The 121896-nt window shown below is 34.1% G+C and overlaps 8 protein-coding genes across 15 annotated transcripts; 5 read left to right on the top strand and 3 right to left on the bottom strand.

Moving 5' to 3' along the window:
* The first annotated feature begins 457 nt into the window (after positions 1-457).
* LOC128996243 (facilitated trehalose transporter Tret1-like) lies at positions 458-69748 on the top strand. Of its 5 annotated transcripts, XM_054421413.1 has the most exons (4): positions 458-778; positions 23799-23942; positions 61971-62054; positions 68304-69748. In XM_054421413.1, exons 3-4 carry the CDS (start codon positions 61991-61993, stop codon positions 69653-69655), a joined length of 1416 nt encoding a protein of 471 aa, XP_054277388.1. In that variant the 5' UTR covers positions 458-778; positions 23799-23942; positions 61971-61990; the 3' UTR covers positions 69656-69748. The 5 variants fall into 5 exon arrangements, with proteins under 5 accessions (XP_054277388.1, XP_054277389.1, XP_054277390.1 ...); XM_054421414.1 differs by lacking the exons at positions 458-778; positions 23799-23942 and adding an exon at positions 27741-27865; XM_054421415.1 differs by lacking the exons at positions 458-778; positions 23799-23942 and adding an exon at positions 59721-59785.
* Positions 9130-23915, bottom strand: LOC128996244 (peptidoglycan-recognition protein 1-like). Its single transcript, XM_054421417.1, has 5 exons — positions 23811-23915; positions 22934-23224; positions 16720-16954; positions 13335-13462; positions 9130-9437 (listed from the first exon to the last, which is right to left on the bottom strand). Exons 1-5 carry the CDS (start codon positions 23881-23883, stop codon positions 9253-9255), a joined length of 912 nt encoding a protein of 303 aa, XP_054277392.1. The 5' UTR covers positions 23884-23915; the 3' UTR covers positions 9130-9252.
* LOC128997554 (facilitated trehalose transporter Tret1-like) lies at positions 26316-39580 on the bottom strand. Its single transcript, XM_054423194.1, has 3 exons — positions 39565-39580; positions 31578-32674; positions 26316-26381 (listed from the first exon to the last, which is right to left on the bottom strand). The coding sequence occupies exons 1-3, from the start codon at positions 39578-39580 to the stop codon at positions 26316-26318; spliced, it is 1179 nt and encodes a 392-aa protein (XP_054279169.1).
* LOC128997553 (trichohyalin-like) lies at positions 46637-48096 on the top strand. Its single transcript, XM_054423193.1, has 2 exons — positions 46637-47857; positions 48037-48096. The coding sequence occupies exons 1-2, from the start codon at positions 46637-46639 to the stop codon at positions 48094-48096; spliced, it is 1281 nt and encodes a 426-aa protein (XP_054279168.1).
* On the top strand, positions 48215-52371 carry LOC128996242 (uncharacterized). The gene has a single exon (XM_054421411.1). The coding sequence runs from the start codon at positions 48215-48217 to the stop codon at positions 52088-52090; it is 3876 nt and encodes a 1291-aa protein (XP_054277386.1). The 3' UTR covers positions 52091-52371.
* Positions 53881-55659, bottom strand: LOC128997552 (facilitated trehalose transporter Tret1-like). Its single transcript, XM_054423192.1, has 3 exons — positions 55598-55659; positions 54510-55250; positions 53881-54029 (listed from the first exon to the last, which is right to left on the bottom strand). The coding sequence occupies exons 2-3, from the start codon at positions 55186-55188 to the stop codon at positions 53881-53883; spliced, it is 828 nt and encodes a 275-aa protein (XP_054279167.1). The 5' UTR covers positions 55189-55250; positions 55598-55659.
* Positions 69749-74552: 4804 nt separating the features above from the next.
* LOC128997551 (facilitated trehalose transporter Tret1-2 homolog) lies at positions 74553-84237 on the top strand. Its single transcript, XM_054423191.1, has 4 exons — positions 74553-74569; positions 75348-75423; positions 79966-80964; positions 84068-84237. Exons 2-4 carry the CDS (start codon positions 75357-75359, stop codon positions 84235-84237), a joined length of 1236 nt encoding a protein of 411 aa, XP_054279166.1. The 5' UTR covers positions 74553-74569; positions 75348-75356.
* Positions 84238-84816: 579 nt separating this feature from the next.
* On the top strand, positions 84817-103015 carry LOC128996460 (tRNA wybutosine-synthesizing protein 5-like). 4 transcript variants are annotated; one of them, XM_054421805.1, is made up of 4 exons: positions 84817-85004; positions 86816-87670; positions 90091-90247; positions 102263-103015. In XM_054421805.1, exons 2-3 carry the CDS (start codon positions 86831-86833, stop codon positions 90223-90225), a joined length of 975 nt encoding a protein of 324 aa, XP_054277780.1. In that variant the 5' UTR covers positions 84817-85004; positions 86816-86830; the 3' UTR covers positions 90226-90247; positions 102263-103015. The 4 variants fall into 4 exon arrangements, with proteins under 4 accessions (XP_054277780.1, XP_054277779.1, XP_054277781.1 ...); XM_054421804.1 differs by having other exon boundaries at positions 86812-87670; XM_054421806.1 differs by having other exon boundaries at positions 84817-85108.
* The last annotated feature ends 18881 nt before the right edge of the window (positions 103016-121896 follow it).

The following is a 121896-nucleotide window of genomic DNA, read 5'->3' as shown; positions in this document are numbered from 1 at the left end:
TTAGGTCTTACCATTCCAACGACGGTAATAGCATAGATAAAACATACTCCTCGTTCTATCTTTGGTAATAGCATAGATAAAATAGTAATAGCTACTTCCCTATAGAGAATTTCGGGGACAGCTCACTTAGTCTATACGAGCTTTGTAAATAATATTTAAGGTTCACTTGCACTACAGGCTCGTATACTATACGAGCCTATCGAAAATATAAAGAAATTCGCTAAAAACAAACCTAAGGACCAAATTTTGGTTCGTTATCTTAAGAGATTTAATTAAATTTGAAACCCAAAACCATATTCAATCCTAAAAATATATCTTATTCTTCACTATCACGTACTGTAGCTACTGTATTTCTATTTCACTCAACTGGTCTTTCCAACCAACAATGCTCAGAAAAAAATAAAATTGTTCCCTAATGGTATCGTCTCCCGTCTCCGTCTGGTTCTTCTTGAAAGACGAATACTAACAGTTACTTTGACAATTTTCTTAAAATCTAATTATTTTGTAGAAAAGACAATTAATTACAAAGTCTGACCCGCGATAAACTACCTTGTAATTTCACTACAATAAGTTATGGCGATCATGGTAGCTTTTATTTTGGGATTCCTAGGTTGTTGTCAAATTGTTAAGTTTGTTGACAATTATATTCTAGGCTTTAGTGACACCTGTCAAGAGTTCGCTTCTTTCACTAAGGAAGAACCTAGGCCTACCAATAATGGTTCAAGAAGCTGAAGGAAGATCTAGTTCCATAACCAAGGCATTAGATAAGATAAAACAAGTGAGTAAACCACTTAAGTTAGATTAGGCCTATACTTGGGAACATGGAATCTGATTGTTAAATGACCTAAGTTAGGCACAACAGATGTGTGAATAAAAAATTTATAAAGTAAAGTTTTAAAAACTTATTTAAAAAGTTTTTGGGCTTTTACCGCTACCTAGTCCTATATTACCAAGGCTAAAAGTTACGGGTACAGTTTCTTAACTGGGCTATGCTAATATCGATTGAAACTGTCTGGTTACCGGACGCGTATCCTCTGCGTAAAATGTTTTTTCATTGTGCCTTTGGTAGGTGTACTAAGCTAAGGGTTCTGGGGAGTGGAAATTCGTTGTGCTTTTATGTTTCCAAGTTGGTTTTGTGTTTCTTAACTGTGTTCCTTGTTAAATTAACCTTTTAACACGTTGATTGCTAATCATTATGAGTATATTACAGTAGGTAGGCCTACGATCGAAGAAATTACTGGGTACAATGCTATTACTTCCCAAAAATGCTGTCAGGGCGACTTAAGTTATCCAAATAGAAGAATCTAGATGTCTCAGTGTCGATTTTGGTTGATATTGGTGACGTCACTCCCGGGGTGTGAATTCCCGTCCTTAGGTACCGTAGCCTACCGGTACTGATACCGGTCCTTGTCAAACCCCTAACTTTTTTTCACAACTTTTTATAATAAGTTTTTTATACCAATTCAATAAGTTAACTTAACTCAGGTAGTTCTTATCAAATCAATATTTGTAGGCTAGGCCTATATAAAATAGGTACGGTATATTTAAACCCCCCCCCCCCCCCCTCCGCCATTAGGATATTATTTCCTAATGTCTATTAAGTTTAGTGTTCAGAAATTTCAATCACAAAATGTTTTAAAAGATTTTTTTTATAATGTGCTTAAGAAATATATTTTGTAGCCTATGGGTGGAAATAATAAAAACTATAACTAAGTTTAGCACCTAAAACATTAATATTAAACGAAAGAGTACTAAGTTAAACACTCCGCGCAATATAGTTGACACAAACACAAAGCACCGAAAAAGATCAGAATAGTCGATACAGAAACGAAGCTTGTCAAAAGTTGAAGCAAGACTTTAACAAAACGCTGCAATCGATCACAACGTTCTCTGTGCGAGGCTTAAGCAAGGTTGATGTTTTGGAAGGAGGACGTCATTTCCTGCCCTGTGCCTGTGGTGCCGCCATCAACATATAAAACTAACTGGGTTGCGCGCAGGCCGTAAGGCTCGTGTAGAGCTTTCCGAGCCAATACAGGTGTGTATCGGGGTTGCCGCATGGGCAAATTGAAGGCAGCATGTGGGATATAGCGCGCGAAACCATGTTGTCTACACCTGACCTTGGGCGCATGTGCGTGTTACAATAAACCTCCCTCAGTCTACATCTACAAAAATTTCTACTTCTTTGGTAAAATTTGAATACTGTAACGGCTATGAATATCAATATTTAACCGTAAATTCGTATTTATAATAGCTGTTTTCATTGCATTATATTTTTCAGAAATAGGAAAATGAATGTCAAACTTGCTGCACAGACTTTAAGTTCAAGCGTTACCGACGCGCTAGAATTTTTACTAAGGAATGACCATCCTGATTTCATAGGTTGTGAGGCAACAATTGAGTTTTTGAGGATTATTGATCAATTGTTTGATTTTATGAACAGCAGGGATCCATTTGGGAAAAATGTCAAAGCAACGATACGGAAGGACAATTTAGAGTATATAAATGGTATGCTACAGAAATCTTTGAACTATTTTACCTGTTTGAAAATTGAAAAAGTTCCTATTCTCAATCATGCCAGGAAACCGTTTGCTCTCGGCTTCATCACCAACATCCACACGATAAATATTTTGATAAAAAGTTTATTAGAGGAGCATGAATTTAAGTACATATTAATGTACAAGTTTTCTCAAGACCACCTGGAATTGTTATTTTCCTGTATAAGATCTCGAGGAGGAAATAACAATAATCCAAATGTGAAACAGTTCCAGTGGGCTTTGAGAAAACTTATGTTTCGCAATAGTGTCCAGCCATTTGATAAAGGCAATTGCTTATCATTTGACTTCAATAAAAAAAGTTCTGTAATGAGCTTCAAGGAATTATAACAAGTAGTTGGACATAGTGATGAAGCCGATGATGCTGATGATATAGAATGTATGTCATACATTTAGAAGGCATAGAAAAGTTGTCTTACTATAAAGATAATGTATACTATATTATATTTGTGGTTATGTTATTCGAAAGTTGGATCCTAAACTGAAATGTGAAGAATGTAGTAATCTTTTAGTAACTGGCGATTCAAATCCAAGCCCTTGCACTAATTTTACTGATTTTCTATCAAAAGGAAAATTAATCAGGGCTTGCCCAGATGTACTAAAAATTGTTAAGTTCATGTACAATCAAATTGTTGCATATTCCAAGGATTGGCAAAAATTTGATGCCTCAAAAACTATTTCATTAGCATGTAGAACCTTTGCTGGTAACGTTTTTCTTAATCATAAAGGTAATAATGAATTTGGCGAGGAAAGCTATGACATGAAATTAATCAAATTAATTGGTATTATGTTTAACAAAATTATATGCCACAGCATTTCTAAGCGTAAAACAGCAGAAGCTTCTCTGTCAAAGCTTGGTATGCGGCAGAAGTTAAATAAGCTTATTCTTTTTAGCAATGTTTAGGCTAAATATGTTTCTTTGTTTTACAAAGTTTCCTAAATAAAATGTTTCTTATAGAATCTATCCTTGTTCTTACTAATACCTTACCCCCGAATATTTTGTATTTTACGAGAAACTGATAAACCCCATTTTAACATAAACTATTTTGTATTGTAACATTGAAACATAATTGGTTTCGTTAGTAAGTGAAGAAAGAACCAAGTCATAAAGGTTTCTTAATTGTACTATTTTATTACTTTTATTCCATCATCAAAAAAATTGAAATCGGAATTTAAATTATATTTGATCAGAAACCTCAGTGTGAAATATCCGCCGTCAGTTAATATTTATTAATTGTGGTACCCAAACTCGGTTACTCACAGCGTTATTTTTACACTTTTATTACTTGTAAAAAGTTCATGAAAATTGATTATTAAAATGCCTTACAACGTTTTAGTTGAGAGTAAAGGGCTGGATAAAGTGCATCGTCCTGGCCGCGACAATGCTAAGATGGGGCGCAGCGAGACGCTTAATCCCACATGACGCCTGCAAAATCTAAAACGCAACCCCGGTCGTTGGCTCGGGTCGCGGAGCCTAGCAGCCGATCCAGTTAGTTTTATACATCGATGGGTGCCGCTACCCCACAGAGCGGGAATTCCCGTCCCGTACACTCGTTACTTACCATTTCTTTCTGGATTAACTGTTTCAATATCGAGTCATTGCCTATAGACACACAGCAACTTAGGCCTAACTTTATTATAGTTTGTTTTGGTTTGGATGATTTTCTGATTGAATAGGATTTATAACTTAACTGTCAAAGACACGACAGTTGTAACAAACATTCCTGAATCCTACCCACAATCTGCCAGATGCTTCTTTTGGATAAGGGAGAATGTGATAACTGTAAGTTAAGTGTTGTTGTAGGCCTATAGGCTAACTAATAAAAAAGTAAAATAGGAATTAACAAAATGAATAATGAGAACTAAAAAATCAGAAAGGAGCCAAGAATCGTCTTAAATAGGTACGGTAAGAATGAAAATATCGCTTTGTAAAAACCATTGTATTGATTCCCACATTTGCTTATTCTTACATTTCCAAAACAGTTTAGACGCAAGTCATGATCGATACAATTTCAAACACAAGAAGCTTCCTTAATTCAAGATTTAAAACATTCCAAACAAAAAAGTCATATGATTTTATTAAATCACTATTAGGGTACGTACTCCCTACACGTAATACTCCAGCCTAGCAAACGTAAGTAACAAGAGGGATGGCCAAATTGTCATGACCTCGTAATACAGAAGTTACCTCCGGTATTAATTTTATAATGGATATTAACATAAAGTATTACAACAGTGTATCAAAACCTCTTTCAGGATTTTAAAGAAATTTTGGAAAATAAACATCGTAAAAAAACCTTATTTAGGCTACTCTATTTGTCCTCTCTTCCTGTTTTCAAACCTTTTTATTCAGCCTTTTTGTAGTATTCATAGGTTCTATCTATCATATCTTGTCGATCAAGTATTTCAATTTTATCACATTTCAAGTATTTTTTGGTGTAGTGACCATACAATATTAAATCACAAACTTTATCATACATTTCTCTTGGTAGTTCTGAAAAAAGATTAAAATAAATAGTTTTTAGGAAGTAACTTAAATGCGCCTGTTCAATTTGTGTTATGGTTGAAGAGAACTTGAAATGAATTTTGTGAAATGATTAGTTTTTAGTTGAATACAAAGCTGCAAACCCGAACTCAAACAGACAACCGAGTCAAAAATATTAGCCGTAAAAGATTTCTTTAAATCTGTGAATGGCTTCCATTTTTGACTCAGTTCACCGAAACTTGGATTTGTATGACTGTTTTCGGCTAATAAAGACATTCAATTTGACATGCATATCAAGCTATGCATACATTTGATTTTCTTCTGACTTCTATTTGGCTTCTTGCTTTGCAAATAAATTCGCAAAATATTGACACAGCTTCTATTTTTGACTTAGTTGTCTGTTTGAGCTAGGATTTGCGGCATTGCATTTTGCTAAAAAAGAACAAATATCAACCAATGCTCAACTTAAAGATTTTCTTCTAACCTAGCCTCCATGACCATATCAAAATTATTTTTATGTCCCAGTAACTTTGTTCCAAGTTTTGTAGCTCTATCTTTATTATATTTTTAAATATTTAGCTGTCCTGGGTCTTTAAAAGCGTTAAAAATGTCAATTCTTTTACCTTTTGTAACTCTGTAACCATTCATTTATGATTCATTCACAATAATTATGAAGAGAATCATTATCTTTTGCAATATATTATAGTTTTTTTTAATGGCGTATTTTGTGCCAAACCGCATAGATTTTGGGACATTTCATAAAAACCAAAACAAATACCAAATTTTCAACCCCCTTCTCCCAAACCCGATGATGTTCAAAATGGAGTAACTTATTAGAATGAAATAAACACACTATATAGAAAAGTTTAAAGTCAAAATTTAGCTTTCACTTTGGATGTTGAGGTTTAGGTATAATTACACTATACTATGCGGGGACATGGCTAGGCCTACCTATATGGGATACTAGCAAACCCGTTGTGGCTTTGCTTGCAAAAATTTAAATTAAAAAAGTAAAATGTTCAACCTGAGTAGAGCTTACACTTCTTGATTTTTTTATTTATTAATTAACTATTTAAAATATGTTATGCAGTGAAACACTTTTTTAAGCCACAAAAATAATGTTATATTTTAATTTTATGCTATAAAATATAACCAGCTGTTCCCTTGCAGATTCAAAAGTATTCATGTGTTCATATGTAAACAAATCTTTTCTCCGTAAGGACAACATGGGAACTTTAAAAGCCACTGGGCAGAGCCCTGATATGGAATTTCTTGAAAACACTTCTTATTGAATTAGTTTTTGAGATATAGTGATCAGCGAGTGAGTGGTATTTGTCCTTTATAAGTATAGATTTTATGGAGTAACAAATTTGGGTTTCCCATTTTTACCCTAAAGAAAAGTTTTAATTATAACGTTTGTACGGTAACTACGTTGTAGCGTTAAAGAAAATAATATTAAGTACCTATTTTATATGAAGCTTTGTTGTGTGCTTAGTTACGGAGAAAATATTCAAAAAAACTGTTGATTTAAAACTCTTATGTTATGCTTATGGGGAATAAGTAAATTGTAGTTTGCTTGTGTTAATATATTTTGAACATACTTGGTAATAATGATTTTATACCTACTTATAGTACTTTATAAAAAATCACACTTGGCTTCCTTTACTAGTCCTTTCCTTTACTGTTGAAACAAACCCAAGTACCGTACTCATTAACTCCTTGTTTTTTAAACATTGTACAATCTCAGACCCAGCATACAATGGAGATTTTTCATATAGAGTAAAACGGTGTCTGGGGGATCTAAATATATTTTTGTTTTGGGTTTCATACCTGTGGTTAAAATAAATTGTTTCTGGTAGCCAATTTTTAATTGAATTTTAACTGAATTTTTAACTGAACTAATTATATAATTCTAGATTGGGACAACCCTGTTAATGTCTGAATTTTTAAATTTTGAAAATACAAGAACTGCGTGGGTGAAAGTTGGTGATTATAAAAAGTTGGTGATCTTAAAAAAAGAAGAATGACACTTAAATACACCTATTAAATTTGGCTTGTGCCATACTCTGTCCACCTAGCTTTTATAAAATGTTAAGAATATTAACTTAAGTTTAAATCAACAGCTTGTTTCTATAAGTACATTCTCATTTAACCATTTGAACTCCAATGATTATTCAGTAGTTTATTTATATCTACTTTTACTATGGTTTTTCTAAATCTCATGAACACTAAAATCAAAACTGGAGTTGAAAGCAGGTTTTGGTAGGCCTATACACAATAAGGATGAGTGAAAAGTAGCAAAATGCTTGTTTTGGGGGTACAACTTGCTCACTCTGTCAACTTCCACCGGGGTCGTCCACGCATTATATCATGGGGGTTCTTTCACCAAGCTCTGCCGGCTGCAGATAAGTGAACGTCTCAGGAGGTGAATACTAGACCTGACAGAGGCAATCCACTAAACACTGTTTAATATACACTGTACTGTTTCCTAGCCTGAGAGATTGATACTTCACAGTCAACCACACTAACAGCACTAATTAGCCAAAAGACGAAGTAATAGTTATAAATTGGCCCCCAGGTTGCAGCACATGTCAGGAAGGTAGTTTCAGCTGTTTTTGTTGAGTTTAAGGAAGTTCTGTTAGTCTTGAGTGGTATATCAGTCGTTGGGGTTCGAAAGGTGAACAAAGGTACGTGTCATATGTGCCAAAATTTTGCGACACAAACTCGATAGGCCTAACTAACTAACCTAACAGACTTTAATCAAGTAATAGTGGTTATATAATTAGGTAGAAGTAGTTTGTAGGAAAGCATTTATACCATTCATTAACCACAATATTTCATTCCTCATATTAAACGACTCATCAAGTTCTGTTAGGTGTTGTAGTAGTATTATTTCATTGAGCTTTAATAAATTATTTTTTTATTAGTCTGTTTCTAAGCCATAGGAATGTTAGAAGGTTTTTGCAAGGGAATGGTCCAAACCCTGAACCTTCTTACTACTATTGTCGACCTGTTGTTAGATATTATCACTAATTGATAACTCAATGGCCAAAAACCTGGCATCTAAGTCCAGAAACGCTTGGAATCAAATCAGCAACCCTCGTAATTAAAGGCAAACTGTATAACAATGGGGCTTCTCAGACCATTTACTTTATGCCCATTGTTAGCTGTTGTTATATATTTTTCCCCAATGGTATTGTCAAAAAAATCCATAACCGTAAAGGCTAAAACATGTTTTTTGACGGATCCATACAATGTAAATACTAGGGAATGACTGATGCCATTTTCAACTTCAAAGAATTTGTGTAATGTATTTCAAGCCACCCAATGTTCATTTTTGGGGGTTCTTCCTAACAAGTTCTACCGTGAACTATAGTTTCATGACTCCTTCAATCTACTTTGTATCTTGGCCGCCTTAGACTGCTTAGCTATTGATGAGACCTAATGGCTTACCATCATACTCTAGCATACTATAGGTATATAAACTCTTACACCACCACATAAAACCTTTCAATACTTATTACACAGTATTAATAAGCCATACTTTCACTGAGCAGCAAAAGAGGTTCAAAGAAAACAAACCTTGCCCTGGGGATAATCCACTGGAGAGTCAAAGTTTTTGTGATCCCAAAACCCAAATAATATAAAGCCCCCTATACACGGGCGAGCATGTTGGCAAGCCTGTTGGCGGACACGCCTCGCGAACAGACAGTCGAGCATGCTCGCAAACTTGCTTGCCGCCACCACACAGTACTCACTTCTCTCGTGCTGTGACAGTCCTATAAGCCGAGCGCCGAGCCCAACATGCTCGCCGGTACGAAGGCTCACAGACCCCACACACGGGCGAGCATGTTCGCCGCCAACACCGTCACAAACATGCTCGCGAACATGTTTGCCCGTGTATGGGGGGCTTAAGATTTAAGATTGCACTGTATTCATTTTTTATAGTTCAGCATTAAGTAAGTCACTTAAACTAATCAAACAAAAGAATGCCTTATGTTGTGAACATAAATCCCAATTCAATTAAAAACCACTCATAAACGTAAATCTAAAAACATTGGGGAAACAACAACAAAATTTTGTTTTAATTAAACCCTTTAATTACACACTTTGACCCTCCTCTTCTTCTCTTTGATACCTTGTTCAAGCTCGTAGCTCAACGACTATTTTATTTGTACAAAAGACACTTTTCAATTAATAACCTATTTTCTGTGTTTAACTAAACGATTTTACTTTGTCGTCTACATCATTTGACTTTTCCTTGTCGACTTTTCCTTCTTCCTTTAATGCTTTCAAGTCAAACTTGTCTAACGTATCAAAATAGCCCACTTTTAATTCCCTTTTTTCAGCGCCATATAATAGAAAATCACAAAGCCTTCCGTACATCTGAAGGTCGTGAACTGAAACACATACGCAATTTGATCAGAAATCTTGCAATTTTGTGGAAAATATATTTGAGATTAATGGAATATAATTTGAAAAAGATAGTTTTAATCGTTACAGATTCCAGTCTAACCACGGCTTTTGAGTGATTTTCATTTATATAGGGTAAGCTATTCAGTTTAACTACAAAAACATCTATTTTACGTTTAATGGAGTTTGCCATTTGTAGTGTCAAAATATTTTCCCACTATAAATCCAAGGGATATTTTTTGAAATTATAAACACTGTATTGCTAATTATTAGAGAAGAGGGTGTTAAAAATAACATATGAGGAAATGACTTGGATCTAGTTTAATTGGGTACTCTAAGTCCATTTAACATCTTTAAAAGAGAGCAATTTCATTCGTTCACCTTCCTGAACTAACCGAATTACAGTCCCGTACATCTTAAGTGGATACATGCTTTCTGAAACACGTAAAAACGTATAAATGCGCTAAATTACATGAGTAAAATACATAACCATTAAAAAAAAACCCCTGCGCTTCTAACAAATTTAGTTTAGGAACACTGAAACTTTTGAAAGGGAAATAAGTGACAATATTTCATAGAGGTATTTAATTTTCAATGGCTAGACTATTGTATGGTAAAGTGTTTTTCGTTAAATATTAAATAGTTCATTCTTTCCCCGTCTCTCATTAGAGCATACACAACATCAGCTAACTCCCACACTGGCAAGTGTTCCTCATCCTCTGAAACATTAAAAAACATTACGGCGGTTTCAGAAGCAAAAACTAAACTGTCACCTGGGCAGGGGTCTCCAAGCCTAACTGTAAATATATTATTTGTTTCCTATTTTATAGTGTACACCAATGATAGTCTCCTTACGATTGTGGTAACACCCATCTCATCCGGTCTGAGCAATACTGTGATAGTGCGCGCGATCGCGGAAACCTCCCTGAGCATCTCTTGCGTTCATGGCCATACTCTGGTCGGCTCTGATCTCAATTTCCTCACAACATAAAAAGAGAATGAATGGAACGGCATCAACAAATGGAGGTTCGATTATTGGTTATTGGCTATTCTCTCAGAATTTCCAGTCAATAACGAAATTGAGCCAATTTACCAACTTTTTACACTCATAAAAGTTGTCTTGCGATTTCTGGATTCCAGGCTGGCTGGACATTCTGTTTAAATATGAGTAGCCTATCGTACTTATCTCTTACTTGCCACTGTTTTTTCTCAATAAGTGTAAATTAGTTGTTAACATGCATTAAACGAGTTATCTAAACATAGAGCTTTGTAATTAGTCAACTGCTTCCAAACCTAATGATCAGAACTACAAATATAATGGATCAGCCAAAAAGCTATGAGGAAATAATATAGCAACCAACAAATAAATAGGAAAATCCCTAAACCACTACTGAATCCTTAGTTAAAAATGACTTTGTCGGTTTATGTGGGGGTGGTAAACTTTGCGCTAAAATACTACTGGCCCTGATTTTTCTCAAAGAGTTTAAAATGTAGCCTTTGGGTGAAAGTAGTTTTAGACTCCTACTGTAGAATGTTTTCTTCACCAGTATCGTAACAGTGGTCATTTCGTCCAGGGAGTTTGCAACCAGGTTTAAGTCCCATTAGTTGCAGTGATGAGAATGAACCTTCTAAAATAAACACTGGACGGGTGAAAGTTGACAGAACAAGTTTATTATTGTGAGTTGCGTTTAATCCTGCTTTGTGCTACTTTATCCTTTTTGTGTGTTTACAAATCTATTTTTGTGTTTGTAAGATATAGAAAGATATTTTGCTCATTCATAGTTATTGTGCTAAACCTAAAAAAAAAATTAAATTAAAAAAAGTTTAAGTAAAGCGAGTAAGTAGAATTACTAGAGGGAAGAATTGGTAAGAAAACCAATTTGTCACAAAAATTAAAATTAAAAATTGTGTTGCATAATTTCTTATCTGGAATAATTTAAGGAAGTAATAATCAAGGAACATAAAGTAGCTCGAATCTATTTATTTCTACAAGGTGCAAAGTTTTAAAAAATCTATAAGGTAATGTCTATTGGGAAATAACGAATTTTAAGCTCTTAACGTTTTTTAGGTTTCTTCTTTTTGACTTTGCTAGGATACGAAGACACCTTGATTTTGCTAGCATGCAGCTCTTTCATTTTTTTCTGTTTTGCCTCAAACTCCTTTTGTACTCTTTTAGTGGTCGCTAAGTCCAAATAGTCTAATATGAATAGCTTGGAAAGAGCTAGATACTTCTTAGTTACTGCGACCAGAATAAGATCGGCAAATTTTTCGTAATATGACATTGGGCAGTCAACAACTGGAACAGGAAAGCAAAATGTAAACCAATCAGAGATTCCTGTTCCTTGTACGATAAACATGTATTATTTTATCTGTTTCAAGTTCATTATGAGTTTGTTATTCAACAATTATTGCAGATACTTTTCCAATATTCATCAATAAATATCATGAGAACTGTCTGTAAAATAAGGTACGGCTCAATACATCTTCTGTCCAGTTCCGGGTTCTTTACTTCATCCTTTACTTTTCTAGGCGGGTTTTTTGGTTACGATGGGAACTCAATGGAGGAGACCTTAATCTATGGACATTCCTCATATTCTATCTGTTAAACATTGGAATGATGGTCTCGCTATATACTCCATTTTTAGCAATATTTAATTGCTTCAATACTTCACAATACATCAAGGAAATGGTTTTAAACTGGTTAAAAAAAAACCTAATGATGATTTATTTGTCTCTTAGCGTTTTCATACTCAATTAGTATTTTTACATTTTTTGTAAGGAGTCGTTTCAGACAGTATTCACAGCTAAGAAACTTAACTGTGCCAACATTGATATCTAAGTAACTATTAAATTGATAAACTCTTTAAATTGGGAACTTAACCAATTTGTCTTAAAAAAAATAATAATTTCATTTGATATAAGTGGCTACCATTTTCATTTTCCAAGATAACAGTTAGCTTAAATATTTCTTTAATGAAACACCCTCTAGTTTATGGTTGTTTTAAGACCAAATTTACTGTTGAAATTAAGGACTTTTCCCCTGATGTTTTTTAACACAATCAACTCGTTTGGGAGCTACAGCAAGTTAAACATTTAAAAAGGTGGCTTGCTCTGTCATTTTGAGTTCCTTGAGTCCTGGCCTTGTTACCAATATTTGCCTTTAGTTTGATAGCATTGATAGCCAAATGACAAATTGCATTTGGGTACAGATTCATTCCTGATTGAAATTGAAACAGCAATAATGATACATTCAAAACTTCAAAGAACATATTTGTACTAGGTAAAATTGTTATTTAAAAAACTTCAATAACCTAGAGTGTTCACTAAATTATCCTTATACATTCATACTGGTAACAATAACTCTATTTTACGTTGTTACTACTTTTCACATTCTTTAAGCAACGCAAGTAAATCTTACTGCAATACTACAACAGAAAGTCAAATTTAATATTGCTTGGGAAAAGATCTTTGACAACCTCTGTTGCTTCTGATTGTAGAAAATTTGGTTATGGACATAATATTGTGAAGTAAACATTTCAACTTTCATGTCAATGCTGTAACTATTTCAGTTTAGATCATATTCAACCGACACCAACATACCATAGTGCTTACTTTGAGGCGAAGGTGAATGTTAAATAAACCATAATGATAGCTACTGACTGAGAACAGCTGGTTCCTTAGTCAGAACCATATTTTGTTGGTGGCTTAAGTGCATATTGATATTTACATTTTTGTTTGTTTAAGTGAATTGTGTTTAGAGTAGTAGAGAGGCCTTTGAGTACTAGCTTTGGTCAGAGCTCTTAAGTATTCTTAATTTCATTTCAACTCTAAAGTAAAAGGATTAAAAAGGAGTCGTTTGCGCCAAAGACTAAATTGATATTTACCTTCATAAGTGCCGATGTAGGCAATGTCAAGGCTCTTATCCTCGAAGTATTTCTCCTCTTTGGCCAATTGAGGTTTCTGGTGCCAACCCCTGCCTTCGTAAACGTTCCCGTCACCTCCAACTAGAAAACTAACATATCATGTTGACAGAAAAATCCTTCAAATTTGCTTTGAATAAGGTGTGGACTAGACATCTTATCCCGAAGCACTTAAACATTAACCTGTAATATAAAATTCCATATTTCAAAATGTTTGGAATAAACGTTACTGTATAAGCAATCTGACACATGGACCTACTTTCTCCAATTAGCTTTTCAATAATCCTCATTATTATTATTATGGCACATAGGTAAGCAGTGAGTAACTTCGTGAGAGTAACTTCGATAATTTATGAGATTTTTTAACTTCATAAAAAAAAAAATAAAATAAATCACGAAAGTTGCAATTACTTTTAAACTGTAATTTTTACAGTAAAATGTACATTTTAACCTTTTCTAACTCTTACCGTTCACTTTAGCAAGATTATGAAGAGGACCATTCTTGATGGAAATTGAAAATTATTTTCTTAAATTACATATTTTGTTCTAAACTCTGAAATATTTGCAGTTTGTGAAATATTTCATTATATAAAAAAAAACTACAAATGTTTCAATATACCTCTACTTTTCCCCAAACACAATGCTCAAAATCATGTAACTTCTTACCATACATTACGAGGTCTAGGGTGTCCCAGATCACCCGGCCGGCTTCTATAGCTCCAATATGAAAGCAAATAGAAACCTAATTGTAACTGGAACCATAGATAAAACATACTCCCTTAGTAGATTTCTCATCCTTATGGAACAGCTGAAGACAATTTTATTGTTAGTTCTGTACGGTTTATGTAGAGGTCGTGTTTTGTTTACAATATGTTTCCCGTTATTACAGCCATTCAAAACCTCGTTTAACCAAATAATACGATCTAATCATAAACAATAACTTGTCCTCTAGTTATATAACCAAACAGTAAAGCACAAATCAAGAAATTAACCCTAAAATAATAGAAACAAGTTTAGTCGACACTAGCGCCTTTGTGTCACGTACATGAACTAGACACGAAAAACGTGCATCAAAATTTACAATGGGATGAGAAGTCTACTTGTGTTGGTTAGTCTATGCTGGAACCTCCTATTTTGACTCCAAGGAATTCAGCTAAATTATTTTTAAATCCAAAAAAGCACCCCAAAGGACAGATTTTGGGGGGTGGGTCTCACTTTAAATGCCTCATTTTAAAGGTCTTTGAGTCCTGAGTTTGAGGAAAAGTTTTAAATTATTTTTATTCCTATTTACAGGGTGTTCAAAAATGTACAAAAAATATACCTTTGAACTACTTTTCACTGCAAAGAGGTGGAATTTCATGGGGGGTTCATATTTTGATATCATTTTAATTGCTAAATGAGCTTTAAAAAACCTGTGGTTTCAACCCTTTTCCTCACATTTTACTTATGTTACCATTTTCAAAAGCTGTTAACTCAAAACATCAAATGGCAACATGGGTTTCATTACAAACCACATTGTAACCCTTAAAATTAGCTACAATTTTTGCATTTAATGTTTTTTGGTATCTTTATTGCTTAAAGAGCTGTAGCGAAATTAGTGTATAGTATTTTAATGTTTTATTCAATGGTAATCAAAGTGTTTGCTGTTGTAAATGTTCATGTCTAGGTCTCGATTAAAACTTGGAGCTATAGAAGCCGGCCAGGTGGTCTGGGACAGGGGTTCTGAAACTTCATCTACTCAAGGACCCCCGTATTTAACTATGTATGTAATGCGGACCCCTACAATTACCTCCCACTACTAGCTCTCCCCCCCACGATGCCCCCTTGATTTTTATTTTAACATTTCAAAATATAACTTATTTATAATAAGGAATAGGCTAAAAAAATAATCAACAAACAAACCAAAACTGTTATTTTCAGAAATTTCAATTTGGTGTTACTGATAAAAAATAAATTGTATTGTTTTTTGCGGACCCCCAAAAAACTGCAAGCGAACCCCTAGGTGTCCGTCGACCACACTTTGAGAAACTCTGGTCTGGGACATCCTGTATATCAAACAGTTTGGATTCTAAAGTTGGCTTTCAATTTGGATGTTGAGGCTTAGCCCTAATCTTACTAGCCTATGAAATTACTGGGTTCAAGATTAAAAGCAAATAATTTTTTTTCTTCAAAATGCTTCAATCTTGTCTGGATTTAATGTGGCACAGTAATGTATTTTGTATTTGTAGTGATCACTCAAATATCTAGAGGTAGTTGGTTACAGCTTTGACTATTCATATCAATTGAAGGTACAAAAATATGTCTAATGACATACTTGTATATTAACACTTATACTGTTGACAGTGTTGACTCACAAGATGGTAAATATATGTAAAAGATGGTAAGTGGGGATCGATTTTGATTGGACACTCCAATCATCATCGGACCTAATAGGACAACAGTATAAGAGTATATATTATTACAAGCGTTATTAGATGTATTTTTTGTACTTTCAGGTAACTTACTGTAATTTAATAACATGCACGATGCCGATTAAGAAGTTATTTATTGATATTAGTATCCAATAGTCAATGCTTAAAGTACCTGATTAAGTATTAAAACACTCTATTGTTCTCTTTCTTTCTATTAGCCTCTACCAAAATAGGCTTACTCTTGTAAATACTAAAATCACATTTTTCATTAGTTCTATAGCTTTCCAAGTCTTTCCGCAGAAAATTGTTTATATTTATGGAATTAGAGAATTTTTTTTTTTTTTTTTTTTAAGAAATAATGAAGTTCATCATGATTTTAAAATGTAAATTTGTTTTATTGTTTCTCAAACCTTTTCCACCAAAGAAGGGATTTTTTCCCCATGAGCTTTTTACTAGCTGAGAAAATAAATACCGGGTTGTTTTTGGTACCAATTACCAATCATAACAATTTTAAAAATCCGTGGCCAACTGGTTTTTGTTTTTTCATTTAAAAAAAAATATCAGTAAAATGTGTGATGTATTTATTATGCGTAACAATTACCTATCATGAAAATTAAAAATATCTGTGACAATTTAGCTTGTATTAATTGTTTATAATCTAATAAAAAACCCAAGATTATACGGGTTTTGTAGTTACAAAGCCTAGAAGTAAACGTCTCCATCTTAAAGGTGCAAGAGCCAACAGGTTGGATACCTGGCATATCCAAAAACATTTTAGGAGCTAACCGTTTTCCCTTTTATTGTTGTTGTTTTTCCATAAAATGCCAACAGCAGCCAAATCTAGTTCTCAAATCCAAGTTGTAGAGTTCAAGCTATTCCGGCGATGCTTATAAAGAATACTATTCACTATAACTCTTAGACAGATCTCCACAGCTTACTTGTATCTTATGTCTGGTGCTCCGTCGTTTGTCATGTGTCTTTTCTGTAGATCGGCCACGATGCCGAGGCAGGTCTCTTTGTCGTAGCACGGGTGACTTGCTGTATCCATAGTGATGAATACTTTCTCCAGGGGGTGTGTGACGGGCTCAACATCCCCCCGGGGGGGAAGAGCCCCCCACTCTGTCCTCGAGATCACATTCACCTCTGGCGGAATCTTTTGTTGAGGCATTGTTACTGCAACATTCAGGTCGTTAGGTTTCTATAGAATAAAAGATTTTGTTCAACACTATTCAATCGGTATACTAGGCCTGTTTGGAAAGTAAGTTAACCTCCATTTGGTCACTTGGGAAGTAGTAAAGGCAGCAAGTTATACAGTGGGGCAGGTTAGTCAATGTTCATGGTAGTGTAAAGGTCAAGCAAGAGCTTAGTTTTACTTTACATCGCCTTTAACTGTGTTACAATAGAAAATCAGTTATGAGTTGTGATAGATTTGTAACTGCAAACAAGCTATTTATTGGAAATTTTGTTTGATGTATGGACAAAATGTGACCAGCAAAGAAATAATTTCTATTTCTGGATGGGTTAATTTATTTAAAAGTGAACAGATGAAAATCTACGCAAAGATAGGAGTGGCATTCAATCTTTCATGACTTTTGAACTCGTTTTAGAAATAAAATGATAAAGATATAAAAAAGGCGTTTACCTACAACAGTTTTTAAACTAGCCTTTTCAATTCAGTTTTTAGAATTGAAAAGATTCCCTTTACAGTATTGTTTATTTACTTTACAGCAATGTTTTGTTACTTTCCAGTACAATTTTGGACCAATTATCAATCATTGAGATGGGGACACCACCTAGGTGCGTATTTTAACCCAAATATGAGTGTAGAATGGTGTGAGATGATCTGTGTAGCTTTGTTACTGACTAAGATCAGCTGTTTCATTATCCAGGATCATTTATTTAAAGCCCAATGATCCGGAACAGCTGGGTCCAGTTTCAAACCATAAAAAATCTACTGACTTTTCTCAGGATCGAGCCAGCGACCTTTTTTTAAACCAATGAGGTTCAAGGATTAAGAGAAAAGAAGTAAATTTGTAATGCTTTGAACGTCATCAGCTGTTAAGGCCAATTTAATTGATTATACAAAGAGTGAGTGATTGGGACAATGAGTCATTGCATCACAATCAGTAACAATGAGAGGTTATAAACAAAGTAGTTATTATTACAGTAAATCTTCAATAGTTCGACACAGGCTGAGGCTACCCGTCTAAACATTAGCGATCGATATTTTGCGATCTAGAAAACTCTCTCTTCCTTAGTTGAAAATGCTGTCAGTGACAGTGAAATATTCTAATGTTTTGTGTATATAGTGTAAAGTTTTGTTTTGTGTTTCCTGTGCCAGTTTGGACTCTTTCCCATTCAAGTAAGCCTGCTATCCTCTCAAAAAATCTAGGCCCTTGTGCTGTATGCTACACCCTTAACCTCGTATTAAATATACTTTAATACTTTAATACTTTCATATGAAATGGCGACCATACAATGTAGGTATTTTAAGCCAAGTATGAATGGAGATGAGTGTAGGATGAGTGGCGCGATCTTGTAGTCTTGTTAGTGACTAAGGCCGACATTCCTTAGACACAGCTGTTAATTAATAGCCCAAACAGCTAATGGCAACTAAGGGACCTACAGTTTATAGTGGAATCCGAACCACATTTTTTCCTTGTTACAGATATACAGATATTTACTTAATATGTCATCATCAAAATATTTGGTTTACAAAATGTATCAGGCAGAAGGCTCAAAATATTAGGATAACCATCCAGAGTACATCAAACAGCAGCCTCAAAATACCAATGTCAGCATAGGTACATGTAAAACTTTTCAAACTCAATAAAATAAAAAAGTCCAGGCCAACAAAAAAAAAACAGCGTTACTCTTGACTATTTAAAACTCATTTAGATATTAAAAATGATCCTAACATTGATTATAATAACTACATCATCAAAATGTAGTTCAGGCCATACAGTATAATATGTTCATTTAAACAATCAATAAAGGTTTGTATTTGACATATTTACGTGCAAAATCGCACGGGCTCCCCTAGTTTCTATAAAACTCAGTAAATTAGTTGGACAAAGTAAAAAAAAATATTCTACTGGATTTGTTTTAAATATTTGATCTGAAGATGAAGGTAAAAGCAAAACACAAATAAATAGATTAAAATACATTTAGGTTAAATACCCTTTATTTCAAATTTATTTGGAATCTATTAACACACAGAACTAAGAATCAAACAAAAAATAACCAATTAATTAAAATCTGTGTTAGAGGCACAAAAAAACTTTATACCACTAAACCAGGATGTTTAAAATTAATAAAATCATCTATAAATTCTCAGAATAAGCAGATTTTGTGAGGGATGGTCCACATCGCTTGTTGGTAGTTTTATAAGAATAAACTATCACTATATCATTTGGTGACATTGTACCTATGAAATTTGTTATATTTTGCAAGTTATAGCCTGTTACAAGTCAATGGATACTCACCACCAATCCAGTTTTGTATGTGTAAAATACTTTACGAGATACATTCTGTAAAGAAAATATTTCTGTAATCTTATCATTAGCTCCAGATATGAGTTGTTTAATCAGTCATTAATGTAACATGTTTTGCATACTTATCATGCAAACAACAGATATTTTTCTACTATGGTAAATCAATGTTCAACTTTTTACGTGAACTGTGGGGACTCAACATGACGTATCACTCTATAACAATTACGTAAAATATTGAGTGTGATAATTACTTTTTATCTGTGATAGCGAGTACTTTTTAAAAACTATTACAATGAGGAATGTATAATTGTTTTGGCATTTAAAGTATTTCGCCTCTTTCACACGAAGCGGCGCGCGCCGTACGGCGTCCGCCGCGCGGCGCTGCGCCGGACAAGCGTGTGTCTTCACACTAGTACGGTTTCGTGCGGCGCGCGCCGTACGGCACTCCTAAATATTTATTATTTTCTGTTCAGTTATGGCTTTTAAATGAATACTCCACTTAAAAGTTCAAATTAAATGAATAGGATAATTTTAAATATAATAAACTAGTGCACCTGTTGCTCGAATTTGAGCAATTGCAAAATATTAAAGGAGTTTTTTTACGAATAACTGTCACTATTTCCGTTGACGTGTGAGAGTCAACTCAAAGATAATGTAACCAATCACTCCACTCCAGTTATCGAAACTGGAAACGAACTCACTCTGAAAACGAACGCTCACTCCACTCCATCTATCGAAACTGAAAACGAAAACTCTTGTGTGTATCATGTGTGTACTATGAACAGCTGTAATTAATACACATTATTCGTCCGTTTAACTAAACAAAATCTTGTCTTCATAAGATATACATTGGGATTTTCATGGCCTGAGGGGCAAAGCCCGAGGACTTTTACTACAGGAATTGGTGAAAGGGGGCGTGTACACAACAAATACTTAATTTTGACACATCGTTTGTAAAAATCGGTCCATTATTAACGGAGGAGTAGTATTTCGTAGAAATCACCTTCACGTATTATATATAAGTATTCGTCATATCTGAAAATATTGTATTCTAGAAGTAAAAAAAATGTTTCATTACGTATAAATTACTAAATTATTAATTTAATACTAAATATTCTCCTCTAGTTATTAAAGGAAAATTTTTGTTTTAATACTTTAAGTTGGTCGATTTGCATGGGATTAACATAAAAATGTATGTTTTGTAATAACTTTAAATATATTATTTTCCGATACAACGATATATAATTTCTTAATTAACTGTTGCACCCTCTTGGTCAGGTAGTTTGCCTAAAATGAGGCAGCGTAGGGGTTGGGCCGTGCGGCGCGCGCCGCACCGTGTGAATGCTCCCATAAGAACCAATGCACCTTCACCGAGTTGTCCGGCGTGGACGCCGCGCGGCGCTGTCGTCCGGCTCAAGGTGCATCCGGCGGTAACTCGCGCGCCGTGCGGCGAATTCGCCGCGCGGCGCGCGCCGGACATAGTGTGAAAGGACTCATATACTCCCATAGCCCTACGCCGGATCCGGCGGGCGCCGCACGGCGCGCGCCGCGTCGTGTGAAAGAGGCGTTTCATGGACTGAAAGAAGACAAGGCAAATTTGTCTTTGTAAACCATTTATATATTTTTTCCCTTCTTACTCTAAAATCAAGTAAACATAATTTACAGTTGTGTTTTTGGATAGAAGCTGAAATTCGGTCAATGTTAAATATACATTATAAAATAACAAGTTTTTTCAAACTTTAGGCTATGTTACTAAATTTTATAATGTTAAAAAATCTATAGCTCTGCACAATTCTTTTGTCCTTTTGAATGTCATTGTAATAATTTATGCCTGCATTTTTTCTTTATGATTAATTGAAATAACTATGTTTTATTCTTTATTTATAATATTGTAAATATTGTCATTGTCCATTTTGACAAATACATATCAAGTTTATTAATTGTCTTTAAGTCTTGTCTTTGATATTTTTAACAGACAATCTCCAAAAAAAAGGGGAAATAAAACTGCATAAGGCACTTTAATTTTTTTATTTAAAAAATCCCTATAAAATTTGTAAAAAATCAAACAATTACCTTATTACTAAACTGTCTGAAGTAAAGCTTTATTTTTTAAATGAACTGAATGATAAAAAATTCATATTAAGTAGGCCTATCTTTATACCCAGAAAAAAAAAAAAAAAAAAAAACTAAAACATATTATGAAATCTGTACCACTAAGTGTAAACAGCAATGGAATTACTGAAGAAGCTGTGATATATTAAATATATCACAGCTTCTTCAGTAATTCCATTGCTTTAATATAATAATAGTCAGAATAAATTTTATTCTGACACATTTAGTAGTTTCAAATCCCTAGTTCCTTTCAATAACAGAACCACATTACTTTTAAATTTGAATGCTGCTAACTTAACATTTTTTAAATGTTCTTTATCAGTCTAAGCTTGGCAAACCTAAATTTTGTAAGTTAAGGCTTCCTAAAAATTCATCATAGTAGACTGACAGTGACTTTCTAATAAAATCACTGCCAGCTTAAAGAGGTAACAACAGAATAGAAAGTTTAATCCTGTAATAAATATAACTTTGTCTTATCAAAATATCTTTACATTCACATAAAATGTTCTTTAGTCCTCCTTGCCACCCAAAATGTTTTGTATTTCTTGTAATGTCTTTCCTTTGGTTTCTGGTACATAATATACGGTGAATATCACAGTGAGGAAGCAACTTATTGCGAAAACAATAAAATTAATATATAAACCTTCCCGGTCAGCAACAACCAAGTAGAACCTAATAACTACAAAACTTACTACTCCAAATATAACGTTTGTTAGGGCACAAGATTTAGTTTTTACGTGGGAAGGGAAGAGTTCACTTTTAATACACCCCGGGTAGTTTCCACACCCTAAATTGTAAAGAACAACGTGAACAAGAAACATAGTGAATGGTAAATAGTTTGTACTCCTTGTATTTACCGAAGTTTTTTCGTCTAGGAAATACCAAATTGAGACTACCAACATTGTAAGGCCGCACCCTGTACAGGATATGTAAAGTAGTAGCTTGCGAGCGAACATGTCTGTTATAAAAACCATCAGCAGTGACGATACCAAGTTAACTGCTCCTAGAATAATAACACACTCATTGGGATCCAAGACCCCGAACGATCTATGGGGCAACGTCATCGACCCAAACACATTTATTGCTACAAAGCCTGATAGAATTTTCATTGTGGTGAAAACTATGCTTATAATAATAGCTTTCCTCGGTGCCTCGGACACAAATATTTCTTTGAAAGAACTTTTATTTTTTAATTCTGAATTAACAAAGGACTCGATTTGTTTCAGTTCCATATCCAGCTCTATATTGTTGATGCCACCTCGAAGCCAAAATAGTGATTTTCTTGCCAACTCAGGTTGTTCTTTCATCATGTAGTAATAAGGAGACTCTGGCATCGCTGCAAACGTTAGACTAAACAAAAGTGGAAACACGAGTGAAATCAACGCCAAATCGTAGTAGTAAACAAATGGACCGACAACGAACATTATAAGAGCACCGGCAGACACCATGAAATGGTTCAAAACGGATAACGACCCTCTAACTTCGGGGAGAGATATTTCACCAATGTAGATAGAATGTACGGTAGCTATAGCTCCCAGTTGTATACCAGCTAAAAACCTTGCGATGTACAAGTGCACTGCGCTCGTAGCGATGAGAATTATCAACCATGAGAGTATGGTGAACAGGCTGGAGTACAGGAGGATTTTCTTGCGGCCGAAGTTGTCTGCCAGGTAACTCATGGGAAGGCAGCTGACTAGGTTGCCCACATAGTAAAGCGACACCATCCTTGACATCTCAATAAGGTTTAGCGAGACAGGGGCGTCGTGGGAGACTATCTTGGGGAGAGTGGGCGACGGCCAGGCTGAGGCCATACCAGCGGCCGCAAACGATAGAGAGGCTGGAACAAAAGTGTAGATTTTATTGTTAAGTACCATCATTGACTTTTATATACTAGGGTAAGCAACCCATCTATATGTATAGATCAGGTCAATTAGAGTGACGAGCTGGATGCACATGAGCCCAAGAACGCTTCCCCCACCTCCGTAGCTTTCAGCAAATTTCTCTATTTGATAGAAGCTAATACCATAGGTGGCACAGAAAGATATAGACAATGGATTGATTTACTTATTCATTTTGATGTTCCCAGAAATTCATTGCTGTAGCCAAGAAGGTGTGATAAAAAATCCACACCTGCCAAGCATGTAACTCGTTCTGGAGCTTTATGGCTTGGTTAAACAACTGTGTATAGGATAGAAATCAGTGAATAATGGCAACACATTCTTTCTGTAGGTCATTTTAATTATCAATTTGTTAACTTTTAGTCCATAACTGGTAACAAATTTAAGATCGCAATGGAATGTCTAGTTCTATTCATAGTAAAAGTTGAGTTACTTTACGTTTTATGTTTCAAACTCTTATTATGAAATACCTTATGTACCAATGAGTATTAAGAAAATCTTTATTTGTTTTAGTGTTTGTCATACCTGAACCAGCAACAATAAATTGCCGGACGACAGCCAGAGTCTGGGGCTGGCGTGGCCAGATGTTGAGGGGCATCCCTCCTGCGAGGTCGGAGGTCAACTCCGGAGGTCACTGAGGGAGACACAAGTGAAAAGGTAATAAAGTTAAACACCGTCGTTTTTTTTTACATAATTAACTTAATATAATTCATTTTGACAGGCAATAAGTAATTAATTATACTGCCTTCAACCTGTCAATATTGCTAAATATTGCTTTAACACTCAGTTAGCAAATAAACAACCCTAGGATGCACCAGCCAAGGGTAAGTAGGCCTACAGATTATACTAGGGTGGTCTGCTGTTACACTTTAGACGCATAAATGAGCGAAGCATTATTTAAAGATTGTCAATGGCTAAAGCAGCTAACAACCTACAATATGTTCCCTTTCACGGAATGTACTCATGCAATCAACATTTGTTCTACAATCGTCAGGTCAGTTAATTCGTTCGGGACACTTGACACATCCATATTATTTAACGCTGTGAATTTAGTTGCATTTGAACGACAACGCGAACAAATCGGTGATTGGTTTGAAGCTGTTAGTTGTTGGCGATGACAGTTAGTGCAAGTGTAAAATTTTAGTGCATCTAATTCATGTTGGAATTGATTAGCTAACTGCCTATCATTATCAGCTTCTTCCGCCACTGCTTCACCTGGTTCTTCTTGTTCACGACGCCATTCTCTTACAATATTTGCATTATTGGTGCGACGACCAATATTACGACGTGGCCTTTGAGGCATGCTCAAAACAAATATAGCAAAACTGTTACTTCCATTGATAAACTGTTACATTCCAACTTTAACCTAGGATGAAAGAAAACATTGACATGTAAACAAAACAGTTACAAACAATTAACATATATGTTTATCTTATTTAAATAAAACGAGATAAACCCATATGTCATAAACCCAATATAATTTTTCTTTCAACTTACATTAAAATAACAAGCGAAATTGCGTGACCCGTAAAATAAAATCCAGAAGGAAATTTGCAAATATTTTTTACCATAAACATTGTGCTCAGTATTCTTAAGCTGTTGGCCAAATTTCATATCAATTGGTCAAGCCATTACATTCTGATGCTCTTACAAAGAAGTTACAAAGTGAGGGAAAGCGAGCTTCGCTCAATAAGATTTCTGAGACCCAGAGATTAACAAACGGCAAACCGAAACAGCTGTTGCACTAATTTATAATTGAGCGTGTAGGTAATGTTCATTTTTACACTTTTGTTATTTCTGTTATTATCATGAACAAAGCATGCCAGTGCATTGTTGCCACACACCAACGGCGAGGCCTTGTTATATAAGCTATGGCTTAAGGTTTAGAAATACGAATAAGTGGAGGGTGCTTGTCTTGTTACGTAAGGAGATCTGCTGGTTCTTGAGCAAAAATAGTTTAAACCCATTGGGCAACAACATTGGATAGATTTCTAAACAATTTTCAGATAAGGCCTTCAAAACACTTGAAATTTCTTTGAATTTATGTTGTGTCTTTTATGAGCCTGTTGCCTTTTCATTGTTTTACTCTAAAGAAACAGTAAAAAAAACTCTTCTGTTAACCACGATTTCTTAGCACAGCAATTGTTCGAGAGATGAGTCTATCGTTTGGTGCGAGCAGAAGTGCCACTTTTGGAGGGCACTAGCACTTCTAGTTATTAAAAAAAAAAAAATATGTTGGCATTTGATTTTCTTATTGTGTTCATGGACACCAATCATAATTATTTTACTTCCATAGGACAACTTAGGAGGCGTGTAGGATAGAGCCCTGTGGCCAAACCAGAATCGAAATACCTTAACTACTGTAGGCCTATTTGAGACGCAAAGAATCGGCATACTAAATTTAAAAATCTTAGCATATTGGGATGTTGGAGGAATAAGTGTGTGAGAAAGGGAAGTATAGTTATAAGAGGGCTATAAAATAGGAAGATTTGGGTTTTCCCATTTTCCGCCAAAACAAAGTTTTGCAATATATCTCTAAATTTTTTGTAGTGCTTAAAAAACAAATAATCTATACAGTAGTATATTAAATGGTTGTTGTACACCTAATGGTTACAGAGATTAAAAAAAAAACTGTATATTTAAAATTCTTATGTTATTTTTGTGGAGAATAAATAAACTGTTGTAGTTAATAGATGTATTTTGATCAAATTTGTTTATTTAATACTAAGCTATTAATATTTTAATGAAACACACTGTATTGTCATCCCTGTAGCAGTAACCCTAAGAAGTCAATATCTTATCAAACAAAATGAAATTTGCCGCGCAAGGGTATTTTACCTAATTAATAAAAAATAAAGAGCCATTTTTCCAAGTTAGAATATTAAAAGTGAAAAAATCTGTCTATACAAATTATTAAATATTGTGATAAAAGGTCCATCCCTATTTCTCTGATATGAGTTATACAGACAGACAGTGTATTGAAAATAACATGTAGACCCTATATCACTACCAAAATAACTTCAAACAATATTAATTGCAAAGCTGGAAGATAAGGTTACCTTTAGAATGTATGACAGCTTCGGGCCTCTCGTGGGACTGGAAGTGAAGACGAGTCCATAAAAACTGCAAACACCGTTATCTCAGCCCTGATTTTAAAATGTCTACAAACATAATGTGCTGCATGTTTGAAGTTTTATTCAGCTGTGAAAATGTATTTACTATCTTTGCCATCTGGAATGCAGCTAGAATTTCTTATACAAATGTACAAACAATATGCTGTATGTTAGAAGTATTATTCAGCTGTAAAAGTGTTTTAAATATACTTCGCCACCTGGAATGAAACTGGAATTTGCGTTATAACATCGGGTTTTTCGACGATTTTGAACGATGTTGATGAACAGTCCATTATGATTAATTTAATTTTTTTAAATAATGATGGTTTAAGTCAGGAGAAATAATGCCCTGTTTAGTTTAATAAGTTATTCATTTACATGTAACAGTTCATTAAATAATTTTCTTAATTTTTGGCTGACAACTTGTAAGGATGGGTTTTATTGATTCATTTTGAGGCTGATGGTTTTGTAATTATATTGTTGGTTGCTGCTTAGTTCAATAGTTGTTTTCATTAATAAAAAAAATAATAGTGCTGCACCCTGTTGGTTAATCTTTATAATGCTTTTGCATATCATAGAATCAACTTTGTAAGTTGTAACAGCTGACTAAATTCTTTAATTCCCTTTAAATATAAATACTCATAAGGTTAATATGGGGAACTACAGAACCACTGGGGTGGAGCCCGAAAGGGTTTTTGAGATAATAATATGCCTATGTTAATCGGGAATGTGAGTTATCATCATGCCAAATTTCAGCCCAAACCGTCCAGTAGTTAATGCGTGGTTGAACTTCAAACAAACAAACACACAAACTTTCACATTTATAATATTAGTAAGAAGTAAGTCAAAATGATTGTAAGTAAATTATGCAAACCTAAATTGAAAACATTTTTAAAATCAAATATTTCAAAAAATTAAATTTTATAAAATATAGGCTACTTTTAGTTGTTGTCTTGTTTGTATTTTTAATAGACTAAAACTGATGTTAAAACTTTGAAGTTACAGATAAGATTATATTATTTTTTTTTTTTTTACACTTAACAAAGTAAATGCTGCATAGCTTACATAAAAGAGTGTAAGTCTAAAGGTCTCTCAGTAAAATTTCAACCTCAGAATGGAAAAAATATATTTTTATTTTAAAACCCATTCAAGGTTATTTTAAACTTCCTCCTACAATTTTCCTAATAATAAATCTTAAGCCACTCTTAAGCCTTAATCCTATTGCACATTTGAAGACTATTCAAGGTTTTGTTAAACTTTCTCATATAGTTAGTTCTCTACTAGAGTGCACCAGCTGTCATTGGCAAAGGGTGTGTTCATTTCCGTTCAGTTGAGATACTGCTTCGTTTGCATTTGCATTAGTTGTACTCAACTTACAATGGCTTACTTGCTAGTGAATGTTTAAGCAGTGCTTCCATTTCAAGTTAACATAATAACATGAAGTTCAGTTTCGATATTCGTATTCAGGTAAGGCGCTATTGTTTGTTTATTAAATTAAATTTTAAGACTTAATTGGAAATTGATAACAGGTGTTTGATAAGCCGAGAGAAGGCCAATAACCTAGTAGCATTTGATAAGACATTATGAGCAACCAGAAAAGATTGGTTGCAGTGTAAATTCAATTAATTTTTCGTCAATGGAATGATATTTTGTTAAAGTAGTTAAGTGGTATAAATTTGTGTGGTCATAAAATGTATTATGTGGTTTTTAATTGATTTTACAATCAAATGAATATATCAGTGATCAATTAATAACAAAGCATGGTTGATTTTCAAACAATCTGTATTAATTTACAAAGATACATAGAGCATTGCTCACAAATTATTGATTGTAAAAGCATGAAAATATTTGTTTATTTATTCCTACTAATTTATACAAATAATAAATACATAGAAACATAAACATCTTAAATAAAAAAAAAAAAAAAACATTGGAAATGAAACAAAACGACAAAAGCTTTTCAAGTCTAAATATTGTTTTGTAGTGTAAAATGTTTAGTTGAAACATGTTTAAAGTTTATTTCCATGCTCTTAGTTTTAAATCATGTACACTTTTGGAGCGTATGAGTACAGTAGTAGCTTCTAATACTGATAGAACTCTGTTGTGCAGTTTGTGAGTGGATCCTTGAACTAAGTTTGTAAAAATAAGAAGTTGAAAGTAAAAATAAGTAGCTATAGAGCTACTCCATATAGATAGGATGTCTATTTCAGTATCCAAAAGTCAGCAGTAGTAGGCCTACCGTATGTAGTTAAAAAATATCAAGCCAGACAATTTTTGTTTTAAAAAAGTATAAAGTATGTAGTTCTAGAGAGTTTTATATACAGTGTTTTCATAACATAAACTGTCACTATTAAAGCAAAATAGTATTCTTTTACTAGCTGTTTTTAGTTTAAGCTTAAATTATGGACATTAGTTAAAGCTATATTGTTTACATTTAATAGAATTTTCAATCTTTTTAAATCACACTCCACTGTAGTTTATCCAAGTTTTTGCACAAATATAAAGGCGGTGACACACTATCGATCTTTTCCCCGATCAAGACCCCGAACCGAGCAGGGAGAAGGGAGAAGGGAGATAAATATCAGCAAAATTTTACTCCGAACATTTCCCCGAACATGACCAAGACCAGACAAATTCTACCGAGCGCGGCAACAGGAAGTTTGAGAGAGATAGAGAGTGTGTGCGAGTGAGAGCGCGGAACTATCAATGCTAGCACAGGCGGCCGCTCGGTGCGGCGCTCGCGACGATGTACGGGGCAAAAATGTACCGTGACACACTATCGTACATCGGACCGTACATCGGACCGATCTTTTCTTTGATCTTTCGCCAAAAAACCGCCTCCAGAGCGCTCGTCTCCCTGCTCGGCCTGATGTCTTGTTCGGCGTCTTGATCGGTGTACGGACCCGTGACACACTATCGAACATCCTCCCTTCGACCTCCCTTCTCCCTTCTCCCTGCTCGGTTCGGGGTCTTGTTCGGGGAAAAGATCGATAGTGTGTCACCTATAGTGTGTCTTTAAAGTTTATAAATATTTCTACTACATGCTTAGATAGTCATATGGTATATTTTTGTGGTCTGCATATTCATTTTTATCATTGTTTTAACTAAGGTGTGCTAACGTTAGATACTGCAGTAGACATAAAATGGGCCAAAACTCCAACCTTTATTTTACAGGAATGAATAGTTGAATATGTTTAGGTTCTATTATTTCTTTGAGCTTTCTTAATGAAATATAATTTATGATCCATAACAGATGCAACATTTTACACAAGTTTGTGTCTAAAAAAAAGTATTTAGATAGAACAGCACACTTCATTGATGACTCAATTGATTTAAGTCCTTCTCAAACTGACTACAATTTCAACATAAGAATTGCATGTTTTTCCAGTAGTGTATTTATAGATAAGGCTAGATCCATCTTTCCCTTATGCTTTCACACAAATCCTCGAGCTAATACTGTTTATTCACAAAACAATTGACCAAGAAACTCAGAAGGTAAATAGGTACCTATTTTTAATTAATATCACAGCTCAGGGGCTAAAAATGGATTTTAACAAGAAACTCAAGTTAGAAATCAACTAAAGATTACTTGTTTGGTGATTGTAGATCTCAATCAGTATACAGACTACTATTGTCAATTTGTGCTTCATAATTATTGGCTATGCAACATGTATATAGTTGTTCTTACAAAGACATTTGGATAATAAGTTAAATAATCCAAACAATGAACAACCCAAAACACTGATATTCGGTAACTTTATTCTAAAAGGATTAATTACAATGCAATGTTTTATTTTTTTACTACAATGTAGTATCTATTGAATAATCTCAAGGTTGATTTTACACTTTAATTAGGCTAATCAACCGTGGAAAGTTCCACAAAAGGAAGCCCAGGCTCAAGGGTAACCTTCTGAAGGTAACCCAAATTTCTTATCCAGGAAGAGATAAAGTAAAATGATACCTTCTCTTTCACATATTTTAAAGTTTCACCGTAAATAAATGAATGTAAAATAATTACTCCTTATTATTGTTTAAAATTGGTGCTGAGCTATGACTAGAGTACGGTCCACGAGAGTTTGCAGTTGAGGGAGGAGTCTATTTACCATGTAACTTTGAAGGAACGTGCGTTGTTGCCAAATCTAATAATACCAGCTGATTTGAAAATATTGTTTAGTATATTTTAATTAGTGTCGAAAAGTAGTGAATGGGTGATGTTGCAGTCTTGGTATTGGGGCCGCCAACTGCAGACTATCGTGGCCGCTAGTGTAATTCAAATTCAAATTCAAATCCTTTATTCACTAATAAACATCTTAAAAAGTACAACGTACAAGGATAGGAGTATCGTCATAACAATAATAAAAAAATTATTACTACTAACATCAAGTAAAAGTTACTATTATAAAAACAAAAAATAATATAAAAATCCTGCTAAAATTAATGAAAGCCATCAGGTATGTATTCAACGAGAAATTTAGTTTGTAAAATTAAATTAATTCTTGTCAGTTTAGAAAACATCAGAATAGAAATCTTCTATTTTATAATGTGCCTTTTCAATAACTCGTGTAAATTTTTCTAGGAGTATGTTTTTTGGATTGTTGGTGATTCTTTTTGGTAGTTTATTAAAAGTTTTATAGCCATGTATTTTTGCGTACGTTAAAAAAGACTCACTCTTTTTATTCTTTCTATGTATTGGGAATTGAAATGTTTCTGGAATAACTATGTGTACATTTAAACTCTTCAAAACTGACTATATTGTTAATTAATAGCTTAATTATTTAAAAAAATGTACGTACTTGTGATATGGTTAAAATCCCTAATCTTTTAAAAAGAAGTCTAGACCTCTCTCTAGTGTGTAAGGTACTTTTGAAATCCTTACATAAAAAAAAAAACTTGCCTACTGTAGAAAATGTCTCATGTTTCAAATTTGTTTTTTATGAGTCTTTTTACTTAATTTTCTACTAGTACCCTGTAACAGATTTTGTATTTCTTCCAAAGATTTACCCTGTGTTTCTGGCACATAAGCCCATGTAAAGATTATTGTAAAAATACAGCTTAATGAGTAAATCATGAAGTTAACATGCATGCCAAAAGATTCTGCGATCACTAAAAAGAATTTGTTTAATATAAACGAGGTGATAGCGACAAATATGGTCGTGAGGGAAGAACATATCGCCTTTACATTAGCAGCAAACAATTCCCCCTTCATACTCGTCCCTATTGGACCGAGCCCTAATGAAAAAGTAGAGTTGTAAAGTATATAAGAAATAAACAACCATTCACTGTAGCGTTGTACATCGTAATCGGTGTCACGGAGATAGAACCATGTTGAAACTAACGCCATCGTTAACGCACATCCAGCTGAAGAAACAGTTATTAGACATCGTCGGTTGAAATGAACAGCGAGAAAAACTGATGTGACGGAAGAAATTAAACTAATCAAACCGAGAATGATCGCACAGTCGTCTGGGTTGAAGATTCCAAATGTTAAAGCCGGCAACGTCATTGAAACGTAAGCTTGCAAAACTCCTGAACCTGTTAATCTTTTAGTAACAGAATAAACTTCAGATATAATAAATGCCTTTCTGTTTCCTTTGTTGTTCCAAACGTCCTTGAAAGACCCTTTGTTCATCAGCTGTTTATTCATCGCTTCTTTCATTTTGTGTAACTCGTCATTGACGGAAGCATTTCCACTACTACCTCTTAGCCAATTGAGTGATTTATAAGCTTGTTCCTCTTTCCCATGCATTAAGAGATAGTACGGCGATTCTGGTATGAACGCAAAAGACACAATGAATAAAAATGTCAAAATTGCACAACTCATTGCGAGTTCTGAATAAGAAACGTAAGGGCCGACAAAGTAAACCAAAAGAACTCCAAAGTTTCTCATGAGATGTGTAAACATCGTTAGCGACCCTCGCAACTTTGGTTCAGCAATTTCCCCAATATAGATGGGTATTATGGTGGAAGTAGCGCCAGCCCAAAGCCCTGCGATGAATCTGGCGATGTACAAAGACGTTGCTGAAGCTGTGCAAAAAATCATCAGCCATGAGATGAGAGGTAGAAGAGCTAAAAGGAGAATCGCTTGCTTCCTTCCGTACTTATCCATCATCATTCCACTTGGTACGGGGCTGATTAAGTGTCCGAGATAGATCATGGAGACCATCCACGATATTTGGCCAGAGTCCAGGATCACTGGAGCATCCATGTTTTTCATCTTGATAAGAGTTGGTGATGGCCATCCTGCAGCGTTTCCGACCAATGCAAAACTAAAACTCCCTGAAAAAATTGTGTTTGATTAGAAAGTGTTAAGTAGACTCGAGTAGGAAATTAGGTTTATGTCCGACCTTGGATACAAGGAATGTGTTTAAATTTGATTGTCTGAATAACTTTATATTCTAATCAGTCTGTATTCTTGCTTAGTAAAGGGATGAAAACACAAAAGAAGAACATATGTACTTTTGGATTCCAGGTTTAACATTGAACATAGCTGATTTCCCTAAATACGTTAAGTATTTCCTCTTGTGACTCATCTGGTAAAAATGTCACCGGTGTAGATATCAGGAAAAAAATTGTTTATAGTATGAGTAAGGTCTGTAGGCAACTTGTAATTTGTCAAAGTCCAGATTAAGTAAAAACTTTCCCAGCTGATCTATATCAGTAACAAAGTTTTTTACTCATACTTCACACATCTTCACCTTGAGGTATGACATGGCCACCTTTAACTCCAGGCGGCGGCCTTCGAAGTTGCAACGTTGCAAGTAGTGTTGTAACAGCTGTTTTGTTTTGAGGCAGCTAATGGTATTTGTGTATTTTTTAAGAATACGAAAGCTTGGTTACTGGGCTATGAAAATAATGACTCCATTTAAATGTACAGAAAAAGATTTTCAATTTATATTTTTTGGTTTTCAATTCTATATGTTTTATTTTCAATCTTTTAATAAATTTATGTTCATAAATTTAAATTTAAATTAATAATACGCAAATTAATGAGCTAGTGTCTACCTGTCTGCCATATCTTACAGGACTTCCGGCACTAAACAACACTACTTGCAACGTTGCCAATTCTACCAGGCTGGAGGTTTTTTGTCAAGCGGTCTGGAGTTAAAGGTGACCGTGGGTATGCACCCTGGTGTTTTGGTGTCAATTGAATCTAATTTAATGTGATGTAAACTTTGAACTCAATCCTATTTCCTTGATAAATTCTATTCCTGTAAAAAATATCGGCCTTCTATCCACAAAAGTTGAAAGACCTCATTTCAAAACCTATTACAAAAACAGCTCATTTTAACATTTAAAATTACTACGGTAAAACATGCTAGACATTAGCTTTAATTTTAGTCTACTTACCAACAATTGTCGCAAGATATTGGTGAAATATTGCCAAATATTGAGGTGTAAAAGGAAATAATTGTTTCATCATTCTATAGTAAATTGAAACTTGGATGACCTGAAAATAAAGTGTCTTTCATAACTATAATTTTCCTCTCTGAAAGATTTTTAGAAACTGTAAATGATCTAGTTAGTTATCTAGATCTCTCTTTATGGTGCAGATCTACAACCAACAAATTAACTGTGGATTTATAGTATATTCACCTAGCTAATAACTGAAACAAAAATAATTAATCTTTGTTTACAACAATAATACAATGTTGTTCTATCCATGTTATTTGGTCCTTTAGAATTTTGCAGGAATTGTTGGTTCCTGACATTTAAAATTGGTTAGCTAGAATGGTCACTGGTCAGTAATTCCAATAAGCTGGGTGTTACGTTTTGATGTCATTATGAAACCTTGGGCCAGGAAAACCATTATATCCGCTTGAGTGGTTTTGTTGGTTGGTTAGATACACTTTCCGCGACACTACTCTGTCTAGTGGACCAGCTGTTGCTTTTCAAAACATACTTTTCTATCTCATCAATGTATTTTGTGAATGTATGTGTTTGTGAATCCAAACAAACAATGGAGTTACTGGCGTGGATATAATGCATTTCCTGCTCTGAGTCATTTGATAATGATCTCCTGTCGAAACATGAAACACCCTGATGGTTACAAATTAGGACTGCTGACAGGTAATGTGACATTATTTAATATTGCAGTTCCAAAGATATTACAATGAATTTTAAATAAATTTACTATTAAAGTGTTATCAGTAAAATAATATTGGAAAGTAAAGCGTAATAATGATGCAAATAAAATAGGTTTATCTTATTTAAATTGTATCATCTGACTCATCATTGTCACATTGACACATAAATGTTCATATTTATAGTGATGAATAGATAGATTAATTTTACGAAACAGCTAAGCTCTAATAATGTCAGTAAAAAAGAATGAAAAAATTAATACAAATACACTATTTATTAAACAATCAAATAATATAACAATTATGCATTATTTATACAGATTGTAACTAACCTTCCTTTGCAAAGATTCCAATTGATAAAAAAAATAAAATATGTATTGTTGGTATGGAAAAGCAATTAACTATCTGTATTTTTCAATGGTGTAGTAGGAAAAAACCATCGATATCCCTTTAACTTTGAGTTGAAGTTGAACACTAATTGATAATTTCTATCTACCAACACTGATTAACTAGTTTTAAGCCTACATAATACAGCACTCTGTCCAAGTTGAAATAGCTGTTTAATTTAGATAAGATACTGTGTCTTCTAATAAATGTGTAACTTAAATTTATCAAGACAATTAAAGGTGATACTACAGTAAAAGGACTGGAACTTTACGCGATTAACCACCTCAGACAGTATTTTTGTGTGTGCTGATGCAGACGATAAAGATTTATACTATGGAATAAAATTGTTGGTAATGGTAAGGATTAATAAATAAAAATTTCATTATTAAATTGGGATGGTTTTTACTTTTTAACACATTTAAGATTGTTTATATTAAACATCTAAAATTAAATCAACACAGTTTTGTCCTTATACCAAAATCACATTTTAAAAAACTTGAAAAAACCCCATAAGAGATCATACTAATATTATAAAGTGAACGTTTATGTGTTTGATTGTTTGTTGAAGTTCAATCACACATTAACTACTGGTCGGATTTGGCTGAAATTTGGTATAATGATAGCTCACATTCCCGATTAACATATAGACATATTCTCATCTCAATGGTCCTTTCGGGCTCCACCCCATTCGCCAGTGGCTCTGGAGTTTCCCATGTTAACCTTACGACTATCTATTTTATTAAAAGAGTTTGTTGGATTTTTACAGCAGCAAATCAGTTCATAAATATTTATTTTTATAGGCATATTGAGTATTATCTATATATTAATTACGTAAGCCTATTCTTTGCGTCAAAATTGTGGGCGACTGGGAAGTCGTAGAAAGACAGGAGAGGACTCAAATTAAAGGTCTTGATCCCGTGACGGCGGGAAAAATAGTGAAATTCCCAAAATATTGACACAAAATTAGATATAACGTAAAATGTTCTCCATAACAATAGCATTAGAAGCCATTTACTGCTGATTTTTGTTTACTTCAATACAGCTGATCACGATTTATCACTTAGCCGGTACACAATATTAACATTTGGATGACTTAATTGCCAGTCAATTCTGCAATGTACTACTGTATATAAAACATCATTAACTATAATAATTAAGACTTTTTAGTTATGTACGTTATAGAATGTTGGAATAAATTATTTTACTGTGAAACTTTTCAAATATGTGTATTTTTAACGTATAACATGAAACAACGACATTGACGATTAAATTAAATAATTAACGGTTCGAGATTAAATGCAAAACTTTAGTTTTGTTTCTATTTACTTTCCGTTTTTATTTCAAAACATATGTTCAAGATGTATTCTGCACTTTCTTTGTACATTTACTAACATTTTAAATTTTGGATTTATTGTAGTCTTTAGTCAATATTTTGTATGAAGTGAAATAATCTCAAAAGGCTACTCTTAGAAAATAACCTGAGAATAAAGATGGAATAGGTTCGGCTTATACAAAGAGGTATAGGTGGAGGCTTATTCAAAGAGGTGACACTGTACTGTGGTGTCCTGACCGTTATCATCTATCTAAGTATCTCAGTATTGTTCCTCTCAGTAAGTGAAGCTGAGGTGATGTCAATGTATGGCCTGGCAAAAACAGCACTACCATATTGATTATGAGGTCTCTCTAGAATCAGTCTCATTCCCTCTATGTTGGGTCTAGGTTTTAAAATGCCCCGGTGTGTTTCTTGCACAAGGAGGAAGTCGCATTCGTACGTCTTGCACATATCAGACAGTAATACTTCTTTGTCTCTCGATAATCCCTTGATATTAATCGAGATCGTTACTAATGGCCTTGAAAAAGACCGTTTAGACAGATTCATTTTTTGAAGTCGTCCGGTTGTAGAAGGATTTGCCGCTGACATGTCAGCGTTGCTCGGGGTGCGCCCGATTGTGATGTCGTTCATAGCGTGTAATGGTCACAATCTTTGGGGAGGCTCCTTCTGTGCACCCCCTGTTGCAGACGATAAAGATTAAGATTATGGATTAGATTAGTTAGGATAGGATTAGTTAGTAATGGTAAGGATAAATAAATATAAATTAGATTATTATATTGACTAGAGAACCCGTGCGGCTCAATGAGCCGCATAGTATGACACATAACGCTGAGGAAAACGCCATGCTTAAATTCGAGTAATTCTAGTTAGGCCTACATCTTAGGAGTTGTTTAAACACTTGTTAGAAACTAATTTTAAATATCTCTATTTGCGTCGTCAAGATTCACCTGCATTATTTCTGCTCTCAGTTTTAACTGATAGCTTCTAATGAATGCTAAACCATCTGCTTCAATTCAAGCTAACATATTGCAACAAAGATTTTCCAACATTGAGAATTGAAGAAAACTGTTGCCTAGACATCCCCCTAATCAAACGAATTTTCTCCGTAGAGAATCCTGAAAAGTGGAGTGATATCAACCATTTAATGTGCTCCATTGTTTACCCACAAACTCTGGGTTATCAACTGGAAAGCCTTTGAATAGCCTAAAGCAGCAACACCATTGATAGTTTGTTAACATATTTTAACGTGTTGTGTGTTAGTCACAGTATATGCCTCGCATCAGAACGTCCTCACGTTGTTCAGTGGGGTTTCTCTTAATACATGTCCCAAAATTTTGAATGTATGGATTCATTTGTCGAAATAGGTTGGATAAATTTTATATCTATAAGATTTGGATAGGAATATTCATTTTCTCTTTTTGAACAGCGTATATTATTTGCCTCTCCTTAATCATAAAAATAAACTTGACTTTATCTACTTGATCGTTGAATACATAAACACTAATTCCTTCACTTATGTCTATTATTGCAACTAAAATTCAGTCAAAAAACTTTTTATACGTTTTTTCGAGGAACAGGCAACATAACCTAGAAGTAAACAATCCATTTGTGTTTTTCCTCAATTAAAGTAGAGCGAGTAATACAAAAGTTTACAATGAAAACATAAAGTCCGCCAAGATTTGGTATAATCTTACTAATTGAACTTATCAACTCAAGGCATTATTATGGTTTCTAATAAATGTTTTTAAATATCTCGATCCGCCAGTGTCATAGCCTAAGTAAAATCTCTTGCATACATTAATTTGATATGACATTAGGCAAGTTTATTTTACAACCGTGACAACACGGCTTCGTATGGGCTTCGTATATTTTTTCACTTCCAAAGTAAGTTGCATAGCAAAACTGGCAAATATAATTCATCTCTCCAAGTGCATGTGTATATGGATGTGTATCTGTTAGATCAGACCTCTCTTTCTCTACTCTCCTCATACACATAAGATACCTTATTATTAATTGTTTCCTCCTCCCGTTTACAATATTTCGTCTTTCAACTTGAGGCATTTTCCGTTCTTCCAACAAAACTGATTAACTGTTTAACTTGATCTTAACCTACCTACTGAATATTAAAACATTAATATTTACTCCCAAAAAGCTAATGCATTTCTTTTTATAAACAGCAGTTTTTTGTTTTTAAAATCGTTCAATGTATTTCTTATGGGGAAAACCCAACCTTTGAGAGGGTCTCACGCCCTTAAGAATAGAAATTTTAAAGTTCTAAAACCTTATTGCAAAACTACATATTGAGACGAATCTTTTGACACCTTAAACGTTGAAATTGGTCCACAAATAAGGGAGGAGTTGCGTTAAAAAAAATACGGCTTCACGTATTATATATATAGATATAATTTTTACTTTTTAACACATTTAAAATATGTTGGATAAAACATCTAAAATTTAATCAACACAGTTTTGTAATTGTATACCAAAATCACATTACCAACACACATTATTATTGTTTTTATTTTTAAGTTGAAAAAGTCATCAGTAATGTTTGTATAATTGAAATACTTCGTTTATATTTATGTATAAAGCGACTTGATTGAACAACATTAACATTAGCAATACAATACTATTTAAAAACATGAAAAGCATCAAACTCAAAATTTTATTCCAATTAGTGTTTAGGAACTGTAAATTTTTATTTCTGAAATCCAAACAAAGGCAAAGGGTAATAATCACAATATATTTAACAAAAATTAAACACTTCTAAGTTTAATTGCTTAACAGTACGGTATCAACTTAAAGCCCTGCATAGGTCTAACTTTTACTGTATGTAATCTCTCGGTTTATCAACATGCAATTTGCTATTATAAGCAGACGTAATTATTCAAATGAGTTGATTCTTAGTCCAGGTTGTCCTGTTGATAACCTATTTGTCTGGGTAAAGATAATTCTTTAAGGAACACCTGCCAATCAATGGTTTCTGTTAGCAAAGGTGACAGTTCCAAATTGAAACACTTAACTGTCTACTTTTGTAATTTCAACATCAATAACTTATCTGCTTTAACGGTTCAGAAATACACCTGCATCCTTCTATAACCCTAAAATAGATAGAATATGCCTGCTTTGTTGATTCCAAATAACTTGATTGATGTTTGATTCCTAAAGGAGTACTTGACTGCTTTCATCATAGAAGCAATGGCTCAGCAAAAATTGCACTTAACTGACAAACTTATTTTAACACAGTAGTGTCCCGCTGCTCCAAAATAACTAGGACCCCAAACCCTATTCGGATTTACGGGAATTCGGAATAAGCGGATTTATTTTTGTAAAGCACCCCTGTATCTGGGTGTTTGTACACTTACCTCTCTGTTCTTTCATATCTCAACCTCCGTTATCTTCAACTGGTCTGAATATTTTCTCTGCACTTTATTTTCTTAAACCTGGCAATAAGGTTTTACGGTTCTTTGGTCAGTGCTCAAGTTTTTGAACCATACAGTACTACTGGGATGGTTATCAGTATGGTATGAACTGTTTTGGTTCCTACTGACCACCCTGCAGCTTTTTAGACCGTTTTATAGAGACCTAGTACAGAGGTTGACATTTGCATTGCTAACCAAAATTTTGGTATGCCGACATACACACATTCGAACATTAAGAAAAAAGATTATCAACACGTAAACCATATTTAGTATATTTTACTTATATTTTGCACATTTCCTGGTTTTGCAGATCCTTTACGGTAGGAAAAGGCAAACAACGAAAATCAATATTTTGTAAAAAAAATAACTTGTAACAAACATTTCAGTGGCAGTTTGGAACCAGATGCTAGTTAAACCAACATTGAAATGAGCGTCGGCTGCTAGACTTAAAAAAAAATTAAAACCTAATTTAAAAAAAAAACTGAAACTTTAAACTAAAATTATATGGCTTTGACGTTCCCTTCCTTTCAAAATTCAAATCAAATCAAATCATTTTCATTTTGCACAGAAAAACTGTATAATAGCGTCACAAGAATGTAAAATAAAACTAAATTCTAAATCCTATAAGAACTAAAATATAACAGAACAGTATCTTAATTCCATAGGCAACTTAAAAACTCTTTCATAGTGTACGAAGCTTGTTCTAAAAAAATGCGTTTGACCGCTCTCCCAAATTTGTCCTTGTCTTGCTCCACTTTCAGGGGCTCAGGAAAACCACACACACACACACATTGGAAACATCCAACATTGGACACCATTGCACCCAGCTCCAGCATTGGACACATTGGGGACATTGGAAAACCTAATACTGTTATAAAAGAGTTGTCTCTCAAAGAATCTTGTCCTGTGCTTAGGTAGCTTGATATTGTTTTTGTGGTGGTAGGTTAGTTGCGCAGATAATGACCCTAGGGCCATAAATGGAGGGTTCCGCATTTTAATCTGGTGGGCCCCTTAAGTAGGTAGGTTAGTTGCGCATCTATATAATTAATGCGCTACATGAAACTTTGTCGGTTGAACTCCTCCGCCATTTCTTAACCGATTTTATCCATTGGCGTCTCATTGGAAAGAGCGTGTCACGTAGATTTGCAAACTGGCCTTACATTTGTTTTAAAGTCCCTTGGGCTCTTCCCCAGTGGCTGTTAAAGTGCCCATGTTATCCTTATGAAGAACATAATTGTTTACATTTTGATCAGCTGTATAATTTTATTGCTGTTATTTATTTTTCAAACGAATTAGGTAGGCCTACATTACTGATTTGATGAAATTAATTGTGTATATATATTTAACTGTTTTTAATTTACATTCGTACATATTACAATGTAAAAACTCGAGAAATCCTGGACAATTTAAAATATTTTACCAAATAAGAAAAATGAATTGACATAGTACTGTATGTCTTGAGAAATCATTGAAAGAACCGATTTGTTAACCATGGAAACATAGAAAAGTCATAGAACACCACCAAGTAGAAGAAATAGAGATAAAAAAATAACCATCGTTATTAACCTGAAGAACACCTACAGCTACAATATGAAGATTTCCACAAACAATAAACAAGGGTGTTAGCCGTTCAAGTGCTACTATTTTGTACATGGACTTAACTTTATGATAATTGGCAAAGGAAACCCCTCTAAGCCTGAATTAAACTGGTATGGCAAGGACATTAATCATTAAATATATGTTCTCATAAAAGTCAAGTGATTTTAAAAGAATGTGACTACATCCAAGAAACCTTAATAAAACTTTTATTGCAGGATTCGCATTATTCACATTATTATTCACATTTAAAGGAAACAAAAAACATCTAAACATTAGGCCTTTCAATTCTGCATGTTTCAGGTAAATATAATTTATGATACAAAAGTAACCAGCCAAATGAATGCCAATTGATGCAAATAAAATTGCAACAGAGAGTTATGCAGAAAATCAGGCAGTTCTTAGTCACGTAAACAAAAAGTTATTGCTAAGAAATTTAAAACATACTGGCGACAATGGGTGGTACCATGCAGACTACATTATCATTGACGAAGATCAACACGGACAACCTAATAGGGCTGTAGGTGGGAAACATTTTAAAAACCAGATCAGCTTTTGAAAAATTATCAAATATTTACAAGAAATGTTGATTATATGGAACTGTTAGGTACGTATCTATATGTTGAGTCTTCGGAAATTATGATGACTTTTGTTCGTTTTTAAATAACTACTTTACTTCTTTGCAATTGCTCGATTTCGAGCAGCGTGTACACTAGTTAATATTGACAAAGGTGGGTTACAATTCATTAGACAAGCGTAATTAGCATCACTAAAAGCCGGCGTGGAATGAATATTGAACATAATGAAGTTAAGTATCCAAAGATTGAATACTCTTGTATCCGATAAATAATTCGGAATAGTAATGATACATACTCTGATACTCCACAAATTCTAGGTTCAGGATTAAGGAAAATCACCTGTTTCATAAATGACTTTCAAAATTGACCTTAGTAATAATACTGATTTGACCTTTTAGTAATAATACTGCACAGATACCCACTTGGATTAGTTGTGATAATAGTTATGCAAAAAATACGTGAACATGTGGAATACCACGTGATCTAGAGATGCTTGAATTCTCCAAAAAGGGCGTAAGTGATCGCAACCGCATACCATCCGTGCGTCCTACAAATACTCTCTCCCCCCGTTTTCCATAGTTTAAGGAATATTTTTTTGGAATTCCTTGAAATGTTATACTGCATTGTTTACCACAGCGTTTACAGCAGAGAACATATTTACAGTAGTTAGTTGTTGACCATCACTGAGAGTAAAACTCGAGAAGTGACGTTGTAGTGATTTGAACATTGTATTAAGATTTCATTTTAAATTTCAAGAGATTATTATTCAAGCCGTCAATGCGCAACTAACCTACCGGATTATAAACCACCCTACGGGACGCGGATTAATGTAGGTAGCAAATGCGCAACTAACCTACCCCCGTTTTGGTGTCTGAGAGTGTACCGCATTGAATGGAACTGCTGTTGATACAGATGATAATTTCTTTTTAAAAACGACAGACAACTCAGTATTTATATGGATGGAGATGTAAGAATATTTGTATTTCTTGAAGAGAGGCTTGCAAGAAGTACAACGGGATATTCTAAAGTCTACTCTTAGGGCTTTTTTCTGAAGACGGAAGACAAACTTTGTTCGTACGCTCTCACAGCCCCAAACTGCCACCAAATACGATAATAATGGGTAAATCAGTCCATAATAGGCACTCAAGGTTACACGAGAATCGGTAAACTTCAAAACACCTCTTATACAGGATATGAGCTCTATACAAAAAAAATCCTGTCACTTTTCAATATACTAGTGGCTTGTAGGCTATATTCTAGTAATTATTTTGTACAAAATATTAGTCTCATGGGTTACCCTACCTTGAATTATTATTTAACATTTTTGTATATTATGATATGTATAATGGTTATTACATACCTGCATAATGCATTTTGATGTCTGCTCTGTTTGAAATAAAAATTCCAAAGGACTGTTCATGCGGTGTGTTTTTAATATAAACTTTCTAATCATAATACAACTAAGGAACATTTTCCAATAACAATCTTCATGACTATTAGTTAAATCTATATATATTTCTTTAAATACAGACAAAATCACTTAGAAAAACACATCGAGATAATGTCATCATCGAAATTGTAAAATGCTAATTTTGTAAGAAAATCTCTCTGAAACAATATTTGTTGTATAGTATCCATTTTAGTCGATTCCTTGGTCTTCATTTGGTTCTAGTACTATTAACAACATAAAGTTGACCATAGGTAAACACTGGGTTTTTCAAATTATTTTATCAATTATTTTATCCTGTAACAACCTTTTGGTGCATAATTAAGAAAAATTAATAATTTTCCCCAAAATTTCAGGCCCAGACCTTTAAAATGAGACCTCTACCAGCTTTCTACGTCCTCCCGTTAGCTCACAATTTCATTGTAAAATTTTGGGCTTACGGAATTAGATATATAGATAAGATTAGTATAATCAATGTCCATGATCTTTAACTATTAAGATGATGTTTGGGATATTAAAACCCCAAACTTAACTAAGGTTTTAATAAAAAAACTAAGTTACTAAGTATAAATTTATTTATTTTTAATATTTACAATTTTTGTACTTGATTTACTGAAAGCTACCACGAATACTAGAAAATAACAGCTACATACTTTAGCTTTCTACATACTTGAGGGATCAATATCAAAGGACTAAAATTATCAAATATGGGCAACGTGTATATTCTAATTGGGAAAAAGTTGAAGTAGGTGTGCCTCTGGAATCAATATTGGCTCTCTCTGTATGTTTCTTATTTATGTAAATGACCTACCAAACGTGTCAAAGATGGATATCTTTCAGTTTGCAGATGACACAATGATGTTATGTAAGGGACCCAATGTTTTGAGTGACTGGTTTGGGGTAAATCGGCTCTCCTTGAACATGGACAAGACTCAAGTAGTTAATTGTCGATCAGATCATAGAAATAGTTTAAAACAAATCCCTTTTCCAAATTCTCAGTTTATGTCTGAGGAGACAGTCAATTTTTGGGTGTTCATATAAACAAAAATCTTGACTGGCTTCCTCACATTAACAAATTACAAAAAAAAAAACTTACTTTAAGCAATTTTTTCTCTCAGAACAATTTCTCAAGTCACTGACGCTAAAACTCAATTAACAGTTTATCACTCATATTTTTCATCTTTAATGTCATACAGAATTCTTGTGGGGGGAAATTCTTGCCATGGTAAAAAGATTTTTAGGCTTCAAAAGAAGTCACTTAGAATTATTGCCAAAGTACCCCGAAGAAGTCCATGTAAAACCATCATCCAGGCGTTTCAAGTTTTAAAATTTTAAGACCTATATATTTTAGAAGCATTATTTTGGGTATTTAACAATTTTTCCATTTTCAGGGAGGGCAAAACAAACCATAAGTATAACTAAAATTCATGATTTAGCCCCTGAACTGTTTATTAGACTAATATGATCAGGTACATACCTTTACTTCAACAGTTCAATTTTGTAGAACTGAAATGTTTTCGTGCGTAATGTGTGTGTATTTATTAAAATGTTTCTTGACGACTCCATCATGGATGAAGACAAAGCATTCTTGCTACGATACCACCTGACGATGCCTGAATAGGCGAAACATGTTGTGAGTTTACTTACTACAAAATTGAACTGTTGACGTAAAGGTATGTACCTGATCATATTAGTAATAAGTATAACACTAGATATAAGAACCTAATTAAGCCCACTAGCCATAGATTATCACTATTTGAAGCATCACCTCAATATATTCGACCAAAAATTGTACAACTTAGTTCCTGGTAATTTAAAAAAAACCACCAATCCAAACAAATTTAAAAAAGAATGCAAAGACTGGTTGCTAAACAAAACATTTTATTCTTTAAATGAATTTTTAAGTGGAAATTGGTAGGATTTTAAGGATTAAAATAATTTTGTTTGAATTTTAATACCTCTATTTGGTTTTAAGTACTATAAATACTGTAATTGACAATGTCCTGTCATTTACTTATGATGTAATGGCACTCTGTAAATAAATAAATAAATACTTAAAAAGACCCGGTATGGATCATAGGCATAAACAATGACGTTTTTGTCCCAAAAATAAACATTATATAACATTGCTTAAATGGAACTTCCAAAACATATGTTAATGCTATTATTATAGGATTCGGGGTAACGTTATTTGTTTATGTTTATGAAGCATACCGGGGTTTATTCTAGTATTTGTGGAAGCTATACTATATAATACATCCATCTATATAAATAAAATTAGAGTTTTGTCTGTACATTGCTTAGAATAATGAACTTTTTGGTTATTTTTACATTTCATAGGTCAGAGAAACCGAATCAAACCTTATCTCAATTTCTGTCTGTCTGTCTGTCTGTCTGTCTGTCTGTCTATCTGTCATTCTCTTGGTAACGCTAAAATACGCACTTTATTACAACTACTCCTCAATAGCTATAGCACTGTCCCGCCTGAAACTTATTTTCCAAATACTATACATATATGAGATGGTTTTAGACGTATTTCATCGAATATGAGACAGTTAGATATTTAACAGTAAACCCTTGAAAATCAAGTTTTTGTCGATTTTTGACGTGGAATTTCTGGAAGAATGTTGCTTTGTTTACAACTAATCATATGCACATGGTTTTAATTGAAATACAATCTTAATTTTGACATTGGCATACAGCTGTGATTAGAAAACGTTAGCCTATTTGAACTCAAGGTTAACCATAGCCTTATCGATTCACACAACTTAAAAACCATACGAAATGTATACTATATTATATAACTGAACACCAGTTCTGCTAATTATAACAATGGGTTTTGTACATTTCATCCATTACCGTACAAATAATTAAAATAATAATACATTAATTGGTTAGAAGTAAATTTAATTCAAATTACAGATTCAATACAAAGTATTCAATATAAAAGTTAAACATTTTAGATAACAAAATTACGATCAGCTGATTGTTATTCTTTAATATCTGTGCGCTACTAACCAGCAAACAAACTTGACCAGTTTATTATTGTTCATTACTCTTTACACCAAAATAAAAGTTATAATAGTTAATAATGTCCTAAATTATTTCACGTTTATAAATAAAAGAAAATCTACTCTTCTTTTAATTTATTTTTTTTTGAGGTAATGTTTTTAAAAAAGTTCATATTCCCATATGAATTTGCATCAATCAGATGTTTCATACTGTACAGTAGAGATATTCGTTGACATAGTGTCAAACACAAATTAAATTTGTTTACAACTAAACATATGGACAATATTTTTGTTGCTTTAGTTGAGAGGTTACAAGTTAATCTTTAATACATTATTTGTTGAAATATTTTCTATTGTTTCTAAATAAATATGTCCTGAAGAGTATGCCTCGCAAGAGAAAAAGCAATTTGGGTAGAAAAACAAATAATGCCAAGAGACAAAAATTGTGTGTATCCACGGAATCAGTTGATTATGATGATTCGGACTCTGATGATGGTGTACATAGCAATAATGAGTCGACAATTTTAAGTTCCGTTGTGGTTGAAGATTATGCACGACCTTCAACCAGTCGAGAGCGTGTCGCCCTATTTAGGTCTCAGCAGAATGAAAAAGAACGTGAAAGCAGGCGAGACACTGAACGTTTAAGATTTAGCCAAAGAATACAAAATGAGACGGAAGAGGAGCGAGAAGCTCGACGGAACAGGGACCGAATACGGCACGTCCAGAGAAAAGAAAATGAGACAGAAGAGGAGCGAGATGCACGTCGGTGCAGCAACCGAATACAGCAAGTTCAGAAGAGGGGAAACGAGACAGAGGTTGAGCGAGAAGCACGTCGGAACAGTGACCGAATACTACACGTTCGGGGGAGGGAAAACGAAACAGAGGAGGAGCAAGAAGCACGTCGGGAGAGTGACCGAATACTACATGTTCAGAGGAGGGAAAACGAGACAGATGAGAAGCGAGAAGCACGTCGGAACAGTGACCGAATAATACACGTAAGGAAGAGGGAAAATGAAACAGAGGAGGAGCAAGAAGCACGTCGGGAGAGTGACCGAAAACTACATGTTCAGAGGAGGGAAAACGAGACAGATGAGGAGCGAGAAGCACGTCGGAACAGTGACCGAATACGACACGTACGGAAGAGGGAAAACGAAACAGAGGAGGAGCAAGAAGCACGTCGGAACAATGACCGAATATTACACGTCCAGAGAAGGGAAAACGAAACAGAGGAGGAGCAAGAAGCACGTCGGGAGAGTGACCGAATACTACATGTTCAAAGGAGGGAAAACGAGACAGTGGAGGAGGGAGGAGCACGTCGAAACAGTGACCGAATCCTACACGTTCGCAGGAGGGAAAATGAAACAAGAGAAGAGAGAGAAAGTAGGCAAGAACGAGATAGAGTTCGGCAAAACCAACGTAGGAATAATGAAACTCCTGAAGAGCGGGAAGCTAGACATATAATCGACAATGATAGGTACCGTCGCACTGTTGAAGAGCAAACTCTACTTTTGCATGACGAGGCGACCCGAGTGGAGGAACTTCGAGCAAGCCAGGACATTGCTGACAGAAATGCCCGTGTTGCCGCTGATTCTGAAAGACATAGGGTGAACAGAGTCGTTGAGAGCGACGCAGAAAGACAAACTAGGATCGCGCGGGAAAGAACTCGGCATGTCGAAAGAAATTTAACAGAATGGCGAGACACACACAACAGTGGATTCCAATATGATCCTTTTACACGTTACAGTGAAGCTGCCAATATTGGAGATTTTGATAAAGTTTGTAGGTTTTGTCACGCTTTGAGTTGGTCAAAGGAACCACGTGGAATATGTTGTGCTTCTGGTAAAGTGTCCATACCGTCTATTTTGGAAGCACCTGAGCCGCTACGTACATGGATATCGGACGAATCACCTCAATCGCGAAATTTTCTTAGACATATCAGGGCCTACAATAGTGCGTTCCAAATGACTTCTTTTGGAGGTAATGAAATCCGTGAAGGACCATATATGCCTACATTTAAGGTTCAAGGACAAGTGTACCATTTGATCGGCTCTCTTTTGCCACCCCCTGGACTTCCGCCGTCTTACCTTCAGATTTACTTTGTTGGGGATGACCAAGTCCAGCTTCAAAGAAGGCAAAGTTTATTTCAAGACCTTGATCATGACATGTTGGCCGCTTTGCAAAACATGCTTCAGAATAATAACGCCTACTTGCTCAGCTTCAAAACTACTTTAGAAACATTTCCTGTAGATTCACCTGATTTCAAAATTGTTATTAGAGCCGACAGACGCCCTGCAGGGGACCACCCAGGTAGATACAATGAACCAACAGTCAATGAGGTTGCTATTTTGATGATTGGGGATCCAAGTGACCATCGAGACATCATTTTAAATTCAAGAGAACAGGGTTTGAAACGAATATATGAAACCCACCGATCTTATGATGCCCTACAATATCCCCTTATGTTTTGTAGAGGCGAAGATGGATATAGTTTCAATTTATATCATGTAAACCCGGTTACTAAACAACCAACCACAAAGAAAACTAGCTCACGAGAGTTTTACGCCTATCGCATTATGGTTAGAGAAGGTGAAGCAAATCACATTCATAAATTCAAACAGCTTTTGAACCAGTACTTGGTGGACATGTACGCTAAAGTTGAGAGTGAAAGGCTGCTGTATCTTCGTACGCACCAAAAGGAACTGAGAGCAGAGAATTACATACACCTTCAAGACGCTTTAAGACGAGACGACAACGTAGAAGAAATGGGGCAAAAGATAATTTTACCTGCCACCTTCACTGGAGGTCCTAGATATATGCATTCTCGCACACAGGACGCCTTTTGCTATGTTCGGAAGTTTGGTCGTCCAGAACTTTTCATAACAATGACAACAAATCCAAAATGGATAGAAATCACGAGTGTAATTGGAGAAAGGCAGTCTGCTCACGACCGGTATGATGTGGTATCACGAGTTTTTCATTTGAAGCTTAACTGTATGATTGCTGTTCTTATGAAAGGCCAGATTTATGGCTCAGTTCGCTGCTACATGTACTCTGTTGAATGGCAGAAACGTGGTCTTCCACACGCTCATATCCTGATTTGGCTTGAAGAATCCATTCCTCCAAATAGAATAGATCAAGTCATTTCTGCAGAGCTTCCAAATCCTGAAACTGATCCTGAACTTGCAGATATAGTCAAGACTCACATGCTGCACGGACCATGCGGAGCTTTTAATGTGCGACAGCGCAAGCTTCCCTGTATGAAGGATGGTCACTGTAGCAAAAGATACCCTAGACCATTTGTCAATGAAACGGCAACAGGAGACAATGGATACCCAACATACAGAAGGCGCTCCCCAGATGATGGAGGCCATCATGTCCTAATCAGAGTAGGTAACGATGAAATCCCTATGGACAACCGATGGGTAGTACCTTACTCGCCTGTATTGTCCCGAACATTTCTAACACATGTTAACGTTGAGTACTGTAGCAGTGTAAAATCTATAAAGTACATCTGCAAGTACATAAACAAGGGCAGTGACCAGGCCACATTTGCAGTAAGTAATGACACAGACGAAATTAAAATGTACCAAAGTGGTCGGTATATATGCACATCTGAGGCGGTATGGAGAATTTTATCATTTCCTATACATGAGAGGTTTCCCGCTGTGTTGCATTTAGAGGTCCACCTTCCAAATGAGCAAAGAGTATATTTCCAGCCAGGCAATGTTCGGGAAAGAATGGACCAAAGTACAACTCTTTTGGCCTTCTTCAATCTCTGCCAGACGGACGCCTTTTCAAGAACCCTCCTCTACAACGAGTTGCCCTATTATTACACATACTCTAAACAAAGAGGTTGGTCCAGGAGGCGGAGAGGACAACCAGTACCAGGACATCCTGACGTGAGACAAGATCCGTGCATCGGTAGGGTGTACACTGTCCATCCAAGCTGCAGTGAGCGTTACCATCTCCGACTCCTCCTACACACTGTTCGAGGTCCAACATCTTTTGAGGATCTCAAGACTGTTGATGGTGTGCTCCATCCAAATTTCCAATCCGCATGCCGTGCCCTTGGTTTACTAGAGGATGATGCGTGCTGGGAGGGCACTCTTGCAGAAGCTGCTGTTTCTGACAGTCCCACCAAGTTGAGGGATCTCTTCAGTGTCTTATTAGTATTTTGCAATGTGAGCAACCCTCTTGAGCTCTGGATCAGATTCAGAGATTCCCTCTCAGAGGACTTTTTGAGATCTGCACATCAAGTCGACATTAACACCACCTTTGAAAACAATCCTATCATATATGACCAGTGCCTAGCAAGCATTCAAGAGACAATCACTCGCATGGGAGGACTTGGGCTCGAAAGCTACAACTTACCAGTACCAGCCATAGATGTCAATCAGTTAAACCATGATTATATCAGAGAGACAAGTTACGACCATCCCGAACTCATTAGGTTTATTGAACAGTGTACGCCAACTCTCAACGAGGAGCAGCGCCAAGTGTATGAGCAAGTTTTGACGAGCATAAATGGACAAAGAAACAAGATGTTTTTTCTTGATGCTCCTGGAGGTACTGGAAAGACCTACCTCATAAAGCTGATTCTCGCAAAGGTTAGATCAAACAGTAAGATTGCTCTTGCTGTGGCCTCTTCTGGCATTGCAGCAACCCTTCTGCCAGGTGGAAGAACTGCCCATTCCATGTTCAAAATCCCAATAAATGTAGAGCATATGGACATCCCGATTTGTTCTATATCGAAGAGCGCTCCCATGGCACGAGTTCTACAAGCAGCCTCCTTAATAGTCTGGGACGAGTGTACGATGTCCAATAAACTGACAATCGAGGCCCTCGACAGAACACTCAAAGATATGAGGAACAGTAATAAGATCATGGGTGGAGTGACGGTATTGTTCTCTGGTGACTTCCGCCAAACTCTGCCAGTTGTAGTGAGAGGCACAAGGGCGGATGAAATTAACGCCTCTATGAAAAGATCTACCCTATGGCCAATAATGAACAAACTGGCGTTAACAAAGAACATGCGGGCCAATATTGGAAATGAGGTGGAAGAATTCTCCAATGTTCTGTTAAAGTTGGGAGATGGAAAGCTGGGTAACGTTGATGGAACTATCGATATACCACCTTCTCTTGGTGTTATTGTTCAAACCCAAGATGAACTCATCGAGAAAGTCTATCCAGGAATTGAAGACCTCCCAAACAAGAGCAGTGCCTGGTTATGCAATAGGGCTATTCTCACTCCAAAAAATGAAGTTTCAACAAAGATAAATAAGAAAGTGATGTCCCTATTCCTAAGCGAGGACAAGACATATTTGTCGGTGAACACAGTTCTAAGAAATGATGACGCAGTGCACTACCCGGCAGAGTTTCTTGACTCGGTGACAGCACCTGGACTACCCGCCCACGAACTTAATCTTAAAATTGGTATTCCCGTTATGCTTCTAAGAAATTTAAACCCTCCTAAATTATGCAATGGGACTCGGCTTCGAATTCGAAGTCTCCAGCGAAATGTCATAGAAGCCGAAATTCTAACAGGCTGTGGTGCGGGAGAAGTGGTGTTTGTCCCCCGGATCCCCCTCATCCCAAGCAACTATCCCTTTGAGTTTAAGCGCCTGCAATTTCCCTTAAATCCATGTTTTTCCATGACGATCAACAAATCGCAAGGTCAGACACTGTCAACAGCAGGGATTGAACTAGGTGACGCGCAATGTTTTTCACACGGACAGCTGTACGTGGCGTGCAGCCGAGTGCGATCGCCAACCAACCTTTACATACATGCCCCAGGCGGTCGAACCACTAATATAGTATATGAAGAGGCATTAAGTTAGGCAACCTTTTAATTTTTTGTGTTTTTTGTTTTTCTTCACTATTTAATATTTATTTTCAATGTATGTCATTTGTTGTTTTTGAAATTTTGATATTGTAATTTCGCTGTGACAAATGTTAAGCGCTTCAACTCTGCTATCTTTGCCAACTTTGTTATTTAAAACTTTCGAATATTTTTTAAGATTTAAGTTTTTTAATGTATTTTTATGTACTAAATTATGTTAAAATAAATTAATCATTGTTATTACAAAAAGTTTGTAACCTTATTCTTGAATAAACCCGTACGAAGAACGGGTACTCACAGCTAGTCTATATATAAAGCTAATAAGAATCACAAACTTTAGAGATAACTGTTAGCCTATAAACCTATAAAGTATTACTCTCTTTTAGTATTATCAATCAATCAATCAATTATTTATGATAACAGTCTAAATGTCCTGTGTCCCAAGGCGTGTTTATGTACTGTATGTGTAAATTATTTTGAAATTTTTGACGTAAAGCTCCGACAATGTTGCATTGCAACAAAACATGTCAGCTTTGAACAAATTTATTATTTGAAGTTAGACACAATTTGGACTACTGACGGAGGTAAGCCTATAAAGTCATTTATACCTAGTACCTAGTCATTTATCAGAATGAATACTATAACGTGATAAGCTGTACTTAAAGCTCACTGGACACTACAGTACATTGAACATTATACTAATTTATTTCACGATTCTAAATCAACCACTTGACGGATTTTCACGGATTTTTTTTGTGTTGAAAGAAAGATAATAAATTTTGAGAACTAGGGAATGTCGAAGCCATTATTTTAGTTTAGGGTTTCAGTTTTTTTGAAAATAAGTTAAAAATTTTGAAAAGTCTAGCAGACGCTAACATTTTACACTAGCTTTTGGTATAATACTATTTGCAAAGTAACAGCTGTAAACATTAAGCGTGTGTGACACAAATTCAGCATTTGGAAAATAATGACATGCATAGGGTTGACTTATTTATATGTGTAATGCTATACTCATTGATACCTTCATTTATTTGGTAAGAGGATGATTGTCATAACGATGTAGTGAAAAGTGGACTTTGCCAACCTGATTGACGGTCAGATGATCATTGTCTTTTTGTGCTTGTAAATACATGTTTGTAAAATGTAAAACTAAGTTGTACAATAAAATTGTTCTATTCTATTCTAGATATACATTATTACAGAAAGTGACCTATACAACAAAGTATTCATGAGTTTAATTGGGTGCATTTTGTTTTTGAGCAGCTATATTCTAATGGTGGGTACAATTTATCTAAATTGCTCGAATTCGTGGTGGGGGAGAATTGCTCAATATTGGTACAAGCTAGCAACCATACGTCATTAAAGTATTGATATCTGAGAGGGATGGATCAATCAGTTAAAAGAATACAACTGCTTCTGTAAATGGGTCTGGGCTCAGGGGCACAAGAGGTTTAGCTTTGTTGGAAGTGCAAAAAAGGGAAGAGGAAGGGTATTTATTTGTCAGGCCTCTAGCGGGCTACATGCTAATCGCGGGCCTGTTTGAAAACCTTATAAAAGAAATTAAACCCAATTGGTAAAATTAATTATTGATCTGTTTTTGCTAAACTAAAACTTACTCTCTAATCCAAGCAAGTCTCATATAAGCTTAAAGGGGAGCCAGCTATTGCGATTGTAGGATTGATTTATAGTCTCCTTCTGCCGGTGAATGTATTGTTAAGTGTTGTCCCTCTAACAAGACACAATAAAACAATTAACATCTTAGAATGTTAAAAAACGGTGGTGAGGTAGTTAGTACCGTTCAACACTGATTTTGCTCAATTTCTCAGTCTTGTTACCAATTTTCTCCCCATTTAACACTCTTTGGATTTCTTCTAAAGATTTACCGTGAGTTTCCGGGACATACACCCATGTAAACACAATTGTAAGTACACAACTGACTGTATAAATTATGAAGTTTACATGCATACCTAAAGATTCTGCTACTATCAAAAAGAATTTATTTAGGATAAATGAGGTGACTGCAACTAATATTGTTGTGAGGGAAGAACAGATTGCTTTGACATTTGCAGCAAATAACTCACCTCTCAAACTCGTTCCTATGGGACCAAGTCCCAATGCAAACATACTATTATAAACTATAAAACAAATAAACAACCAGTCACTGTATGGTTCCACATCGTAGTTTGTGTTAGAATTGAGATAGAACCATGTTGAAACTAGCATCATGGTTAATCCACAACCAGCTGCAGAAAGAGTCATTAGAGACCTTCGGTTGAAATGAACAGCGAGAAAAACAGTCGCGAATGAAGTAGTTAAACCAGTTAATCCAAAAAAGATTGCACAATCGTCTGGATTCAAGATCCCAAATGTTAGAGAAGGCAGAGTTATAGCAACATAAGCTTGTAAAACACCCGAACCTGTCAATCTTTTCATCACAGAGTAAAATTCAGAGATGATAAACGCTTTCCGGTTTCCTTTGTTATTCCAAACATCCTTAAAAGACCCTTTGTTCATCAGCTGTTGCTCGATGGCTTCCTTCATCTTCTGCAACTCGATATCAACCTTTTTCCCTTTTTTCCCTCTCAGCCAATTGAGTGATTCATAAGCTTTCTCTTCTTTTCCGCACATTAAGTGGTAGTATGGTGATTCTGGCATGAATGAAAAAGACACTATGAACACTAATGTCAAAATTGCACAACTCATAGCAAGACCTGTGTACGAAACATAATGGCCGACAAAGTAGACTAGAAGCACTCCTAAATTCCTCATCAGATCAGTTAGCATTGTTAATGAGCCTCGTATTTTTGGCGAAGCAATCTCTCCGATGTAATTGGGTATAATTGTCGAAACCGCTCCAGCCCAAAGGCCCACAAGGAATCTTGCAATGTACAGATACCTCGCTGAAGATGTTAACCAGATCAAAATCCACGAGAAAAGAGGAGGCAGTGATAATAAGAGGATAGCTCTTTTCCTACCATATCTGTCCATCAACATTCCACTTGGCACTGGACTGATGAGGTGTCCGATATACATCATGGAGACCATCCAAGATATTTGGCTGGAGTCCAAGATCATCGGAGTTTCCATGTCTCTCATCTTGAGGAGGGTTGGGGACGGCCAACCTTCTGCATTTCCAACCAGTGCAAAACTGAAACTACCTGGAGAAAACACACAGAGCTAGAATAACAGATCATTAAAACTATCGTGCATACATTAATATTCTACATAATACACAAATTATTAAATGATTAAAAATACCCTTGTTTCAGTACTATACTTTATTGGTGAGCTTAGAAATACAGTAAATTATAAATAAACAAAATTGCCTTAATTTAGAGCATCTTTTCAAAATAAAGTTCTTTCCTGCATTGGCTTATCTCTCTAGATGTCCTACCTATAGTCAGGACATAGTTAAATCAGAGATCCTATCAGTGTTTATGATTAGTACACAAGGTATTTATTTAATTGTGAAGCCATAACCAGTTTTACATCATATTTAACTTACCTATGATTGCTGAAAGATATTGATGGAATACTGCTGTACATTGAGGTGTAAAATTCCATGACTTTTTCATCCTTCAGAATGCTAAAACAAATTGATTGTACACACAGTGTTTGTATCGTCCAAAATACAGTAACTGTTTTGCTATTTATTTGTTACTTAACCTAGACCAATTTCATCATTGCTATGTAGATTTCCTTCAAAAGTTTTGACTCTTAGTTTCCCGAGTATAGTGATGTATTCATGTTTCAACAGTTATATCAACACGGATACTTAGTAGGATATAAACAAAAAAGTGTCAAAACAGCATTAGAGTTGACCTTATACTACCTATTATATTATAGGTTTAAATCAACAACAAAAGTAACTGGTGCAGATGTTCATATTTATTATAATGCCAGGCAAAGACACCATCATAGACAAACCTCTCATATCTCATAGATTGGAGTTAGCTGCATCATTACCTCAAAATCTCTGGCCAAAACTGTTTAATATATTACCAGCCAATCTACAATCCTTAATTTAAGAAGCAAAATTCAAAATTAAGTTAAAAGAATACCTTTTAGAACACGCATGTTACTCCGTTGCTGAAATTTTGAACACCCCAATCCCCAATTTATATAAAAAAGTTTTAAGCTAGGTCCACCTGCGCTGTATTTATTACTTTCTTTCATGTGTTATCAGTGTTATAGTACCAGTTTTGTACTTTCATTAGCATTATTTTATTGTTTATATTTAGAAGTATTTTAAGTTGACGTTTGTAATACAATGTATATTGTCTGACTACAATAGAAGATTTGATTGATTGATTAACCTATAGATTTTGTTTATTTCGACACCAACCTTGCCACATTTTTTTCAGATTTAATTTTCATGCCAAATTAATAAGCCTGTGAGCTCAACTCTTTTGTGTACACAATCATTTCCAGGGTGTCTGCATATGTGCATTCATCTTTTATAAATGTACTTTTATAAATTAATTTTAGCAACTAATTTTCTAATACATTGAGTCTTTTAGCGAATTTCCCTATAGGGATTGGACTTTAAATACATTTACATTTAATAGCTACTTTTTAAAGTAGCTATTACCGTAGGTCTCATGGTAAGATCTGGACCCAGGACCGATTTACTTTTTCGTTTTGAGGTCCCCAGAAGCCAAAAACACCGTCCGTTCAAATTCATATCTATAAGTATAAAAGAGGATGTTTGTATATATATTTGGCAGTGATAAATTCAGACACCGCTGAACCGATTGCCACGAAACTAGGATCATACTTGTAGAATTTCATGGAATAGGTTTATACACCATCAATTTCGTGATCTGTCCAATCGGCTCCACCCCAGTGGCTCTGGAGTTTCCCATTTAACCTTATGAGAAATGTAATTAATGAATCTTAACAGCTGTTTCAATTAAACAAGTTGGTTCTGTTCTATGATGTTCAATAGCATTAAAGTTACAAGGATTACCAACAGGGTGCAGCACTATTATTTCTTTTACATTCATGACAACAGCTAATTTGCAACCAAAAGGTGAGTGAGCATAGCGAACGAACTTCAACCTGGAGGCGAGTTAGCGTAGTGAACAAGCTAACCTGAAGGCAAGTGAGCGTAGCGAACGAGCTCCAACCTAAAGGTGAGTGAGCGTAGCGAACGAACTTCAACCAGGACGTGATTGAGCCGAATAGAAAGACCAAAAATATTGTCTACCCACTAGCATTAATATAAGAGCAACTAGCAGAGTACCCGTCCTTCGTACGGGGTTGGAATATAAGTATAAAATGCTTATTGCAGTTATACTCAAGCTTTGCGTTTACAATAAGGGAGGACACAGTTTGATAAAATTTGCTTTTTTAAATTTACAGTATTCTATAGGATTACACATCTACCATAGCCATAATGTTCTACCACTTCACCTAAACAATAGAGAAAAATAAATTATCAACAATTCACAAAATATCACAAATTATTCATGAAATGAAAAACATAAACATAACTGTAAACAATCCTACTTTGACAGTTCTCATTGCATATCACAGTTTTTTGTTGCTGCTTAGTTAAAATTAGCTGTTTTCATAAATGCAAAAAAATATAGTGCTGCACCCTGTTGGTAAATCTTATAACTTTTTAATGCTTTTCCATATCATAGAACCAACTTTTTTAGTTGAAACAGCTGACTAAATTCTTTAATTCCCTTTAAATGAATACTCACAAGGTTAACATGGGGAATTACAGAGCCACTTTGTTTTAAGCTATCATCATGCCAAATTTCAGCCCAATCCGTCCAGTGGTTTATGCGTGATTGAACTTCAAACACACAAACAAACAAACAAACAAACACACAAACTTTCACATTTATAATATTTAATAAAGAATCGGTTATCCTTTGTACTATATGTGTTTCATTAGTTGTCGTACATTATTTTAATTTAGTTATAAGCACTTCATATACAATAAGACAATTAAACGTTACGGTACTTAAATTATAAATAGTCAAAGGCAAGACAACGTCTGCCGGGTTCAGCTAGTATATATATATATATATATTTATATATGTGTCCGTTAGCACGATAACTCGAGCAAAAATGATCCGATTTTGATGAAATTTGGTATAAATGTGTAAACCTACATTTATTCAAACTAGTTTGCGAACCAGTATACATAAGATTTTGCAATTTTTTTCCAAACCATTTTGTAGAGCTAAAAAAAAAACAAATAATTTATTATTGTGAAGAATTGTTATATGTCAAACGGTTACGGAAAAAATCCCAAAAAAGTCTAAATTTTAAAATACCATGTTGTTCTTATGGAGACTAAATTAACTGGTGTAGCTTGCTTGTCTATGGTCATATTTTGATTAAATTTTGATATTTTGTTTACTTCATACTAAGCTATCAATATTTCAATAAAAAAACCCCCTATTTCCACCACTGTAGCAGCAAACCTAAGTACTCATCAAAATTAATGATATGGAAGTAAATCTGACAATTTTTAAGGAATAATTTTGTGGAATTCCAGCAGAGTAGATGGAAATTCGCTTAGTCTGCAGGGTTGCTGCAATGGGGGTATTATTTTTGTTTTCACCAACTTTTTACTTTGCTTAAAGTTGGTTCATATGAAAAGTCGGTACATTTGAATGAGAACTGTCTAGCACACCAGTTCAATTGAAATAAGGGTTTTCTTCCCAAGTTGGTTATAATGTAAGTATGTGAATGGATTGTCTAATACATAGTTTTGAATGGTTTTGTATCTATAGCCAAGGGCAATCGAAAAACACCTGAATGTATTGAATTTGAACAGCCTTGACTAATATTCAATTACAGATGAAAATCTGCTTGTTTGCTAGATGGTGTCAAATGTAGTTATGTTTCATCCTGTACATGTTTCAAAGCAACAAACTTTCAAATGTTTATAATTTTTTTAAATACTCAAGCTGTATATTTTATACTTAATATACTTAATAAAGTATTTAATATATATATATATACAATAGAAATAAACATTAAATGTTTAGTTTTGCCGCTATTTACACATTCTTCTATACACTGAGCTATCAAAACCGATGACATTCATAGGCATACTGAGTATATAAGTGTTTGTAAACACCTGACAACATCGCTAGATGTGATTTATTGTGAATAGTATGAATTATTAATGCTGCTGAAAATGAGCTTGAATAAGCTTTAAACATGTACAGAATTAAACGAAACTACATTTGCGAACGTTAGTCGATTTTTATCTACTGTATGTTGTTTTAACTATTTCAATCTTTTTTTTTTAAAGATTAACCAGGTACATCAATTCCTGAGACGGTTATGGCTGATATCAGTCAGTCACAAAGCTACACAGATTAACTCACTTCATTACTCTCACCATGCTTTCATATTCATATTCAGCTTATAATACAAACCAAATTTGGTGTCCCTTTTAAAAAATAATCCAATTTTTAAACCAAAGATTATTTAATTTGAAAATGTCACAAAAGCATATAATATGCATGATGTCCTAATAGCAGGCATATGCAAATTCAAGCTTAGGTGATTAAACTTTTAAGAGCTTTTAATGCTGTACTTGTGATAAAAGATAACAACAGCTGGTATACAGCTTTATCAGGAGTCGATTGACAAGCCACCATCTTGTAGTATGAAGTGAACACATTTTAATGTGAATGTAGTGCAGGTATTTTTGATAAAGGTAACATATGGTGAACTTAGTGTTTACATTCTTGTTGACTTTATTTTTGTTTACTAGCTTAACCTAATTGTTAGTTTAAACAAAGTGTTTTCAATTTAAAATTTAGAAACTGTAATGATAGTTTAAACAAGGACTGCTCTAAGTTAAGGAAAACACTTGCTCTGTTAATTTATATTTCTTGTTTCGAGGTATTAACTTTGTTATGGTAGTGTAATGTTTATTTTTGCTTTGTCAAGTCATGCTTTTTAGAATATAGTTTTGCAGGTCTTCACCAAAATCTTTGTTTACGTATAAGATTTTCAATTGTTTAACTTCATAAAAAGCCGCTTCCTGTTTGAATGGATTGACACAGTTATATTTAGTAAAGAAATAACCGATGGACAATTTTTTAACCCATCCGATGAAATGGTTGTTAAAAAATTAAGTTTGATGGAGGAAAATGGATCGGTAAAAAATTACCACATATTTTGTTAACTCTTGTCCTTTTTTCACATACTACAAATAGGAATACTTTATAAAGTTAGAATTTCCTACATACCAAATTCCATTGAAATTAGACATCTGGTGGTGTCTATAGCTTTGTAAAAATCCATACCACCGTTTGTAGTCAACAAAAAAACCGTTTGTGTTTTGGGATCGCCAATCAATAACAGTCCAAAACACTATCAGTAAAACTTTATATAAAAGGTAATAATTGAATACCAACAATCACACAAGACAAGCAAGGTTTTGGTATTGTCAGACACACAAGACTGTAGGGGAATTAATCCTCCAACTTCTTCACCCTTCGTAAACTGAGGCAAATATTTTGACGTTGATCAAACTTACTCAAAACACCTTTTGGTAAACATTCATTGTTATGCATACTTACTAATTAAATCTAACTGATGATTTTCACTGTCATCAGATAATACATCTTAAAGCCTTGTACAACTTTGATCTAATTAGAGAACAAATGTTTGGGAACAGCTGTTCATGGCCTTGAATGCCTTGATTACTGGCAGTTGATGAACCCATTGTTGGCTCACTAATTGTTCTAAGAAACCATGATGCAGCATAAGAAATGTGTTAGTGTTTACTCAAAGCACATATGTGTTTGGTGCGTTCTAGGATCTTGCGTTCGTTAAGGAAGGTTCGGTAGTCATGGAACTTGGTATGTTATCTAATTGTTTATTTTAAACAACATTTTGTTTGGAGGTTTTGCCAACATGCTTGAAATTGAGCAATCAAAATTTGGGGTATTTGTGCTGTACTTGGATCCGATTAAGGGTCTGTTGCTATAAATAGGTATATGCAATGATACATTTAGTTATTTATTATGTATTTCAGTAAAAAGAATATGGCTGATTAAGGTTTTGCAGATTAGTTCAGCTGGTTATCTTAAGAACTGAAAGTTCAGGATCAGTACTACTAATATAAAAAGTTAATAGAAATCTCTGAAGAAGTTCTATATTAGGACAAAATTTCAGCTTTTGTGTTACTTTTTTGTGTATTTATAAAACCCTTAGTTCTTCTTGACGAATCCTCTCCAACTCAATCAAGATGGGGATAATAACAACACTAGCTGACTCGCATGTTGCCGTTTATGCATAGTTTCATTCTTTCTAAAAATCATGAGAATGCTGGACAGACCTCAAGGTGGACTTAACGCATTGAAATATTTTTGGTACGGAACCTTCACTCATAAATAATCATCATCACCTTTTGCGAATTTTGCTAAGAGACCAAGTCAAAATTTGTAACTCAACTTCTTATTCTAGTTACGTTAGGTATATACATTAAATATAAGATCAGACCAAACACAACGTGACCTAGCCCTTCTAATTAGTTCGATGGAGTTGCACCCAAACCTATTCTCAATCCTGATCGACATCCTTGAGTGAAATTTTTGGATACAGCAAAAACCTCCCCTAACATGCAATAATCTCCAAAAAAATTGTATTATACAAAGAACCACCCTAAAAAGAAATATGCCGACCAATGACAAATCCATAGCCAAAAGTCATTCCTAGTTCAATTTGACTGTTTGTAGATCATTCGGCAGAATCCCTTCACTCATGTTTATCCTAAATAAATTTTAGGTACCTTCCTGGAAATAACGTGTATTTCTTACAGATCTACAAAGTGATATTTGAAAAGCTCAGAACCTATTTTTAGTATTTTACGTTGAGTAATATTTTTTCAGATAGTCCACATCAAGACGTAATGGGACCACTCGGAGGATCATGGGGTGGAGGAGTTTTCAACCAATACAGAGCTGCTCTCTCAGGTAATAAATTTTTTGGAAAAAAATATAAATAAAAAAGTTCACTTAACCCTTTGAGTGCTATGCAAAGATATATCAGCGTTTACTAAAATCTCTAAGGGATATAGAGAGAAAGGTAATTTTAATAAAAAGTAGCAAAACGGCCATTGGTGACCTGCATGTTTATAGGATAAACTAACAACCACTTAGCTAAAAAAATGAAATGAAATGAAATGAAATAATATTTTATTTCCCATAAATTATTTACAGACAAGTAAAAACACAACACAACAAACAAACAACAAAACAAGTAAAGTAAAGTAGTAAGGAAAAGATTCGCCCAATCCGATGATTCGAGGTGTATGTCTAAACCAAGGATTATGAACACATCACTATGCCCCAGTGGTTGTTGTATATGGCTACAAACACACAGGTCACCAATTATTTGCCACACAGGACGGGAATCGAACCCGAGCAAACGAATGCCACTGGCCAATTGACACACGCCCTAGCCTCCTCGGCTATCTGTGCTTGGAGACTGATGAGTCAAAACCCGGTATTAAAGCTGACGCCAACTAGCAGCACTAGTTAGTCACGGACTATTTAGATGATATTTTTCAGTTTAACGATAACAGTGATCATAAATTGTGTTACCGAGGCTTTGCTGCAAAAACTATTTTTCCTAAAATGGCTATGTTATAGCCAATAGACAATAGACAATAGACCTTATCAAACTAAATCAAGGTCAAATTCAATATTACATTGACAACTAGATGTCTTTTGATTTTTTGAGATTTTTGTTTCAAACAATGCCATCAGATCATTACAATTTATAAGAAAACTTGGAAATTTACAACAAAAACAAAGTTTTATTTAATGTTTACTACAAATACCCAGACTTTTCTTTGTTATACAGGGTGAGTTTCTACTGACCGTGTTAACTTCGCCAGTGGGTTCTACTCACTAAAAGGAACAAAAAAGTTCCTATAAACCCATGTCCGATTTTCGACCGTTTGGCTGTTTTGGGGGATTTTGTGTTTTTCTTATTTTATTAGACTTTGCTCCACAATTTATGTAATAAAAACTTAACCAATTACTTTAGAGAGTTATAGTTAAAATCATTGGAAAGAACATTAAATTTGCTATAAATCAAAGGTTTCATTCAACAATTATACCATTACATAGTCCACGTTATATCCAAAATAAAGTAAAAATGTCATTAAATTAATTAATTACGATAACTTTCATGAGCCTCCTTTGATACATAAACCTGCATTTATGCAATGTTGAAATGCATAAAAAACTTGGCATTTTAATAATCTTTCAAATGATATGCTATTCGATACTATTATTGATATAAACCAGTGAGAAATTACTAATAAACTACAATAAAACACGGTTTACAGATTTTGTTTTTGTACAGTTTTACTGTTAATAATAATTACTGTATTCATCATGTTGGCATAATCTTGATTGGTAAAAGGCTCCATATTTTAATAAATGTTGGAAAACTCTTAATTGACTTGGAAATATAAAGTTAAAACAGCAAATTACTCAACAAGGTATGTTCAAGCAGCTGAGTTATCTAGCTATAGATGACAAATCAATAAAAGCTGACTTAATCAAGCACAAGGTAAAACTAATTACACAGCATTTAAGAATCAAACACACTACATCTTTGAAAATGTGAAAAACCTTGAGTTTATACATTTTATTAATTCAGATAATTTTAATAAATATTTAAAAGTTAAAATAATGTACAAATTTTATCAGATAGTTCAATAAAATACATCATGGAGTATACAGTAATTATTATTAACAGTAAAACTGTGCAAAAACAAAATCTGTGAACCGTGTTTTATTGTAGTTTATTAGTAATTTCTCACTGGTTTATATCAATAATAGTATCGAATAGCATATCATTTGAAAGATTATTAAAATGCCAAGTTTTTTATGCATTTCAACATTGCATAAATGCAGGTTTATGTATCAAAGGAGGCCCATGAAAATTATCATAATTAATTAATTTAATGACATTTTTACTTTATTTTGGTTATAACGTGGACTATGTAATGGTATAATTGTTGAATGAAACCTTTGATTTATAGCAAATTTAATGTTCTTTCCAATGATTTTAACTATAACTCTCTAAAGTAATTGGTTAAGTTTTTATTACATAAATTGTGGAGCAAAGTCTAATAAAATAAGAAAAACACAAAATCCCCCAAAACAGCCAAACGGTCGAAAATCGGACATGGGTTTATAGGAACTTTTTTGTTCCTTTTAGTGAGTAGAACCCACTGGCAAAGTTAACACGGTCAGTAGAAACTCACCCTGTATATTTGTTATTGTCTTGTTATTAAAAATTAGCCTTATTAATAAAATAGTGACAACAATACAGTTAAAATTCAAAAAAATTAATGGAATTAAAATGCAAACAAAAAAACTTACGAAATACAAATTATTGCCCTAGTTCTGAAAGGGTTAAAGGACAAAAAACTTATTTGAAAATTATTACGGAAATGTTTTCCTTGAAATTACTGACTAGGAAACAGTGAGGTTGATGCAGTTTGTCTTCAATTAAAAAATTTCTAGTCACTAACCCAGTTGCCATTTTTGGTTAGTCTAATGATGAAGAGTGCTTTATTGTATAGCAAGTGAATGTTTATAACATTCATCTCTAGAAGGTTTATAGTCATAGTCAAGAATCAGTATTCATAAGTATACATGGTTGTAGCCTACTTTAATTGTGTCAAATCCATTAAAAACTAATGCTTAAGAGTAGACAAAGCCATTTTTAATTCATCTATAGAGTATAAGGACAGTTCCATCAATTACTCCATGAGGCGTTTTTAAAAATATTGTGTTTTTGTTCTGTTTTGATTTTCAAAGGAATAAATTTGTAAATTTCATGTCCTGCATTGACAGTCTTTTTTAAGAGCTCTAATTTATGATTTCCAATTAGGGTACAGAGTTATTTTTGTTATGTGTATTGTAGTTATGATTGTTTTCTTTAATTGGTGGGTTAGAATTTTTTTTACAAACATACAGTCAAGAACATATAAACCATAAACAGTGAGGATTCTTAAAAGTTTAAAGTGTTTTTATGCAGAATCATCATTGCTCATTTTTAACATATAGCTCTGATAGATTTCTTCCTTATCGTGAAAATTTAGTCCAGATTTGATTTTGAGGTAGACAACATATGCCAGGATATACACATATGCCGTAAGATGTATGGGATTGAATATGGGGAAAAAAATAATTTAAAAAACTTCAATACTGCATAGTTTAGACAAGACAAGTACTGTAGCTACAAAGTCAGTATACGCTTAAGTTATAAGTTATCATCATCATTATCATCACTTTAGAATGGTATCAAAGTGTATATTTTAATCTGACTTGATGCAGATGAGTGTAGAATAAAGTGGGACGATACAGAGTGGTGTTACCAGTGGTGCACACAGGGGGGCATTTGGGGGCCCCAAAGGACCTACAGGGGCCGAGGGTCAGCTGTATACGTACATTTTCACTAATTTTAAAAATAGCATACACTTTAAACCTATTGTTACAACAGAACTTAAGACAGAATTAAATACAGCAAGGAGCAGACGTTTTGTAACGAGTATTTTTAGGTATTATATTATAATTTGGTTAGTCAAGGTTTTACTATACATAAATAATATTAGCAGGCTTTGTTCACATTCCATATTTGATAAATTTCAAATATAAGTATTGACTGTAGATTTTCAATTATACTGTTTTATAGCAAATTTTACTTTAATCCTTTTAGGCAAGCTAACATGTTTCTTTAAAACAATTTTCACCTTAAGAGCATCGCAGGGAAAATCTACGCACACTGTTAGAAAGATGTGCAGAAACCCTTTATAAATTAAAATAGACTAAAAAATAAGCAAAAAAATGAATTTAAAATATAAAAAAATAACATTGCCTTATGGGTTGTCGTGCTGGTGACAAAATAACAACAAAATATAAATGAAAATCAAAACAAATTGAAGATACAGCATGGGGTGAAAATAGAGAAGTTACTTATTTTTGTTTGAGTTTTCGACCACTGTAGGACCTCTAGTATAATTTATTACAAAAGAGTTCAAGACTGATTCTCACTTTCCGTCATTGAAGCCTGAATAAAAAATGGATTATTGTAAAGCTATACCAAAAGTGAAATGGGATTTCTAAAGCCAAATGATTAAATGCTTGATGGTCTAATCGTTGTATGATTTGTTAATACAATCTTTATATCTAAACTTAAAAAATACTGGTATAAGGAAAAGTAACATACCTAAAAGTGATAAATATGTTGTACTGACCTCAGACCTCCCACTGTATCATTTGATCATACTTGTGTAAATATTACGTCTGAAATCGTGAGCCACCTGCTGTTAATGACATTCATTTACAGATTTAGTAGTCACAACCATATGTTAACTTTTACCAGTGATTCTTTAAAAAAATTTTAATTGTTGCCCTCCAAAAACTTATTTTTAAAACTGATTTATAATTAAATCAACGGATAATTTCTTAAGGCTTACATTAAAAGTTTTTAATTCTTGAGGTTGAAATTTTTATGAATGAATAGTTCTTCTAGCTTACCTAAGAAAATCAAGGGTCCAGGGGATAATAGAAACACAATAAAAGAACGCAAGACATGACACTGATATTTCATCCCTATATAGAATTGCTTTGAGAGCAGGTTGAAATGGAACAAAATCATTCTAGTTTGTTTCTTTGCTATGTCTTGATCCTTAGCATTTCGACAAATGGCTTGTACCGTAGTCTCTTGCTTGAGCTTGCTGAGCATAATAGTTTCCTTGCGTAATCAATCTCACTATAATCCCGCTAATAATCCTCAACAATCTGGCTCAATAAATAAATCTGAAATGTTTTATTGAGATTGTCAAGATTTTACAATCTTTTATTTATTTACCGTCGTTATTGCCACAGTATGGATGTAAAAATAAGTGTTGGTGCTGTTTACTGACTGTTTGTCACCCATAATATCATGAATAGTTTGGTATTGGTTAATATAGCAGTATATATTATATATCGATATTGGTACCTCCTATAGTAAGGACAGGCTAAAGGCAAGGTGATGGAATGTCACCTATACAGTTTAACATAGTCTTAGGAGAGGCCCTCAAACAAGTAAGGCAACCCAATATAGGCTTGGAAATGGGAGTAAAAATAAACATATAGCTTTTGCGGACGATGTAGTCATCCTGTCAAAAATTAGAAATTAACTAGAGGAGCTAACCAGACTGTTTATACAAAAAACAGAGAAAATTGCCTATATATTAATGATGAGAAGACGAAATACATGCACTTCACGAGACAGCCAAATGAAATGAGGGCAAATTAAATTATTATAGATTGACATAATTTAGAAGTTGTTGAACAATTTAAATATCCAGGGGTAATTATATCAAGCAGCAATAGTGAAGAAATGGAAATAATTTATAGGATTGCTCAGGCCAATAAATGTATGTACACTTGTAAGAAATTGTTGACTTTAAATATTCTCTCGCATAGAACAAAAGATGTATCATAGTATAATTCGACCAGTATTAACATATGGAGCTGAAACTTGGATTTTAAACAAAAAAGAAGAAAACAAAATGATTGTTTTAGAAAACAAAATTTTAAGATTGATATAATGGCACAACACAAGAAAATGGAGAATTGAGAAAAAGACATAATTGCGAGATAAGGAATATGTATAATGATTATGATGTAGTAGCACACGTGAAAGCAAAGAGAATAAGTTAGACAGGACATGCACTACGGAGAGAACAAGGTTCACTATTAGAAAGCATAGGAAAGCCAGAAGGGAAACGACCATTAGGAATGCCCAGGAAGAGATGGTGGGATAGTGTCTCCAAGGACATCAGAGAAGTGAATAAATATAGCAGGCATATAAAAGGGGCAGCAGTGGGAGAGGCAGAAGATAGAGAAGGATGGAGAACAGTTGTTGGTGCGGCCAACTCCCTCCTTGGGGCATAAATGGCCATTGTGAGTGGTGAGTAAGTGAGTGAGTGAGTGGTACCTCCTGATACTGGTGAATATTGGTATTCATATGTATCAAGATTTTTGGGGAAACACAGTAAAACGTTTCCAGTTTCTATTTTCTCTGTCTCAGAGGAAACATAGTCTGTAGGCTCCCAGTAAGTTTAAATTCCAGTTTCTCTAATCCTAGGCATCAATCACTGAGAAGATATATTTTACTGTAAATCACCAACGATTGTTGTGTTCCAGGGTCGATGGCATACACTCTCATGGGAGCCGCCACTGCTTGGCCGTCACCTGTACTCATCAAGATGGCCAATCACGAGACCCCGTTGATCCTGGACGTGAACCAGATATCCTGGATGATCTCCATGATGTTCCTCGGACATGTAACCAGTCCGATCCCCACAGGATACTTGATGGATATTTTCGGACGAAAGAAAACTTGCATTTGCTTATCCATTCTTCCGTTCATTTCGTGGCTACTGATCTTATATGCGGACACGCCCGCTCACCTCTACATAGCGAGGTTCGCCGCAGGACTTTGGATCGGAGTGACGACAACAATTATGCCAATTTATGTGAGTGAAATTGCCGGGCCAAAATTGCGGAGTTCGTTAACAACTATTAACAACCTTCTGTTAAACTTTGGAGTGTTGTTTGTGTATGTGATAGGACCCTATGTGTCTTACGACTGGTTGGCGATCGCATGCATTTTTCTAACACTTTTTTACTTTTGTCTTTTTCTGCAAATGCCTGAGTCTCCTTATTACTACATGAAACACAATCAAAAGGAGAAGGCGTTTCAAGTTTTGTGCTGGTTGCGACAAGGGGAGCCAAAGCAGAGTATTGAGAGTGAAATTAAAAGGGTAGAAGTTGCATTGGATGAACAAAAAGAACAGAAGGGAACCCTTGGTGATATATTATATGACAAAGCCAACAGGAAGGCGTTTATAATAGCGATTACCTATGCAATCTTAAAAAGATCTTCAGGTTCAGGAGTGTTACAAGCTTATGCTTCAATAACTCTGCCAAAAGTGACTTTCGGTGTGCTAGATCCTGACTCGTGTGTGATCATCATTGGAGTCATCGGCCTTTTGTCTTCCATCGCCTCAACAGGACTCATGGTCAAGTACCATCGACGTACACTGCTGACCATCTCCTGTGGTGGTTGTGCTATTGCCTCTGCTGTCGTCATGGTGTGGTTCTACTACAACAACAATTACTCTACGCTAAACTCAAAATACAGTGACATTGTCTTTCTATCGTTCGCTCTCTATTACTCTGTGTTCAACTTTGGACTCGGGCCCATCGGAACTAGTATCAAGGGAGAAATATTCTCTCCGAACGTAAAGGCTTTATCCTCTTCGTTGACAACTTTAGTTGTAGCCCTCTCAGGGTTTCTAATCAATAAATACTACTTGCTGATAGCACATAGTGTGGGAATGTATATGAATTTCTTTATATTCACTTTGTCTTGTGTTTTGGCCATTTTGTTCTCATGGACTTACGTTCCAGACACGCACAATAGAACTTTGGAGGAGATACGGGAGATTTTGAAATACGGGAAGAAATTCAGATTGTACTCAAATGGTAGATAGTATTATATGAAATAGAAAGTTTAGCGCTTATGTAATTGATAAGGGTTTTAAGAAAGGAATTTAAAATTTTTGTTACCTTGTTGCAAATAAAAGTCTGTACAGTTGCTTATCTTGTCTCTTCACTAATCTGATAGTCAAATTAAACCTCAAAATGTGCATCATACATTATTAAGAGGAAAGTTTATTTGTGTTCAATTATTGCTCAGCATCATTGTAAAAACCAACAATAAAAAAACATATTACGTTTTAATCTACTAGTATTAGGGTGAGGCCAGACTTGGGGCAGTAGCAGAAAGAGCTTTTGTCTCTAAACTGTTGCTATCAGCTGATCAAATGCACAGCTGCAGCAGCAACAGGACTTTTTTATTCTGGTATAGACACTGGCAGATTCAAACCCAATGGCTCAGTGAGAGTTCTGGGTTAGTTCTTAATCTGTGTCTCACTCTGTCTCAGGTAATCAGCCAAGCTCGCCTTGTCTCTTTAATACTACTTTTCCCACAGTGCCATTACTTTACCGGTATCACAGACAGTTTCTCATACAAGTCCATCCAATTGATGTCAAGTAGCAAGTGCAAAAAGTAATAACACAAATAACTGTCAATGTGTAAGCATGATTTATGATAAAGTAACCACTTCTTGTCTTCATCTCAGGAACTAAAGATAAAGAACTTGATCCAACTAGCAGTGAAACAGTGGCATTGCAATTTATCCTATCTAGTAGGAAGAGAAATAATTAAAACAATTTGATAACAGTCAAGTGGTTTTACATAATCAAGGTTAGAGTTAGAACAATGAAAAATATGAAAAGTATAAGAGTATCTTTTATGCGAATAAAATCAATAAAATATTATTATTATTTGGTAACTATAAGGTATCAGACTAATTCGAGAAAAAGAATTGGCAAACAATTCTGAATCTTGTGTACAAGACACAGAATAAAACCTGAACATCTTCACAAGTTGGGTTTGATTCTTAACTTAGCTAAGTCAAAAGATATAAGACTACATTCATAAAAACTGTAAAAGTAAGATTTTAGGAACAGTTAACAAAATTATTTTTGTTTTTCTTAGCTAAGAAACCAATTGGGTTTCTAAAGAAAAGTTGTAAAGCTGGAAAATGGATTTTCTAGCAACCAGTTTTGATACTTAAAAAAACTCATATTATAAAATTTGTTTATTAGTATGACTAACTAAATAACTTCTTGATCAACTGTACGACTAACTGTATAGATTTTCAATGGAATAACTACAACTGTCATTACCTATATGAAAAATTAAAAGAATTGAATAAGCAGGTTATAACTGGACTAAATCTATAAAATAATATTTGTACGAGTACATTGCTTTAGAACTATTAGTTAGGTACTTACTGTTTAAGTCCTTGTTTCATAAAACAAAACAAAAAACTGAGGCACTATTTTTGGAATTATTGAAACAAGCTATGTGGTATTCATGTCAATAATAAACAATTATTATTATGTACTGTGAAACATTTAGTAAATTCGGTGTTTACATAAACACCAATCCATATCTAGTTTATCACCATGAACAGAAGATGGTTTTTGTTTACTTCTTTTGGTTGTTTGTTTACCTTTCTTAACTACCATTACCTTGAATAATACAAGTAGAGAATGATTGTTTTTACATTGAAACAAATCCTTCAAACTCTTGATATATACAGTGTTTAGTTATTTACAGAATCATCATTAAAATGTAGAAGTTTCCCTAGTTCTATGAGGGGAAAATAATGATTGGTTGAACATTTTTTCAATTACATCTTTATAATGCAACATTTTAAAGTAATTACTAAGCGGAGTGAGCAAAGCTCTTATACTACACTCCTGCTTTTGTTTTACAAATACCATAGCTTCCTCTAATTCAAGGCCGCGGCGAGACAAAAGTCGAAACACTGCTGTCCCATCAAACCGAAACAGCTGTTGCACTAATTTATAATGGACAGTGTAGAAAATGTTTATGTTTACACTTTTGTTATTTCTGTTATTACCATGGCAATAGGGATGACAATGCGATGTTGCCACACACCAACGCCACTGCCTTGTGTTAGAGGAGGCTATTTAAATACTGCTCTTGAAGGGTTAAAGTGATCCGCACTAAATTTACTTTACACAAAAACTGACTTTGGGAAGGTATGAATCTGAAATGGTACAAATGGAAATCAGACTTAAGGGCTTTTTTCTACGTCAATTTGAATGTTTAGAAATTTAACATGAGCCTTATAAGTTAACAATAACATGATAAACAAAAGAGTCGCAACATATCATCTAAGTCAACAGATCATCTAAACTAGCACATAGGCCTAATTCAGAACAAAAGGGAAGAACAGGATTGTTATCGCCGAGCATAATTTACTACAAAATTTAAAACCAATTAGGATCGCCGAAATTAGGCTAATACACCATTAACTTAAGATACTCCAAAAATAGCTATTCCATTTATGTGAACCAAATATACCATTGACTTTGGATACTACAATTAGACATCACATTGACATGAACTAAATGTACCATTGACTTTGTATACTGCAAGTAGACATCACATTGACGTGAACTAAATGTATTATTGACTTTGTATCCTGCAAGTCCCATTCCCATAAAACTGAGCCGACCTCTCGCACCGCCCCCAGACGAGATACTAGTGGAAGCATGCCCCCCATAGTGACAGTGCGAGTGGTCGTCCTACATCCCTAACTAAAACTAAAAGGCCGTGGGTGAATTTCTAAAACAAAACAACATTGGAAACAATAGCCTATGATCTCAAAAATTCAACAAACAATAAAATAACAAGTGTTACCCCCATTCAAAGAATTCCAATTTTTTTTTAAAGCATGAGACTTTATTTACCCTTCTGTACTTACAAACTAGTAACTGAAGAATTAACATTTAAATAAATTAACAGATAAATAATAATATAACAAATGACTAGAAAAGAAATACCCAAATATATTTACAAAAATGATTTCAATGATAAAGAAGAAAAAAAAATACAAATTGCAAGATCTGGTGATTGGTGAGCGAATTTAATAAATTTGTCTTTAGCCTTTTGTTATGTAGGCCTAATCAACCAAAAGAGTAAAAAATGTTTTAACTACATTCATAAATACACAGCATTAATAAAGGATTGTATTGCATAGATTTAGCAATGTATGTAAAGAAATTAATGGACTTTAATGTGATAATTTGCATATTACATAATAAAAGATTTAATTTTAAAATACTAGCTACTTGGGATGTATAAAAAAATAAAATGAAAGCTCAATAGAGCAATGGGGGAATCGCGGCACCATCTTCAAATTGAATGCTTCGAATTTTTCGTCTAGTTCCCCGTAGCCTAAGCGAAACTGCTCGAATGATGGAAAGCTGGCTTTGGATCCTCAACCATCCGATAATTTGGGAGTATGGTTTTCTCCATTTTACAGCCAGGGCTTCGCTTGTTCTCCTCTGAAACGCTTCATATTCTTTGAGGGGGAGTCTAATTTATGGGGCGGTAGTACATTGGTAGTGGGCAATTTCACACTTGCAGTAGGCGGTGGTGGTAGATGGCGGAGGGCGGCATGCTGTCTGGAGAGCGAGGCAGTATACAGCCTGTAGAGGGAGGAGGTAGAGTGTCTCCCTGGGCGACCCTCTCCGAGGACAGGAACAAGTGAAGCCTCCCATTCGGGACCTCATCTGACGTTTGGCGAACTTATTCCATGTTACTGAAGACAACACAACGAACATAAACAAATATACTACACGATGGTGGAAGATACATTTCAAACAAATAACAACACACACAAAGTCTTGACAGGAACAGATGACAATCACTCGCCTTCTGACAACACATGTTTCAGAACAGCGGACGTTGACTCTGGGTCAACAGGTCTGCTGCAAAACGACCCAAATCCAAACCAATTCCGGTGACGATATACTACAAAAATACTGAGGCGTGACATCCCGTGGAGTGTGAGGAGATGTCACGGCTCAAAATAGATGTAGCATTGACATTGGATTAATATGGTTGCTCCGCTCAAAATTGCAAGCAAAAAACTGCATTGAATTTAATTTTTAGCATTCCCGATTATCTCTTTTCTCTGGGATGTAGTTGGGAAAATATCAATGTATGTAATCAATCTTTTGGAAAATCAACACCCTCTTTACCATATTTCTATGTATTTAAAACTATGTATGACCTATGCCCCACTGCAGAGGCTAGTAATGCTATGAAATATATTTACTTACTAGTCAACCCCTAGTTCCCCTCGCATAGGAAACAAATATGTAAAGGCAAACATATGCCGTTAAAGTGTTCATGGGAACAATTCTTCAATAACATCAGGAGTACCCAATTCTCAAATCATAAAGAATAAGAATCCGTTATTGTTATTAGACACAGACATGTAAAAAACAATGCAATATCAAAGCCAGGACGAGCAACCATACAAAGAAATGCTTAGAACATACCACAATTAGAGATCACAGTGTTGTCAAATAAACATGAAATCGAAAGTTACTGAATATCTCTAGCACCAAATTGGAAAAATTCTTTAATAGAAAAAACAGGGTTCCCTTTAAAACAAAACAATTATTTCCCAACACTAAAACAAAAGATTCGCTAACATTTAAAAACTACTTCAGCAAAAGTCACCGAGGAATTTCTCAAAGTGAATAACTTTACCTTGACTTGGATAAGTGTATGACACACCATACGCTGTTTTTTTAACGGGAACCAGGTAACTTTAAGTGGTAAACAAAGATTTTACGTAATAAATAGTTTAAAGTGGTTTTTCACATGTGACGTAGTCGTGAGAATTGGATCAATATCATGGATCACTTGAGTACTATGATAACAGGAGCGTTTGATCCTAAGTAGCCAGTGATACATTGACTGTGATACAAGACTATCTCCAACAATAAAGGTGAGTTAAAACTGTACTCCATACCTTGCATACCTGAAATTTAATGGTGGAAGAGGACTTCTCATCCTAAAATATCTGAAGCAATTTTGACTTTTGAGTATGTTAATTTATTTGGGCTCAAAGCCAGTCTTGGGTAGTGCGGGGCCCAGTACAAACATTCAGAGCGGGACCCTTTACTACAAAAAAAAGTATTAAATAATACTGTCTAACAATATCCTCAATGTATAATATTAGTAGGTATTTATACTCTCGTTGTTTATTTTTTTCATTATTGACATAAAATTTAAGGACATTTTACAAATTTCTTGTATTTTATGCACCAAGCGCAAACCAGAGGTAAAGGGCTAAGTGCGGGCCGCACCTTTTGCACATGCCTAAAGGCCAGGTCTCTCTGGACTGAATGTTTTGTTCTTATTTAAAGGTATAGAAAAAACTTCGCCAAATACTTCAAACATATTATCAATGGGTAATGCACCTCATTCGTGTTCAGACTACTTGGCCAAGTTTTTTGTATAAATGTCGTTTTCGTGTGTGTTTGTGTTTTTGAGTCCCAGAAGATAATTAATGCTGATGACCTCATACAACAATGAGAATAGTGTTTAACGTCCATAACCTCAAGATATGCTCTTAGCAGTACGAAACAGCTGAAGTTATTTCTAACAACATAAGAATTAATTGACAAAACAGGTAATCTAAACCTTTTTAATCTAGCTATATCTTGATCCAGAGGCTAACCAATCATGAAATGTTTCTGATTTCTTTCATTTTTGTCTTACAGACTGTAAAAATGGTGTATATAAAGACAGGAAGTTTAAAAGAAGGGATGATCAACCAGTATATGGCAGCTATATCTGGTAAGAACAATTATATTATTCTGTGTTTTGATATTCTAGAGTTTTTATCAAATTTGAAAAGACTGAAGACCTTTGATACCGTACTTTGATACCGTACTTTTGTAGTTCTAAAACAAATGTTTAATTGATCTAGTAATTTTTTACGTGCGTAGTTTATGACGCATCATACAACTTTTCACAGCTGTGTTGACACAGCTTCTGCTTTACAAAAGTTAACAGCTCTTTAACAAATAAGAAAATTTTGTTATTGCATAGTTTGTTGTAAAAAAGGGTTGTTTTATGGTTATACTTAGTAGGTATACAGGGTGAATTTTAAATGAGTTCCCCCCCTACTTTTTTCTACATTTCTTAAGATATCATCTCCGGACCACGACAGATCATTGTTGAGTAGTAAGTACTTTATTTTGACTGGGTATACATTTTTGGCCGCCATCTTGGATCCGCCATATTGGATACAAAGTTTTTTTTTCAAATGTAAAGGTAGGGTTGTGACCCATCATTTCAAACTAGAATTTTACGCTGATTACAATGCCGCAATGAGTTTTTAAAAATCTTGATCCGTTCTAAAGTTATGAGGACTTATTATAACTTTATTTTTAGCCAATTTTAACATTGTGCATTAAAAAAATAAGACCATAATCTGAAAATAGTGCTAGATAAAGATAAGTATACACCACCATTCATTGTCGACATATTTTCACTTGGTTATGACAGATGTAGTTTTTTCAGCCGCCATCTTGGATCCGCCATTTTGAAATGTGATCAATTAATTTAAATATGAAGGTGGTGTTGTGACCCATCATTTTGAACTACTTTTTTATACTGGACTTAATGCCGCAATCCGTTTTTGGTTATCAAGCTTTCTTGATGAAATATTAAAATACTCTTATTTAAAATTTCAATATTTCAAAATCAAAAGATGCAAATGAAAAACGAATTGCGGCGTTGAGTTCAGCATAAAAAGTAGCTCAAAATGATGGGTCACAACACCACCTTCATATTTAAATTAATTGATCACATTTCAAAATGGCGGATCCAAGATGGCGGCTGAAAAAACGACATCCGTCATAACCAAGTAAAAATATGTCAACAATGAATGGTGGTGTATGAGTGAAAATTTAAAAACGTACGTTTTCATGTCCCTGGCCTTTTTCTTCGTAGATACTGGATTTGTAGTTTATTATTATGTGTTTTAATATTTTTTGGGACGGGGGCAACATGTTACACACATTTATTTGGTTTTAAATAGGTTCTAGGTATTTTTTTCGTATTTTTAAAGTCTCGAAATTCACGACCATGACGTGTCCCTAGGGTACATTTTCCAACTTTCACGCTGTTTTTAGACTAATTATTCATGCCGAAATATATAAAGCCATATTTTTATGTCATCAATGGTTATTAAACTTACAAAAAAGGAGCATATTATAATTTTATTGTCATTAAAAACTGACTACCATGACAAAATAAGTCTGTCCCTCGATTTGGCGTCACGACCATTTGGGAAAAATTTTCAACTTTGGAGCACGACAGTGGCAAGCCTGGCGTCGATGGAGTCAGTTGGTTTTAGAGACTAGTTCGGGGTGTATGTCAGGATTGTAGTGCCAGTCGTTTCTAGTTGAAATGAGGAATTACAAGATTAATAAAGGAAAGATTGTGTTTTTTGTAATATGTCCATGACCGTACGTAGTCATTCGATGAAGTAGACATGGTGTTAATTTTTGTTTATAAGATATTTCAATTGCTATATTAACCTAGAAGTTCACTTTGTATCCTCGAACATGAGGTGCAGGGCTACCGCCAGAATAGAGCCAAATAACACGTAACTTCACGACCAAAGTTTCACGACCATCGCGGGTTTTTTCACGACCAATCCAGCCTTATGGATTATAGTGTGTTTGGTCGTGACAATAACTTTAATATAATTGTAAATTGAACAGTTTAGTTCAATTGAAACACATATTTTTATTATAACTAACAGGATAATTGAAGGATTGTTTAGAAAGATTTAGATTATTCCAGACAATTCACGACCGTACCGCTTGTACATTTGACGCCTGACCATCACGTTTATGATTTCTATCATAAAAATTTCAAAAATTAAAATATCGTCATATTTTAATGTTTTATAAACAAAAGAAGCACACCTCTATACAAACATAACGATTTTTCGGGTCTCAGGTAAGTTTTTTCGGAGTTATACAAACTTAAAAAGATTTTATTGGCTTTTTTTCAGTTTTTTGAGTTTTTTTATTTTTTTCTAGAAAGACCAAATATACCAAAAGCTCAGTGACCTTTTTATTGTATAATGGTCATAAAAGTAAATAAGTTTATAGCAAAACATAGTTATAAAAATAATATTAACTATTTTTAATATTCATTTAAACGTCCGTTATGGTCGTGACAGGATTTTGTGTTTTTCCACTAAAGATGCTCTTTTAAAAAGAAACTACCAAAGATATTGCGTTACCATGGACATTTTATGAAACTTCAAATGTTAATGAAATAAAAATAATAATAAAAGTTTTGAAAAAAGGGGAAAAGAATTTGCAAAGTGCTTTTCCTGAAAACGTACGTTTTTAAATTTTCACTCGTATACTTATCTTTATCTAGCACTATTATGAGATTATGGTCTTTTTTTTTAATGCACAATGTTAAAATTGGCTAAAAATAAAGTTATAAAATGTCCTCATAACTTTAGAACGAATCAAGATTTTAAAAAACTAATTGCGACATTGTAATCAGCATAAAATTTTAGTTTGAAATGATGGGTCACAACCCTACCTTTACATTTGAAAAAAAAACTTTGTATCCAATATGGCGGATCCAAGATGGCGGCCAAAAATGTATACCCAGTCAAAATGAAGTACTTCACTACTCAACATTGATCTGACGTGGTCCGGAGATGATATCTTAAGAAGTGTGGAAAAAAGTAGGGGGGGAACTCATTTAAAATTCACCCTGTATAATTACTGCCATTGATTTTTGATAATGCAAGTTGATTGATGTTTTATTGCATAAGAAAATTGGAGACCTGTTTTAGTTCACAAAATAAATAGAGCTTCCATATATAGGGTGTTTCGAAACTCCATGGGAATGTTTCTTAGGTCAAAACAATCAAAACTGTAATATAAACATATGCCCTAGCGCTTTGCTTTTTACATAACTTCCCAAAACTTTGGAACTATACTTGAGGTACCAACTTCAAACTTGGTACTTTCAAAAAAATAGTTCCTATTAGTCATCATATACATACCAAGTTTGAATGGTACCTCAAGTAGTTGCAAAGTTATGGGATTATGTAAAAAAACTCACACACTGATAGACGGAAAACGAATCGAGATAGGGCATATGTTTATAGTGCATTTTTAGTTTGTTTTGACCTAAGAAACATGCCCACAGAGTTTTGGGAGATAGTTTTGAAACACGGCTGTATATTTATTTACAAATTTAAATTTTACATAACTTTTTTGAAGCAAGTTGTGAAGTGCAGGCCTATATTAATAACAATTTATTAATGTATCATCTAGGTACGCCTAATCAGTGCCGGATTTAGGGTACTTGCGGTCCTAGGCCAAATTACTAAACTTCAAAATAAATCGTAAACATCTCCCATGAGCCGCAATCACGGGGACATCATCACTGTCACCCGCGGCCGTGGCGAAGTCTTGTTACATAATCTCCCGTGGACTGCGATAATGAGGACATCATCATTGTCACCCGCGGCCGTGGCGAAATCGTGAACATCCCCCTCGGGAAGCCATCACGGGGACATCATCATTGACACCCCCAGCCTCTGCAAAATCGCGAAAATCTCCGGCAGGCCGCAATTACGGTAACATTATCATCAACACCTGCGACCGTGGTGAAATCTCGAACATCTCCCACGGGCTGCAATCACGGTAACATTATCATCGACACCCGCAACCGTGGTAAAATATTGAACATCTCACACGGGCCGCAATCATGGGGACATCATCGACACTCGCGACAGTGGCTGAATTTTGAACGTCTCCCGCGGACTGCGATCATGAGGACACATCACCGTCACCCGCGGCTGCGGCTAAACCGTATGTGTCCCGCGAGCCGCAATCACGGGGACGTCATCACCGTCACCCACGGCCGCGGCGAAATCGTGAAAATCTTCCTCGGTCCACAATCACGGAGACATCATTATAGTGACCTGCACTCGTGGCAAACTGATAATTTAAAAAAAATATTTTTTTATCTAAAAAGTTTTTTCAATCCTCTGCGGCCCCTTTTTGCTTGCGGCCCTAGGCCGCGGCCTAATCGGCCTAGTAGTAAATCCGGCACTGGCCTTTAAAGATCAAATAAATCATCAGTGGAAGTGTATTGAAAGCAGCATGCAAATTTAAGTGTAATTTCTTCAATCTAAATTCAATTAATACAATTAAACAGAATATAGTCATTTCTTCTTAGTTATAATACTCTTAAGTCAGAGTTGGGATAAAGATAGCCATTCATAGTAAATCTCTGTGACTACGGCCTGTACATTGATACTAAAGCTAATGATTTTTATTTCAGGCTCATTGGCCTATGGAGTAGTTGGGGCATCCACAGGTTGGCCTTCTCCGGTTTTGATCGAGATGGATCAAGGTAAAACTCCTCTGAAACTCAACGTAACCCAGATCTCTTGGATGGTCTCTCTCATGTTCCTAGGACACATCTCAAGTCCAATACCAGCTGGTTACCTCATGCGCTACTTCGGTCGTAAGAAGGTCTGCCTCTACTTATCCGTCTTTCCACTCCTCTCGTGGCTTTTGATCTACTATGCTTACCATGTGACATACTTATACATTGCGAGATACCTAGCGGGTCTCTGGATTGGAATAACATCAACTATAATGCCAATTTACGTCGGTGAAATCTCAAGCACCGGACTGCGAAGTTCTTTAACGACTGTAAACAATCTCATGACAAACTTTGGGATATTATTTGCTTACGTTGTGGGTCCCTATGTCAACTATTTTTTGTTTGCTGTGATCTGTGAGATAATGACTGTTGTTTATATTTGTTCGTTTATAATGATGCCGGAATCTCCTCATTTCTATTTGCAGACTGGTCAAAGAAAAGAAGCGCTCATTGCTCTGAGCTGGCTTCGTAAAGGAGAAACCGAAGAAAATATTGAGAAAGAGATAAAAAGTATTGAACAAGGGATTGAGAAACAGAAGCTACAAAAAGGATCACTGAGAGATATATTTTGTCACAAAGCCAACCGTAAAGGTTTTGCATTGTCTGTTACATACGCCATTTTCAAAAGACTCTCAGGGTCTGGAGTAATGCAAGCTTACTTGTCAATTACTTTACCTCCTGTAAGTGTGGGAGTTTTAAACGCTAACAACAGTGTGATTATAATTGGACTCACAAGTCTCATCTCTTCCATATTCTCCGCAGGTTTGGCAGTCAAATATCGCCGTCGTATATTGCTTACTATATCATGTGGTGGATGTTCAATCGCTACATCACTCGTAGCCTTATGGTTTTACTTGGACGAGTTTACCACCATTGACGTGTCACATTACAGTGATGTTATTTTCTGGTCCATTTTTTTTTACTACTGTGTTTTCAACATCGGTTTAGGGCCGATTGGAACCAGTATAAAAGGAGAGGTGTTACCCAGTAGTATAAGAGCTTTATCTTCTTCACTTGTCACTTTTTCTGTAGCTATTACGGCATTTTTTCTAAACAAATACTACTTATTAGTTGCAGAATCATTTGGTATGTATGTTAATTATTTAGTGTTTAGTTTGGCGTGTGCCGCCACTGTTATTTACACTTGGACGTACGCTCCAGAAACTCATAACAAATCAATGGAGGAAATACAAGAAATTTTAGGAAGGAAGAAAGTACAAAAGAATTACACTATAACAGTCTGATAAATACAAGGAAAGAACAAAGTTTAACAGTTTTTTATGTAAATCAAATTTCACTGTATAAGATTGTGTGTACAGGTTTGTTGTGTTACATAACATGTTAAAACAAAACAAAAAAGTATGTAAGTTTACCTTAGTTTAAAGTAGTGTGATATGAAGCCCAATGTACAGTTCACCACGTGTGTGGTATAGCGTCTCGTTTTCCCCTTCCAGGAACTGATGAGAACCTCTTTAGAGAAGGAGTGGGGCGCGTGACGTCACTCTGCTCTTTAGGGAACACCATTACCGTAACGAGACGATATGATTTCATCGGTGTTCATGGCGTAGTTGATAGCGTCTTGGACTCGTGATCTAGAGGTCCCCAGTTTGAATCCCGCCGGCGACACTATATTTTTGTCCAAGGTTTTGCTTAGATTGTGAATACTTCTTAACTGTACATCTTTTGTTAGAATTTGAGGCATTTATAATTTTATTTATGAACAGAACTATTTTTTTTTAATTAGCCGCAACCCCTAGGTCTAGCCTGAAGTAATGTGAAAAACAATCCCAGGCTCATGCCTAGCGTCCTTAGGAAAAAAAAAGAAGGTCCCTAGAGGCCAAAAACATCATCCGTTCAAATTCATGTATATATTTATATATGTGTCCGTTAGCGCGATAACTCGAGCAAAAATCATCCGATTTTGATGAAATTCGGTACAAACGTGTAAATCTACGTTTATTCAAACGATTTCGCGAACCAGCATGATCGGACCTTGGGAACGGGGGTTTATGGGGGGTTTTATGGGGTAAAAATTGGTTTTTTCCCATTTTTGACCCTGAAAACTTAAAATTTATCAATTTCTATCCAAACCATTTTGTAGAGGTTAAAAAACAAATAATTTAGTATATTGAAGCGTTATGTAATCTTTGTTATTTGTTTATATCTATTATAGTTTCAAGTAACAGATGAATGACATATAATTGATTTTAATAGGGGATTAGGGGTAGAAAACTTTTTTTTTCAAAAAATGTTTTTGACAAAAGTTATGCATTTTTTACCGTAGAATCCGATTCTGTGATCAAAATTGGTAGTTTACATTTAAAAAAGTCAACTTCCGGTATGAAAAAGCCACTTTCAGTCTGATTTTGGATTTAGAATTATCACTGTTTGGTTGACCGTGCCCAATTTATCTAGTTCTGTATTATTTGTTGTTTGTAAGAAAAGGTCCCCCCTTGTTTTTAAAGGGGTGTACAGGTTGTTTTGGACACCCGGTATATATGTGTCCGACTGTCCATTACCATGATAACTCAAGCAAAAATGATCCGATTTTGATGAAATTTGGTACCAACGTGTAAACCTATGTTAATTCGAACAAGTTCTCGAACAAGCATGATCGGACCATGGGAAAGGGATTTATGGGGAATTTAAAAGGTAAAAATTGGTTTTTCTTGTTTTTCAGCCTCAAAACATAAGATTTCCCAATTTCTCTATAGACCATTTTGAAGACCTTAAAAAAACAAATAATTCAATTTAGTATATTGAAGTGTTTTTGTACTGGTTACGGATAAAATGCAAAAGATTGTTAATTTAAAATTCCTATATTATATTCTTATGAAGAAAAAGTAAACTGTTGTAGTTTGCTTGTTTTATGTATATACTTAGATCAAACTTGGCAAATTTATTTATTTTATCCTAAGCTATTAAGTTTTACTAAAAAAACACACTTTATTACCCTCCCTATAGCAGCAAACCTAGGTACTCGTTAAAACTAATGTTATTGAAATAAATTTAATTGAAAATCAAATCAAGTACAGTAAATGGAAATTCACCTAGTCTGCAGGCTTGCTGCTGTGGGAGTATTATTATGTTATTATGTTTAGTATTTTTTTTTTACAAAAATAGCAAAATGAATGAAACACATTAGCGGTACATAAAAAAATATCTGTATAAGATTATCAGTAGACCTACCTATTTTAAGTTTGTACAGCTTTTGTATGAATTTAGTTATGTGTAGAAAGTATTTTGTATATAAAGTATTTATTTTTTTGTATCAAGGGTGAGTAAACAATGGCTTTTATAAATATTTAATTTTTTATGTACCTGTTGTATATGTTATATGTAGGCCTATCTTGAATTAGGCTTGTATCATAGAGTTAAACCATAGAGAAAACAATATAACCATTGGTAAAAAGTATACATATTGTTGGTACATATATTCATTCCAAGCGTAATATACATTTTGTATAAATTAAACCAGTAAGATATATTTTGTTTGATTTATACCTAACTTTATGCAAGTACCATGTGTAGTGTTACTTTGATAAACAAAACTACTTGGTTATTTTTAGAATGAAGATTAAGTTATTTTTCCTACAGTCACGCACCCGACTAAGTGGGCTTTCTTGCACAGATTATGAATGAATGAATGAATTATTTCTTTATTCCAACAAAGTATATACAGAAAATGTACACAAATATTTAAAGGAAAAAAAACATAAGTGAATTTAAGAATAAAATAAAATTAACCTTTGCATTACATCTATGTTTAAAAAAAAGCATACATGTTTAAAAAGCATACTTTATAGTACAGAAAGCCTTAATTACTTTGGCGCACAACAGCATTCCTACCAAACAACACAAAACCGTTAACTGTCTGTTCAATAAACTTGATATTAGTACCTACATTGCTTTAGCGAATCCGCGAATCTTTATAAATTAATACGCCACACAAAATTTGTGGACTGAACTTCTCAACCGAAAGTTCATTCCTAAGCCGGCCGCCCGTTAATGGACCGGTGGTTCATTTCTGTAACGATTTTGACCATCCGTGTGAAGTCGTCTTCAGAAGATATGTCAGAGGACATTTTCACATCATCAGCGAAGAGTAGAGGAGTTCCTCTGAAGTGCCACGTACTAGTGGTGGTTCCAGAGAGGGGGCCATAGGGACAATGACCCCCCCCCCCCGAGAATCAGGCTTTTTTATTCTTTTATTCAAGCTTTAATTTGAAAAATTGCCTTTAACATTGCCGCGCGCATGTTTCCCGCCATCCTATGCCTTCGTCCACAGCCACCTCTAATACATCAATGATAATACATCTAATGTATTAGAGGTGGCTGTGGACGAAGGCATAGGATGGCGGGAAACATGCACGCGGCAATGTTAAAGACAATTTTTCAATATCATGTATTAGAGGTGGCTGTGCTTCGTCACGTTATAGTCCTCGCCACCCTAAGTTGAGGCAGCCAAAGGCCGCACTAGATATACGCCGTGCGGCCTTGGGCTGCCTCAACTTAGGGTGGCGAGGACAATAGTGCGTCAGTCTCAGTCATACAGTACCTCCTACTACCTACTATAGTGGGTGGCTCAGTAATAAAAATGTCTTATTGCATTATGGTATAAATTCAGTGTTACATGGTACAAAACTGAGCACAAAACTTCTAACAAACATTTAGTAAAGAGGAAGAAGAACCTAATTAAAAAAAAGTTTGTCAACATAACCTAATTTGAATTGAAGCTGAAGCTAAGTCTTTTAATGTGGCCCGCGGTTATTGAACATTTAAGTAAAGTATCACAAACTCTTATGAAACGAAAATGAAATTCTGCATCCATATTAAGCTTTCTACAACTTTTCATTTCTTGAACAAATTATAACATTTAAGAGGCAAATTTAAAAATAATTATTGTTTGAAAATATCTTGAATCTTACACGGTAAGTTAGCCGAAGTTAGGCCTAGCGTATAGGCTATTAAGAAATTATCCCACAACAAAATTGTATTAAACCTTTTCCATCCTTGTCACCTTTAGTAACTTGTGGTAAGTTTTATTCCCTCCAATAGATTATATTATTTTATTAACAAATACAATAAATTAAGGGGTACACTTCCATATCTGTTGGCACAAACAACCGAATGAAAATATCGATCGATATATCGATTATTCGATATATCGGTTGGTTGGTTAGATAAGGTTAACCTAACCTAACTAACCAAACGATATATCGAATGAAACAATCGAATACGGTAATTAATATTACTCGTTCGGTTGTTTTTGCCAACAGATATGGAAGTGTACCCAGACTAAGTTAGTGGTAGGCCTAGGCTTATCATAATATTCGGCTGCACTTTACTTTAGGTCCTACACTCATTCGAATGAAAATATTGATTGATAAGTTATAGGTCGATTAATCGATTGTTTCATTCGATCCTATATCGTTTGGTTAGTTAGGTTCTAGGTTAACCTTACCTAACTAACAAAACGATATATCGAATGAAACAATCAAACCATCGATATTTTCATTTGAATGAGTGTAGGACCTAAAGTAAAGTGCAGCCTAATATCATGACTTTCAACCTCTCAGCCTTGGTCTATTTCTTGCTTCCAAGTAGAATCCTCGGGATTCCCTAATGGCTAAAGTTTACTTTGTTCTCAATGTTTCTAAAGATCCTAAACTTATTGCGCTCACAGCCCAATTAAGCTTAAGTTACTTGTTCAATTAAACTTACCTGGTAAATCTGAACTTTCTGGACTTTTTTTGGCTGCACTTTACTTGACGTCCTACACTCATTCGATTGTTTTTCGATTCGATATTTTTATTCGATTGTTTCATTCGATATATCGTTTGGTTAGTTAGGTTAGGTTAACCTTACCTAACTAACCAAACGATATATCGAATGAAGCAATCGATTAATCGATATATAGATCGATATTTTCATTCGAATGAGTGTAGGACGTCAAGTAAAGTGCAGCCCTTTTTTTAAACCTTCCTAAATTAATTGTTCCTATGATTCTAATAAACATAAAATACCATTAAAACATTTTTTTGAGGCCCAGAAACCACAGTGAATTGCGAAAATATAACTTACGTAACTTCTTTTCATGGTGCGGGGAGCAAATAGCACGCCAAGGAACAAGGAGTGGAGTAATGTACGGACTAGTGAATAGGTACTAAGTTACCTTAATGGTGTAACTACAGTTCACCTACGACTGACTAGAATAGGTCCAGTTACATACAATGCCTACTTACTTATATAGCTGCATATTTACATATACGGTACCTAAGGTACTGTATACCATAGGCCTACATCCAAATAACAATTTACCTTGTCAAACTCCAGATATACCTAAGTTAGTGCTGACCAAGGAGACAACGACAACATTTTTGATTGCTTAGTCATTGATTGGACCTAAACTTAACTTACAGTAGGCCTAGTAACTTTTAAACATAACACATGGGTAAGCAAAATCTAAGCTTAAAGACTTTCAGGCTGCTGCACATGTCAGTCAGTCAAAGTTTTCAGCAAATTTTAATGAGAATAGGCAGTGTTGTTAAAAAGTGAACCTTACCTATGTTAGGCCTACACAAGATAAACTTAGGTAGCTGATAAGATAGACTAAGACTACATAACTTAATTATTTCATACAATGCTGTTGTTTATCATGCATTTCTCATTTTGTACCAAGTTACACTTTTTACGGTCTGAATGACTGTTGGTACAAAAAATTATGATTTTTTTCAGATAGGCCTATTCACTAATTATGGATATGGACAGAACTGGAAATGTGATCAAAGTTCATGCTCACAACAATATTTTATCGAAGGAAGAATTTGTAAAAGAAATCCAGATTAGGCGTCAACCCGCTGTTTTGAAGGGAGTTAAAATCGGGGATTGCTGTGAAAAATGGACTCCTGAATATTTGATGCATCACCTTGGCCATTTGGAAGCCAAAATCCATGTCTCTCCTGAAAGTAAAATGGACTTCATCAATAAAAACTTCCAATACAAAACCCTGTCAATGGCCGAAATAATCAAACGGTCAGTCAAAGATATTCAAGAAGATTATTTCATTAATCCGAATGAGCTTTATTATTTACGGTCTCTGAGTAATGAACGGAGAGGACGTGAAGTAGCAGATTTGAGAAAGCAATATCCTCAAATTTCAGAAGACATTCAGATACCACCATTCTTCGACGAAGATGATTTTTTTTCCAGCGTGCTAAGAATAAGTTCCAAAGGTATTCAGCTGTGGACACATTATGATATAATGGACAACCTCCTTATCCAGGTGCAAGGAAGAAAAAGAGTTGTACTTTTCAAACCTTCCGATGTCAACTACTTGTACATGGATGGGGACAAATCCCGCGTTCTAGACATTGACAAACCTGATTTGGAGAAATTTCCTGGGTTTTTGAAAGCCCAGAAGTACGAATGCATTCTTGAACCAGGCGATATCTTATTCATCCCTGCACTTTGGTTTCACAATACGTTGGCACTCACATATGGTGTCGCTGTTAATGTCTTTTGGAAAAATCTGGACCACAGTCTTTACGAAAAGAATGACTTTTATGGAAACAAGGATTTGGTACCAGCTGCAAAGGTACGTTAGTGTTTCGATCAATTTATGTATTTCTTATACTAGAGAGGATAGGAAATAGAAAGGGAATGGACAGGATACTTTCCGGTGAATGCTTTCTGTGTTATAAAATAAAAGCTGCTATAAAAAATAAACATTCTTGCCACCAAGCGTGCTGATTGAACGGATATAATAGATACCTTTGTACCTTTGCGGATATAATAGGATATAGATACCTTTGTCCGTCTTGAGTCTTTAAATAGTTCGGGTAATAAGACCTTCTTTTTTCAATGTCATATCAAATTACTAGTTCATAAATCTTACAGAAATCTTTATCAATAAATAAACGCACATCGACACTTAAATTTCACATGTCCTAGTTCCGCTGTGTCCGCTGTGCAACCTGCATTGGCTTGTCCTGTGACTAAAAGTGGCCGACCTTCTGTTTAAATATTTTCTGTAAATGTGAACTTAACACTAAGTTAGAAATTGTTTGGCGGCCTGCATATGCATACTCTCAAAACAAGGTCTTTGTGGCAGTAATTTTTCTGGTGTCCTGTCCATTTCATTTCCTGCTTAGCATAGCCAAACCTTAAGTAAGTAATTGAATATCACCTGCAAGTGCTAATGTCATATTCAGGTTTCAGACCCTCTGCTCTACCATTCCAACTGACAGTTGGCTTAAAAAACCAATGTGGTGGTTGACTAATTTGTTGCACTAAAGAGTCGATGGAGTAGCTCTGAGGGTGTTCTACATTCTTGGGTTCTTTTCTGTACACATGCAATCCATATTAAGTTTACTATTGTGTGGTGTTGTGGGTGTGATTAGTCAGTTAAATAAACCATATCCGGCTTGAGAAATAACGGCCTTAGTTCAATAGGGATTGCACACAACACCCTGTGTTCCTTTTATGCACTAAGTACAGACGATACGGTTTATCTTTGTTAACTTGTATTTTCAGCGTATCATGTTAACCCTTTCAGTGCTAGGCCAATAATTCATATTTTGTAAGACTTTTTTGTTTGCCTTTTGATTCCATTACCCGTTGTTGAATTTTAACTGTCATGTTGTCACTATTTTATTAATTAGGCTAATTTTGAATAATAACACAATAAAAAAATATATAAGAAAGATAAATCCCGGTATTTGTAGTAAACATCAAATAAAACTTAGTTTTTGTTGTAATTTTCCTGGTTTTCCTATAAATTTTTATGTTCTGATAGCATTATTTGAAACCGAAATCTCACAAAATCAAAAGACATATAGTTTACAATGTAATATTGAATTTAACCCTGATTTAGTTGGACGAGGTTATTGTAATATAGCAATTTTAGGGAAACTAATGTTTTGCAGCAAAGTCTCAGGAACACATTTACTACTACTAAAACTAAAAGATTGCATCTAAATAGTCCGTGACTAGCTGGTGCTGCTACCTAGTAACGCATTGAACAACCATCTGCAGCGCCATCTGTTCACAATCGGTGGCGACAGCTTAAATACCGGGTTTTGACTCCCCAGTCTTCAAGCACAGATAGCCGAGAAGGCTAGGGCGTGTGTCACTTGGCCAGTGGCATTCGTCTGCTCGGGTTCGAATCCCGTCCTGTGTGGCAAATAATTGGTGACCTGTGTGTTTGTAGCGATATACTACAACCACTGGGGCATAGTGAGGTGTTCATAATCCTTGGTTTAGACATAAACCTCGAAATCATCGGATTGGGCGAATCTTTTAGCTAAGTGGTTGGTAGTGTATCCTATGAACATGCAGGTCACCAATGGCCGTTTTGCTATTTTCGTTAAAAAAATAACCTAAGGTTAAAATAACCTTCCTCTCTATATCCCTTAGGGTTTTTTTTTTAAACAACGATATATCGTTTCATAGCACTGAAAGGGTTAAAAACATTTGAAATGGATCCAAGCAAAACAAAACAGTCATTGATAAAGAATTCATTAAAAGTTCCCACGTCATTGGTGGAAAAGATCCTTTTTCTAGAAACCTGCACGTATATCTTTAAGTAGGCCTGGTACTGTTTATCATATCAGAATCAGGAGAACTAGGCCACCAGTATTCAGTATCCACCTTTAATAAAGCTGTCTATATAAATCTAAATTTGTATTTTATCTTTTTTAAAACCTAGTGGTTTAAATATTTAAAGCCTCTATTGAAATCCAAACGGAACATTCATATCTTCTAAAAGGTTAGACAGTTTAAAATTCATCAGCTTTCTCAGTAGATACTTTTATCACCCAATTTACCAACATTTACTATCACTGAACAGATAGAAACAATCAAAGTGGTATTAAAACCCAATATATCCCAGCAACAATGCAGAAGCTAGAAACTACCATAAGTTAATTCTCCTTTCAAAAAAGTTAAAAAATAAAAATGCTCGTATGAAAAAATGTTAAGAAATAAAAATGCTGAAAAAAATGTGTGTGATTTCAGGCTTTTCAAAATGTAGAGAATGCTGTGAAATTGTTGAGCTTGTTGCCAGAACAATACAAGGACTTCTATCTGAGGCGATGCATGAACAACATGTGCAAACATCTGAATACTACTTCCCATCATCATTCAAAATGACTTACAAATCATGCAGTCAGAGGTTGGTATTTTATTTGATTATGGTCTTTGTGAAGAGAAATAATTAATTATTGATATCTGTGTCTTAATTAATTTAAAATTACAACCTCGATACCATGGCTTAAACAGGAGAAGCCCGGTAGGCTGGATTTTGAAAGACCCCCGCCGCAGCAAACCTGCAGACTGAGGGAATTTGCTTAAAAATGTAAAATTTATAGTGAATTAAAATAACATTAGATTCAAGGAATACTTACTTTTGCTGCTACAGGTAGGGTGGTAAAGTGCGATTTTTAGTTAAACTTTGATTACTTAGATCATTATGAAATATTATTTATTTTACTAGAAAATAATAACAATGCCTAAAGATGAAAAAACATTATTTTATTAATTTAAATTGTCAGTTCTTCTCAGAACTATAGCCTAACAACAAACAGAACTATACATCCATAACAATGAATGAATGAACAAAGGAAATTAATGAAATGAAAAAGTGCTTTAATTTACAAAATAAAATTGTAAAGAAAAAATAAACCTTCTTTACTTACTTATTACTTCAAAATATACTCTATACTTAATTGATCATTCCATCAAGCAAAATCACCTCACACCTTTATGTAATACAATTTAGGTATTTCATACAGGTGTGAGTATAACAAAAAGTTGCCCCCTGGTGGGGTTTTAATGAATTTAATTTACACTTTAATTGAACTACTGAGGACATTACAATCACAGAGCTGCGCAGTGGAAATAAAGATGTTAAGTGTGGGCCCTGTAATTAAATATCCCAGAAGTCCGATTTATGGACCGTGAGAGGTCTGATATGTTGTCCTCCTTCACACCTTCTTCAGCTTAATTCTAACACTTCTTAAAACTAATAGATGTGTCTATTTGATCACTCCATGAAATAAAATGTGCTGTTCTGATGAAAGATTGTGATATGAATTGATACTCTGTAAAACTGTAAAATTGCAAATAATAATATTGAAATATTGATTGAAAATATTTGTGAAACTGTTTGTTCAGGAAATATTTATCAAAAGTATGACTTCAAGATGTTTATATATACTGGATTCGGTTAAGCCGATTACTCATGAATTCACCAATTTAATATTAAATATTATGAACTGAGCTTATAAAAATTGCACTGTCAAAATATATTTACAAAATGTGATCATCAACACTCATTGTGAATACTTTGTATACCTCTTTCAGTTAAGCCATTTACCTCTTTACTTTACCAGTTTTATACTAATGATACTAACAGCTGAAACACAGGATAATGAAAAGATGGTGATTTGTAAAAATACTGTATAATGAGTCGAATTGAGCTGTGATACAAGTTACAAATATAAACAATGTAATAACCTTTTTTGAGCACAATTTAACAATATTTTGAAAGAGAGAGTGAGAGAGTTGATTGTAAGATTGAACGTTCAAATTGGCGGTTTGTTCATTTTTAAAACTGCAAAGTCTCGGGAAAACCTAGCCTTGATGATTTTATTTATTTGTTTTGGATCACCAGACTCCCCAAAGATGTTCGTAATTATCAAACTGGCCAGTTTACAATTTAATCAAACAGGGACTATTATGTAGGTTTGTGATCTACATCACTCCTTGCTGATCAGTGCAACGGGGCCAATCGACTGCTGAGTCGATTATTTGATAATTTTTATTTAGTATTTAATATTTATGAATTTAATGGGAGTCTATCCTCATGACCCTTTATCAACCCTAGCCTTCGACCGAGCACTCTGTTACCCCCATTTACGTTACACAATCAAACTCTCACTATTAAATAATGTAATACTGTTCAAAAATTATTCTACACATGAAATTCAAACGTTTTAAATAATAATACTGATGATGATAGAATCTGACTTTACATAGAATACAAAAATAATAATATCACAGATAAACATTGCTCTTTAAATTAATATACCATTTCAATTCAATTTAATAAATAATTTTCATTTGACTAGGTTCACTATTATAACTTAAATTCTTTGTATGACATGACCAAATTTAATAAAACATTTTATCCTGAATCGTGACCATGTGCTCTAAGTAGACCAAATGAAACATGAAAATCTCAGACCAAACAAAACATGATTCATAACTTGTAAAACGAGTGGTACATGTGAAAAAATGTGGCAGATTGGCAAGACTATTTTAATACTAAAACACAAATAACACAAACATTTACTTACGTACACATGTCGACACATTAACATTCATTCCGACGAAGATTCACGCGTACCGAACATTTAAAAACTGACTCGTGGTAATTTTGACTTTTTGTCTGACCGAGCGGAATATCACGACACGGTTTTTTCTGGTGTAGGACTTATTAATTCTTGTTTTTTCGAGCTGGCGTTTAATGATTCAATTGAAAATACCTTCACGACGACCCGCTATTCGCTAGAAACTGACATTTGCTGTCGATATGATGCATGTACGAATTTTCATCACGAACGCGAACAATCAATCCGGCATCTCAACTGTCTCGACTTAATACTAATAAAACACACCCCCAAATGCAATTCGGCGAAATTTTGACAATTGCGATCGTTTGATGCACGTACAATTTCCGCCCGAACGCTAATTTCCGAGCTACGAATTAAGATATTAATAAATTCGTCCTACACCAGCGACAAAACGCGACTTCACATGTTGACTACGCGAGTACTGAGCCACGAGTGACGAGGAGACGTTTGCACACGGCACGGCTCCCAACGGTCTTCAGTTCGTATCCTTCCGCGTTACGTCATGTTGGACTGACTTGTCCATTGCCTGTCGCGGATTTTAAATCTTTGAATTTAAAATCGGCACAGAAATCTCCCCTGCCAAAAAATTGGCCCGAGCGACCTTCAGGTCCGCACGAAGGCCTTTTCCATCCCGGGACAATTTCGATCCGGCGCGACGACGCTTGACGTGGCAACAGACGCTTCATTCATACGACACATTTTTTTTGTTTTTTTTCATTGATTTACATTTAATACATTTAACAGGAAACAATTTTACACATAAACATTTGAAATTTGAATAACAAAAATATAAACTCTGAAACTTTAACAATAATAAACTATTTGCTTTGAGGTCGGTACTGAGAAATTAAAAATTGTTGTCAACTAACACCTTGTGTCATAAACCAAAACTGCATCAATCCATCAACAATTTGAATGGTGTAAACGCGCACGCTTAACACACTGTAGAATTATCTAGCATTCAGCGTTGAGTAGATGTCAACAATCAGTTCATTGACCCGTAGCGCAGTCGACAGTCAGCTGTTGCCGATGGAGTGGGCGGGGGCGGGGGACATTGTTGTGGTGAACGGCCCGATGTCTGCCTGTCTGTGCGGGTAGGTTCTACTCTCGCCCCACCACAGCTGGAACGTGACCTCTGTTGGCCAGCCTTCATGTCGCTCACAGTGGTTACATAACATGACTCAGATGATTCATTGTTTCTCAAAATATGTAATTATGAAAATGTTTAAAACAATTGACCTCAGTTTGACTCTATTTACTCAAAATTGAAAATTATTGCACATGTAAATATAAATATAAATATAAATAATCTCTGTACGAATATGACACAAATAAATAAACAAGTAAACAAACACAGAAATATCAATGTGGATAATTGCCTTAGAGATAACAACTGATACCCTTATCAATGCCAACCTGCCATGGTAGTAATGCCAATCTGCTTCCTTGTTACCAGACCTCTCAAATTAGTGCTACCACTTTTTGTAAAGAAAAAATAAACCTTCTTTACTTACTTATTACTTCAAAATATACTCTATACTTAATTGATCATTCCATCAAGCAAAATCACCTCACACCTTTATGTAATACAATTTAGGTATTTCATACAGGTGTGAGTATAACAAAAAGTTGCCCCCTGGTGGGGTTTTAATGAATTTAATTTACACTTTAATTGAACTACTGAGGACATTACAATCACAGAGCTGCGCAGTGGAAATAAAGATGTTAAGTGTGGGCCCTGTAATTAAATATCCCAGAAGTCCGATTTATGGACCGTGAGAGGTCTGATATGTTGTCCTCCTTCACACCTTCTTCAGCTTAATTCTAACACTTCTTAAAACTAATAGATGTGTCTATTTGATCACTCCATGAAATAAAATGTGCTGTTCTGATGAAAGATTGTGATATGAATTGATACTCTGTAAAACTGTAAAATTGCAAATAATAATATTGAAATATTGATTGAAAATATTTGTGAAACTGTTTGTTCAGGAAATATTTATCAAAAGTATGACTTCAAGATGTTTATATATACTGGATTCGGTTAAGCCGATTACTCATGAATTCACCAATTTAATATTAAATATTATGAACTGAGCTTATAAAAATTGCACTGTCAAAATATATTTACAAAATGTGATCATCAACACTCATTGTGAATACTTTGTATACCTCTTTCAGTTAAGCCATTTACCTCTTTACTTTACCAGTTTTATACTAATGATACTAACAGCTGAAACACAGGATAATGAAAAGATGGTGATTTGTAAAAATACTGTATAATGAGTCGAATTGAGCTGTGATACAAGTTACAAATATAAACAATGTAATAACCTTTTTTGAGCACAATTTAACAATATTTTGAAAGAGAGAGTGAGAGAGTTGATTGTAAGATTGAACGTTCAAATTGGCGGTTTGTTCATTTTTAAAACTGCAAAGTCTCGGGAAAACCTAGCCTTGATGATTTTATTTATTTGTTTTGGATCACCAGACTCCCCAAAGATGTTCGTAATTATCAAACTGGCCAGTTTACAATTTAATCAAACAGGGACTATTATGTAGGTTTGTGATCTACATCACTCCTTGCTGATCAGTGCAACGGGGCCAATCGACTGCTGAGTCGATTATTTGATAATTTTTATTTAGTATTTAATATTTATGAATTTAATGGGAGTCTATCCTCATGACCCTTTATCAACCCTAGCCTTCGACCGAGCACTCTGTTACCCCCATTTACGTTACACAATCAAACTCTCACTATTAAATAATGTAATACTGTTCAAAAATTATTCTACACATGAAATTCAAACGTTTTAAATAATAATACTGATGATGATAGAATCTGACTTTACATAGAATACAAAAATAATAATATCACAGATAAACATTGCTCTTTAAATTAATATACCATTTCAATTCAATTTAATAAATAATTTTCATTTGACTAGGTTCACTATTATAACTTAAATTCTTTGTATGACATGACCAAATTTAATAAAACATTTTATCCTGAATCGTGACCATGTGCTCTAAGTAGACCAAATGAAACATGAAAATCTCAGACCAAACAAAACATGATTCATAACTTGTAAAACGAGTGGTACATGTGAAAAAATGTGGCAGATTGGCAAGACTATTTTAATACTAAAACACAAATAACACAAACATTTACTTACGTACACATGTCGACACATTAACATTCATTCCGACGAAGATTCACGCGTACCGAACATTTAAAAACTGACTCGTGGTAATTTTGACTTTTTGTCTGACCGAGCGGAATATCACGACACGGTTTTTTCTGGTGTAGGACTTATTAATTCTTGTTTTTTCGAGCTGGCGTTTAATGATTCAATTGAAAATACCTTCACGACGACCCGCTATTCGCTAGAAACTGACATTTGCTGTCGATATGATGCATGTACGAATTTTCATCACGAACGCGAACAATCAATCCGGCATCTCAACTGTCTCGACTTAATACTAATAAAACACACCCCCAAATGCAATTCGGCGAAATTTTGACAATTGCGATCGTTTGATGCACGTACAATTTCCGCCCGAACGCTAATTTCCGAGCTACGAATTAAGATATTAATAAATTCGTCCTACACCAGCGACAAAACGCGACTTCACATGTTGACTACGCGAGTACTGAGCCACGAGTGACGAGGAGACGTTTGCACACGGCACAGCTCCCAACGGTCTTCAGTTCGTATCCTTCCGCGTTACGTCATGTTGGACTGACTTGTCCATTGCCTGTCGCGGATTTTAAATCTTTGAATTTAAAATCGGCACAAAATATACCTACTTTTGTACAATTAATTGATTTTCTTAGCACTAAACACAAAAATAGTCATGAAGACCGTCTGTTGCAGCTAGCTGACGTACCTGGTTAGCACTTAACTTAAATCAAACAACAACAATGAAATTTGAAAAATACATACGTCTAATAACACTTGCAGTAATATATTTACACTTATACTGTTGACTTACAAGACGGTAAATACATATAAAAGTTGGTAAGTGGTGATCGATTTCGATTGGACACTCCATCATTATCAGACCCAATAGGCGAATGGGTTCTGATGATATTCGCCTATTGGGTCTGAAAATGATTGTGGTGTCCAATCGAAATCGATCACCACTTACCGACTTTTATATGTATTTACCATCTTGTAAGTCAACAGTATAAGTGTAAATATATTATTGCAAGTGTTATTAGACTTTTATAGTTTTGTATTTTTCAGGTAATTTAATAGGCCCTACACTAACACGTACGATGCTGATCAAGAAGTTAAACAATGAAATAAAATAAAGTAAACAATACTGGTAAAAACTGATTAAGAAAACAAAACAATAAATTTTTTGTTGTACCATTTTTTGTACAGTGAAATATTTGAACAAAAATTTTAAATCTACATTTTAAAAAACAAAGGTTAATGAATTTTTAAATAAATATTTTTTTTACAAACAAAACATTACATTTTTCCATCAGTCTAGAGATATTTGATCAACAAGTATTTAAGAACAATTAAACACTTTATTCAACAATTAAAAGCTGTCACTTCACATATTCTTCAATAAATAAATAAAACTTAATTACATTTAATAAATAATAACTAGCAGCCTGGTCACTTCTTGACTTCAAAATCCAAGATGCATTTGATATATAGTTATAGTTAGTATAGTAGTATAGTTAGTTAGTATAGTATATAGTTTGATATAAGGACATTGCGTGCCCTATTACTTTCATTGTGTGCGTGACCTCTTCGAGGCATCTTAGTAAAATTACAAAATTGCTAATGAAACATGGTACTATGAAAAAACAAAATAATCTCTTCTTTACATTTTTAACAAATAACATTACTATATTTTACTTAAATTCCCAAAAACATCAAAAAAACATACTATGAAAACACAAAATCCTATCACAACACAAAATAGGTAGGCCTATTAAAAACAAAATAACGGTGAATCTAAAGACATATAATTTAAAATTAAGAATTTCTTGCTTTAAAGTACTCCATTTTCAGGCCTGATACTCTGAAATAAAATTATTTGTTAATCACTGTTTTAGAATAACTAGTTAACCGCCCGTGCTCCGCCACGGGAATATTGTCAGCAATAAAAGAAATAATAATTAACAAATACTGTTTATCTTTGTATTTTATTTAGGGGTTGTTTAATTTTTTACATGGAATAGAACTGATAGTTTGCTTGTATAAACTATTTTATGTTAATCAAACCGATATATTATTTTAACCAAATGAATGTTTTATATTAATTCGAGTTTCATTTGAAAAATAAATAGTATACGAATGCTGATAACCTAATAAGCAGCTATTTATGATATTTAGATAATTTTTTCAAGTATATTCCTATAGGCTATTCGTCGTTTCTTTTTTTCATTACATTTGTTGTATGGAATAAAGATAGTCACTTAGTCTACATGTAAATCACGCATCAGCAGTTGGTCGCATTACACGAATCTTTGACCCATACTGTGAGTACCTAAAAGCTGTGTTTACGTCGTATATATAAATTTGGTCATACTTTGTTCAATGTTAGAGGGTAACGGTCCAATATGATGGAAAAGGAGTCGTGGATTTTAAAACTATGTAGACTACCACTACCAGAAAGATGTTGATTCAAGTGAGACTTAGAACTGGCCATTTCAAATGCAGATTTGTATTATATTTTTTTACTCAAATAGTTTTTTATCTCTTTTGACCCTTAATACTTTTTTTATAGTCGCTGTTGATAAGATTTTCCATAAACTCACAATGTTGATAAGTAGTTCATTTTACCTTCCCCTTGTGACAATATAAGGAAAAAATATTTGTGTCCCAGTTAGTCTGTTCTGACTCAAAATTCATAGATTTGCCGTACTGACAAATCCAATCTAACGACCCCAATTTAAAAAAGATGGTATTTTTTAGAAGGGACTTCCAGAGCACATTTAACACCAACACTGCTCTTTACCTTTTTAGTTCGATGGTTCTCTACGTGTTTTTTTTTCGTTCTGTATGTCTCTTTACGCCCGGTAAATGATTACCTTTTCTTTTTCTTTTTGTACTTTTCACATCCTAGGGTTAATGATAAAGTTTTATAATGCTATAATGACCCGAGTCAACATTCATTAAACATCAAGTCACATACTTCTTCGCCAGAACCGAATGGTAAGTCACAGTTTCTCAAGCAACTTCCCTGTGTACTTGAAAAAAAAAATTCACTGATATATTGTAGTTCCACGTATCCCAGCGTACTCGCCATCTTGAGAAGGTAAAGTTTGGTACCACTGAACGTCTAACACTGATCTTGAGTAAGATTCGTCACCTACTATAAAATGTTTGTATGCTTCCCACTCATTAGCAATTATATGTACAACTTGCAAGCGGATTTCCCCATGATTATTCTGGTGGCCGTAGAGAATAAATTATATTGATCAAAACAATAAGTTTCCGTTCCCTAATATGGGTATTATTTCACATTCCATACTCAAACTTAAACTCAATTACCACTTTCCTTCAGATCACTTTGCAGGAAAACTAAAACATTTCAAAAATAAGTTAACAAATACACTTTCCTTGATAAAAATCTTGTGTTTATAAACAGAAACTCCAAGTTTAATAATTGCATACTGAAAGTGAGGTTATAAAAATAATAACAAATGTCTGACAAACATTAAACAGCTGACGAATAATTTATAAACTATCCTTATATATAATACGTGAAGGCGATTTCTAGAAAACACTACTCCTCCGTTAATAATGGACGGATTTTTACAAACGACGTGTCAAAATAAAGTATTTTTTGTGTAGACGCCCCCTTTCACCAATTTATGTAGTAAAAATCCTCGGGCTTTGCCCCACAGGCCATCAAAGTTGGAGTTTCTCCCATAAGATAAACATGGGGGAATCTAAATATTTGATTGGAAACTTTGTCCCCACTAATTTGAGAGAACGGTTGGGCGTAGAAACTTGGTAGAGGTGTCCAAAGAAAGGTCTTGGTCTGTAGATGAGTTATCAAAAGAAAAACTAAGCAAAATCCCTTAGGACTCTGCCCCAGAAGCCTTAAAAGATCCCTCCACAGAGTTGTTTACATTTTGGCCATGAGAATAATACTTTTTAATGAAACAGCTGTTCATTTTTAAATTGTATTTCAAACAACACATATTTATTGGGAGTTGAATTCTACCAAATAAGTATTTGCAATGTTATTTTCTGATTTTAAAATTGATTTTCTTCTTTATCATGCCATGTTTTGCAATATAACGTTCCATTATGAAATCAGTGGAAAATCCTTTTATCACAGCAATTCTTAAATTATTTCTTATTGAGCTATCTTATATCTATTGTACGGGTTGGTGTGTGCCTTTTTCGCCACTTTTGCCTACATTTTATCATATTATTCTACAAAATATCAAATATTTATGTAGAAATATCTGCTCTTATTGTGTCTAATAAAATCCAAACTTAGAAACATTGCCTAAAATGGTACCTATCTTGACAAGTTATTTGCACCTGCCTATATTAGGGATTTTGGCGCACCGAATTTGTAACATTATTGAAAATAACACGACATTTTGGCTGTAAAATATGGTACAAAGAGAAAACACAATTTAAGCAGCTACTGCCATGACAGAAAGGTCATATTCATTTTAAACTAGATCACACAATCCTTTGACTGGGACGGGTGGCGTCGTCCTGTAATCCAGCTACTAGGAGGTCACGAATTGTGGAGATTTATAGGAATGCACTGTGGATGCGATACTCCCTGTTGTGGATTAACGTCCGCACGAGTACTACGACTACCCGCAGTGATATCCTGATAATTATACCAATTCATAAATACCAATGCAAAAAAAAATTGGTTCCAATTCTACTATAAACTGCAGTTCCCTTGGTTGCCATTCGCTGTATGGGCTATTAGTTAACAGCTGTATCCAAGGAATGTCGGTGTGGCATACTTTGTGCCACATTTGACTCCACATCGGCCTTAGTCACTAACAAGACTTCAAGATCGTGCCACTCATCCTACACTCATCTCCATTCATACTTGACTTACCTACTATGAATGGTCGCCATAAAAAACGTATTAAAGGATTAAAGTATTTATCATATACGTTGATTAACAATATGTAAACGTCAATATATTCGTAAAAGCCATTTTGCAGTATTTTTGATTTTTGGAAATGTTCCATTGCTATGTCATTTGCATTATTTATTGCCAATGAAGCCGCCAAGATCATATGAACTAGGAGGCCCCTAACAGTTCAAGAATAAAAGCCAACTTTACTTCATGTATTCCACTACACCTAACATTCTGTAGAGAGATTATATTGACAACTTTATGATATTGATAAGGCCGAGACAACTAACTGTCATCCCCCATGTCAAGGAATTCCAGCTTTATCAGTAACCCCATAGTCAATTTCTCAAAACTATGCTAGAGGGTTCATTCATTGGCACAGAAGTACGATATGAACTGACGCGACTTGACGAAGGAAAATCAAACTTACACTGTACCGGATATAACTCCCTTTGGAGTTAGAACGTGTCTTCTCAACAAACATATATTTTTTCTTAAACACTGATGAAGTCGTGGAAATGTTTAACTACAAGATCCACCAATACGATTTAAATACTATTTAAAGGTTCTACTAAAGGAAGAGATATCATATAACATTTTAATAATAACTCCATTTTAATCATTGAATGAACAACCAAATTTGACAACTAACGCAATATTACTCTTTGAACAATGTTAAATGCTCAAAATATGTATATTTCACCTAATTCATCGCAGTTAGATGAATTAACGTAAGCCTCGAAAGTAACCGTCGATTTCGACGGGATTCCCCTAGTGTATTATATTGTTCAATAAGAATTGTATTGACTCGACCTTTAAAGGGCTGTAGGTCGTAGCCCTTAGGAAAAACGTAAATTCTAAGGAAGTTCGGCAAATCTACACACTATCCCCTTTAATTTGAGACATAAATCTTGTAGATCGGTCCAGTAATTACTAAGAAAACAGTGTTACAACTGTGTATCAAATATATATAGATAAACTGAACTATCAATATTTTCTCCATAAAATAATATAGGACTTCGTTCACCTAAGTTCATGTGACATAGGTTAACTATATATATAGTTTTTTAATGTATGATAATACCATAGACTAACCAACACAAATAGATACTGTATCTCATCCCATTGTAAATTTTGAAGCTTGTTTTTCGAGTCTAGTTCATATCCGGTGACAATGATCGCCAGTGTTAACAAAATTTTGTTTATATTTTAGGGTTAATTTCATAATTTGTGATGTATAGTATGGTTATATAACTAGCGGATGAGGTATTGTTTATGATTAGATTGTTGTATTAAGTTAAAGTGGTTTTTAAATGTCTGAAATAACAAGAAATAAATTGTAGGTAAATAAAACACTACCTCTACAGTGCACTGGACAGAACTACCGGTAACAATAAAATTGGCTTCAGCTGTTCCATAAGGATGAGAATTATACTAAGGGAGTATGTTTTTCATAGACAACAAGAATTTAATATAGACTGATAGCTGTGCTGCTGTTACCATAGGTTCTGGCGCACACCGCTGGGAACGCCATGTAGTTAGGCATACGCGCTACGTAGCTACAAGGTGCTCCAAACGGTGTGGGCCAGAACCTATGGTAACCGTACCACGGCTGACAGTCTACATTTAATTCTTTTTGTCTATGGTTTTATCTATACCAACAGTTATTTTATTTCCAGATGCACTGAGATACAACATACATGTGAATGGCTCTGGTTTCTAAAGAATTGAATCAACTCTCACTGCCAGTTCTGTCTACTCCTGGAGATAAAAAAAATTGATATCAGATGAGGAAATAGGAGTGAAATACTTTGGTATTGTATAAATAAGATCTACACACAATGCAAAATGAATTATCACTTTATCAATTATCCACCACGAATTTGAAATTTGTTATTCATTCTTTAGCTAAACAGTAGGTACTGTATAAAATCCGTTTACAAGCAAGAAGTTGCTTTAGGCACCAGTAAAAAAAAAATAAATAAATTGCATTCAATCGTAACAGTGATTGAAAGATATAAAGAAAATAACCTTACTAATTTTATCAGGCTAGTTCTTTTACACTGTCCAAGTTTAACCTACCCTAACCTAACCAAATAACAGACGAGACATTTGTAACACATCGGTCACAAAATGGTCCATGTTATAGATTATTGCAAAAATAGGCTATTCTTATAATACCAAAGTACTAAACTACACGCAAAGAACTGAATGCTCTACAAAAATCGGGTAACTAACTGGTCTGATGATCTATAGTTTTGTGGATTGCCAAAAACACTATTTATTGTAACTTGTAGATAATTTGTAATTTTATTAGGGTCTGTTGAGTTTATCGCTCAATGAATTATTTGTTATAACATTATTATTTTTACAGGTGTTATTATTATATTTATTTCATCTTCTTATTCAATAAAGATGTTCAAGATTTTTAACATGTGTTTTAATTGCAACTTCACCCTTAACCGCAGGGAGGGGGGGTAGCTCAATTTTTATTTCAGCTGCGGTTTTACGCAGGGTTTTTCGTTACGGACAAAATTGAACATTCTATTGGCTGTCATGGCGTGACATCACTCTCTTCTCTTGAGGGAACACCATAACCCCAACGAAACGAAGTGCAGCCATCGGTGTACGTGGCGTAGTGGATAGATTACTCGGCTAATGTCCAAGAGGTAACCAGCATAGTTGGGAAAATTAGTCAAAAATTCTAACTATTTACAAGTATTAGTTAGTCCCGTAAAAAGTAAATGATAGAACTTAGAACTTATTAGTTAGTTGAAAAACTAACTGATAGAAAATAAAGTTAGTGTTTGTAGAAGTTAGCTTTTTGTGGGGCAGTTGTTTTTAAGGATTTCGTATGTAATTAAATAATTATACGTCTTGGTTCAATACCAAGACATTTTATTTTTGATGTGTTAAATATAATGCCGCAATATTTGCACACAATGATTTAAAAAAACGGCTCCTACGATTTCCTCCAAATTGTTGGAAATATATTAGTTGTAGGCTAAAAACAATATCCATGCCAGGCTCTGTTGTGGAATAATTTGTTTTTCATTAAAAACTTAAAATTAAATTTTAATACTTTTAACATTAGTCTTATGGACTGTCAAGTAGCTATGACAGTGTTACGAAAATGTAAACAAATGGATTGTATTGTAACATATGCTTGTAACAAATGGTCTACAGTACAGTAGCAAATTACAAAATTCAGTGCAAAGGAAAAGGACATTTCTATAAATGCTAATGAGCATTGCTTATATAATACATTTGGATTGTGATGTACTCGTATTACTAACCAAATGGATAATTAGGAGTGTTCAAAAACATTAAGTGTTTCACTGCAAAATATTATGTACACTGATATTGAACTTAAAGTCTAAAGGAAAGGCCAATGACGTTTTGTAGTATTCGACGATGCGCCGCAAGAATTGATGCGTTATCTTTAGGGGCTAATGTCCCTACAAGCCACTAGTTATTTTATTATTTATATTTAGAAGTATTTTAAGTTGACATTTGTAGTACAATGTATATTGTCTGACTACAATTAAAGATTTTGATTTTGACTATCGCATATTTTCCTATACAAAACTTGAGAAGAACTGTAGGTAGTGAATCTAGGCAATTGGGTCTACTAATTAAGGCATCATTGAATGATACCCCGTTTGATTTTGTGAGGCTTTAAACACTCTGCTTTACAGGTTTATTTGTGTTTATGACACTAAAGTGATGTACGTAGAACAAAAGATCTGTGACAACGATGTGATCTTGTGTTAATTGTTGTACATATCTCTTGGTAATGTAGTTAGTAATTAATTTTCTCGTATCCCCGTTCAAACTTCAAGTCCTTTTTCACATTAAACTGGGTTTTCAATAGGCTAACAGATTTTATGAAGAAACAAATTTTTATTTACTTTCAAGAAATTACAAACTACACTTTTTATTGGAAGTAATGCCACTTGAAAGTAAATAAATAAAAAGTAATTTAAAAAAAAGATGATAACATGTTTTACGACTGCGACTATTATAGTCGCTCTGCCACTTCACAAACAAGTAAAAAGTGTGAACCATTATTGTTTTGAAAGTGTCATGTAAGGTTGTCAAAATTATATTTACATTATAAAAAAATGTTTTCCTTTCACGCTGCAGTGGTACCCGTTTCTTTGTAGAATGAAAATACCTCTTGTTGTCATTTTTTGAAAGTTTGGCGGTTTTGTGAAGCGTATGGTGCAACTGACTTTGCTAGAAAATTCTTTTTACTTTTGTGCTAAACATTAATCCGCCCCTTGTGGTACAAAGTTCATTTTTGTAATAAAATGAAAGTTTGGAATCTTATCTTCTGGTGTACACATTATTCAATTTACAACAGCTTTTAACCATAATATTTTGGGTGAAACAATTGATACAAAATTGTTGAGCTGGTGTGTTTTGTTTAGGTGTGTGTTCGATCCATTTATTTTTAGGTAGTTGTTTGCACTTTTCCTAATGAAATGATTTTAGGTTACTTGTGTAGAATCATTAATAAACCAACGTAGTTTAACTGTAAATATCCTGCTATATACTGAATTCCAACTCAGGTTTGAAGAAGGGCCCAATATTGACTCAGGGAAATGGAGCAGAATCTTTGATGATAAGATACAATATAGACTCAGTCTGTATAGGTTGCCAACTTTACTCCGATGGCTTTACACTTGAAACTTTCACTATCAAGCAATATGTGGTTTGGCTATAAGATTTTGTTGTTTTTCTTAAAATTCATAATTAGTTTTAATTAGTAGAACACAATGCCACAAATTTGAGCTCAAAATAACAACTGAGTAAAAAATGGCAGCCGTTCAAAGATTTAATATGGCAGATTCAAGATATCTTTGAACGGCTGCCATTTTTGACTAGGTTGTCCTCAAATTTGCGGCATTGTATTTTACTAGTAAAGACCTTCAATTTGATCCACATATCAACCTATGCTTACATTAAAGATTTTCTTCCTAATCCTTTGTGGGCCGTTCCCCTGGAGGAGATGAAAATTAATAATTGCTCAAAAGGTATGTTGTTATGATAAATATCTAGATAAAAAACTGTACCACCGTATCTGTTAGTTAAAAAAAAAAAAAAAAATGGGCTGTTTTGGTACTTTTTTAACACACTGTATACCCCATAGATAGATGGATGTAATTTAACATGACGTGTCATAAATATTTCATATAACCATTTTAACCACTTTTGTAATAACAACAAATATCGTACACATCTTTAAAGGATCGGTTAAGACAAGGCAGGATAAACTGAACTAGGTCCAAATTATCATACATATTGTTTTCCTCGATGTATCATAAAACTGTTAACGCAACGATTTATTCTATACCTTTAATGTGATATTTTCAGTTATATTGAATCAACTTTATTTCCTTAAAGTTGAATTTTAGTATTCCATTATAAACTTGTCGTCTTTACGTAGACAGTTTTCATATGGTTAGTTATGTCCGGTTTAAAGGTGTTTCGGCATTACATCTGGGCGTTTTTTTAGCTACAATTTGTTTCTTGTTTTATAATCACCTTATAAAGAATCTTATCTTGTATATTGAAACATAATAGGGGTTTTTATTTCAAGATTATGAATCAACCACTTGACGGATTTTCATGATTTTCGCTTTATAGAATCATGATTATATTATTGTAGATAATTTTGAAAGGAAGGGATTGTCGACACTATAATTTTAGTTTGAGGTTTCAGTTTTTTATAAATTAAGTTTTACTTTTAGAAGTGCCCAGCTGACGCTATCATTTTGTTTTAATGCATTTTAGTTAACCTAACAGCTGGTTTCAAACTGTCACTAAAATGTTAACTTACAAGTTGCTTACAAATATATTGATCCTCGGTATTACCTCAAAGTAATAATAAGTACATTTATGTATTTTTACCAATGATTCAATTCAATCATCAATTATCAATTATTTAAGATGGGGACGCCACTAGGTACGTATTTTAACCCTAATATGAGTGAAGGATGAGTACGGTAGTGATGATCTTGAGTTAGTCTTGTTAGTGATTAAGGCCTTAGTGAATGCAAACCGTATAACAATTTACAGTTTTTGGATCTAAACGGCAACCATTTGATTACTAGGCAAGCACCACAACCACTGCTACCCAGCTATTATGTTAGTACACCAAATAACTCTGTATATACCAAACAAAACATTGCTTTAAATTGTGTACTCAGTTGATTAAAATTATCTTAATTTTTCTCAAGTGTCCCCCATTTTGTCCAAATATACACAGCACTGTTACAAAATGTCCACTCTTTAAGGAAAGTGGAATATAATCTATGTAATTGAAATAATTTTTATAATGGAAATGTGATTATATTTTGGGAAAAATTTGTATTTACCGTACAAGGGAAAATGTAAAAATAGAAATGAGCTTATTAATGAACAAGTAAGTTTTGACTCTAGTTAAAGGATAGATTAAAGGAGTAGGTAGACAATATATAGTACTTTAAGTACTATATCTATAGCACTTATAGTAACTTCTTAGTTGGTACTTCCGGTAGTCAATAAGGACTAAAGGAGGGACGCCATTGGGATTCTTGTCATTTGCCTATTGGATCTCTGATGATGAAGTGTCAAATCAAAATTGATCACCACTTAACCTACCCTATTTTATGTATGTACTGTATTTTACGATCGTCGTAGTACTGTGAGTTACAGTTTAAGCGTAAATATTGTTTTAAGTATTATTAGACACATTTTAAATTTATACTCCATTATATTCAAATAACAGCAGTTTCGAGTCCTATGTTTACCAATAAGCTGTGCATTTTAGTGAGATGGTCCAGACATTTTTCTTTATTAGTAACGGGATAAATTTATAGTGGAAATTTTCTGTTGGATTTTGAAACATGCGCTGTTAACCTGACATTTACTTAATGAGCATCTATAGTTCACAAAAAGGTAAGAAGCAAATAAATACCGTAATGCACTGTCGGTGAAAAAATCTTCCTATCCAATTAACAGGATATTTAGCAAAATTAGGGCTATATCATAACATTATTCATTTCATAATAATGCCATTGATTATAAAACATATATTCATGTTTATAATCATTGATTCTATATGTGTTTGCAGCTTATATAAGTTAGGTACAATATTTACACCTGAGTTGTAAGCCATTGTAAGTTGCAAATGCTTTTTTCATGTAGACGTTCAGAGAGCTCGCCGTCACCAATAATGCATAGCTAATGTAATTTTCCACTTCCTGAAAATGATTGATGGAAGAGCTCATTTATACTCATTTTCACTTAAAACGCTGGGTAAAAGCTTGGAGACAGCAGTTGCTAAAATATATATTGATGTGTTGGTAAACATGGGTGAAAATGGGTTATTTTGACTAATTGTTAGTTTATTTCTAATTGGAATTGATTGATGTTTAGATACACCACTGTCTAAATTGTGGCCTAGGTTAATGAGAAAAAAAAAACTTCGAATTTATATTGAATATTCAAAAAAAGAAAACACAAATTTCATCATAACATCCGGTATAAAAAATTATAAAACTTGTTTGAATTACCAGCAGGCGTGCAGTATATTTTTATGTAGTTGTTAAGTGTATTTTTTAACATAAATTGGCAACCTGATTTAAGCTTTGTATTTTAAAAATAGAAGCATTATGTAACATTATAAAATAATCATAGCTATATTACATTAAACAGGCTTTTTTATTTTCTAAAAGCCTAAAAAATGTTGCTAATAGAATTGTTTTAGTTCCTGTTTTCAATCCTACCTTTTCATTGCAAATATCTTTTCAAGTTATATATCACTAGCTCAGTGTTTCCCAACCTTTTTCCGTTCAGGGCACACTAACTAGAACAAGTTTGTAGTCACGGCACACTTGTCTACAAAATATCGTTGGTTAAAATTACATTTAGTAAGTGCATAAAAAACTCTTTTTTTCTATTAAATCTTACTCCGTAAAACCTATTTTTTACTAGTAAATATATATATATATAAGGTAAAAAATATAAAACTCACATTTGTTATCTAACATGCGTACATTATTTAGTGTTTATTTAGTGGGAAGTTTTAAATAATATTAAAACATTGAGTTTGATTAAAATTTTGTATGAATTTACCAATAATGAGGGAGAAATATTTAATAAACCCTGGTTTGAGTTCTAGTGGGAAATTTGTGCTCGACGTTTGCTCATTACAAGTTTCTTTCTTGATCAAAAATTTTTTAACTACTTAAAATTTCGCGGCACACCTACAGAGGCCTCCCGGCACACTGGTTGGGAAACACTGCACTAGCTGCTGTAGCCGTGCTTTGCAACTGGAAGAGGACACAAAATAGAAACATTTTGATCTTTAAATTTGTTGTATAAAAAAGTTACACATCCATTACGCTTTTAGAAACAAAATTCGGCTGCACTTTAGTATCCATTGACATAAATAAAAAAATAAAAATATTCTATAATGAAGTTTTGTATTCAATTCAATAGTACTGCACCCTGTTGGTAAACCTCATAACTTGTTAATGCTATTTAATATCATAGAACCAACTTAAACAGATGACAAAATGCTTTGATTCCTTTTAAATATGAATACTCATAAGGTTAACATGGAAAACTACAGAGCCACTGGGGCGAAGCCCGAAAGGACTTTTGAGATAAGAATGACTATATGTTAATCGGGAATGTGAGCTATCATCACACAAAATTTTAGTACAATCTGACCAGTATTTTTTGCGTTTACTTGTCACAAACATTTACATCCATACATCCAAACTTTCTCATTTATAATATAGTAGGATTTCAAGTTAAATATAATCTTCTATCAAATAAAAAAAAAAATGAAACAGGCTAGTGATTACGGTTATAAAATATCCCCGCCGCAGCAAACCTGCAGACTAAGCAAATTTCCATAATAAGTGCAAACTGGTTTTCATGTTTTTACCCTTTTAACGTGGAAATGCCCAATTTTTATTTCAATCATAGTGTAGAGCTAAAAAATTGTTTACGGTTAAAGGTTACGGAGAAAAATCACGACGACACATTAATATTACTGTAATGGAGGAAATAAAAACTGTTTTAGTTTGCTTGTTTATGAATACATTTTGATCAAATTTGACCAAATATATATTGTCAATGGAAATATTTCAGTAAAAATCAAATCAGACGGATTGAAATCCCCGTAGTCTGCAGGTTTGCTGTGACGGTGTATTTATTAATATCATCAATCATTGAGATGGGATCGCCAGCTGGGTGCTGTGTATTTTAACACAAATATGAGTGAGAGAATACACAATTTATTTTAGAAGAGTTACAAAGAGACGATAAGTATTTCTTGTAACATTTGAATTATAAGACGTGATTTAGTGAATCGCATATAATCGTATTCCCCATTCCTTAGGTGTAAGTGTAGAGTTCAGTCAATGTCAAGATATGGTTGTAACAAATAGCAACATTCAAGGCTGCCTATAACGTCGCCGATAAGATGTGGAATACTTTGTAAGAACGCCTGCATCATTTGTACAATCGTTATTTGAACTCTATATCTTCTCTACTGAAAGCTTTTTGACAAGAAAGGTTTATGTTTGTTTTTAAATTGTATTTCTCAGCCAAATCTGTAGTGGATTTTACAGAAAACAATATTTTGCCACATTTACAAGTTATTTGTATATGTAAAATTAAATTTCAAGAGGTATAGCTCCAGTAATACAGTATGGACTCTCAAAAAAATAGGGGCACAGCTTGTTTAGTACAAGCACAGAACTTAAGTACTCGAGGTCTAGAGTCACATCCCCGCTATCACCAATATTTGGCTATGTTATCATGCACCTGGAGATGGCAGCCTAAAGGTTTATTAGACGTTTTGAACTTAACAACAATAATTAACAATCATTAATCCCCCAATGTATATTTTTTTTAATTGTTGCAAATCAAAATACCTGTAAATGTTATAACTATGTATTTTCTTAAAACAATAATAAAACCTCTTGAAAAACACCAAATTTATATTTATTATTCATTTAAGGAGGCCATTTACCCAAAAAAACCACAACAAATTCATAGTTAAGCTGCATATTCTCATATCGAAGGCAAAGTAATTTATCAAGCCAGATTAACAATAGCATTGGAAAAGTCTAAAATAATATTATATTTCTTATAAAAGTTCTTCAAAACTAAATTAGTGTTCGCATTTTTATATTGGGATAACCCAAGTCCTTTGATGATTTAGTAGCTCTACCTGTCTGGAATGGTGAACACCAATAGAAAATAATGGATTTAGTATGGGTAGAAATGGAGCGAATAAAAAGCTGGGTTGCCAAGTGATTATATTGCACGCCTACAATCAACATCAACAAATCAAACTATCAACAACAACAATCAACAACAATCAACATCACAATCAAAAGACCGCGCCAATTCGATAATCAGAATAATCTACAGTAGCTATTTTGATGGTTCGAAACCGGCTTAAGACTGTCACCATAGTGATAATCAGCTGATAATAGTCACACTCATCTCCCGTTCATATTTCGGCTAAAACATTGATTGATAACGATAACTATGTAATCGATAAACGTACATTATCTATCTATCTATATATTAATAGGCAAGCGTGTTTCTTTAAAACCTTTTTTCTCAGCTCGTGTGCATCGCAGGGAAAATCTACGCATACTGTTGGAAAGATATTTTCCTGTAGATGTGCAGAATGCTTTTAAAAATTAAAATAGGCTAACAAATAAGAACAAAAAATGAATTTGAAAACTTCAAAAAATTAACATGGACCATATGGGTTGCCATGATGGTGACGAAATAACAACAAAATGTAAACAGAAAATCAAAACAAATGGAAGAAATTCCAATCACATGTTTTATTTACAGTGTGGGGAGAAAATAGAGAAGTCTGTACATTAATTATTTTTGGTCGAGTTTCGACCACAGGACGACCACTAGTTTAGTCTAATCGAATGCAGAATTTTTAGTTTACATATTTACGCAAATAATCTATATATATAAAATCCAATGTATGTTTGTTTGTATGTTTGTTTGTTTGTTTGTCCTTTATGGACTCCGAAACCGCTCGACAGATTGTAATTAAACTTTCAGGCATTATTAAGCATTATTCAAGGATAGTTTGTGTGAAGTTTGGTGCAGATCCGTCGAAAGGGCTCCACCCCAGTGGCTCTGGAGTTTCCCATGTTAACCTTATGAGCACTCATATTTAAATGGAATTAAAGAATCTTAACAGCAGTTTAACTAAACAATTTGATTCTGTGATGTGCAATAGCATTAAAAAGTTAATAGGTTTACAAACAGGGTGCAGCACTATTAATTTTTTAAATTTATGACAACAGCTAATTTGCAACCAAAAGGTGAGTGAGCGTAGCGAACGAACTTCAACCTGGAGGCGAGTTAGCGTAGCGAACGAGCTAATTTGAAGGCAAGTGAGCGCAGCGAGCGAGCTCAAACTTAAAGGTGAGTGAGCGTAGCGAACGTACTTCAACCAGGACGTGATTGAGCCATGCGAACGAGCTCATCTTGAAAATGAACGAGCATTTGACATAAAACCACATTAGGACAGGACGACGTCTGTCGGGCCAGCTAGTACAAAATAATATCAACTAAAAAAGGCCATCCTTAAGTCCTTTTTATGTCCCACCTTCCCATCCTAGGATGATATGTTCCTGCCCGGAACTATTTTACTCATTAATTCAGGCTAGTCCTTGAGGACCGTGGCATTATTAAATGGATAAAATCCAATGTTGATTGGCGGAATTTGAACCCGGGACCTTAGACTCTGAAGCCCTGAGCTTTACCACTAGACCAGCTCGATACCCTATCATTGTTCTGGGCCTTAATAAATAATGGTCCAGACTAAAGGAAACACCTGATCTTGAACATATCTTCTCAATCCAGTCTACACTGACTACTCATTCATATTAAGTGTAGTATACGCTTAAGTTTGTCTTACTGTCATTAAGGAATGATAAAGGCAAAAGTCACATATTCAAAGCCTGCTCATTAATCGAATTGACAAGCCAAATCGAACGTAGGGCCTATGTAAAATATGAACCCACGTTTAGCATCACTAACCAAAACAAGGGATTATGTTTTATCTATGAGTTCAGTTCGTCCAGTTTGTTAAATAATACCGTGCCCTCCAAAAATCAGTTTTCGTAAACACTGCAAAGAAAAAATTGGTCTAAATTGTCTCGGCGATTCACTTATAAAATTTATCTTGTAAACTGCTTTGATCTTGACATAGCTTTATAAACAGAGATAGTTAACCGACTACACACGTAATTCGCTAATCCGCGTCGTCCTGTCTTCTAAACACATCTTAATCATCGGTAAAATAATTAATTTATACTTAACGAATTACCATTTTTACTTTGAATTACATATTTTAAATTTCAACCAGCGTTGGAGTATTTATTTCGAAAGAGACTGCAGTTTCCCGTCAGGATGGACTCCACAACTGGTGTAATTTTCCAGTCTGTGAGCTCTCTGAACGCATGGCGTGCTTCACTCTTTTACTGCTACGGGTTCGAAAAAAACACAAAACTCGTACATCGAACAAAGATAATTTTTGCTCCATGTTAAATAAAGGGGGGGAGTTAATGGAAGTTAGATAAACATAAATGAAACTCCGTGCATTTTTATTTTGTTGTTTAAGTAAATTTAAAAACATATTTAATAATATTTATTAATAAACTTTTATAAAGTAATTTTTCCCCATCTTCATCTGTTGTCCTAATTAACATACTAAACATATAAATTGGTAAAAAAAAACAACAAATTCCGCCCTTTTCTTGCTGTGGGTAAAAACACACAAAAAACCCGAACAAATATGATTTTTGTTCCATTTTAAAACTACAGGCTAATGGGTAATTTAATGACCGAAGTTTAAGGTTAATGACCATGTAAATTTTCCTTAGTTACTATGATTATTTGAAAGTGTTATTCAAAATTATTTACTAATACATTTTTTACAACAAGTTAACGCTAACTCAGTCTATTGTTAAACCTAAGAATCCTGTATGAGGTCGTGCTGAAATATTGTGTAGCTAATTGTTGAATTTACTTAATCGAAATCATATTAAATAACTACATTGTAAATGTGGGCGATGTAGTGGTGGGTGGTTACCGTTTAAGTAATAGGATAATGATTTGGCAACAGAATCAAGTTTCAAAACTCACCCAGTTGCATTCCAATCTTAACAGGTAATGCTGCTAATAACAGTATAACAACCTGTATTTAATGTCGGATGAAAATTACATTCGCCTTAACTATTATTTATTGGAAAAATGCCATATTTATACATGCTTATAAACAGTTATGTTATCTACACATTTAATCACATTTTCCACTAAAATCATGGATTGTGAAGGATTAAGAGCCAGTAGGTAAACAAATCCAACTATGTTTCAATAACGCACAAGTGTTTGCGTTGCCTAAACAAAACTGTTTCACTCTGTGTATTGTTTGTTGTTTTGTTTAGAATTGTGCTAAGGTTCTCAGAAGGTAAAATTTTAGAGTGTCTCAAAGTTAGAACTATCCTTAGAAAATATAAAAACTGCTTCTTGTCTTAACAATCGTTATGATGCTTTGGTACATATCATATCTATGTACTAAATAGGTAACTAGTGATACTGACCACCATACTCTCAAGTTACACGTATTAATAAAAAAAAAACATACGTATGAACAAATTTATATTTTTCTACAGTCACAGTCACCTGACAAAGTGGCCTTCCTTGTAGCACTGAAAGTTACTAATTGCTGATCTACTTACTTTTGCCGCACACATTTTTTTTCCAGCTAAGTTTTTTTTAGCTACACACCAGTGAAAAAAACTGCGTGCCTTTATTAGGTACGTAATACGTGTACGCTTGAAAATAAGTTGGCAAGACTTTAAGATATTACGACTACGATCAGCTGGTGCAGCGTTTCCCGTTGCGTCAATTGTTTGGATTTAACCTAACCTAAACACGTGCTGTACTTGTTTGAAAAGCTAATTATCTAAAAGATTTACAGTAATGATAGTTACACAAATAACTTTTTCTCTAAATTAAAACCCTGTTTTTAATCACTTGATTATTTTGCTTTCCGTTGTGGTAAATTTGTAATAAATATTTTTTGGATATAAATTTAGGAATCTTTGATTGACCTTTTTTTAATTTAAAACATAATATATGATAATATTTCGCTTTAATCATCATGCCATTAAGTTATTGTAGAAGAAAAACTGAAATTCAGCTGCAAGTAAAGTTATTTAGGTTTGAAGCTTTTGTAATTTACTGTATGCATATGGAAAAGAAATAAATACCTTGATTTGATCCGTGACCACCTCTCACAAACATCTTTTAAATTTAAAAAAAATCGAGACGGCCTGTAGCCTATCAGTAATGCTATATAACGGCGGGCTTAATCGTTCTATCTATGTTGTTGATAAAGTACAGCAGTCTATCTCGGTTCCAATAATGCTCAAATGTTGTTTGGGTCACCCAAACAAAACAGCTTCACTTTGTCGAGCTTGTTCGTTTCAATGAAAACTGTATTGGTGTTTTCGGATAGGAACGAAGTAATATAACCAGAAACCTTTTATGGACTAATGTAGTTCTAGTAGTGGTAGTAAGAATATGTTGGAACAATATTAAATGCTTTTAGGTCATTAATTTCAATGATATTGTTTAAGAACCCTTGTTTCGTTTTCATATGATTGTTTATGAAAAAGGATAGGCAAGATAATAGGCTGTGCGTGTTGCTAGCCTAGTGTTTCGTCTCGGACTTGGTGCGGGACGTCCACACAACTTTAATGGGTTTGGACCAATTTACCTTAAAATTGTTTAAGCTGACTAAATTAAAAATATCAGATACAAGTTAAAATATTCATCTAACTGTCTTCAAGCTGGTTGTGTTGCAATTAACGTCAGATATCAGAAGATTGCAAAATGTCCCCTTTCTACTTTTTTAACAGAATTGTACAAGCTTATTCGACACCACAGCCTCAACGAAGCATTACAATAATTAATTATTGAGCTAGTTTAGGTTTGATTCTGCATTTATTTATTACTAGAGGTCGTCCAGTGGTCAAAAACTCTACCAAAAATATGTAATATGTAATATACAGAAGCACATACTTCTCTATTTTTACTCCATGCTGTAAATACATGTGATTAGAATTTCTATAATTTGTTTTGATTTTCTGTTTATATTTCGTTGTTATTTAGTCACCAGCATGGCAACCCATAAGGCACATGTAAATTTTATTTACAAATTTCAAATTTATATTTTGTGTTTATTTTTAAGCCTATTTTAATTTATAAAGGGATTCTGTGCTTCCACAGGAAAATATCTAACAGTATGCGTAGATTTTCCCTGCGATGCACACGAGCTGAGAAAAAAGGTTTTAAAGAAACATGCTTGCCTATTAATATATAGATAGAAGATAGATTATGCATTGTATATGTATGTGATATAGATAGATAGATAATACTGTTTTAGTTATTCTGATCTAAAATTATAAATAATTTTGTATATCTGCTAAACTTATTTGAGTTTTCATATGACTAACCAATTTCATGACATTTGTAGCCTATATTGTCATGGCTATATCAAATGGTTTGATAAGGTAATGATTCAAACATCTCCTACAACAGATAATCTGAAATTGTGTACACCTAGAGGATTCACTGTGTTACTTCTGTGAAACGGCTACACACCTAGACAACTCTTCATCAAAGTTTTTGCTATGAAATAAAACAATATTTATGAACTTTCACGTGTTGAACAAAATCTTAGAAACTTAAAGTCCACTTCTGAGGTGACCTGAGAAATATAAGATAAAAAAGTCACAAGTAGTGGTGTCTTTTTTTAGTCACAAGATAAAAAAGCTGTGTTTAGTTGTACAACGTAAATGGGATTTTATTACATACCATTAACCTAAAGTAATCCACAAACGTCCGACGAAAACCACTCTTTTTCTTTCTCTCTCAAAATAAAAGAGAACTGAAGAGAAACGGTGGTTAAACACACCGATCCATCTTCAGTGGTTAATGTTCCTTTTTCTTAATTTTCATTACTTTTTCTCAACTCACTTTTAAACTTTTAGAAACTGCTTGGCTTGGGGAAACTACGTGTTTTTTACTCGCTTGCTGGAATATGCTGACACAAAACTTTCCTCGTCATGGAAAGAAATTGGTGACAGCTGACAATGAGTTAGTTATATAAGAAAAGTTTTTATTTTTGAAAATATTAGACACAATAATTTGAACAATGTGCATGAGTAAAGTATGTAATAAATATAGCACGTATAGAAGTAATTAATTAATTCAGGCCTTTATTATCTGAGTAAGTTTTAAATTATGCCTCTGGGGTTTGGCCAATGGCAATAAAAATTAAAGATTAACAGTAATTGAAGAGATTTTTTTGTTTGTTTTAATATTGTTAACTAAAAAAAATCAATTGTATTATTTACTCAGCAAAGAATCATGTCAATCTAGAATGAGTAAAAAATATTTCAATCTGTTATATAATATATTTTTTATTATTCTCACAGTACTGGTACTACTTCACTGTCCAACATATCCCTTAACAATTTAGTATCCCTAACTACTTGTATCCATTGTATCCACATTTTCTGATTAAAACTGATTGTAGGGCATATTTACACGTTTTGTTTGAGAATAGAAAATTACCAGTTAAGTCTAGACTCGAGGGAAATCTAGATTTACAAAGGATTTGACTTGACTTTCTTGTGTCTGCTCAAACAAAGCGGGTCCCGGAGTCGCGCTTCATAAATAAATTATCAAACGCGTTGTTTACTCATTGGTTCAATTTGAAAATCTAGAATAGTTTCTTAACTTAAAAATTAAAATTAATGAATCATTTTTCTTATTTAAAGTACCTACTTTTTTAATGTGTAGAATTTATACTTTTAAATAAGAATAAAAGATTAATAGGGGCACTCACTAATCATGTATAATGGTTTAGAAAACCGTTAATCTAATGTTATAATGTTATGTTTATTTGTCTTCCACGCGTTATGAAAACGTCAACTTGATTAATGTAAACGTTAGAAAAACTATTTTGTTCATGTTTGTAAAGGATTTTGTCTTCTGTCCAATCTCAAATTTTAAGCTGCAATACTGTATTTTTGTATTCGTATTAAGTAACTTTGTAGCTTATTTGTTTAGAATTGTGGATTAATTTGTAAACCCGTGGATGGATTAAGTGGGTTATGGTGACACGTAAAAAATATTAATTCATTACATGTACATAAAATAAACAATGTAGTTTATTTTATTTTAAGGAAATATATTTAACACAGTTACTGATAACAAACATTCATATAAAGGGAATTTATTGCAATGTACTTAATGTTCTCGTTTTATACACCTACTAATGTATTTCAACATTGCTAAGTGTATGTGACATAGTAATTGTAACAAGATCACCATTTTTATGTTTCCTACTAATAAAATACACAATACAATGTCGTTAAAATGAAAAACAAAATAAAAAATTTGAAGAAATCGATCTACTTTTGTGAATAGATGAAAATAACGTTATAAAATAATGGAAATGCAAATTTATTTAACTAAATATAAACCGTGGTATATATAGCCTACAATATATATTACAAATGAAATGTTATGTTAACATTTAATTACTCCTCCGTCAGTTTTAGTTTTTGGTTCAATTTCTAACTTCAAACTGAGAACTGAATGCCTTGGGGAAATCTACTGGACGCGGAAACTTTGTATCAATCCCAAATATCTTCTCTCTTGATTGATTCGGAGAAAACGAAAATAAAAAAAAACCTTTTATCATCACTTGTAAATTTTGAAAAACAACATTCTTTTTATCATATAACATTTTCTCAATTCTCTACCAGTTTCTCCACATGTATCTTGTTTGGACTTGCAATCCTCGTTAAAATACTTATTTTTTATCTATGCTTACACAGTTTCTGTAACTATTACTTATTCAATGATTAATACTTAATAATAATTTTACATGAGAGAAAAAGAGAAACAACAATTACAGCCCATTATTAAAAACATATCTGATCTGATCTTCGTAATGAATCCAGTGAGCTGAAACCCTACTGGACTGAGGCTGTTTTAGGACTTTGTCCTCTTCAGCCATGGAAAGGATAGCAGCAGTAGCAGAGACGGGTAAATAACGAAGCTCAATTCTGCCACTAGCTGCTGGTTGGGGTTGGGTCGAGTGGTGTTTGTTTCATTGAGGATGGTTCTACGGTTGGTTTGTGGTTTTCGGGCAGGGTGTTTTGGTGTTGGTTAGGGTGAGTGTTACGAGTTTTTTCCTTTTATTATCATAAGTTTGAGGGGGGGGGGTCGCTCGAATATTTATTAACACAATACCAAATACAAAGATTTTAACAGATTAACATTATTCCTTTAACATATAATTCTAGACAGAAACAAACAACCTACTAAACTAAACACTATTGCAAATTTTGGGTGGATTGAGGTCATGGGCTACGGCAAGCAATGCCTGTCGTGGTTTATGGTGAGGTTAGGTTGGATTGGTCGTGTGTCAGGGATTATTGATCAGGGAGATTGGTGAGATGGGTGATGTTGAGACTTGGGTGATTGGTGAAGTAGGGCTGGAGAAACTGTTGAAGCATCTCGGATGTGCGGGCACGGTCGAGGTACTCCAGGTTAAGGTGTTTGAGGAAATCCCCGAGGGGTGGGATGGAGTGGGCAGTGTAGGAATCCTGGTTTCTGGTCCAAGGGGGGAGGTGGGAAGCTATCGTCAAGGCACGCCTTTCAGTAGCCTCCAGGCTGGAGAAAAGGCGTTCAGTGGCTGTTAAGAGAATAGGGTGGGCATAGGTGAGAACGGGACGGATGACGGAGGAGTACAGACGCCCAAAAGAAACAAATTACAAAAAAATAAAAGAACAAATTAAAAACAAATTCAAATTCAAAAGAATATAAAAAAATAATTATAAGATTATTTAAAATTTTAAATTTATAATTTAAAAATTATTAAATTATTTATAAAATTAACAAATTTAAAGAATAAATTAATACCCCTTGAGTACAGACTGCACATGCAGTATTCTCTTGGTGAAAAGCTCCAAAAGAAAAAAAAAACAACAGCTATTTACGTAGTTTTGGTATGTCAACAAGAAAAAAAATCCACTGAATCATTAAAACAAGTTGTCAATAACTACCTAAAATACAGTACATGGTTTCGGCCTATTGGTTTCAACCCAAGTAGAAATGAATTTAATTACTAAAAAAATATGTTAACAACTAGAACGTTTTAGTTATATAAATAACTAATCATCACATTTTTAAAGAGTTTGATTTTAACTCCTTCGTACCATTCACTTAAGTCACATTGCTGTACATTTATACCCATTAAAAAGACGCACGATTATTCCATTTCAATACATCTTTATGACGTTGAAATCTATATGTTATTGAACCCTTACAACAACAGGCAATAAAGAATAATTCAAACTGTTCTTTAAAAGGATTTCATGTGGTATTTTATATAATAAAGAGACGTTTTTCATACTATTTTCTATTCAAAAAGTATACGAATTATTTAACTTCATCACGTATTTCCCTGGAAAACACAAGGGAAATTTGATCTGGCGAGTAGTAACTAACAAGAAGATTAATCTTTGACCTTGGCTTTACAAATTGGACCAAGCATTTTATTCTAAATAAGTTATAAACCCTTGACGTCAAATATATTTAGTACACAATGCTAAAATAAATTTTAGAAGAACATTAGACTACAATAGTACAAAAATATGAACCTAATAATGATAGTAAAGATTTCGCAAGCTATCTAATTCAACCTTAACTATTAAATTATTTTTAGTCATGTATATCAGTTTATAGCTTTTTGAATCATTAAATTTTAAAGTACCTATACATTTGACGTAAAACTAAATATCATACTCCGTAAGTAGCCTTAGGAAGGTCCTTTTGCGGGTTTTAACAAAATCAACCCTTAGAGCGTGGGTTTAAAATAGAGAAGTTTGCACAATACATACTTTTGGTCGAGTTTTCAACCACGGGGCGAGCTCTCGCACACATTATTTAGAAAACATATTTTAACTCAACGACAAATTTTAACTAAAGTTTCTAAAAGTTCTAAATTCACAGAAGGGTGAAAAATAAACGCAAAGTGTAATGAGACAGTTATAAGATTGATTGTAAGAGTTTAAAAGTTTATTTTCGGTCAAAGTAATTACTCAAGTGACATTTTGTAAAAGATTATCCTCTTAAAAACATTTCCTAATCATTAAACTCATACTTCAAAGTTAATCTTAAAAACAAACTGTGGCAGAAACTCTTTTCCTTTAAACTTTTAAATTATTTCTAATTTTTAGATACAGTATTTGTAAGTTACAAGACACAGCCAGCAGATTCATTCTATGATTTTAAAAGTTTAATTCTATCCCATTCATTTCGTAAATTGACTTTTTGTAAAATACACGGCATTTCAAAATGTAAGAGCTTTGAAAAGTTAATTTTTAAATTTTTCTTGGCCTTAGCCAAAGACTGTTAATTGACATTTTTATACTTCTCGTTTAATTCGTGGAAGCCGTGCTATGAATGTTCTCGGAAATGCCTTAAAAATTGAAACCATGCTTAGGCATAGAAAACCTGCAACATAATTTTGGAAAGTTGTACACCAATATTTTAACTAAAATAATTAGATTGTATTATAAAGTGTTTTATTAGCATGTATAGGGTATCAAAATGAATGCAATAAAAGTTAAATATCGAAACAAATAAGAATAATAAACGATATTTTTTGTACAAACCGTCTAAACTGACTAACGATGGTTAAGCATTTAATTAACTTCCAACCCAAGAACCCTAGCCCGACCTGATCTGGGGTAATCTATTTGTAATCCGCTTGTAGGAACGAGTGGCTTAAGCTCAGCCCTCTTCGTCTTCATTATGAAAGAAAAGAAAACTCTCAGAGAGGGTTGAAAATACATGCGTCACGAGGCTTAAGTATACTAAACCCTTATCAATACGGGTCCCTCAAAATGATCTTTTTCTATCCACACAGACCATATGGTAGGAACTTATAACATGGCAAAGTTTAGAATGCCCCTTTTAAACTACCTATACACTGTACATTATGTACAGTATATTTATGGGTTTTCACACCGTCACATAATGTGCGCAAGCATACAAAAATATACATTATCCAAGTTTTTTTTCTGGAAAAGGAGTATTAATGTATACAAGAAGCGTCCAAACGGTTCTATAATAAAGCAGTTTTCTGCATTTGTAGATTGTTTTACATATA

Source organism: Macrosteles quadrilineatus, unplaced genomic scaffold, assembly GCF_028750875.1.
Source record: "Macrosteles quadrilineatus isolate MER2022 unplaced genomic scaffold, UCM_ALF_1.0 Scaffold_6__1_contigs__length_79288215, whole genome shotgun sequence".
Lineage (NCBI taxonomy): Eukaryota > Metazoa > Arthropoda > Insecta > Hemiptera > Cicadellidae > Macrosteles > Macrosteles quadrilineatus.
Note: the sequence above shows the minus strand (reverse complement) of the source record. Positions and strands in the feature narration are given on the sequence as shown.

Coding starts and splice junctions, on each gene's coding strand:
- LOC128997553 (XM_054423193.1), top strand. CDS start 46,637: ATGCCTCGCAAGAGAAAAAGCAATTTGGGTAGAAAAACAAATAATGCC. Junction 47,858..48,036: donor CTGATTCTGAAAGACATAGG/GTGAACAGAGTC, acceptor TAAAGTTTGTAG/GTTTTGTCACGCTTTGAGTT.
- LOC128997552 (XM_054423192.1), bottom strand. CDS start 55,188: ATGAGAGACATGGAAACTCCGATGATCTTGGACTCCAGCCAAATATCT. Junction 54,030..54,509: donor TGTGATGAAAAGATTGACAG/GTTCGGGTGTTT, acceptor TAATTTATACAG/TCAGTTGTGTACTTACAATT.
- LOC128996243 (XM_054421412.1), top strand. Junction 62,055..68,303: donor ATACAGAGCTGCTCTCTCAG/GTAATAAATTTT, acceptor GTTGTGTTCCAG/GGTCGATGGCATACACTCTC.
- LOC128996242 (XM_054421411.1), top strand. CDS start 48,215: ATGACTTCTTTTGGAGGTAATGAAATCCGTGAAGGACCATATATGCCT.
- LOC128997554 (XM_054423194.1), bottom strand. Junction 26,382..31,577: donor GGGAATTGTTTGCTGCTAAT/GTAAAGGCGATA, acceptor CTTCACTTCCAG/TCCCACGAGAGGCCCGAAGC.
- LOC128997551 (XM_054423191.1), top strand. CDS start 75,357: ATGGTGTATATAAAGACAGGAAGTTTAAAAGAAGGGATGATCAACCAG. Junction 75,424..79,965: donor GTATATGGCAGCTATATCTG/GTAAGAACAATT, acceptor TTTTTATTTCAG/GCTCATTGGCCTATGGAGTA. Junction 80,965..84,067: donor CATTGACGTGTCACATTACA/GTGATGTTATTT, acceptor TTCATTCCTAAG/CCGGCCGCCCGTTAATGGAC.
- LOC128996244 (XM_054421417.1), bottom strand. CDS start 23,883: ATGCCCCTCAACATCTGGCCACGCCAGCCCCAGACTCTGGCTGTCGTC. Junction 23,225..23,810: donor ATTTATTGTTGCTGGTTCAG/GTATGACAAACA, acceptor CTTTTGTTCCAG/CCTCTCTATCGTTTGCGGCC. Junction 13,463..16,719: donor GCACCAGACATAAGATACAA/GTAAGCTGTGGA, acceptor ATGATATGTTAG/TTTTCTAGTTGGAGGTGACG.
- LOC128996460 (XM_054421805.1), top strand. CDS start 86,831: ATGGATATGGACAGAACTGGAAATGTGATCAAAGTTCATGCTCACAAC. Junction 87,671..90,090: donor ATTTGGTACCAGCTGCAAAG/GTACGTTAGTGT, acceptor GTGTGATTTCAG/GCTTTTCAAAATGTAGAGAA.